We start from the raw sequence: 110431 nt of genomic DNA on the forward strand, positions 1-110431 counted from the left end.
CTAACGCTAGTCGCTATTTCGCTAATGCTAATTGTCTAGTAAATAGGTGATCGAAATTCGAATCTCGAAACTCGAATCACGAATGACGATGACGAATGTTTTCGTTTTGTGCATTTGGTAGCGTTTCTAGCGAACTTTTCAAGAAGCTTTATGATGTAAAAAAATGCTGGCTGCAGGCTGCTGCCTGACAACTTTCCAGCAACTCCGTAAAATTCTATTTTGATCACATTTCGCGATCACTTGAATAAATTATTTCATTCCTTTTTCTATCGTATTTATTGAGTAAATGCTTCGTAATTTTGATTAGTTCAATAATTTTTTTAATTCTATTTTTCATTACGATTTGTAAAATATTCTGTAAAAATGTTTGGGCACCCATCAGCGCCTGTACTTGTTCTGAGTAAGTATATTATTTTCAACCTCAACGTTTTGCTTTCCACCGGTCATCTCGGCTTTAAAATGCGATTAATCCTCTAAAATTAGCTTTGAAATCATCATTATCATTCATTTTATGTTATTTTCCATGCTTTGGTTTCATCTCGATGTGATTTTTGTGAGTAATTCCTTCTTTTGGGAGAGGGGCGGTGATTGTAATTCGCATATGTGTGAAGTGGATCTAGTATCTTTCTACTTTAATTCTTGTTAAATATTAAACTGGTACGTTCTGTTTCTCAGGTTCCAATACCAAGCGTGAATCTGGTAAGAAAGTCCAGCTGGAGAATATCGGTGCCGCTAAAGTACGTATCATTGAACAGTGTTGTTGATTATTGATTTTTAAGCAGATGTTGTTCCGTTTCCCATAATTTTATTTGATATTATATCTTTAGGCGATCGCTGATGTCATTCGAACATGTTTGGGCCCACAAGCCATGTTGAAAATGTTGATGGATCCTATGGGTGGTATAGTTATGACTAATGATGGCAATGCCATATTGAGAGAAATTACTGTACAGCATCCTGCTGGAAAATCCATCATCGAAATCGCCAGAACTCAAGATGAGGAGGTGCCGTATTATTTTTTGAATTTATTTGCATCGTATGGATTTCATTGTTTCTACTACATTCATTTCATAGGTCGGTGATGGTACAACTTCCGTCATAGTATTAGCTGGAGAAATGCTGGCCGTTGGTGAACAATTCCTTGATGAACAAATGCATCCCACTGTAATTATCGGTGCTTATCGTCAAGCTTTAGAAGATATGGTTACCGTTTTGGAAGAAAAAATTAGGTAATTTTAAATTCAAATTGGAATATTGAATTTCGACGTTGAATATCTTGTTTTTATTTTTAATCATTTCTGTCAAGTGTTAAATTGGACGTTACTGACAAGAAACAGTTATTATCCGTTTTACAATCCTGTGTGGGAACTAAATTCATCGGTCGTTGGTCAGAAATGGCCTGCAATATTGCTTTAGATGCGGTAAATATTGTTTCTTTGGAAGAAAACGGCAGAAAAGAAATTGATATTAAACGATATGCGCGTATTGAAAAAGTAAATCGAATTGTTCTCATCATTATAATAATATTATTATTGTAAATTTTATTGATTCATCTTCTCTATATTTTCCCAACGTAGATCCCTGGTGGAACCATCGAAGATTCGACAATTTTGAACGGTGTCATGGTAAATAAAGATGTGACTCATCCTAAAATGAGGAGGTATATTAAAAATCCTAGAATTATCCTTCTCGATTGCACTTTAGAATACAAGAAAGGCGAAAGCCAGGTACGTATCGAAAAGTTGTTTTCTTTATATCAATTTCCTATATATAATACCTATCTCTGTTTGTAGACCAACATCGAAGTCGCTCAAGAAGCAGATTTTACTAGAATTCTTCAATTAGAAGAAGAATATATCGAAAAAATATGTTCGGATATAATCGCTTTAAAACCAGATGTCGTATTCACAGAGAAAGGAATTTCCGACTTGGCGCAGCATTTCCTATTGAAGGTAGTATTAAATCGAGTTATCTGATGATATCAGTGGACAGTCGTCTTGATCTATCCATTTTTTAGGCCGGTATATCTGCTTTACGACGCTTGCGTAAATCCGATAACAACAGAATAGCTAGAGCTTGTGGTGCTACGATTGTCAATCGTACCGATGAATTAAAAGAGGAAGATGTTGGTACCGGGGCTGGATTATTCGAAATTAAAAAAGTAAGATCTAGTTCTTTCAAACTCGGAAGTAATGTTTGAAATTCATGATTTTTTATTCATTTTAACACAGATAGGAGATGAATATTTTTGTTACATTACTGAATGTAAAGATCCGAAAGCCTGTACTATTCTCCTTCGTGGTGCTAGTAAAGATGTTCTTATGGAAACTGAGCGTAACTTACAAGATGCTTTACATGTTGCTCGAAATATCATGTTGAATCCTAAACTCGTTCCTGGGGGTGGTGCCGTCGAAATGGCAGTTTCTCATGTAAGTGTTCCAATTCTTTTTACGACAGTGATCCTTTTCATCGTGTAAAATTGTATTTTCATTTTTTGTAAAGGCAATAATGGAAAAGAGTAAAAGCATAGAAGGTGTCAGCCAGTGGCCGTATAAAGCAGTTGCTCAAGCGTTAGAAATTATTCCTCGAACATTGGCACAAAATTGTGGAGCTAATACTATTCGTACTTTGACTGCTTTACGAGCGAAACACGCTACTGGTAATTTATTTGTAGATTTTCAAATTTAATTGTTGAGTTATGAATGTCTTTATTTCTGAACTTTATTTTATTTTTATCTAAACAGGTGATACTTTATGGGGTATTAACGGGGAAACAGGAAAAATCGTTAAAATGGACGAATTAGGTATTTGGGAACCTCTCTCGGTGAAACTGCAAACTTACAAAACTGCTGTCGAAGTATGACATAATTTTATTATGATTTTTAATCCTACGGAATGCATGTGCTCTACGTGTGCAATTATTGATTGATATTTATTTCAGACTGCTATTCTGTTATTACGAATTGACGACATTGTATCTGGCTCGAAAAAGAAGGATAAATCTGACGAACCTAGAGCTGCTGCACCAACCGAAGAATCGATGAAGGAATAATATGAACCATTTTGTATTGGTCTAATCTTTTTGTAACTTTTGTTCATTCGTGCATTTCTTTCGAATGTATTGAATTTTTCATTAATCAACCGAATTGGAAATAAGATTTTTCAGTGCCTAATATTATTTAATAGCTTGAACACTCACTGTTTAAATTAAGAACTGTTTTGTAAGCAAAATTTGTGTTATATAATTTTTTTTAAATTTTCCAATTACAAACTTTTAATTATTAATGTAGATTAAACTTCATTTCTATTCTCTATACGAGCGTAAAGATGAAATGTTTTTTGAAGAGAATTGCTACTGCAAAAGTTGCATTCACTCTCAAGTAATGTAAGTGATAGGCCTAAAGTACGTAATTTTGGCTCGTTTAATGGATACGATCGAACGTTAGTTGTGCAGCCGCTGCATAAACAACATTCTAATGATTGACTTGTTGTTTCTAACTTTCAGAGTTGTTATCGGGTTGAAAAATTATCAGAAATAGGCGAGATGAAATGAAAATCCGTGTTTTTGAGATGCATGTAAGCCTATCTTATCACCAAATACGTCTTGTTTGCGGAAAGCAAAGTGTTGCTTTTTGTCGATTTTTAGAATGATTCTATACAACTTTGAACTTGAATTATTTTGTTGTAAAATAAAAGGTAGAGTAGGTACAGAAGAAAAAACCAAAGTTAGGAATAAAAAATACAGAATAGGCACTTTACTAATAACAAATCAACAATAATGCGGATACGACAACGGCACTGCTAAAACATTCCAGGTAATGATGAATGAATCGATAGAAAATTTCATCACCTATAATTTTTTCTTATAAAATTTGACGTAGTCGTAAATCCACTCATTTTAATTAGAAAAGAAAAATCAAAAAAAATGAAACTTGAAAGTGAAGTGATCCGAGACAAAAAAAAAAGGATTGTGATTTGCCATTAAAAAGAAAACTCGTAACAAGCTCGTAACGAACGTAACGGACTGAACTTTTGTGTTTATTTTTGTGTTTGTTGTTGAATCTGAATCTGGTTTTGCGATTGCAATTTGCATGTATGTATCGCGATGATTGTATTGTGAATCTGAATCGTGTTTTCAGTAGTAATTTTAATAATGTGCATTTATGTTGAAGTGTTTTTTTTTAATGTGTAATTTTAAATTATAAAATGTGAGCTGAGGTGTTGGATTAATACAGCCATGCGGTTTTAGGTACTTACCAAAATGTCTTAACAATTACGCGCCATTTATGATCAATTCTCCTCTAGTGAAATGATAAGATGTCTTTTTATCAAACCAGTCTCATTTTTTCGGATCAAAAATCGTACGAATATTTGTTCGTATGCTTAAACGAGAAAACTGAAGATACTTTCTGTTTTATAGCTATTGTATTATGGAACTTTGTGAAGAAAGAATAAAAAAAAAAACGTTCATATCACGTTGAAATCTTGGCCTACTAGCTAGTAGCTACCATATTTTAAAATGATAAAATAGTCCCATTTTAATAATTCATTCGTTTATGCATTTGCTGCAGAACCTTTTCTACTGTAAAACATCAACTTGGCACGATGATATGTGTCCTAGTACGCGTTCAGATTGGCAGCGTTTCACACGCTTTGTGAATTGCGAATAATTCAACATGGATTTATATCGATTGGATCCTTCTATGAGAAAAGGTTTTTCCGAAAGGGCTTCTCATTTTCAAAGAACTGATGTAACTTCTGCGGTATCGCATCATGGAGACTTATCTAAAGTAAGGCGATGAAATTTGGTTTATTAAGATGATTGTTTGAAGTTGAACACTAATACACAGAGCAATTTAATATATTGTTGGAACATCAATATTATTTCAGTTTCCCAGTAGCGACCTTTTGAGTAGTTCTGCTTGGAGTTCAGTTATTCATCAACCGGATCAAGATTCTGATCCTGAAGATCTCCCGTCCACTGTCGATATTGATGCTATTAAGGTAATATAAATCATTATTATTTGTAAGTATAGTTAATCTATCCTATCTGATTTGTGTTCAGAATTACTCGAACAGGGTAAATAATTAAACTTATTGAAACGCACTGATTACTAAATTGTATGTTGCACTGCTAATCTGTCATTCAACATAGCATTATTTTGTCTCATTCAATTTGCTATAAGATACATAACCGTTGAGAAAAAAACTAGTATCGATTACAATTTCCAAAAAATGCACCGAACTGAACATTGATAACTAATATGCCTGTGCCTTTAGGAACCTCTTACTCCAGTAAACGCGTCAGCTCAAACACCTGCCGATCAGCTCCATGGGGATAATCATTCATTTGAGTTGAGTGATGAACAGAATATCGGAGAGAGTGGTTCTGACTCTGATTCCGATTCGGAAAGTGGAAACAGTGAAAATGAGGTAACATTCAGCTCTAATAAAATTATAAGGAATTTTTCGAAGGTAACGTTTATCAGTTACACATACGGGCACATTATAACATGTTCAATTCACAGAATGCTGCCAGTGGAGGTGATTCGGAGAGCTGTAGTGACTCTGACTCCGTTTCGAGCCACCCTAGCTCAAGTAGCAGTAAAGATAAACCGCCATCTTCACGTGCTTCGCGTTCTAATTCACCGATTTTTGCGCATAACAGTCAACAACAACAGTTTGCAGTGAGAGAAACGAATTTTGAGCAGGTAATGTCTCATTACGAAATAATTACGCTCGAATAAACATGAATTTTTCATCATTTTTTTGTTTTTTCAGGGTGGCCTTAGATTAAAATTTTCTGCGCTGAAACGTCCGAAACAGAAGTTTGGCAACGATAACGCCGAGATTTCATCTGACTCTTCTGAATCTAAAATCGAATGTGATGGCCGGCTGAAGAATAAAAAAATGTTCACTTTTAAAGCGAGGAACGATATTAAAAATAGATCCGCGTTTTTGGCGAAAAAACAGCCAAAACGTCTTAATTCGAACGATAAAGACTCTGGTAGTGACTCTTCATCATCATGTCACACAAGTCCTGAAAAACTGTACAATCCTTGGAATCCAAAAGCACGTCTTACTATGCAATCAAATTTTAGAATAGAAGCTGGCATCAGCCGTTCGAAAGCCGCAGTATTAGATAAAACTTGTGGCAGTGTCGGTAGAGATACCAAAAACGAAAGATTGATTAGCCATTCAACGAATAAACAAAATGATTTGACTAGAAGTATGTTTTGGAATGCTAAAGAGTCAGCATCCTTTGGTATAATGCATTCTAAATATCGTGCTTTAAATAAAACATCTTTTGAGTCACCTTCGTTGAAGGTAAGGTTTCTCATTCAATTGGAACAATTTCTGTTTTTTGAATAGCTTTTTGGAACATTGTTGGTGTATTTTCAGTTACCTCAGACGTGTAAACTATCCGAAGATTCAGACGAAAGTTTAGATAATTCCAAAACGTTGTCGAAAAATGCCAATAAAAAGGAAAACGATCGTGACACAATAGAAAAATTAGCTCAACAATTGACTCAACCAGGCATCGCAACAGATCAATTACAAGTAATTCGTATTGAATTCGTTTTTTTTTTGATTGTATAAAAAACGTACCATTCATACTTGCCGTTTACAGGTATTGAACGAAGAAGACTTGGCAGCCGTATTACCAGATGTGGAAGGCGGTACAAGCGGTGTAGGTGAATTTGAATTTGCGGAAGGCAGCGCAGCAGGAAGAAAACGAATTCAGCCGAGTGCGGAAAACAAAAAAGTCGATTCATCGGATTCGAGTAGCGATACCGAAATGTTCCCTAAGCAAAAGCAAATTGTTAGAGATGTAATCAACAGTATACGTATTGATTCGGATTCTTCCAACGTCAGCGGTGACTCGAACCTCAAGCATAGATCATCAGACGACAATTCTTCCTCCAATGACGAACATGAAAAACGAAAACGGAATGAAAAGGTATGAACACATTAATTGAATAAAATCCAACTCCAAACAACGTATTTTCATTATGTTTATTTCAAAAGCGCAGTATTCATCGAACTTATCAGGTCCTCGAAACAAACAAGTTGTTCGTTTGGATAAAAACAACGTTAAAAATTCACCAAAATGGAGTAAAGCTTCTAATATTTCAACTTTGAAGGATATGAATGATAAAAATGTGGTCACGAAGAAACGTGGAAGACCGCCTAAAATTAAAACCGTACCAACAACTGATATAGAAACGTACGTGCGTCTGGATTGCTCAGTTTCTAATGTTTCACCTGACAGTGGTATCCAGTCTAATGCTGGATCTCCTTCATATCATACTTTGCCTTCTTCATCAAGGACGATGCATAATCAGAATTTGCGTTCCACCGGAAACAAACTCGCCTCCGTGTCTTCAAAATCGTTAAGCTTAACGCGAAAAGCAGTATTATCGGCTTCAAAAAAGAAAAATATGAAGGAAATTAATACAACTCGGGAGGTGCGTATTTTGTTTATTTCAATTTCACATTCGTATTCGTATGTGATCGACTCAGAACTTATCTGTGATATTTTACAGGCCGGTAAAGCTGTCACTTCCCAATTCTATAAAAGCAAAGGTGAAGTGGAAAAGAAATCAACGTTAGCTCAAAAGCAAACAGTCCGTTCGAAGACGACCAATGAAATTATAAGAACATCGGCCCGCTTCGATACAAAAATTCTGCAATCCGCACCCAGTGCGGATCTATCTCATTTGCTTAAGCACCGAGCTGAAATAGAAAAGAAATCTGCGTTAACCGTGAAGCAAGTAGCACGTACGAAGGCGATCAGCGATTTTGTTGAAACACCCTCTTATTTCGGTCCAAAGCTTTCACAAACTGCGTCAAATATGGATGCTATGCATAGTGATTTAACGTTATTCCAAGGCAAAAGAGGTCCGGGCAGACCAAAAAAACTAGTTCCCGCCAAGGTGAATGGCAAAACAAAATCTGAGAAGACACTGCCTTTTGAACTAGACGGACCGTACGAAAAAGCTAATTATCCTATACAGAAACCTTCAATTGGTTCGTCCGATGATTACAAAACCAACTCAAAGAAATTGAAATACTTTGGCTCTGTCGATATGTGTTTAGAAGGTAAAAAAAACAATAAAAAAAGAAAATCTAATCTCGCACCGGTTTTGTATGAATCTTTGACGCCTCCTGTCTCTCAAAAAATGCCTTTGTGTCCTGTCCGGATGGAGTGGCTACGTAAGCATAAGAAACGCAAGAAGAAAGATAGCAAAGAAAAAAACGTTAACACGGAAGTAATGAAGATGATTGATGATTTAATCGATACGTTCGACAAGAAATGCATTATTGAAGAAAGAAAAATGTAAGTACAAATATCCTCGATTCACCGATTGAAAAATAAAATTTCTCTCTGTACTTGTTAAAAATAATATGTATGTATGATATTTCAATTTTTTGTGGCCGCATGTCTAATGTGATATATGTATGTATGTACTTACTTACTTACTTACATACTTGATAAATATATTTCTGTTCCTTAGATCTAAACTTACTCATCGGTCAAAAGATAAGCCGAAGAAGAAGAAAAATATGGAAAAAGTGAAGCATAGTGATAATGAATTTGAGTTTGAACCTGTCCCACCTGCTTCAGTTACCACAAATATTGCCTGTAATAAACGAAGAAATAAGAAAAGTGCCATTGAAACCCCGAAAGTAATTATTTAAATTATGTAACATGAAGTATTCATTATATATTTTGTTGGCAATCGAAATGGAAAAATTATTCAAAAATTGTTTGTCATCTGTTGCAGGTGTCGCATACCAGCGAACAAAGGTTACCATTAAAAAAACGTCATTACCATGTATCCGCATCTTCGATTACCAGCAATGGTCACCAGAATAATGGTGAAAGCAAGAACCGGACTGAAAAACAGTTGCTTTCGTATTCGAACGAAACTGTGTCCCTGTTACCAATCAGTACTGAAAATGTTGTGAAAATCAATGAAAATGTAAAATCAAAAGTGGACGGCCTGAAAACATCATCAAAATCAGACACCCAAAAATTTGTATCAAAGAGTGAAGACGTCAAATCAACAACAAAACTAGAATCAAACAAAACATCCATGAAAGTTGACTCGTTGAAAGTTTCATCCAAAGATACGATCAAAAATCTGCCTAAAAACGAACTGCTCAGAGGTTCTAACAAATCTGATTATCGTAAAGTACCTGCCAAAGTTGTCAATCAGCATCCTAGTAGAAGTGAACCGAACAAAAAAAGTAAACTAGATTCTGGCAAAGATGAACCCGATGTAATGGGTAGTAACAATAATGCTGACAATGTTACCATGGTGGTCACTCCGAACAAAAAATCCCGAACTGTTGAAGAGAAAAAAACTACTAGAAGCGCAGTCACAAAAGAATTATTGCCATTCTTGCCTCTCAGAAGGTCTGGCAGGAGTGTCGCCAAGAAAGAAGAGTCAACCTCACCGGATAGGAAATCAAAATCTAATCAAAAAAACAAAGCGGTTAGAAATAAGAACGAAGTTGAAATTGATACTAATTGTGATGTCAATTGTAATAGAAGTTCCAAACGATCCGAAATGATGAGTAAGGCTGACTCTACCAATACTTCTGAAGGTAGCGTTTCTGCAAATGGTTTAATTTTGAAAAAAGAACAAGTTGCACTGTCGGTTGTTGATTCGAACAACACGAATAATGACAAAGAAATTGCTAGTGAAAAGATTTTGAACGTTGGTAATCTCGGCAACGTTACGAACACCCCAGTAAAGCTTCAAACTAACAACAAACCTCAACTCATCACACCGTTGCCTTCGGAACCTGTACAGCAAAATACTTCTGCAGCTACTTTAAAGCCACCAGCAGGAGTTTTCGAGCCTTCGAGAAAATTACCCACTTCTGTGTCTAAACCAAAGAAATCTTCTATAGACGACGTTCTGTCAAAATTGAAAGAAAAACTCAAGGATTTGGACTCACCTTCAAAAAACACGACGACGTTGATCGAGAAAATCGGAGTAGTTAAAAATGATGTTATAGATAGCACAAATAGCGATCGTAATCTTAGATCTAAACGTCCAAGCACCGAAAATGATGTGACTGCTAAAAAAAGTAAAATGTGCAAAGATATGAGCATTCGGTTGCGTAAACTGTCTAATAGCGAATTGATCAACAGCGGTATTGCCACGGCCGAAGTAAAACCAAAATTGAAGCGTCGAAAGACTATAAACCGAACAGGATTCCCTATCAAGAAGAAAAAGAAACGAAGTAAAATCGACACCGAATCGATTCTAAGTATCAATACAGACGAAGACATTTATTGCAACTCGTTAACAGAAGACGAAAAGACTGATACCAAAGATGAAAACAATATTGCAGAAATCTACTTGGCAGGAAAAGTGAAAAACGAATTAATCGAGGATCAAGGACATAAGAGTCAAACTACCAACAGCTCCGTTCTTCTACGTTCTGCTGACAGCGATGTCAGAGTGAAAAGCGAAGTGATGAGTGAAGATGAAATCGTTGAAGTTGAAAATTTGCGGCCGTCAATCAAAAACTCCAAAAAGAAACTCACAAAACAGCTAGATATACCCAATAGAGTTCTTTCATCCCGCTGCAGTGCTCGGATTTACATCAAGCAACAAATACGAGCCAGAGAGATGAAAAAATCGAAGAAAAAAACCGTTAAGAAATCTAAAGTAAAAAAAGTATTAAAGTCTCGAGCCAATGAAAAAATCCGAAAACCAGTTCCAACAAAGTTACTCGAACCCAGAACGTGTAAACAGAAATATCTTTCTGAAAATGGTCTTAAGGAAGAAACACGCATGAAAAATGACAGCAATAAGGATTCGAAGAGTAGAGAAGAAACTGATAGAGAAGAATTCAGGTAATGATAGTGTCTCCTTTTTTTTTTTCATTTAGTTTTGAGTTGCGAGTAAATTGAAACATTCGCTCTTATTTATGCTAATTTCATATAGCGACTCCGATTCCGTAAAATATCAAAGTTTGAAGAAGATCGAAATACCTAAATGGAAGAAAAAGTATTACATTGCGGGGTTGTTTTCTGATTCTTACAAAGAAGAGAAGTAAGTTTCGACATGATAAAAATTGACGAATATTCGATGATAAAAAATATGTTAAAATTTCATGTGTTTGTAGACAGAACCTTGGAGACGCGAAGAATCGATCCAATTATAAAGAAGAAGACCATCCTCACGGCTTGTTACCACCTTCTGCTTACGCTAATGATTACGTACGCGAAAGGAGAGTCGACTTTAAACTACCTTACGATTTATGGTGGCAGCATTCGCACAATCAATTGCCTGGAAGAGATGATGTGGTTCATTCTTGGAATTACAAAAAAATACGAACTAGTAAATTATTCTTCACAAATTAATCAACCGATAATGAGACGTGATATTATGTTGATGTTATTTTATACTTTTCAGACGTGTACTACGATGTAAAACCAACGTACATGTACGAAGCTCAAGCTTGTAGTTGTAAAATACCTACAGAAAAAGATGAACTTGGATGTGGTGAGGACTGCATTAATCGTTTAGTTTACGCCGAATGTTCTCCTGAACTTTGCCCTTTGAAGCAAAAATGCTCCAATCAAAAGATACAGAAACACGAATGGTCCCCGAAATTGGTGAAATTCATGACTCAAGACAAGGTATGTGCTATAATCGAACTTCATGTCGCGAAATCACTCGAAGTAAAGTTCATGACCGGAAACCATACTACATATATTTTGTTGCAGGGTTGGGGAGTGAAAACGAAAGAAGCCATCAAGAACGGCGAATTCGTCTTGGAATACGTTGGTGAAGTTGTCACCGATAAAGAATTCAAGAAACGCATGACATCGTTGTACAAAAATGATATTCATCATTATTGCCTCAATCTAGACGGTGGCTTATTAATCGATAGTCATCGTATGGGTGGATTTGGTTAGTTTCATTGGTTAAATTATTTGCGATATGAATTCCATTCAAGGATTCGTTGTAACGATGACTTTATTTTATGACAGGTCGTTTTGTGAATCATTCGTGCGAACCGAATTGCGAAATGCAAAAGTGGAGTGTGAACGGTCTATTTCGAATGGTGTTGTTTGCATTACGCAATATTGAAGCAGGGGAAGAATTAACGTACGATTATAATTTTGCCTTATTTAATCCGGCAGAAGGACAGGTATATTGAGAAAACACGTATAAATTACATCTTTCCCGTAGACACTAATGTATGTTTTCAATATTTAGCCTTGTTTATGCGGATCTTCCAAGTGCCGTGGAGTTATCGGCGGAAAATCTCAGCGTGTTCCACTCAACAACGTTAATAATCCTTCTAAGAACGACCCGGCCAGTAGTACCACTTCAAATGCTACATCTAACGCTGACAAAAAATCGAATAGACTAAGGTACGTTATGTTTCAATGTGCAGGGTCCACAGAAATTCCGGACACCCTGTTTTACTTTCGCGGATATTAACATAATTATTGTGAAGTAAGCTGCATGGCAGCGTTGAATACGTTTAATCAACGTTATACCACGACATTACTTCTGATTTTTAAACATGAAAATTCAAATTTTTAATATAATTAGGTATTCAAGGCACCTGATAGTTCTAGAGACCCTGTTCAAATAATCCATATCGTCTTTGCAGGCCTCGAAAACAAATACGCAAAAGCACGAAAGTTGAAAGCAGGCAAAATCAGAGGAGAGATTCAGTTGCCAGCAGCAATAGTATTGGTATATTACCTCAACGCAATGCCTACAATTTAACGCCTGTCAAATTACTGACGTCGGAAGAAAAGAAAATCGTGTTGAATTTCCACGTATTTCTGATTCGTAATTTGACCAAGGTAGGCATACGAATATTATTTACGAGCAAACTACTATATTTTCGACTTTATATTTGAACCGATTTATTCGTTGATCTAAATCAATCTGTTTGTTTAGATTCAACATTTCCGAGAAAAGCTGTTACAAAATGCTAACAACAAAGAGAATGCAAACAACTTGAATCTGAATTGTTTGGAAGACGCTGCTGCCAAAGAATCGGCCGTTTTTGTTACTCATTTCAACGCTTTATCTACGCAAAGAGGTATTACAACACGACGTTTAGCTCAAGCCCAAGATAACCCCGAAGTGACGAAGATAGCTCTTCTTGCGAAAGTTTTTCGAACCATTTTCAACGATATGGTTTCTGCAAAAGGTACTCGTATATTTTACAAGTATTTTTCCTGCCTACGTTAATTATATTAAATTAATACACGTACGATTGTGTAGACGAAAAAGGACAACCGTTCAGTTCACTTTTCATGACATTGCCTTCGAAGAGAAAACTTCCGATGTACTACCAACGTATAAGTGATCCTATAGATCTGACTACTATCGAGAAAAACATCATTACCGGAATGTACAAAAACGTCGAACTCTTTGACAAAGACATGAAAAAACTGATCGCCAATAGCGTTAAATATTATAAAAGAACTTCGGATTACGGAATCGCAGCTGTTAGATTAAGAAAAGAGTACAATATATCGAAATTGAAGCATGTCGATGAACTAAAGGAAATCGTCGGAGAATCAATGCCACCGACGTTTATGCCTGGTCAAGAGGATCCTGGTTGGTGTTCGTATTTGAATCGAAGTACTCGATGGTTATGTCTTGACTGTACGTATTTTGAAAATATAATCGATGTACATTTTTTCAGGTGATGAAGAAGAAGATGTAATCAGATGTATTTGCGGATTCTATAAAGATGAAGGTGTTATGATACAATGCGAAAGATGTCTGGTGTGGCAGCATTGCGATTGCGTCAAAGGCGACCCGAATGCTGAATATTATTTATGCGAGAGATGCAATCCTCGAGAACTCGATTACGATATACCTCTCGATAGTGTACCTGAATACGCACAACCAGGAGAAAAGCATTATCTAACTTTAATGAGAGACAATTTACAAATTAAGCAAGGTATATTCTTGTTTTGATTTCACGTTTGCTAGAATTTAACCCCCTTTAGTCATCAAACTGTGCCGAATTTTTATAGATAGGTTTTTCATTTTAAATTCAAGTGCTTCTAGATTGATCGATTATAATGTGGTAAAAAAAGAATATAACTTTTAGAATATGAGGTATCATATCTCTGAAGATTCAAGGGGAGTTGTTAATGTTTAGGAGGAGCGTATTGCAATTTTGAGATGTCTTTTGTAATTGTTTTAATTAATAGAATCGATAAATTATGGTATTTTTGCAGGTGATACGGTTTACGTACTGAGAGATATTTTCAATCCCGAAACTAAGACTAGGCATACGTTCAAAACGATTAAAAACTTCACATTTGACGACTGTGATATTTTCCGTGTGGAGAGATTATGGATAAATGAAAAGTAATGAAGATATACCAAACTTCTTTTTATTTAAAACTCCTCAAGCAATGTACAAAATCATAAGCCTTCTCACGTGTTTGCTTTTGAAATTTTAGAGGGGAAAGGATGTCATTCGGACATCACTATCTGCGTCCTCATGAAACTTACCATGAACCAACGAGACGATTTTTCACTAATGAAGTTGTCCAAATCCCTTTATACGAAGCGGTACCTTTGGATTTAATTATGGGACAGTGTTACGTTCTGGGTTTATCAACCTATCGTAAAGGTCGGCCGATTGATTCAGATCCTGAACATATTTACATTTGCGAATACAGGTACATACTCAACAAGTTCGTATTCCATTACCGTTGTGATATAAATTCATATTTTCATAAAAATATTGGCTATTTACAGAGTGGATAAGCAAGCCAGAGTATTTTATAGACTACCTACTTCCAAACAACCCAAAGTGTGCACCAAAAATTACGCTTTTGATACTTTCGATATCCCATTAAAGCCTGTTCGAACGTATGCGGTGAGTGCAATAGCGAAATTCATTATCAACTGATAAATACGGTCATTTTTTTTTCATTATGAAATACCTACTTATTTCTAGCCACACGGTGAAGTAAAACTTTCATCTAATACGTCTACGTTGTCATCGAGTTCAAAAACATCAGTCAACAATTCAAAAGTTCGTGGGCCGAAAGTTGAAGAATCGACCATCGTTAGTTCTGAGAGTAGTCGTGTGTTGCTGGACAGCGCTACAGAAAACTCCTGTAGCAGTATAAAAATTGACGAAGATGATTTACCGCTGTCACAATTAAGAGACTCTAAAGTAAGTTGAATGCGTAGTATCATTGAGGGAAATACATGGTCAATTGTAACGATTTTGATATCATTTCCAGCATGAAAAACAAAAGCAACGTCTCAATTCAATACTGTTGAAACTATTGGCTAAAAAATCGTCTACAAAGGCACCTCTAGATGCGTCTTACTTGTTAGATTTAGGAAGAAGAAATCGTAAAAAACCAGAACTTTTTTCTACTTGAGTGCAGTGTACACTGTACAGGTTGATTTTTACGGTGGTGATGATAATTTATTTAATGTTGTGTATGTTTTATATACTTACCTATGTTTGTTTGTTTTAGTTGAGTTTACTAGGGTACTGGTTACTGGTTAGTTATTGAATGTCAGATTCGTTTTACACGAGGTGAATTATTACTGTGATGTTGATGTGTAAATCATGTAAATTTAAATTGAAAAAAAAATCTAAAGTGTTTTTGATGTATGACATCTTTGTATTCTATAAAAAATGTACCGGTTTTTTATCGAAGCAACGAAAGGGACTTCAGCATTACTGTTTGGTCGCGTTGCTATAAACGTTGTCTTATTTATAATTGTTTTTTAATGTATTCTTATTTTAATTAGTGTTACTAACTTTATCAAGTTGGATGTTCGTTTTTGTACGATTGAGTAACTAGTTTTTCAGTCAGATTTATTATGTTTCAATTAGGTGTAAACATCTCAAACTTCTCTCCTTTTTTAAAATATTTTTTTTGTAAACGCGTCATCATTGCTGATCTGATATCTCTTGAAGTGAATTTTTATGCATTTTTTTCTTGTAATTTTTAATCATGATTTCATGTCCCTTATTTTATTTTAATTTTTCAACTATCGTGTTGATGTGAATATTTCTCGCTAGATCAAATTTTTGTCACAATAATCGAGTATTAGCAGGGGTTACATAATCCCATTGTTGTAACTTAATCTTTGAGATGTTTGTTCATTGAAAGTGTTCGCGCTTTTAGATTTTACATTGTGATTTTTTTTTCGGTTTAGTTGTGCTTCAATACCATTTTAACTGTTATTGTTTTGTCATCTGTTCCAAAAATCAATTTTTATATCAGCCGGTTTTCTCCTCAACTGCCTTATCTGAATTCCAGTTTTATGTTTTTATCTTCTTTTCTAAAGCTTTCACCTTCCAATATTTATGTACTTTTTCTCGTTGGGAGTATTTTTAGTAAATAATTTTTTTCGTTTTGAAAAATTGAAATGATGAAAAAAACTGATACGTGCCTTAATGCAATATGAAAAACTATTTTTTTATATTCTGAAAAGTTTATTTTATTACTTATAATCAAATTTTGAATATGTAATATAATTTTAGCTGTACTTGATAGATATTTTTTTAATGAACCATTTTCCCTCATGATTATGTATCAACGCGTGTACCTTATATTATAGTAATTTGTTTCTTTTTCTTTCTCTCTCAATTTTTTGCTTGAAAATTGTCAACTTATTGTCTGATTACTTTTATTTCTTTTTTTTTTTGTAAATTTTCAAAAACATGACATGAAATGTTTCATTTTTAATGTATGAAATAAATGTGTGTTTTCAATAACTTAACATAATTGTTATAATTTTGTATAATTATCTGCCTCACTTCATCTGCAAGGAATCAAAATTCGGCGAATAAACTACTTTTCGCCGAAATTTTTTTTTTTTCTGCAGGTCGTTTTCGAAATATTCAAGATTTTGAATGATTTTAATCACTCAACTCTTAAGCAATATTTTCGATCCTTTCATTCGCTTATAAAAATATGTATGTACTAGAAAGTGAAAATTATTTTCAATAACTGAAAATGCGAATTTTGTGAAGGACTTTCCCTTATTTTGACATCCCGACATTGACCTAAACGGCCAACACATTCATTGTTCATGCCTACAAAGGCTTAGCAAATGTGACCCAGTTACGAGAAAACAATTTTTCACTTTCACCCTGAAACACTTCGTGAACTTGTAACGATATGTCACAACAGAAATACAGAACTAGGACAAAAAAAATCATGTTTAATATATTATCGAATTATGTACAATATGGAGGATTCATACTTACAAAAATATATCTTGAAAGCTCACGTATTTTGGGACAAATTTCAGTCTAATACAAATGCATACAAACGAAAATGCCTAAAAATTAATGAGAAGTGAATAGTAGGTATATTAATTATTCGTCACTTGATGGAGATTTTTTCTCATAATTTTCATTATGAGATTGTACAATTTCATTGAGATCTGTTTCTTCAACGCAAGTTTTCTCCAGCAATTTCTTCAATCGTTTTCCAATCAGTTTCGGGTAGGTGTGATTTTTCAATCGTAATTCTTTACTTTCGTGTATTACGGCCCCGTGATTTATTTGATATTCACATAAAGCAGACAACGGTCGTAAGAGATCAATTTTCCAAGACGGTTTGTTTTCCAAAATGGATAAAGCTTCGGCTGCTGTTTCCAAAGTAGATAAGCAACCTTCTGTAGGCTGCGTTCTGATTATGTATTCGCTACCGCGATGTTTCGAAAGTTTAACCTACATTTTAAAAAAATCAACTTCATTCGGTAATATGTACATTGTACAGACGGATGAGTTTTCATAGCATGGCGATTATTTTTACCTGTTTCAAGGAATGTAAAGAGGTCGATTTATTGTAAATAGTTTTCGCCTGCGCCCACGTCCCATCAATGATCACCAAAGTGTACTGAAAGTTGGAACTTTCGTCTACTTTCGGCAAACTTTCAACATCCACAGCCTTTAATGAAGGATATAACAGCAAAGTGTTTGGAGAACTTAAAATATCAGGTAACTCGGTATGCCTGCGAAAAATAACAATAAATATCGTATATGAGTTCATATTATACTATTGAGGTTGAATAAAAAGGTGCATGGGACGAAAATTGCGGATTGAGAAAACACAACATAATCAAGCTTTGTTTTTAACATGAACCCTTATGTTATAATTACATATTTTAAAACACTTAAAACAGGTAATTTAGCAATAAATCATACACGCGCACCCTATATGTGTTGGCTAATGAACAAGTTTTTCATTCTCTACAAAAACATTTAAGAAAGTTTATTACGAAATTGCATGTTCCAATTACGCCGTTGTAATTAACATAATCGGAAATTTTGACCAAGGACTTTTTCGAAAAACGAGGCGCTTTTTACACGCTACACTCCGAACAGAAATTACAAAAAGTATAAGCAATTAGTTTCTAATCGTACTGACCAATTAATAAATTTATAAAACGACATAAAAATTTTGGTAAATGAGCAAGTAGGGCGGAAAATCCGATGGTTAAAAACTTACTAATCGCGTGGACGCGGATGTTAAATTATGTAAATTTTTAACAATAAATGAAGCGAAAATTCGCAGCTATTTTAATTGTTTCCTATAGTAATAGTGCTCCAGATGGTGTAGAAACGTGTATAAGGCACTTAGTGACACATTTAAGGAAAATTATGCTTTTTAATATTTTGTCCTTTGAGTACGTAAAAGATAATTGTACTGAAAACACGTTCTTGCGAACGATAGACTGTCTGCAACTCGATAATACAGTTCAATGTTGTGTCGTGTCCTACCTGTTTTGTGGAAACTTTTTTCCCGTGAAAACAACGCATTTTTCTTTTTTCAACGATAGAGACAGCATCGTGGCTGTGTGCAAACATCTTTTTTCTTCTGCTGGATGCTGCAGCAGTACGATTTTACACAACGGATTCAAACGTTCAGGCGGTAAGTATTTGCAATAACATACCCCTGTAGGTCGTCTACAAAGTTTAAAAGTAAAAGCTTGTTAATAATCATTTCTGCTTTTAATTTGCTACAAAAGTGCTCGTTTTCGTACCTGCATTCGCGACAAATGTCTCTCTTGATGGGTGGGTCGATTGGTAAATTTATCAAATCGTCCCATGTAACATCATCGTCCATGGTTACGCTTTCGGAATTTGATCTGAAACATATTTAAATGTCTTAAAATGAAATGGTTCGTAGAGACAGGCAATACACAAGCAAATTTTAACGTGAATTTTCGAATAAACGCTTATCGATCTGCTATAATTTTGACTGATATAATCACGCATTGATACGATGGACGGATTGTTCGTATATTGTATAGTGTAAGCACTTCGATGAAAAACTAAATCAATCATTTTATCGCAACGTGTGAACGTGAGATGAAATTACGCGTACATATTATTTATTTTTTTCCAATTGCGTGGTTGATGCAAACGCAGCTGTCAGATGCAATACTTGATACAAACGTGCGTATATCTACATATTACGAACAATCCATTTATTACATAAATCTTCGTAGAATCGCTGATCATAAATAAACGATTCATCGAATAGATTAATTCAATGGGGATTTCGAAAATAGTAGACAATCGATTTTAGGATATCAAGTATACAATATTCAAAAATTCAATACTTACTTCCAAATGAGTTACTGATGAAGCTGATGTAAGTGATCTACATCGAATAAATTCTAAAAGAGATTGAACATTTCCTCGCAATCCACAACAAACAATATTATGATTGTATCAAATCAAAATGATTTATAACGAATTTGAGGGGAATACCGAATAATCGAACATTTTACAATTACAACCAACACGCTGACATTTGTTTGCATTTTGTAGACAGTTAGGCGGGAGGAAGAGGTGAGGTGGTTAGCAACAAATTGATAAGTTCAAGTTCACGTCTTCACTAGTCTTCACGATAATTCACGATTATTTTTAGATTGATAACAATATGAATGGAAAAATTTAAATTTTGATCAAAAACCGCAAGTTTTTCTGCGACTTAGCTTGAATAATGAAATCAATTTGAAAATAAATCACTTTCCCAGTGTTCGAATGACGACTTGAGCTGTTTTGATTCTTATCTAGTCAAACATGCAACATGCCTGATTAGGTAAATTATGCTTAAAACGGTAAGAGATGATTTCCTGTTTCTAATATTGAAGTGTTGAAAAACTAAGAGAATGATTTGATCAAATACATTACCAATAGTTAATATAAAAGTCTCCTAAGATTTCTATCTCATTATCAATCTTTCATGCTCATATCTGCAGTAATTCTGTATTTTTCTGTTTAGATATACCGCAATCGTGCTAATCTTACCACTGCTATCACAGAAATATCTCCTATACTTACACCAAAATTTGTTAAAAAAATGAGCTCAGTGCCCGAACAAGAATTACAAGCTGCTGCGAAAACATTACCTCCAGCTCTTTCAGAATCGAAACACAAAGGACAAGCCGGTCGAATTGGTATAATTGGTGGTTCTTCCGAGTACACAGGTGCTCCTTATTTTGCGGGTATCACAGCTCTGAGATGTGGTGCAGATCTAACGTACATATTTTGTATGAAAGACGCGGCGATACCTATTAAATCATATTCACCAGAATTGATCGTATTGCCATTTTTAGATGCCGAACACGGCAAAAGTTTGACCACAACGCGGCTTCTGAATATCCATTCATTGGTGATAGGACCAGGCTTGGGAGAAAACGTCGATGTGCATCAGCTGGTCGTATCCATCATTCAATACGTAAAGGAAAATCAGAAAATTCTGTTTCGGATTTCATTAGTTTTTGATGCAGATGGAATCGGATTATTGGCTGACAATAAAGACGTTCTCTTAAATTACCCTGGATCTATATACATAACTCCTAATGCTAATGAAATAAAAAAATTAGCATTTGCGTATTTCGGACGACGTGATATAAATACTAGCGATGATGCGACATTGCAAGAACTGGTTAATCAAATTCATCCTAACGCTGTTCTCATCTTGAAAGGTCAAAACGATAAAATAGTCACTCCCGATGGTACGTATGTTTGCTCTACTCCTGGTTCATTGAGACGATGTGGAGGACAAGGAGATATTTTATCCGGTTCATTAGGTTTATTTTCATATTGGGCCAATTTGTATAAAGAAAAAGAAGACCAGAGTAACATTCCAGCTGAAGTAATCGCCAGCTATTCCGCTTGTTCTATCACAAGATTATGCAGTCAGTTTGCTCACGAAGAAAAAGAACGTGCCATGGTGACTTCGGATATGCTGTCTCAAATTGGCAAAGCGTATAAAACATTTTTCAGTTCATAAAAATTGGGTTTAGGTAACTTTTTTGATCCAATTTCTATTTTATGTTTTTAATTTCAGAAGTAAAATAATTTATTGTTTATGCAACTTTGAACATGCAACTATTTTATTTTTGTTGGGCTATCGCTTGGTTTTATTTATTGTTATATTCGTCACTCATCATTTTTTTGTTACTGCTGTATTGTGATTTTATATTCAAATTTGAGAATAATTTCATTGGTGATTGTAAAAAAATAATTATAAAATATTTATTGATATAATTATTATTACTTGTTGGAAATGTGCAACACTGCCATCGAAATTTAACTAGATTTAAGCTCTATCCGGTGTGTGTGGTAACATTGTTTTTTTTCACCATGCCTTTATCATCTCGTTTTGTACTTATATAATTTGATGAATTTGTTTTACGTATTAAATAATGAACAAGACTCTGCTTTTTCGTGACTTTATTTAAACTGTATAATAACAGGTTATGGGCCCAGTCCCTTGCCTAACTGTGCGCGAACAGAAATCGAACTCGAACTATGGTATTTTTCAACTAATGTACTTTGTACTACCGGCAATTTTGGCCTCGCACTCTTTGAACTCGGCATATTTGGCCTCGCACTCCTTGAACTTTGAACAAGAACTAGAACTCGATCATTGGATCTCGCACTCGAACAGAACAACCACTCAATCTCCGAACTCAGTCAACATGGACAACCTAATAATCAGCATCTCAAATGGCATCTCCAAACTACAAGGTACACAGAACTATCCTGAATGGCGTTTTCGATTGAACTTAGCTATAGAACAAGTAACAAACTTACATGACTTAGAAGTGCATCATACCACGAAAAAAACAAAACAAGAAAGTTTAGAATTGAAACTCAAGCTCTTGATCGCAGGTACAATCAGTGAACATGTGACCAGTCACATTTTGCATTGTACCACTTCAACTTTGATGTTAGATAAAATCGAACAGCTCTATGGTCCAAAAGAAGAAGATCTTGATGAACTGCAACTGGAATTCTTCAATTTCGAGTATGACAGTAAAAAATCCATGCAAGAAAATGTGAGTAAACTTGAAATATTGCGCCAAAAGATAATCAACTTAGGCGATAGCATTTCCGAGTCCGCTTTTAAAACAAGAATTTTGTCATCTCTACCTAAATGTTTCGATGCAATCGTATCAGCAGCTAATCTGAACAAAAAAATCAAGCTCAAAGATTTAATTTCATCATTGGTTTCCGAGGATATTCGTCTACGTAAATTGAAAGGTGCTGATAAGAAAGAACCAGATCCGAAAAACGAACCTGTGATTGTGAAAACAGCAGCAGCCCTGATAGCAACCTCATCAACTCCTCCATCAGCTCAATCCAATACTAATTCCGAAGATCAATCCTGCAAGTATTGTAAAACGAAAGGTCACCTTGTGGATTCCTGCCCTGAATTGATGAAAAGAAATAATGCAGTGTGCCATTCCTGTGGAGATAAGGGCCACTACTCAAAAAATTGCAAGGTAAAAAAAGAAAAGGAAAAGGTAACACTTGCTTGTTAAAATTGTTTTACATTTCTTGTGTTCTTTGTATTTTTAAACATATTATCTACTCTTTTTAGAATTAAGTGTTTCATGACATGTGTTTGTCTATCCAAATTTGCTCACTTTGTGATTTTGTTCTAGTTTTTATTACTAGGTGCTATTTTTGATTTTATTTTTTAGAATTACGTATTCCTGAACTTTCGATTGTTGTGTTGTAAGGGAGTGTTGGAAATGTGCAACACTGCCATCGAAATTTAACTAGATTTAAGCTCTATCCGGTGTGTGTGGTAACATTGTTTTTTTTCACCATGCCTTTATCATCTCGTTTTGTACTTATATAATTTGATGAATTTGTTTTACGTATTAAATAATGAACAAGACTCTGCTTTTTCGTGACTTTATTTAAACTGTATAATAACATTACTTGAGTGGTTGATTGAATTTAGTTTGTATTTGTAATGCGAGACCTGAAAACAATACCTACTTATGAAATATGAATAGTTAATCAATCATCATATACAGTAAAGTTGTCATATCTGCTGTTAATTAATCTGCGATCTGCGCTCTTGTAAAGTTATGTTTGGAGACCCCATGGCCAATGCGTATTACTTATTAGTTATTACTATAGGTACTTTTTCAATTTTATTTTTTTCTCCAATTGTATTGTAATAAAATTTTTGGGAAAATTACAGTGCGGACTAGTGCGTCATGAGAAAAGGAAAGCAGACCTAGGGGCAGACGGGCAAAGCATAAAAATAAATCATCATCTTCTGTCTGTGGCGAGACTGTGAGTCACATTCACTTCTCTCAGTCTCATGTTCACATGTTGAATTGAATTGAAATTTGGAATTGAGTTAAGACGACAAAAATTTTGAAGAAAACTTTGGGTGAAAATGGGACCATGGACGGAGTCTTAACGGAGTTTAAACGGAGTAGCGCCTTGCTATAAAATATAAATGCTCCATGATGATCAACACCATTCAGGCATTTACCAACATCATCTGGAAGTACATAATTATATGAAACTCTACAGCTGTAAACTGTAATGTACACAGTCACAGTACGTCAGTCACGACACACACACACACACACACCCTCTTGGCTCTTTCTTTTCAAGTTTTAACCACCAAATCCAATCCAAAATGGGAAAATTGAAAATGAAATTTGAAATGAAAAGTACTTTTCAGTTTTCGTGTTTTTGTTTTTTTATATTTTTTAGTTGCAAAAAAATTTAAAATTGTTCACAATTTTAAATTACGCTGGAATTTACGGTATTTTTCTGCTTTTTCGTGTAAATTTCATTGTTAAGGCGCGCTCTCTAGCGTAATTTTGTATCAATTTGTGCAGTGCGCACTGTGTTTTCAATTTTTTTCGCAGTTGTTGGTCCTGCTGATTGAACAGGAAATGTAAAGATCTTTAATACAAGTATGGAAATAGATTATACTCTTAAGAAAGTCATAGGATTTTACGTAAGTTTTACGTACTGCGCAGTGCGCGAGCAAGCATCAAATCAGCTGTTCACGTACAACGTTGCACTCCATTGGTTGCTTCACCCACCTCCACTGCGTGACGACACCAACCTGCCATGCGCAGTACGTAATACATACGTGAAATGCTAAGACTTTCTTGAGAGCATAATCTATTTCCATACTTGTATTAAAGAGCTTTAGGTGCGCGCGGCGTTACGCTAAAGCTCTTTAATACAAGTATGGAAATAGATTATACTCTTAAGAAAGTCATAGGATTTTACGTAAGTTTTACGTACTGCGCAGTGCGCGAGCAAGCATCAAATCAGCTGTTCACGTACAACGTTGCACCGCATTGTTTGCTCCACCCACCTCCACCGCGTGACGACACCAACCTGCCATGCGCAGTACGTAACACATACGTAAAATGCTATGACTTTCTTAAGAGCATACTCTATTTCCATACTTGTATTAAAGAGCTTTAAGGAAATGATGGAAATTTTTTTCATAAAAAACAGAATGCGAATGCAAGAAACTGACCTTAAATTTTGTAAATAAAGAAATAAAAGTGTATATCGTTATTGATTACGTGATTACAGTGTAAAGTAAATTATTTTAAATGATTTATTGACACGAATTTCGCGTAAATGTTCAGTATATGCAGTAGACAAATTCATGTGCAAGTTGTAGTGCTGAAGAAAATCTAATAAAAATTCATAATTTATACATTTTAAGCCAATGTTTTGTTGAGCTTCAAGTTGTGAAATAGTATGAGTTTGAAACCAGATGCAAAAATTATTTTTAATGCTGCTAGGGATGGGAAACTATATCGATTACGGGTAAACAAATTTCACACATAAATAGCCTTATTTTAATGTATTATTATTGTATCTACATAGATATAAATGATGTGTTCCCTCCAGTATGGCTCTTAATATGTCCTACGAATCCGTACTCATGAAATCCTTAAATATTTCTTAACAAATCACCACGAAAAATCTATTTATTTATTCAGTCAGGAAATGAAAGTGATTCTACTTGGTTCTACCCCAAAAAAACATAAAGTGTTTCTGCTGTTATTTTCGAATTTGAACTGAAACACCTTTAGAAGATTGCTTAGAATTTTCTTATCATCGAAAATTCTTCATCATAACATCTTATTTTCAATCACTTCATATCTTGTTTTATAATGTTGAATATTCACCTGTGTCTGCTTGTATGTTATATTATCCAAAACATTTTGAATTATTACTGTAGAAAAATTTAGCCAGTCATCCAGTTTTTCCCAAAAAATTCGGTTTATGAAGGAAAATCTTTGTTTAATTGCTGCTACGTACGCGCAGTTTCGTTGCATATTAATCAAGAATTTGGCTTGTCGCCATTACATTTAAAACTGAATACTCGAGATTGCTCTGGTAAAATTATTTTTAAAAAAGATATTCGTTACATCATTGCTATAAAGTTTCAAAACAAACCGAAGATAAGTTTCTTTGTTACTGTTGGATTGACGTTAGTTCTTTCTCATTTTTAACAAATCATACTCATGCATACATTTCGTCATTAATGACTTCCACAAACATTAAAGCTTATTTAATTTTCTGAATGAGGTCTTCTTTGTGTTCCTCTTCCTGTACTGGTTTAAATTCCCTAATTTCCCTAACAAAATGTTTGTAAGAATGCAATTTTTGACTAACTGCAACTTTCCTCTGTGGATTGAAATTCATCAATATCAGTTTTCAATTAAAATTGATTTTTTTTGTAAATTTTAACTTATCACTACGTTCTTAAATGCATCAATCTGGTTAAAATTGTAGTACCTATACTACCCAACTACTTACAAGTTACATGAATTCACCTACACGTGATTTTGTAATTTTCACGAAAAAAATCATTTCTGTCTGATTCATCTTCGATGAAAATATTGTGGCGTATGCGCGAATTTTTTCCATTCTATTGTAGACGTACGGTGACTGTTCATTTTGAACTTGAACTTTCTACCATATTTGCCTATGGTCGTGACACGAGTATTTAAGATTTATTGCTGGTAAAAATATTTAAATGCATAGGTTTTTCATTTTCGTCAACATTACAGTTCACGTGCTTTGCCGCTAATTTAAAACCTTGACATTCAAGGTTCGGTATTGAATGATACCTATGTATTAAAGATAGCATATATGGCTGTATTTAATCAACCAGTTATCCATATTTGTAAACCGGTAGTCGTGCTTTTTTGTTGAGATCAGTCGTATTTAATTTGTCTATTTTGTTTAAATGATTTAATTCTTCTTTCTTCTTTATACGCGTGATATGTCCATTCATTTCGATCCTTTCCTCCATCTAAATTATAGCACTTTATCAAGATTACCTACTCGTTGGATTTACCTGTTTGTTTGTTTGTTTTTTCAGGCATTATTACAACATCTCTGTGTTGAAGAAATGCAAACGATAGTCAATACAAAAACTGGCGGCGCTACACCTTTGGTAATGGCTTGTCGAAATGGTCATCTTGAAATAGCTAAATTTTTAGTTAATCGATGCAAAGCTGATATTGAATTGACTGGTTCTGGTGTGTAAAATTCTCATGTACATAATTCAGACAGACGTGCTGTACGTTGGATAGGTTATCATTTAATTTACCTACTTTTGCAGTTTTATTTGACGGTGAAACAATTGAAGGAGCTCCGCCTTTATGGTGTGCTGCAGCAGCTGGACATTACAGCATTGTACAATTTTTAGTTTTCGAGGGAGCCAATGTTAACTCTACCACTCATACAAATTCAACTCCTCTTAGAGCGGCTTGTTTCGATGGGCATTATAACATTGTGTTATTTTTAGTTCGAAGAGGAGCTGGTAAACAATTTATGATCGATATTAACGTTTTCGTAATTGCACAAAATTTACAATTTAAAATGACTTCGTAACATTCGCTACAATTCGAGCGTATTCGATTGCTATCAAAATCATTTTCATTATTTTAGATTTTGATACGTTTCGATTTCTCTTACGTCATGGTACGATAAAAATTAAAAATAATCGTGGTTCGTACTGTCATCATTGCTACGATGAAAATGAAATGAAAATAAGTGGAATACGTCAACGTCATGTACACATACGTACATATTTCGCAAATGATTCATTTGGTCATTGTTTTGTTAATCAATTTGATTGTATTAATGTGCCTTTCAGTAGGAACTTTCTTTTTTGGAATACGCTTTTTGGGACATACGATTTTTTTGAAAAAATTTAATGCCTTCAGCACAATGCGAGGAGAAGTTTTCTATATTTTCAAGTTTTTTATAACATGAATTTAAGAATGTGACCGATTAAAAAGATGCAACAATTTTTTGAAAAATTTCCTTGGGAAAAGAGTGCATTTTTGGGGATCAAAAGATCGAGAAAATATATCTGTGTTGCTTTTCCGAAATTCGGATTGAAATTTCAAACTCTGCAAACAAAGTGAAAATTCAAAAAATGATTTCACTAAACGACGCGACGCGACGCATCGGTTGGTATGTTCTTAAAAACGTTGAACTATAACTTTGGTTTTTTTGATAAAATTATCTCTACCTCCAACATATTCCTCTCTCTTTCTCCCTTAAAAAACGTCAAAATTTTACAAATCATCCATCAAAAAATGGAAACGTGTGGTTTGGAGAATGTAAACAACGAGAATTACCTCAATTTTTCAATTGGGCCGCATACGGAACCCTTAGCATAGTTTTGTTTTGGCGATTTTTGCGGACTCAATGGGAAATTGACGTCGTATTCGTGTTCAGCATCTTTAAAAATTTGTGAAACTGAATTTTTTCTGATCAGTTCTGATCGCACTTTTTTAGTTAACATTGATTAGAATTGTTCTATATGTGATTGAATTACATATCTACCTGCGTTTTTTCAATACTTAATGCGCCAGAATTCAGTTAGCCAAGAAACCTCTTTTTTTCAAAGGTTCAATTCTACCAAACTGTATTGAAAATTGAAATTAAAATTAAGAAATACGTCATCGTTGTGTGTTTCATAATGATATATGATTTGTTTGTTGTAAACTGTTTTTCATCAACGACTCCGTTCAAAATTTCAATCTATGGGTCAAATTTTAGAATGGAAATTATCGTTAGATACTTTGAAAAGTTGTCGTATCTATTGTTGACAAAACGTCAAATATACGAGCACATTTTTTTTTTTTTTTTGTTATTCAGAGAATCGTGTGTGTACTGTGTACATCTGTATATTCATTGTAGTCTTTGTTTTTGAAAACAGATATAGAAGTTTCAAATAGACATGGACATACGTGCCTGATGATTGCTTGCTACAAAGGTCATTTCCACATCGCCAAATACTTGTTGTCTTTGCACGCTGATGTAAATAGAAAAAGTGTCAAAGGAAACACCGCATTACACGACTGTGCCGAATCAGGAAATTTAGATATTTTGAAATTATTAATTGATAATGGCGCCCAAATGGACGTAGACGCGTATGGTAAGCATGTAGTTCAACGATGGATATTCGTATGTTAGACAACCTTACGCTTTGATGTTCATTTTCAACATTCGTATTATTTTATTCATTTTCTCATTAGGAATGACTCCCTTATTAGCGGCTAGTGTAACAGGTCATACGGCAATAGTAGAGTATATAATTGATACATTAGGCACAGCTACTAGACAGGAAGTAATAAACGCTTTAGAACTTTTAGGAGCTACTTATGTGGACAAGGGAAGAAATATGCACGTAGCGTACGAATTGTGGAGAAAAGCAATGGTCATGAGGTGAATAATTTGGTACTTTCTCTCATTCTAAAATCTGCGATGTTTATAATGATCGACTTTTTTCCTAGATACGATCCAACTCATTCTTTGATTCCTAAACCAGTGCAAACGACGCCTGTCGAGGCTTACGAATACGCCAAAGAAGTACAAACGTTAGAAGAATTACAAGAATTAGTCAGCGATCCAGATGCTATGCGTGTACAAGCTTTATTAATCAGGGAACGTGTACTCGGCCCCGCGCATCCTGATACTTCCTATTATATTCGTTTTCGCGGCGCTGTGTACGCTGACGCCGGCAGATTTTCTAGGTGTATTTCGTTGTGGAACTACGCGTTAGATATGCAACAAAATATCTTGGAACCGCTGAATCCGCTAACTCAAAGTTCTTTAGTTTCATTCGCCGAATTATTTTCATTAATGATGGACGCGGACTCGTACAATAATAGTTCCGTTAGTCGTAAAATCCCTACCATTAATTTTGCCGATATAATGATGGTTTTAAAAAAATGTATTTACGAAGTATCGTCAGGCGCGAGCATCAAAGATAAGCCATGTTTCGACGAAACGCATTTTCAAAGAGTATTGATAATTTCACTGCATATATGTTGCGTTTTAGCCAAATTATTACCATTGTTGAGCGCAGAGCAAAGACACGAAGCGCATTCGTTAGTTTATTCATTGGTTTCATTAAGAATTAGGGGTAAAAATAATCGAACGTTTTTACATTACGTTTGCACTAGTAATACTGGCGTTGTAGTAAAATACAGTGCTTGCCAATTTCCTTGTGCCGCGTTGGTAAAAATGTTATGTCACACGGGCGCCGATGTCAATGCTAAAGATGACGATGGTAATACTCCTTTACATTTAGTAGCATTATCGCCAGTTTACAAGGTGGACGTAGCTCATGTGCTTTTAGAACACGGCGCTCATTTAGATGCAGTTAATGAAAGCGGCTTAGCGTTTAAGGATCTCTTACCCGATAAATTACACACGGTTGTTAATGAAGTTAACCATACCACGTTAGCTTGCTTAGCAGCGAGAGTCGTTCGCAAAAACTCGATTCCGTTTGAACGTGTAGTTCCCAGTGGTTTGCACGCGTTTATACTCCAGCATTGAATGCTCGTGATGTCGCGATTTCTACCAATATCGTGAAAATGGAATCGAAAAAAATTTTCATAAAAAACCAAATATGTATATCTTTATGATTCTGTTCTTGTATTGCAGTGTTTCTATGTATATACGATTTTCTACCGGTTATAGCTGAATATTTTAAATAAATGTGACATGCAAAACGCATTGTGATCTGTACATTCTTATAGGAGTTGTAAAGGAAAAAATTAGAAATGTGTAAAATCGATCGGTGCGTTATTTTGATGACGTCGATTTGTCTTTCTTTTAGGTGTCATTACAAAAAAAGTAAGGTGTAGCGGGGTAATTTCAAAACGAAAAAAATGAAGTTCTCTTTGACAGTATTATTCCAGAAGATATCAACCATTTTGGAGTATTTTGTACAACTTATCGAAAGGAGACCTTTTTGCAATTCTTCAGATTGGAATACGAATGGATTCAATTTTTTAAATTTTCATTTTGCATTTACCCCTGCCAGGATCAATTGCAAAATTTGAGGTCACTTTTAGGGAAATTCCGGAAATTGAAATTGACCTTTGGTATTTCTTTTTTACGTAGCGAAATATTTGTATTTCTTGGAGCAATACCTTTCTTTCAATAGTCAAACGATTAAAGTAATTCAAAAAAATTGGTGAATTGTATTCCATTATCAAATATGTCAAATTTTCGGCTAAAAAATCGTTTCCTGGAACTTTTCATTGAAATTAATAATTATTAATATGCATGGGGATTGTTTTCAAGTGTTTCAAACAATTTTTGTTCAAATTTTTATATAGGTACCTAATTCTCAGTAAAATGTAAAATTTAATAGGTATAAAAAAAATCATTAATTGCTTAAAAACAGTATTTATCAGAAAATGCTTGAACTACCTAAAGCTTAAACAAGTCATCAATCAAGTTTTTTTCAACTTCCGATGATTAATATTATTTTGAACTTTTGAAGTCAAAACTGGTTTTTCCAGGGGTTTTCAACTTGGATTTCGTAATTTTCACAGTATTTTCAGTTTTTTGCATGTACCCTAACCTCACATTTTATGGGGTAAATGCAAAAAACGTCTTTCCCTCATTGGAAGATGTTGTGGAAATAACATCTCCCTTGATGGTTGATGGCATCAAAATATTTTTTTAAAAAAATCAAAAATCGATACACCTCCAACCTCCGTGAATGTAAGTACAACCAAAGACCTGGGTAATCCTCCTACAGTCATTAAAATTCCTCTGATGATGGATCGATTTGCGATTGGGGGGGGGGTATTCCCAAATTCTCAAAACAAAAATAATATTGTACCTACATCAAACTATTGCATAAAACGTTTAAATTAAATTTGCATTGCTCTAGTCTTTTATGTCCTATGGGATAAACTTTAATGCTTATTTCAGTGCTGAGTGCTGATTGCTGATGCATGAAATACGTAGCTTCAAATTTTAAAATATAATATTTGTGTTCTTCGAACTTCGAAGCAAGCAATTAGAATGAACCTAGGCATGCATTTAATTTAACAATTCGTTGAATAATTTTTGAAAAAATACGAATTGAAGAAAATATGTTACTATATGTTAGATTTTTAAAGAGAAGTCCAAGATTTCTTGAATTTGTTTTGTATGTTTTCAGATTTTTTCAAAATTCAATGGATTGAAAAATAATTATTAATTATGCTTGTGTAAGCAGGGATCGCGGAGCGGAGCGGAGGTGGAGGCCGCCGGAGGGTACCCTTTTTTTGCCTTGCTCCGGCCCCGGGAGCAGGAGCAGGAGCCGGAGCAAGAGGTACTTGAAATTTTTCTACTGGAGCCGGAGGTGGAGGCGAAGGCACTTACAAAAAAATCCCGGAGCCGGAGCCAGAGGTATTTTTTTTCAAATAGCCGGAGGGGAAGGCTCTAACCCCCCTCCCTCCTCGACCTCCGGAGGCGGAGCTGGAGGGCAGGAGCCCCCCGGAGGGTGCCCTTTTTTGGGCCTTGCTCCGGGAGCCGGAGCCGGAGTCGGAGCAAGAGGTACTTGAAATTTTTCAAGTGGAGCCGGAGGTATTTTTTTTTTCAAATTTGGGAGCCGGAGCTGGAAGTAGAGGCACTGACCCCCCCCCTCCTCCGCGATCCCTGTGTGTAAGTTCGTTTCATTTCAACTGTATTGACTCAATAGTATTGACCTATTGACTATTGAATTGAAGAACGAGAACGAATATTATATTTCAAAAATTTCAAATTCGATTAGAGAGTAGACAGACAGACTAGACTACCAGGACCTACCCTCAAATCATCATCAAAATGTAATAATGTATATTTATTTATTCAAAATTCAAATCTCCTCTTGATTGAATCTCCGTCAGTTGTTCTTGTTCTCCTTCTCTGTATCTGTTTTCTTTCTTAACATTTTTTTTGGAGTTGAACGAAGCATCCTCGAGCGTATCCGAACATTTCCGAATATGAATATGTATACCTCCTCATTCCTCCCATAATTTGCTGCTGAACATTGCTGAAGCATTTTTTGTTATCAAAGTTCTACTCTTTTTATCATGAAGTGTGATGACTGAATTGACTGATGAGAGTATGAGAGTTGAAGTGTGCTTTTCAATTTTTCTGTAAGAAAGTTTGATTTTTGTTGAATATTTCAGTCCGGTTGGTCTCTTAAACTTAAAAATAACATTATTACTCGTATCATGAAAAATAGTCAAATATAATGACAGTAATGCAATTTTTTTTTGCGGAGCATTAGCGATTATTTTGTATTATTCAGTTTCAACTATGCGTGTTTTAAGTGCTGTTGGAAGATCGAAATATCTGCAGAATGTAAAGAGTTTGAAGATACGACGGTATTCTTCTGCTGTAGTTTCCGAGTCCAAAGAAGATGCAAAGGTTGAATATCCAGAAATTCTTGATATTTCCGAAATTCCAAGAGAATTGAGAAGAAAAGCAGCCTACTATAAAAAAATCCAGAAACTCAATACTGTGGAAGAAAAACTGATAGCTTTGAATATCGCTAGATATTATGGCTGGCCTAGCTTTCACCTTAAAGAAGGAGTAATTCCGTATAACTTCCTACCATTTTCTCAATTCATTACTCGAACTGAGTTGAAAGAAGTTGATGAGTTACCGGTGTATTTGAATAACGACCAGACGAGAAAATTATTGGCTGATATAAAACCAGAATTGGAGAAAGTGGTCGTATTTGAAAATTGTTTGAAGAAGTGAGTTATTGTGTTTTCTATGTTTCATTCAAATTTCGAATTTCGTAAAGTCGTCACAATATTCAATATTTTGGTTGATTTTTCAGTTTCAAACATGAAGTTGAAACCTGTTTGTTAGAAGAGAATGAATTACCAAACGTGGAAAAGAAAAATATCAAGACGAAAAATTTAATTTTTCAAATAAATAGTGTGCTATTTCGTGTTTTACACCATCAATATCCTCATATTTTTAAAACTCAAGTAAAAATATTTATAATGAAATTACGCATGCTTCAAACTCTTAAATGTAGATATAGCCTCGTTAGCCTACTATGTACATGTGAAATGTTCATTACAGATTGATTATGAACCGCGACTTGAGGCATTTTGGAGAGTTGGTGGATTTCATCCTACGAAAGAAGATAAAAAACTTAGAGAACGAAAAGAAATGTCCGAAACTCGTTGGGATGAATACATTGATCGGTTTTTCCAGTATTTCGGATCGCCTATACTGCAGATAAGAAGTACTCTCCCTCTACCTGAAATTACCACTCTTGAGAATAAAGTCCAAACCAGTGTTGATGAAAATGAATCGAGTTCTCTAATAACAAGTGAAGAAAAACCACACTTGACTGATTACGGCTTACAAGAATATCGATATGATCCTAAAACTTACCTCGAAATTCCTAGAGAAAGAATAAGAGGTGCTGTGATACCAGGTGTGTGAGAATTATGTTTTCCATTCGTGGAAATTTAGGGGTTTTTTGTTGCGAATTAATTCTTATTTTCATTATTCATACAGGATTTTGGCCAAATGATCCTTACCGTTTTGGACTCGTGTCGTATCACGGTACAAATTATTTGTCAGAACGTCCCATTTACGATTCCCAAGACAGTAAAGAAGCTTTACACGCTCAAGCGATCTTAGCCTCATACGCGTGGGCATATGGCCAAGCGTGTTATCAAGGTGAATTAGATGAAGAATTCCGAGTTTCTCATTCAGAATGCTCATGTGACTAACTTGAGATTTTTTTCTTAGGATTTTCCACTTATTATGACATAACGTACCCGTTCACCACGCAAACTATTCTCACTGATGGCAAGATTTTTTCATTTTATCAGTATCAAATGAATACCACTGTACTTCATACCTATGGAACGAATCCAGAAAATCCGTTGAAAAACAATTGTTTCGCAACCCTTCCCGAAGAGTTGTACCACGATATTGACGGAGATCAAATTAAAGGTACGTTAAAAACAGGTTGCGCCAATTTTCACTTTACATTTATCGTTTTGTATATTTATAGGATGGAACGATAAAGCACTTTTGCATTTAATATCCATGTACATTAATGCTCCCAAAGAAAGAGTTGGAGTGGATTTATGTCCGTATTTGAACAAAGACGAAAAATTACTATCCCAAATCAAGGATGACAAAAGACGGAACTGGTTACACGAATTTTATCAACATACGGCTTCTCATAGACCTTCGCACAGGTTACCTCCGGAAATTTATGACTGGGAAAGAATTTACAAAATTGAAAATAAGCGAAGAGTATTGGATGCTAGAAAGAAATTCTGGGAAAAATTCTTGGATCCGATTAATGATCGCAAAATGTACGAGTATGAACAGTACGTGCCTAAAAAATTCAGAGATCCAGCCAAAATGAAACAGAGATACGCTGATCACCACTTTCCAAATGCTTGTCAAGATTATCATGATATTGTTTAAATCTGTCGTTGCGATTAAAATGTTAGTCTTGTAAGTGTGTTTTTTTTAATTCAGTGACTACCAATTTCTGTTTTTGGTTCCTCCAAAATTAAGTATCATAATATCATAAATAAAGGCCAATTCATTAAAACGATTCATTTAAGAATAAATACATACAAAATTTGATTCAAACAACAATATTATAAATTATAATATAAAATATCTCTTGATGCAATCGGTAGGTAGGTATACACATATGCACTAATCGAAAAATTTAACTCCGGCGGTGTCTCCCATTGAAATTATCTCAGCCTTGTTTTGTCTTTCGAGTTGTTTCAAACCCATAATCAAAATATCCTCATGCAGATCGGTGAACTCTACAAAATGATTGAAAGATTGAAATCGAATAATCAATTACATGAATTTGAATGAGGATTCATCTACCTTGGTTCGGCATAGTTTGAAGTTCGTGAAACGTAACTACAGCATTGTTATAACCATTTTTTTGAACCCAGTTCATGATAATATCGGCCCATTCTTGTTTGGAATGCCATAAAATATACCATCTGTAATCAAACCCGAATTTTAAAAATACCTACTTCGGGAAATGAAATTGAACGAAATCCTTACTTATCTTACCTGTTTCTATTTTTATCGATGGGTTCTGCATTTTCGGTTTTCGCTAAGTATTCCAGAATAACTAGGGCGTCTTCTCGATTTAGACTTCCTAACACTTTGATTAAGAAAAATCATTGTACTTTGTCGCTAAATTTCTCTACTTTGATTTGATAACGATAATAAGAAAGGATACTAGAAATTGACGAGTTGTTGAACAGTGATAAGTTACTTATGTTTGATAAATCTAGGAGATGTTGATTTGTTTGCTTGAAATAACTTAAAATCAAACTTCTCCATGCTTCCAATTGTTTTTTTCGTGTTTCGGCATTAGGTTGAATTCTGTAGAAAATGTCAAATGAGTCTTTTGAGTCATATTTTTACCAAGAGAGCAGTTTCAAATACAGGTATTTCATTTTACTTACGTGAAAAAAGGTGGAAAATTGTACTGCCAAGGCCACTGAATATCTGCCATCGCACAGCACGTCGTATGTCGATAATTTAACGAATAATCTAACTCTATTTGTTAAGAATAGTAAAATGAAAATTAAATTAATTGATATATTTCATCACAGAATCACACTTCTCATTTCTCCATCTGGAATTTGTTTTTGTTATCACTTATCAGAAAGCGAAGGAATAGAATGAATTAAAATGGAGCGCAAGGCGCATGCGCGAAAATCACGGCTCAAGATCGCCGGCGGCGGCGGATCGAAGCATCGAAGCTCGTCCGTACGGTTTTTGAACCATGCATAGTGCATACTAAAGTAATATATACAAAACACGAGAAAATTTGAAGTTCACGAAGGCCGAAGGCGATTTGATTACTAGCGATGTCGAATATCCGGATGCATCCGGATACAAACGATTTATTAATCCGGATCCAAAGTGTATCCGGATACCCGGATTGCACTCGGATATGCCAAATACAAAAGATAAGGTTGTGAAAAATCCACAGAATGAATTTTTTCAAAATTTAAAAATCGCTTATCACTTCATCGCAAGAGAAAACTCGGAATGATAGCGACAATCCGGATATCCGGATGATGATTTTGGAGAAATCCGAATTTCCGAGTATCCGGATATTCGACAACGCTATTGATTACTTTACTGAATGTATTTACGACTTTTGAAAAAAATTTAGAAACGGCCAGGAAATGGTGTCAGCAACACTTCATCAATTATAAAGCTTTACGTGTATATATTACTTTAATGCATATACGCTGATACGCACGTAAAAAATTAATAAAAACACCGAAAAAATCAACTTCTTTTATTAGAAAAAAAAGTTTAAAACATTTTCATTTTTGCTTTTTTCAACCATCTCCTTTAAAAAATTTTTTTTTTAGTTTTGAGGGAAAAAATCAAAATTGAATGAATTGTATTTTTTTTGCATCTCTTTTTGATACCTATACCTACATTTAAGTACTTTTCAACTTCGAATATTCGCAAATATTTCTCAAAGTAGTCATTTTGAAAATTCTTAAATCTTCGCATTTTGAAAGAAAGTGACCAAATTTTGATTTTGCAGGCGAATGTTCGCGAAAAGTTGCGAATATTCCTTAACATTTGCAGCCCAAATCAAAATTCGCCAATTTCACCAATACTGCTTCAAAGAGAGGAAAGAAATAATGCAATTTGTGACGTCACTATGACTACTATGAGTTTAATTCATAAATGATGAAATGAACGTATCACAACTCCGTCAATTTACTCTTTTTACGAAAAAAAAATTGAAAATTGGGAACTAGCGGAAGCTCGCAATTAATCGGACACCAGCATTTAACCCGCCAACACCACCGTTCGTGACAATTGTCACAAACCAGTTATTGCAAGAGCGCTTCAACTGACAGAAGGGAGCTTCGTTGGTAGGCACCCGGGTACCTGGGCTAGGGCTCTATATAAACCAGGTGAGCGCATCCACCATTTTGTTCCCTGAAGTGATAACGAACCAGTAATTATGCATACAATTTCTTATGTAAAAAATGCAATTTTTTAAATTGTTCGCGAGTTTGGGTGAACTGTTATGCAGTCTTAAATTAAAGACAATAAAATTCCCTATCGATTGATGTTAAATGTTGATCATTTCGCGTAAAAATAACGATTTTATGAATATTTCTATTTTACTGATTTTTGCATACTACGTACGTCATCTTTAAAGTAAAAATACTCGAAATTTTCAGTGGACACATAGGTATTTTATTACAGTAAAATGTTCGTTATTTTATCCTCTTTAAAATGAGCTATTACCGAAAGCTCTACATGCAACCGTTCAAAAGTTTTCGAAGTTGAAATTTGCGAAAATCAGCTGCGGGCAGTAAGTATTTGACTTTGAACAAATTTTACTCAAAATTTTCAACGGACACATGGATATTTTAATACAGCAAAATGTTCGTAATTTTATCGTCTGTAAAATGAGCTTATAACGAAAGTTCTACCTCTCATCGTTCAAAATATCTTGAAGATCAAAGTTGCGGAAAGTAAAATACTGATCAAAACTAAGTGACTGATAACAGTGATAACACAATTTGACCACTTTCCGCAACTTTGAACTTCAAAAACTTTTGAACGGTTGAAGGTAGAGCTTTCGGTAAACAACCATTTTAAAAAGGATACAATTACGAACATTTTGATGTATTAAAATACCTACGTGTCCACTGAAAATTTCGAGTAATATTAGTTCAAAGTTCAGTACTTACCATCCGCAGCTTGTTTTCCCAACTTTCAACTTCGAAAACTTTTGAACGGTTGCATGTAGAGCTTTCGGTAATAGCTCATTTTAAAGAGGATAAAATAACGAACATTTTGCTGTATTAAAATACCTATGCGTCCACTGAAAATTTCGAGTATTTTTAGTTTAAAGACGACGTACGTAGTACGCAGAAATCAGTAAAATTGAAGTATTCATAAAGTCGTTATTTTTTCATGAAATGATCAAAATTTAACATCGATCGATAGGAAATTTTATTGTCTTTAATTTAAGACTACACGTAAGTTCACCCGGACTCGCGAACTACCGAGAAAATTGCATTTTTTACGTGAGAAATTGTATGCATACTTACTAGTCCGTTATCACTCAGGGAACAAAATGGCCGATGCGCTCACCCACTTTATATAGAGCCTTACCTGGGCGTGTATATCCGCTGGTCTATCTCGCGTGCTGAGCAAGTTGCCTACTTCATTATTTGAAGGGGCAAAAAAAATTTTTTTTCTAGCTTTCGATGGATTTTTGCACAATAATTATTTTTTTTCCTAGGAAATGATTAATTTAATAATTTCCTTGGGAAAAAAATTATTGAACCTAAAGACATTCGTGTTTATTTTTCAGTTTTTATTTGTCTCTCAATAAAAAATCTTACAAATCAAGTGCCAATGAGGGTATTTGAATGAGTAAATTGTTGTTAAAAAAATGATAATTCTTTTAAGGGGCAGGGTATGCAATACAAGTGGTGGATTGAGGAGGGGGTGAGGGGGAGGAGTATTTTGATGAGGTGAGAGATGACGCTTCACATATATGGCGTTTGACAGGCTCAAGCGAGGATTTTCCTAATAAAAAAACAATGTGTGACATTTGTCACGAACGGTGGTGGCATCGCCTAAATACTAAGGATGGTGTCGGCGGGTTAAAATTCACAATTCGAATGAACGCGTTTCATAAAAAAATAGGTACATTTTATTATAAAATTGATACATACATAATTTTTATGAATTTGATTACAAGAAATTTTTAGGGCGCCGACGAAGTAGGAACTGTGTGGTAGAAATTCGGTGCTAGCTCTTCAAGCCACGAAGACTTCACAACCGTCACATCTCGCATGTACAATTTACTGGTATGAATTAATTCGCAATACAATAACCTAAATCATAAGCCAGAATTGCGTCACGATTAGAAATATGTAGATGTACTACAAGTATTTCGATCTAATTTAATCGTCAAAAACATACCACTGAGGTTGCTCCACTGAATACAACACAGAAGTTGGATGAACATACAACTCTTCACCTCCACGGACAGTCTTATAAACACCGGAAAAATGTAAATAGGCGGCATTTGGGAAAAAACCGCTCGCAATGCAATAACATACTTTCTCAACGTTACCTGCAAACAAGTTGAAAACCAAAGATTAAATTTATACGCTTAATATCTCAATTACCTACCAACACACGAATGAAATTTACCATCGCAAGATGTTTTCGGAATATTGAACCGTTCCAGCAAACGCAGCATTTGGTACTTAATTTCAAAAGCTCTACGTAAAGCTTTATAATTGATGAAGTGTTGCTGACACCATTTCCTGGCCGTTTCTAAATTTTTTTCAAAAGTCGTAAATACATTCAGTAAAGTAATCAAATCGCCTTCGTGAACTTCAAATTTTCTCTTTTCAATTTGAGCTTTTATCGAATTTTCACCGAAACGTGGTTTTATAAATACGTTATCAACTTGCAACATGGCTAAAATACTTGAAATTTCATCAGTACATCCGAAATCCCCTGAAATATCAGCGTTCATTATTACCAACAAATGTAACAAATTTTTTATTTTAACCAAATGAGAATATTCACCAGCACTAATGAGAGTTTTCGCATGTAAAGGTGGCAAAGGAAATTCTGCCATGGTAACTCCTAAAGGGTTCGTCAATTCACCATTGTCATCAATAGCACCCAAAGCGTACAACAACTCCAAAGCTAACAATAAATTTTGTGCTGGGGGTGGAGAAGGAAATGTGAATCTTAGAATATTACTAATTCCTAAAGCTTTCAGCTGAAGAACAGCTTGAGATAAATCGGTTCTGGACATTTCCGGAGGCGTAGCGTTCTCTAATTTTTCGAATTCTTCCTCAGGATATAGCCTACAAATGAATCAATAGGTTAAAATTTCAATCGCAAAAAGTATTTACTTCACTGGAAATTTTCATCTATACGCACCTGTATACTTTTCCAGGTTTCGTTCTACCAGCTCGACCAGCTCTTTGTTCAGCAGAAGCTTTGGAAATTGGGACAACAACTAATGAATCTGTATATGTTTTCGGATTGAACCATTTTAGTTTAACAAATCCACAGTCCACCACTATCAAAGAATTACAACGAAAGAATTGTTATACAAACTGAATATATCAAAAATGAACTTCAATATTCAAAAACTTATCACAAACCATAGACGATTCCTGAAATAGTGACAGAAGTTTCGGCAATATTGGTTGAAATGACTATTTTACGCATCCCTCTGGGAGCTGGTCGAAAAACTTTTAGTTGATCATTATTCGGCAATGTTCCGTACATAGGCAGTATTAAAGGCGTAACTAAACACAAAATTAAATCGAATTAATTATTATCACAGCATACCATTTTTATAACTTGTACAGTAAATTTATGCGTAATGTGAACTAACAGTATTTATTAATATTTTCATTTAAATGCTGTCTAAGCAAAGATACCGCTCGATCAACTTCTTCTGATCCAGTTAAAAATGCTAAAATGTCTCCTTCAGGTTCATCTTTATGTATTTTACAAACACAATCAACCACACCGTCGACGTAATCGGGTATAGGCTCTGAATAATGTAAAAAAAACATGAATTGATTTCCAGCCCAAAAAATTACAAATAAAAAAGTGATCCAAACCTAACCAATAGCGTAATGAATTTGAATAGAATGTAGTTTTCCTTCAGCGCCTAAAATTACTGATGTGTCCTCTTCAGATGGTAATTTTTTGAAATTGAAGAAGTCTCTCAACGAAACTGCATCTACTGTGGCGGAAGTAACAATCAATTTCAATCTTTTTCTTTTCTGAAAAAGCAGCATTTAGGTATTTTCATATTTTTCACTCAGGGGATCTTCATCTTCATACCCACCCTCAGTATTTTCTTCAGAAGACCCATCAAAATATCAGTTAAAATATTTCGTTCATGAACTTCGTCCAGAATAATAACACAATATTGACGTAGCAATGGATCTGCCATCATTTCTCTAATCAGAATTCCTTCGGTCATATACTGTGAATAAAAAATGATAACAACGATACAAATGCACATAGAACCACAGTAACGCATTCACTTTTAATAATAATTTATTATTACTTTGATTTTGGTAAGTTTTTCATCTTGGCAATCGTCAAATCGAATAGAATATCCAACAACAGATCCAAGAGGACAGCATCTCTCATCTGCAACGCGTTGAGCTAATGTTGTCACACAGAATCTGCGTGGTTCAGTGATACCAATTTTCATGTCATCAGAACACCATCCGGCCTCGTATAAATACTAGCAACAATTAATTTTAAATTATTTTTCATTCTAGAAAAAATATTAATCAAAGTTAATCCCGGGTAATCTCTCCATACTTGACAAACTTGGGTACTTTTTCCGCTACCGGTATCTCCAACCAAAACTAAAGTTTGATATTTTTCTAATAAATACAAAATGTGTAGTCTGTATTTGTAGATGGGAAGTCGTCGACGTTGTTCCTCCAATTCCAAATTGATAAATCGATTATAAATAAATGTAGTACCGGTTACTTCGTCTACATCTTGACGATCTTCTTTCCAGGAAACATCGTCTTCTAAAAACCAAATTTAAAAAATAGTCGCATTAGATTTTGAACGAAAAGATGAGCATGTACAACCTTTACGAATCAACCTTGAAATCAAGAAATACACTAACTCGGTTTTAAAAACTTCGTTGAATCCATGTTTAAACTTTTGAATTCAAACAATTCAAACTTCTCCGAGGCTGATTGAACTTCGAAATTGACAAATTATTGATAACTTGATAAGCGCCTGAACGGATAAAGGGTGGGGAACATAGCACCATAGCAGCAGGGAGAAAAAACTACGAATCAAGAAAGTTTGTTGTAACTTGTAAATTCCATGGCCATGGTCCTATCATGTGAATTTATTTTGAATTTTGATTACTACGACAAAGGTGTTGGGTTGGGTCTAGTTCAAACTTTTATCGTTTTCGTAATCAACTTGAAAAAATAGGCATTTTCATTCTTCAATTTTTTTTGTTGTGGCTTCTTATAATTTTCATTTCAAACTCCAAAGATAAAAAAAGCTAAAATTAGAGTATTTTGAAATTTAATTATATTTTTTAAATTGAAAATTCATGCATACTTAATATTACCTGCCGGACAAGCTGCGTTAGCAGTCAACAGTGTCAACACCGATAACAGCACGTAATGTGTTATGAGATGAGCCTCCTATGCTCACATGCGGAGCAAGATAAGCATTATGCCATTACATCTTTTCCGCATGTGCGCAAATATGAAGATAGAACAGAACGGACAAAAACCGTATAAAAAATGATAATAATTTTAGAAAATCTTCAAATCGGTATTTTTATTCAATTAGAATAAAAAATAAATGTTCGCAAATTCGCGTATATTCCAAAATTATAAATAAATACGGTTATATAAATGAATTATAACCAAATTACTTATAATTCCTTATGAAATACGCTCCAACATGCGTGCATTATATGTATAATCACTACAACTACGTAAAAGAAATGTTACAGTAATAAACGTAAGAAAACCCTTATTAAAAATAAACGCAATGATGAGATTAATAAACAAAAAAAAACAAAACAACATAACATTCCATTGACCGCATGGTAATTTCTCGAGTAAAAAGAAATAACAAAATTTTTAGCCTAATAAAAAGTGTAAGAATAACTTGTACGAATTCAGTAGGTAAAACATATTTTAGAAAACATCGACGATAGATGTTTCAACGATCTCTTTTTTTAATAAAATAAAAATACTCACAGCCAACACTGAATAACAAGTTAAAGATATTACATATGAACAATGGAAACTTCGTTATATCTGGATGATAGACAGAAATCTAATTACGAAAATATAACGATCAGAAATGTAATTAAAAATCAGTGGTAATACAATAGTTCAAAATATTCTAAAAAAATAATAATAATAATTTCTTCAAGATTCAATAAGAAAAAAATCGACAGACAATTTTTCACAGCATTCTAGTTCCGTTTGCTTATGTTATACGATTTGAATCACAGAGGAACACATCGAAAATTTATACTTTCATTTCTTCAGTCACTATTTCCTCAAAATATCACGACTGTTTTTTAATAAGATTTTCTGAAAACCAAAAAAAAAAAAAAAACAATTAGTACAGTATAAACTCGATGTTTTAAAAATGGCATAGGTAAAAATATTATTTACTTGAAAAAACTGTTTTTTCATTTCATTCGACACATTATTTGAAGAAATACTTTCAAAATTACTATCGTTTGAAGTTGTATTTTCTGTAAATAAATTTTATGATGTCAGATATCACGAAAAAATAACATTTTAAAAGGAGCATAACTATAATTTACCATCTTGCGAATCGCTCGAAGATATTTCAATTACTTTGTCGATATTTTGAGATAATTCGATATTCCCTGCCGCTACAGCTGTTGTTGTTTTATCGACTTGACTTTTTGCAGCTTCGACTGATTTTGAACTAGTTTCCAAAGTTTGAGAGAAAATAAGTTTTTGAGGATTCATTTCGTCGGCTGGTTTAGCCACAACTGCTCTATCATTGATCACTGAGAAAGCAGCGTCTGCACTTTTAGTTTCAACGCCTTTGAATACAAAATTACTTTTCACGGTGACTGGATTAACCGATGAAGTGAACTCATTGAGATTTTTCAATGACGAATAAATGCTCAACATTTTCGGTTTTTGAACGGTGGAATTGGCGTCAATCGTCACTTTATTAGAAATCACATTTTTTGAAAGAATTTTAATAGGTTTGAGTAACGACTTTGAACCCGTAATTGATTTGGTGTCCAATAATACGAACTGCCGATCATTAGAGAATATTGAATTATTAGTTGAATTTGACTCGTTCAATTTATTCGCCAACAACTTAGGGCTGCTATTCACGATTTTTGAAGCGTTCACTACTATCGTATTTGTAGCTTTTCCAGTTATCGTATAATTTCCGAATTTTTTACTCGAATTGATAATAGTTGGTATTCCGGAAATTACAGTAGCAGTAACCAAATGAGAAGGCGACGGTTTTGATGCTGATTGCTTCACCGAAGGATCATCGGCATCCGCCTTATATCTGAAATCTGCAGATGCGGATAAAATTTTTTCCATGGTGGATCGAAAATTGGCCGGAACATCTGATTTCACTTTGACGTCGTTGTCATCTATTTCAAATGATCCCGAGTCACTATGTAGAGGTTTATTTTCACCATTTTTCGAGTTTACCGCAATTACATCATCCTGCAAAAAAGTTTTTAATGTTAGTGAATAGTGATAAGATCTTCCGAAATCAGTAAATTCATGTAATACTAACACACCTTTTGCTCGGTTATTTCATTATTTTGAACGGGGACCGTTAGTGGGTTCGATAATTTCACAGCTTCATCAAGTTTTGGATCATTTTTTGTTTCGGTAACTGAAATGGCTGAATTCTTATCGGTTAAAATGAATTCGTCATTTTGGTCTCCGCTATCACCAATAATAATATCAGCGGATTCGATATCGATGAGTTGCTCCGTTACATCGCATTTTCTTGGGTCCTCAAGATCATCAAGGGTAATACTAACAACTTCTTCCTCGTTTATAGATACACATTTTACATCTGGTTCACTGGTTGGTTTCGATTTCGCGTTTACTTGCACATCATTTCCATTAGTGATTTGATCTTTTGAAGCACGATTTTTCGATAACTGAGCTCCGGAATTTTCATTCTCGACTGAACCACCTTCTGAGCCGACTTCTATTAATGTTCCATTACAATTATTTACAATGGGTGATGCCGATCGAGGCGACTTCTTCGGATCTTTCTTTTTTTCAAGCAATAAATTCTTCATGTAACTAGATTTAGTAGCGTGTCTTTTTGAATCAATTTCTTTCACTTTGGATAGTAACGAATGCAGATTTTCGATGGTGGATGCTTCGCTGAGTCTCATTTTTGGTTTCGTTACTTTTTTTTCAAGAGCAAGACGTGGTAAATCGAGAATTGGTTGCTTGCATTCATTGATTTCTGTGACATCGCATGAAGATTGTGAACGAGCAGAGCTATCCGCAGTTTCTTTTACATCTGCAACTGTGATCATATTTAATTAATAAAAGCATTACATATCATCTTACAGGAATTCCTTTCAATTACTTACTGTCTGATGCATCGCTTAAAGAACTAGATGTTAGGTTTTCTGAATTTTCATGAGTAGCTAATACTTTTTTCAGCGCATTGATATCAAGCAATGATCTGGCAACCGGAGCAACACTCTAATGGAAAACAAAATATATCGAATCAGTTAGAATTATGAAATTTCAATGCAAATGAAATGAATTAGAAAACAAATCAAAAATACCGGTTCATCATTCGATTGAGAAGACAGCGCAATTTGTTTAGCGGGAGGTTCTTCGCCGGAAGGAGACGTGGCTTGTTTTTTCAAAATTTTCAAACGTCTCGACGCAGGAATCAAATTAAAGGTATGCGGTTTCATGTCATCATCCGTTTCAGTAAAATTACCAGAAACACCATCTAAATCAAAATCACTATTTTTTGGAGCAGCCGGATTATTGTACGATATTTCAATAGGAGCAGTTGAACTATCACTGGAAGTGTCGTCGTCGGTTTCTTTATTATCATCATCTTCTCTTTTATTTTGTTCATCTTTAGCTTTTTTTTCTTTTCTAAGGTTTTCAAATTCCAATAAATCGTAATCACCGCTCGCTATTCGAGCGTAATTTCGACGTCTAGCATTTCTCGAACTAATGCGAGAAGTCCGAGAAGGCACTTGTTTGGTAGCATCGATTTTCATTTTTGACGAAGCGGTATGTTTTCGAATTCTGCCGATTTTGATTTGTCGAACAAATTTCGTTCTGTTTCTGTTTCGCCGATCCGATTTTCTACTTCTAAATTGTCTTACATTACTACTTTCACAATGAGATTTAACTGGATTACGGCGTGTATCGTTCACCGTTTTGTAATCGGTGATTTTTTCCATATCATCATCATCTTCTTCTTTTTCGAAAGACCGTATCTCTACGCTATTCCAAGTATACTTCTTGAACGGTTTCATTCTCAAGTTCCTCGTTCTATCGGTATTCTGTATTCCGGAAATATTCAATAATCTATCAGAGTTGATTTCTTTTTCGTCCCTTTTCCGCTTCAATTTCAAATCATTCTTTTTTGCCGAAGAACTGGACGATGTTTCGATGCTCTCGAAATTCTTTTCCGGAGGACTCGCTTTGTCATATGAAGGAGATAATGGTGTTTCGAATGACGAATTTGTATCATCGTAAGAGAAATTCGTTTCTTGCGTATCACCAGAATTAGAACTTTCATCGTATGCTATTTCAATATAACCGGATTTAATCGGAGATGAATGGTAGTAAGTATTCTGCTTAATGTTTTCCAATTCCGATGAAATCGAGTTCTCGTGATGGTCTTTTCTTTTTTTCAGTAACGAGTCCATCACTTTGGAAGATTGGTATTTTTTCAAGTTCTCGTCATTTCGGAATTTATACGATCCTACAACTGAAAAAAACATAACACCGACGTTAATTCCTCCTTTGAAAATCTGTAAAATTTTGAAAAAAATATTTTCTCACCATTGCTTGAGCCGTCAGATTCGGAAAATTTTTCATTTTCTAAAGAAACAATGTCCGAAATTGCATCAGCGAGCACTGTGAACGCGGTATGAGGAGCAACCATGGGAGTCAACGGCACTTTTTTTCCTGATTCAGCCTGCCATTCTGCTTCCGTATCTTTACCTGTCGTTCTGGGGGAAAAAGGAAAGTGTTACATTGGATCAAAACTACTACCTACATATTTATGCTTTTTGCACTACCTCTGAGCAATTGTATTCAGCAAATCATCATTTGCAGCCCTTCTTATTTCACTCCGGTAACGTTCTTCGCCAACTTTCAATGTAGCAGCCAAATTCATTAAAACTTCGAATTTATTAGCTGTTAAACCTCCTTGTGCTCTTAAGGCATCGACAACGCTTTTATACGCTTTTAATTCTGCAATAAAAAAAGAAACTCATTCAATACACATAATCAACATTGCATTGATGCAAGGTGCAGAAGAACCATAGAATTTCTACCTAAACTTCTAAGGATACGTTTACATTCAGTTTTAGACATTTCCATTTTGCGTAGCAATTTTCAACAATTATTCAGTAGAAAATATAGTACTACATAAGTAAGAAGTATCACTGCTCAAACAGCCGATTATCTGTAACAAAATCAAACAGAAATGATAAATTAGTAATGGCCGAATACTACGCAAGTAGAAAATACAAATGTAAGCAGTTAACCACTCACTAATGCGTTATTTACAACAAGCCCAAGACACTCAAAACAGTAATTTGATTAGAAAAAATGTTATATGTATTTTGAAGGATTAAAGAAAAATTACAGATATTTCGTGTTTTCCAAGTAGTTGTAGTATGAAGGATAGCAAACAGTTGGAAAAAACATACAAATAGTTTTTAAATTTTGATTGCTATAAGAATGCAAATCATTTGGATGAATATAGAAACGCAAGATTAAAAACCTGTATTCAAACAATATTCATTGTCATTACCGAAAACAGCGAAAACATTTCGAGGCGAAATCAACATGAACCAATTTTCAACCTGAAAATTTATAATTTATTTAAGAGACTTGAATTACAGAATGAAGTTTAATTCTTTCGACTAACTAATATATCAAATTACAAGAGATGGGCATAGTAAAATTGAGTAAAAGAAATAACGCGGCAAAGCTTACCTTTTAACAATATTAAACTTGAATGTCCAACTCAGACAGTTTATTTACCTCTAACATTGAAGCCGAGGAAATTTTAATATTAAAACTGATTTTGATCTGCTTCAGAAAGCAGATTTCATGGTTCACCAACAGAGGAAGAATTTTGCTAATAATTAATAAAATGTCTTATTCCTGGAACAAATTTTTAAAACTCAAATTTGAAGCACATTGAATGTGAATCAGAATTCAAAATTTCTGAGACGTCTAGGAGTAAGTAGGAACACGATCACCGGATCACGATGATCACGATCAGGAAAGAGTCGATCTGCGATCATCCACCAAACCAAAACTATACCAAAAACCAAGCAATCGAAATTTGTTGAAATGAAATTATTTCAGTAATGACCTCTATTGTCCATTTTTATAACAATATTCACAATAGAAAAAAACATCTTCATCTGTGACTTGTGTGGTTTTTCTTCAACATCTATAAACTAAGAGAGGTTGTCTCATTTTAGAAGATAGGTAAAAAATTTTTCAATCGCCCATCGACTCGCGTGACGTCACTGGAGGAAAGAAAATAAGTAGGTATTGCTTGTTTACATAATTTTGCACTGTGATAATGGAGTTGAGCGGTGTTGATTAAATTTTTACGAATCATTTTTTCAAAAATCCGTTGCATTTAATTAATTAATATATTTAATCGAAGAAGAAATGAATTGAAGCAGAAGAAGAAACATTCTATTTGGTACGTAACATCGATTCGGCTTAATTATATGTATTCATATTGTAACATTCCGAGCAGTTGTTTATAATGAGATTGAGATCTGATTTTTTTCATTGGATATTTTCTGCTTCAAATTATTATTATTGAACGTGATGTAAATTGTTAACTGAACTGTTTTCTTTCGTTTCAGTTCCATTCGTTCGTTCTGCTGAACTGCTGCTGAAGATGCGGGAGTTTCTTTGGGTAAGTGTAAGCTGTGTAAGTTGACTGATAACACAGCATCTCTTTCTAGCTCTCTTTTGGATGGACAATTAAGACAATTTTATCAAGTTTTTGCAGCTCACTTTTCAAGTCATGTTCATATTCAAAATCTGTCTCTACTAAATGAGCTGAACATATTCGTGCCAACTGCTAGAATAAAATTGAACGGGCTGGGGGCTTGGTTGTAATGACACTATCATGATTATGATTCACATTACATTTTTATTGCTGCTTACTTGATTCTAAATTGATTTTTATCTAATCAATTACATTTCTGGATCCAAATTTTGCTTAATGTCTCATCTTTGGGAAATTTGTGAAAACTTAGATCTGTGTTTTTTCGCTAATTGTTGGTACAATTCCGTACGTAGATTTGTAGAAAGTGGTGACGGATGACGGATTTCTGATTTTCATAATATTTCAGTAAAAGATGAAATATGAAAATGCATTTTCGTGATGTGATTTATTTCATTACATATTTGATATTATCTTGAACAACACTGAATAAATATTCTGAACCTGATGATGTTTTTTTGCTTTGTTTCAGTCATTCAGTGTGATCGGCAGTATCAAAGTATGCAGATAAAAGACTAATAGATACAGAAATATAATATCATATCATCAATCATCCTTTTTCTTTTTCCTTTCTTCAGAGTTCAGTGATTCGTTGGTTATTAATATTTATTTTTCGTTCAACTTTTTGTATCTTCTGTGTTTTTGTAAAAGTATCTTTATTTCTGTATTTGAATTCCTGATTTTTGCTAATAGATGGATGAATATTGAAATGAACTATTTAATTATTAATCATAATCTCATTCTATAGAATTTTTCTAACAGATGAATTGCGTTTTTCGAGAGAAAAAAAAACTAAAAAGATCGCTGAAGTTCTCTTTTTTTTTCATTAGCTGTGTGTATAATAATTTGAACCTTGATAGCAACTTTTGAACGGTAATTGCTTAGTTTTCGAATGAAAAACCACGCTACAGAGAATAAAATTATGGCCATTATTAATTTTTAAAATACTAGTGTATCCACTGAAAATTTTGTGCATTTTTGATTCCAATCCGAATGTCTATATAGTGCACAGCATGTTTTTACTTATTCAAACTTTGAAAACTTTTTATTGTTAGAAGCTAGGGCTTTTAATGATAGACCATATAAGGCTTTTGACGTATTGCGGGTTGCATATCGGTTTGCCTGAACTTTATCGGTTTGGTGGGCATTCTTATCAGTGAGTATCAAAATTTCATATTTTGAGCAATTTTCACAAGGTGTTTTTGAAATGTATAGCTTTTATTTAGTTTTTTCTTCAATTTTAAACACTGTTAAATCCTGTAATGGAAAAAGATCCTCTCTTCGTCGAGTTTTAAAGAAGTTGACAAAACGTCTTTGAACCTCGACAAAGAGCGGATCTTTTTCCATCACAGGATTCAACAGTGTTTAAAATTGAAGAAAAAACTAAATAAAAACTATAAATTTCAAAAACACCTTGTGAAAATTGCTCAAAATATGAAATTTTGATACTCACTGATAAGCATGCCCACCAAACCGATAAAGTTCAGGCAAACCGATATGCAACCCGCAATACGTCAAAAGCCTTATTAAAGAGCACAAAATTCTGAACATTTTGGATTTTTAAAATACGTAGGTGTTCACTGAAAATTTCGATTAATTTCAATTTAAATTGAACACTTGGTGAAACTTCACGAATAAAAATGCTCGTAAAATCGTCATTATTCCACGAAATTCAATAAATTTTACACCAATCGATAGAAAATTTGAATATCTTGAAATTAAGTTCTATTAAAATTTTACCCAAACCCCTTCGTTTGTCCAAAAAATCGAAAAAACCACGAAAAATGGGCTATTACCGCTTCAGTAAGAAGTTGGCTTCCTCCAGTGACGTCACGCGCCGCGGTGCGGAAAAGCGGGGACTGTTCCCAGGCGCCAACGCCGGATACGGGTTATGAGACAACCTCTCTTAGTTTATAGATGTTGGTTTTTCTTCGTTTTTTTGTGACGCTGCGATAAAAAAATTGATAAACAATTAATTTTATAATTTTTTGAAAAATTTAAAATATTTTTGAGTTTGATTAATTTGATATTTATATGTGGGGAAGTGGAATTTTGAAATTTGAATAATTTATTCGTTTCTAGTTGTATTAAAATGACCGAAAATACCGGCAAAACGAAAATAAGAATCATTACGTCAACAGATTATTAATTTGTATTCGTAATGGCAGCTTCTCGAGAGAAAAGAGGGAATGCCGGGAATCGTTTGTCAAAATTGTTGAATGATGAAGAGGAAGATGACTTTTATAAAACTACGTACGGAGGATTCAATGATCTAGAAAACGACGACGATTATCAGTAAGTTGATAATTTGTTTTCAACACGCATTTCTATCGTTCAGGGAAATCGTTTGTATACCTGAATAACTTTTCAGATCTGAAGCAGAAGGGGAAGACATTGTAGATTCAGATTTCAGTATCGATGAAAATGATGAAGTCATCTCAGACACAGAAAATGCTGACGAAGATAAGCCAAAACGGAAATCAGTTTATAAGGTCGGTATAGTGGACAACTAGTTTTCTTTGTTTATCACTGTCGAAGAAGAATTGAAAACATCGGTATTGTTTGTCACAGGATCCTAAAGCTTCCAAACCCACAACTTCTAAAAAAGTTGAAAAAGTCAATAGAGTTAAAACGGTAGAAAAAAGAAAACCTATTAAGGATACATCATCATTAGATAAATCTTTATTCGGTAAAGTATATTGTAATGTAATGCTATACTTAGTTTGAATGCAATAGTGTTTTTTAATCATACGAATTTGCAGAAAGGAAATCTATTCGAAAATCAACAGTTGTTAAATCAGCGGAAACACTGCGTCGATTAAAAGAAAGAACAGCTAGTAAGCGAAGATCTGCTAAAAGGGGAAAATATTATCACATGACTCAAGAAGAGCGACTCGAAGAAGCTAAAATCACTGAAATTGAAAATATAAAGTCTTTGAGTATTGAACTGAAATCAATAGCACAAAAACAGCTCATAATGCTGATGTTTCATTACATTTCTCTATGTTATACTTTCAGGACAGTTTCAAGAATTAGAATTAGAAAAAAAGAAAGTTCGCAATGTTAAAAAAACGTTTTCTGGGCCTACAATTAAATACATATCTACTACTACTCCCGAAATCACTACTGTGAAACCAGATAAAGCGTCGGAATCTGGTTGTATTGAAAATATAATTATTGACGAGTAAGGAAAGGATATGATCTGTTGTCCTCAACGTAGTAGAATTATTAGTTACTTAATTTTGAAATCTTGTAGATCTGCTGAACCCGAAGTAATAGTAACAGGCCGCCAATCAAGAACTTTCATTACTTTTAGCGATCATCCTACTTTTAGAAAAGCGTTTCCTATTCATAAACGTTCTATTGTTAAATCAAAAAAACGCTGTCCTATCACAAAGTTAGTTTTTGTCTTCGAAGTTACGTATTTTATAGAATGTATTTTGATGTTCTGTCAAATTTGTTTAGAATGGTTGCCAAATATGTTGATCCGATTACGGAATTACCCTTTTATAATGGAAATGCTTTTCGTTGTATTCGTGAAGGTTATTACCATCATTTAGATCAAAAAGGAAATAAATTTGATCCTCAGGTATTTTCAAAATAAAACATTCACCCGTCAGTTCTGATACAGGTAATTTATACACTTTCATGTTGTAATTTCAGGTTACTGCGTGGCTGGAATGGTACAAAAATAACAAGAAAATGCAGAAAGATAGTTTGGCTGTGTATTCCGAAACTTCAGTTCTAAACGCGTTGAGGCAGTTGCCGAGTTTATCTCAGTTTCAGTTAAATACTTCTACGAAAGAGAATTAGCTAGTATTAAAACTTATCATCTTCAAGATTCTTTTATTTATTTTTTCATACATGTATATTTTTCGTCTCTGTACATTGATTGAAAATTGTAACTTTGAAATGATCTTCGTTTCAGAATTTGCCCGAGAAATCATTTAATAAAGAATTCGGAAATTATCAATTAATGAAGTTGTATTATTGCTTTCAAAACCAAGTACAAAATATATTATATTAATTCAAGTGAAAATACGATTAATCTTTCCTTCTTTAGTGTTTCCCTGCTTCATTCCTTCAGGTTCATCATCCTATATTATTCTGTTCATTATCATGCATGTTTAATGAATCGTTTATACCATCTTTATTTTGTTGATTCAGAGCTAAAAACGCGAGATGACCTTTCGGACATTTGTTAGCATAATGACCTTTGGTACCACACTGTAAAAAAAATATACATTTTTCAGTAAACATGAAAGCACTATCGAAATAAATTATACCTGGAAAAATTACTTTGTAACATGTAACACTCTCCAATGGTTTTAAAATCAATTTTTGTGGATTGGTAGCATCGAGCTGTTGGCCATTATGTTGCAATTTCTGTAAAATGAATAGTATAAAAATCATCGAACACCCAATCATGGGAATACCTACATTAAAAGAAGGTTGAAAAATACGCACATTCATTTCTTCATTATTCAATTGATCTTTAACATCATTGGATACTTTATCACAGTACATAGCTTTGTGTTTGGTATCACCACAGAAATGGCAAATAACTACCAACTTCTTGGGATCTTTCTGTCCAATGTCACCAGCCGGCAATTCAAATCGTGGACTAGAAAAAAATGAATAATTATAAGTACGGATAAGAAAGATGAATATTGGAATATAAATCAAACACACATACTGCATGAATTTACAGTTCGGTCCATCGGGACAAAATCCAGCTACATAATTTGTACATAAAACTCTACGAACGTGATGATGTCTACAGTGGGGTCCGTGACGACAAAATCCTCTGTCGTACCACGGACAGTCCTTAATTTTACTATCAGGATCAATATGCAGAAATGGACATTCTTTGTTATGGCAAGCATCTGAAAGAATTTACGCATTATTTCGGCATTCAACAGTACGTAATAATATTGGAAGAGATATGTAGAAGGGAAGCTTACTAAATCTCGCATAAAAATAACATTCTGGCATTTTAGTCATATCATATTCGTGCAAGAATTCGCATTGATCTCCTTTTTTGCATAAACCTCGCAGCCAATGTTTGCAAACAATATTTCTATCCCCTCGTACGTGTCTCATAGGACATAATGCGCCTTTGGTGCAAGTACCTTTTGCATAAAAAGTACATACACCGGCGATAGATTCTAGAAATAATGAATAAATTTGTTAAATATATTTGTATGATTTCAAAAATGAATATTAAATAACATCCGCATAAAATACTGACTGTCCATTCCAGGAAATGGTAACGGAAGAGCGCCATGCTGTTCTTCTAAGGCAATTTCTATGTCGAATTTAATGTCATCAAGACTTGCTACCAGTGCTTCCATCGTTAAGCAAAACAAATCATATGAAATGGAAAAGTTGAATGGCTTATAATATCAAAAAGTTCACAGAAAAGTTATCTATGTGGAACACATTGATAACCGAATGATGGACTGAATCGAAATTATAACTCTGAAGTTCTCTTGAACGGCTACGTATGGGTCATGATATCAAATCAAAGACGAAATTACAGTAAATGATAACAACACGAGAAACAGTTGAAAATAGTCATTGCACTTCTTTCAAAATTTAAATAACATAAAAGTATGTACTTTCAAAAAAAGAACTGTGCGTCTTGCGTCGGCATTGCTATCAAGCTATCACTATCACTATCGTGCAATAATGTAAACAATGGACACTATCGAGTATCGATTCATCGAAGTTTTCGATGTGCTAAATCGACTCATCGACAGATCTGAATCTGATGAATGCTGGAATTAGCTGGAATGCATGATGACCGGAAGGCGGAAGACGGGAAGACCGTTTCAGGCTCTTTATTCTTTTTCGAATTGCAGTTTTCGTTGCATTTATCCCTAATTAAATTTGAAATTGAAAATCGCATTGCAATAATGAACAATTATGGCGTGTGCGAGCTACGAAAAAGCTTGAACCGTGGTGGGCCGAGGACCCGAGGTAGTCATGATGAGTCATCGTACAACTTTGCTGTAGATTTCCGAAATCTACTGAAATCTACGTCGAACGGTCGACGGTAGATTTACATACGTAGGTATAGGTAAAGTTATCATTACTACCATTGAAACCACAAGGTATAATAATTCAAATGCTGCTATTTATAGAAACAATGATTTACTGTGCATGTACTTATACCTAACCGTGTAACTATAGGCCAATTATTCATCTCAATTTCACAAGTTTCAAAAACTTGCATTTGTCAATCATCAAACAACCAAAATAGTTTTCTGTTTTTTCAAATGTTCTTGTGTAGGTATTGTACTGTACAAACTAAAAAAGTGGAAAGTATACCTTCTTACACAAGGAATTGAAATGTCAAAATACACAATTACTCTCGAAACATCGAATGTAGGTAGGTATTACAAAATTTCTAATTAGAAAAAAACATAGTTACTTATCAAAATACAACGCCTTACAAAATTGCTAATTAGAAAAAAAACATAGTTACCTATCAAAATACAACGCCTTTTGAATAATGCTTCACAGCATCACGGCATTAAAAACTAAATATAAGTAAGTACCTAGAACGTATAACACAAAGTACATATTTGAAGTTTCAAATTTGTCAAAGAATGAGCGCCAACTTTAATAACAAGAATTGGCAAAATCACCGAATCGTTGCCGAGTTTTACCCCATAGGTATATTAAAATTCCATGATCATTAACTATTATTTCTGATTCCTATGCGTAGTTCGAAAATTCTGAAATAAGAAATGTAAGTACCATATGTTATAAAAATAAATAAAACTGACGATGCTTTCAAAATTAAAACAATCTAAATGCAACAATTACTGCTCACTTCGATTATTTTCCTTCCATCTTTTGAAATACTTTTCTTTTTCAATAATGAATTCAGCAGATTTTCGTATTTTTCCTTTATTTCGGTTTTTTCTTGCTTCAACTGATCTATTACTTCTAAATTTTTTCCGCACTCCTTCCTTACAGTATCTAGATAGAGCAGCACATCGACATTATCGACACAATTTTCATCTGCATCCGTCAGGTCAATCGTTTCCGTTTCCTCGTTGTCGCATTCGGAATCATCCGAGCTAAAGATTCAATTCACTGTTATTAAAATGCAAGTTTGAATATACAACTTAATAAAAGAATAGATATACTTTGGTTCCTGATACTCGTCTTCATCATCAATCTTTATTGTACATGTCACATTTCCCGGAGTAGAGCTTGAAACAAAACGCACCTCCTCCTCATCATCATCTTCAGCCGAATCTGGTTCTCTGTTGAAGTAAATTTCCATTTTATTGTTTCGAACTAAATTTTTCTAGCGAAATTTACAGATATTGAGTACCCAGTATACTTACACTTCTACAAACCAAGAGGGCACCTGATCACTTGTATCAAGGCGCCTCGCATCCGGAGATATTCTTTGGCTGAAAACATGAGAAAAATCAAGAAATCGTATACTAAGTATTACTAAGAATGCAAGTATTTCCCTTCCTAAAACGTAACGCCACGATTTCTCTCAAAGAACAAAGTTTCATTGTTCTGTTGGCGACAGAAGATTTTGACTCACACGTACTTCTGTACAATTTTGACTTGAATTATTGTTTCATAAGTTTACTATTCGTCCATGTTTCAACAGAATTGGTACTTTAAACTTACTTTACAACGGTAGTAATCGGAACGGCACTTCTTTTGAGAGTTATTCTTGTAGAAGTGACAACGATGTCTCTGTATTCAAAGTGTACGAAACATAGTTTCATCGAGGAATTTACGCGGAATGATGCACTTAGATTACATTTATCCTTCCAGAGTTTTCTTCTCGTCGGATTTTTTGGGAATCTGAAAGCAAAACATCGATGAGTTTGAATTACAAGTTACGTAGTAGCCACGCTTTATTATTATTACATGAGTCCTGAGATTAGCGTACTATATCGATAAGCAAACATAACATAAGTATAATAGTATAATGTACATTGACTTACCCAAAAAATCCGGAATTGCCCCTTCTACCACAAATCAAACATCTTCGAAAACTAATACGCATCTTCAATTAAAAATGAATTGCTCCGAGTATCTAGAGGGTAGCGGGTATGTTCGTCAATTGTCAATTTTTTGAATAGCACGAAATCACGAATTATTAGCAGTAGGTACGTAATTAGGTGTACTAATATAATACAAATGAATGATGAGCCAATTCAAACCGTAAAAACACAAAACCTTACTCAATCAAAAGCAGCGCATTAATGCACTCACGAAAATGAAAAATAAATATACACACAAGTACATGTAAACGTTTCTTTTCAGTATTCACATAAATGTCATCTGAAGTTCTTAACATCGTTGACTTTCCATCAGTGATCTACAGGATGTCCAATTACGCCAGGAAACATTCTCTGTACTTTTGTACAGGAATGTTGCCTGGTTCAATTTGGACACCCTGTTGTTCATATCGGCGCGTTTGCATATAAACAAGCACAAGCGTGTTAGCGTGTTGCTTTCCTGGTTAGTTCCGCGAAGGGCGAAAACGTTTTTTTGGTTCATGCAGGCAGGATGTCTCGACTTTCGAGCGGCCTATAGCCTCAGGAATAGGTAATCAATAAAAATAATTGCTTATGAAGTGCTAAGAATACACTTAACTTAAGAATTAGGATGATTCCTATCAACTATTAGTATCTCTGAGTGTTTCAAAATTTTTACCACCTCCCTCCTTTCCTCGGTGAGTAAGAGCTCTGCCTGAAACTGTCATTTCTCATTTCTGTACATCTTGATGAGCAGCCAATTGTAGAAGTGCCGCGTAGAGAAAATTCGGGTTGGGCCGGTTGGGGCGAAGAAAAGACAAGTCTTGCTATTTAGGAGAGGCCGAGAGGGTGCATCATCCTTTTGCCGAAAAAATTGCAATTTTGCCGCAATAATCAAAATTTTAACATGCTGAGCACAGTGGTATCAAAAAATTTGAAAATCCAGTGGCTCTGTTCAGAAAAAATGAAAATTTTTCTGATTAATTTTCATATTTTTCAACATTTCCGAAAGCAGCATCTTGAATAGCCCGAGCGAATTAGCTAGGTCAAAAGATTTGGAAAATTTTTGACTTGAAAAGTGGAACAACAATAACATCAATTTTAATGTAGGTAAGAATTTGATTTTTCTGATCTCAATTTTGTCAACGGTTTCTTGAAATTTTAAGCGCAAAGACGGGAATTAAATTGGCCCGAGCGAAGCGAGGGCAAAACCTTTTCGAAATTTTTATGTACGTAGGTATAGTTTCAAGAAGCAAAACAGCAGTAATTTTGATGTGAAAAGTCAGTTTTTCTGAAACTGAAATTTTTAAAAATTTGAACAAAAATTCTTTTCAAGCACAATTACGCTATGAATACTTGATTAGAGAAATAGAAAACAACAAATTATTAGCCCGAGCGAGGTGAAGGCAAAAGCTTTTGAAAACAATAAGAATTTTGAGAATTGGTAATTTTGTTAGTCAAATTGATTTTGCCGACAAATTCCGAATTTCACGGGCCCTTGGAGAAAGGCCGGTCCCGGGGTATAATACTCCTTTCCCCCTTCTGGTGGGGATCATGGTAGAATAGAGAGTATGTACTTTTCACTTGAATACGCCGCGCTGTCTGCAGAATTTTCATGATCGGTACACTTCATGGGACCTGCCAATACATCACGATTCGCTAAATGCAGGCTTTAGGCTATATTTCTTCAATGACATCACAAAAAATACATTTTATTGAAAAAAACGCAACTTGCAAGCAGTTCAGTCCGATTTACTTTTAAAGTCTGCAGAAATCGTGATGTGTAAAGTTCAGTGTCCTCTCCATATCGAATAACATTTTGTAGGTATCCAACGTGTTGCATGGCATATTTTTTGTGGAGATATGATCTGAGAATGAGGTGAATATTGGCGATGAGATATCAAGTGTAGGTATAGGTAAACGATAAGCCAAAAAATTTCAAAATCAACAATACAAATATATGAAATTACCCTCCAGGCTACAATGTGTTTATGGTTTCTTCGAATTCATACTTAATCCATACCGCCACATGTTAATATCAATAACTTATTCGTAAATTACAGTCAAAGTATACCTAGGTATTCAATTAGTAGATGCTACTCAACCAATATTCAAACTGTATGCGGACTCCTTCCGTAATCAAGCAGCGGCCGAACGAGAGTGTGAACAGACGGGAGTCGGGAGTCTCCTATAATAGGTACTATTGAAATTTGAAAATCCAGGCAAAATTGTGAAATTGTCGGGATTTAGTCGCTATATGAAACATCGACACACTCTGACTTCGACTTTATATTGATACCTTTTTAAAATCTTTCGAAGTCTTATCTATATTCTATAGCTACCTACCTACATTAACATATCTTTAAAATCATTCATCACATCGACATCGGGTATCAATATCTTGAATTATAACAAAAATATCTGAGTGAATATGAGAAGAGTAAAATAGTGACAAATGTAACATTATACAGTTTATTAATCGCATACACCTATTCTAGATATCTATCAAAGAACAAACGGGGAGCAAGGTAACCTTTTAAAGAATTAATTAAATGATCACGATGATATTACAAACTAGTCAAATTTGCTGCTAACTGCCTGTATTAGTTCTTCATACCTTTATTCGTTCCGTGAAAATTCCTGATGCAGAAAAAAATTTTCAAGTTTTAAAACACTTGGAAAATTAAAATATCGTCAGCACGTCCATCGATTACGTACTTAAAGTTAACCTTTTTGGTTATTTTCTCATCAGCGATCTCTTTTATTAATCAAATCATTCAGCAGGTTTTGATGGTTCGTTAATTTTTTATTCATTTCATTTTTCTCCTCTTCCAATCGATTGACACGTTTCAAAAGATACTCCACCATATTTCGGAGAGAATTTGAATTTTCAGAACCTATAAACAATTAAACATATAAGTATGTGCTTACACAGCGTTTTCATCATTTTTTCAAGTCTGAGAATAATTGGACACTATTCACCTTCATGAGTCATGTCTTGACTGGTAGGAACTGCGACTAACACCGTATTGAATGAAGAAATATTAGACTGATTGCATGTTTCATCACCGAAGACAGTTTTTGCACCAGAAACGAACCCAGCTTTAGAACTTTGAGGTGGCTTGTGAGAAGCGGGATCTTTTGAACTGATCAAACGCATCGTAAAGAAAATAATTCGGGCGGTAAGTTGGAATAAGAAATGATAATGTAAGTACCTATACATACATATACCTACTTCGGTTTTTCATACTCTTCGTCGTCAATGATAACAAGAGTGGGGGTTTCATCCCTTGATGAAGAGACAGTCGACCGATAAGATGCATTGTCGATTACTATCGTTTCAGAGAAGGAAGTGACTCTTAGACTAAATCAAAAATTGAATAGCAATAATAGGGACAATTACTCGCGTAGGTGGTAAATTTAAATACAATTCGATAATTGTGACTATACGTATATACAGGTAAGTACTTCGGTTTTTTTGCACTCTCTCCCTCTTTATCTTCATGAACAATTTGCTCAGGAATGACTGTTTCAACGAATTTAGATGAAGTTAACTGATTAATAGATATTTCGTCTGCAGTATTTTGAGTTTCGGTAATAGAGTGAACTGCTTCGGTATTCTGAACTGGTTGTTGCGAAAGCGTAATTTTCGGACTGAAATCAAGATTGAATATAAGTACATACATACATCGCATTGGATTTTTTTTAGGTAAAATGAGTTTAAATACATGTTTCGCGCTTACCTTTCATCTTCATCATCATCATCTTCAATCTTCACATGTAGGACATTTTTTGGAATGCACGATGAAACAAAGCACACCTCATCATCCGACGCCTCATCGTCGTTTCTGTCAAAAAGAATTTGTTTTCAAGTCTCGATCTCAAACTAAACAATTTCATTACGACTACGAAAATTGATTAATGAAAATATAAAACAAGAACACATACATTTCTATAAACCAGGACGCCTGATTCTTATTCGTGTTCGCCGATGCTTTGAAGGGTACAGCTCCTTTTCGTAATTTTCGACAACTCCCGTTACGAAGAACCAGAAAATCTTCATTAGCAAAATGGATATCGCATAGAAACAATACGTTATCCCCGCGTTTATTTTTCAGATCGTCATTTTTTATACCGATATTTCTAAACCATTTTGCTCTAATTTTCTCATTATCGGGAATTCTGCAGCAAAAATACAAAATATGAAATGAATGAAAACACGTCACCCGACTTTTAGCTATAGTAATTATACATTATGTACGTATCTAAAGTAAGTACTTACGAAAGAAGAGAGTGCTTTTTTGAATTTATGGTTCCACATATAACACAACGACGCCGACGCGACGTACTCTTTTCTGTCCTTTTTTGAGAACTACACCACATGAAAAAATCCAGAAAATGTTTACATTGAAGAGAGTTACGAACTCGGATAAATATTACTCAGCCCACCTTGAATCAAATCTTCGAGCAACACGTCGATGGTTCAATTCATACGGCCGTTCAATTCTCCATGTTGAACTGCTTGGAATGCTGAATTGACATCAAAAGACAAGATTAAAAATTCGCTAACGACCGATGTTCATCCTATTTATCAGTTATCACACGCATACTTATATTCACCTTTCAGAATAATCTTCACCTGGACTCCAACACATTACACAAGTACATTTCGGTCCAGCGATAAAAGTACTTTGACTCATCCTTTTCTTTATTTCCGCAATGAAATAATTATGGTTGGTGGATGATAAGAACTGTTTACTGTTGCTCGTCAATTTTCTGTTTCAATGTAGAATAAGAAATCAAAACTGATGATGAGAAAGAAAACCAAACCATAGCTCATCGAAATCACAATCCAAGTACCAAGAAATAATTATGGAAATAACTACCTATACAAACTTTGGTTTTATCGCTTACGCTATTGTTGATTTCAAATACACGCCGTACACGCGGATGGCATCATGGCATGGCAGACGACTGTTTTGATTTGAGTTTAGGGGTACGTAAATTGTTGCGTACGCAGGCATGTCCTAACGTGTTTTAGAGGCGTCCGTTCATCGACAATATCGACATAGGGTATGCTCGGTATGCTGAATTGATGTCAAAAACCATGACATGGGACATTTACAAAAAAATTACAAGTCTTTTTTTGTAGAAAATGAAAAAACCTCTGAGATTTTGAATTTTTGAAAAAGAAAAAATATTATGAATTTTTTTTCTCATTTTTTTAAATTTTAGATTCCTCGCAGGTTCTAGAATTCTAGCCGTTCTACAGAATGAAATTTCAAAATTTTTGCAAAATTGGTCAAATTTTTCGTTTTCTACAAAAAAGAATTCTTGTAAAATTTTTGTAAAATGTCAAGTTTTTGAGTTGTGAAAATAAAATTTTGGTTGAAAATTTCTACTCGATACTGCACTTACGAGATTTTTATTCTGAACCAGCGCCATTTCGCAGAAAAAAAGAGCCAAACGGGTGAAGCGAAGAATGAAAAGACACAACTTTAGATACCTACTGGCTACTCACTTATCAGATCAGATGTTATTCAATTCTTCATGGCATCGTTAATTCGTTGTGTACCTTTACTGACAGTACAGTGCAAAATGCGAATTACTTACCAGGGACATCGGCCAAAAATTTAGATCGCGCTTTTCCACTCTTCATCGCAAGATAATAGATATTGAAAAACGAATCACCAGGATGATAGTTCTATTTTTTCAGTTTTTCGAATAAATTTGATAAACCGCGCGGTCCAGAAAACATTTGAGGACACTTTGCTGGTGGAAAATTTTAATTCTCCACAACTCTAGTTCAATGCAATTTTTAGACCTAATAAAACGCTTTGTCTTCACACAGTAATCACTTTGAAATTATTTGGAGCAGCATTTTTCTCCAGTAAAACACGTGAAGATGCAAATTAATTGACACAGTTGCTTTATGCTATTTTAATAAATTATTCTACCAAAAGACGTTGCCTACCACCAGATGAGTTCATAATTCAATTTTCAAAAAGTTTGGTCAAAAATTATTCCCCCATTCCCCCTCTCTACAATCTCAACATTCCACGACCTGACGCTGGCTCAAAGCTCAAACTGAATTTTACCTACAAAATGTGTCAATTAAACTTGCTCATTTTTAGAAGAATGCCTGAAAAAAAAACTACTCCGCATCAAAGTGGTAGGTACGTATTTGTATGTAGCTCATTAAAGATCAATTTATGTTCTCAACTTTCATATTCAACATTTATTAAACATGAATACAAATATACTAAAACCGATGAAAATTAAAATATAAAACGTATTATAAAGAATAACAAATAAAAATGATGAAATACAAAATTTAAAAGAAATGGTAAATCATATAAATGAAAATAATGCATCAAGCTCATATGGTACAACTTTGTACAATACTGAATACTACTCGATAAATAAAGTTACATTAAAATATCACATACTAAGCTCATTGGGTGTCATGCAGCGTTCTTAATCAGATCAAATTTGAATATCACAAAAAAATTCTAGCTCAATAAGAAAATTTTGCATCTAAAAATTACTCGTAAAAATTGATAAAATGTGAATAAAGCAATTTGAAAAAATTTTGCACTCGAAATGATTTTTGTGAACAAAGAAATAAGACAAATGAAGAAAAAAGTCTACCGAAACAAGTACGTATACTAGATAAGATAATAAATGATGTGAAGAGTGAATGTGTGATACTTATCAACAATGTAGAAATTTTGTATGCTATTTCCGTTAATTTTGAATGAACTACATATTGGATTTAGAAGAATTGAGAAATATGTAAAATAGGGCAGTCAAATTTCAAATCAAACGATGCTACACATTGAAACACATGGATTCAAAAAGGATCAAACACTTCCAAGAGATCAAATTTCGAAAAGTAAATATAACTTACGAAATATAAAATAGGTACAAATCGTGGCGAAATTTGCAGTCAAGACACAAAATGAATGAAATACAAACACGTATAACTTATTGCTCAATAATTTTTTATCAATTATACAAAGTTGAAGAAAACATAAAGTACCTATGTACCTACAATGAAAACAATGTTTGGTAAATTTACTCAAACTAATACAAGAGGGGAAAATACGGCAATTTATAATAAATTACCTTACAACAAACAACTTAAATTTTTCAATAACTAATTTGAAAAAAATAATGAATTATGTATCACATAAAACATAAGGTTCCAATTCGCAAAAATATTTTGATTATGCAATGTTCGCGTTTTAATTTCTGTTCCAAAAGATAACTAAAAATAATACCAAATGATATTATCATTATTATGATATTTAATTCAATTGAGAACACGAGAGTATTACCATAGTTTTCATTTTCAACGAAAAATTCAGTCTTACCGTTTTAAACAGTACTTATATTATAAATATTAAATAAAATACGATCACTTTTCAAGCCATACAATTGTTTCAACATTGGTCGATTTAAAATCGTGTTTAAAAGCCAACGCATAAGGAATGCAAATTACGTAGTAATCAAATTTCCAGTTCTTCCATGGTACGTGACAGCCTATTATTATCTATTCTCCGTCTCTGACTTCGTCTGACGGCATCCGCTCGTCTATACGGTTCGCTTTTTAATCCCAGTAAAATATCTTCCAAAGCTCCATTGTACACTTCATCTTGATGTAATAGTTTCTTTTCCTGGACTAATCGAACTTTACTTTTCAATTCGTTGATAACTGCATCCTAGATAAATGTCACAATTTTAATATAAACATGATTCATGGAAATGGAAAATTGTCAAAATTAATCAATCACAAACGAATAAATTATCAATAAATAGCTACGCAAAGCAAAAAGCAAAATTTTCGTTCATTCGTTCAACACGTTTCAAAGTTATTTCCAACTATTTCAGAAAATCAGAACCTCTAATTAATTGATCAGTAATATTGATATAAATACATTTTCAAAAACAGCAAAAATTTTATTATTTTTTTTATTTTTGCAGAAATTGTTTATCAAAAATGAGAAGCAAAAACGAAGAAGATACGACATTTTCATTTTTCTAATTTTCACCCAAATGCACTAAAATTTCAAAAAATTGAAAATTCTTACGAGTTGACGCAGGAAACGTTTATAGCTTTCTTCCACAAAAGATATACCTAACAAAGAATAGTTGGAATAAAAATTGTTTACTTTTTGGACCTTCAATAAACGAATTTTAGAATACGAGTTTATGAGCGACATTTGAACTTCGCTTCGAATAAAATCACTTCTTCTTCCCCAAATCTTAATCGACTAAAGAATTTTTAGTATTATACCTCATTTTAAAAAAAAATCCATGTGTACTTGTATGTACTAATTTAGGAAGGTGCCTAACTACCTGCACATTTACCATAAAAGATCCATCACCGCACATTTAATTGAAAAAAAAAATCATGTTACCTCGACAGATTCAGAAGATTATTATTTAATACCGCAGCAGTTTCAAATAATGGAAATAACACTTGAATATCAGGTTAGTTAGGCATTCCGAATAACACAAAAGCATTTACGTACATACGAATATTTACACATTTCACATAATTTTGGATCTTTCTACCTCAATACGTGTACAGATCTAAAACACTGTCAATAATCAAAACTAAGCGCTACAAAATAATTGGTTAGTTAAATTTTTCGCATAGTTTACCAATAATCTAAATAAAGAAGTGGCGAAAAATTTTCTCATCTGAACTCTACCATGAACTACGTGTAATTATCATGACTACTCAATGAACATGTCGTATTACTCTATGTAAGAAGAATAATAAGCTACAAATTATTCAAGCAAAAAATTACTTATTGCAATTTTTTTTCAAATTTATTTCATTGTATTCTACAAAAATAAATAAAATCAGATTACTTAACTAACTAAATAAATAAAAAAAATAGTCCTTCATATAGTAAGCTGTATCGAATAAAAAATGAAATAAAATTCAACTCAAATAATACGCAAACTTTAAAAAAAAAGTAAAAAAAAAATAGGAATCAATTTGCATTACTTGACTCGGTAACCATTGCAAAAATAAATGAAAAAAATGTAAATATACAGAAATGAAAATTATACATTATACATTCTATGAACATACGTAGGCCAAAACACAAAACAAAAAGTCTATTTTGGCATTTACAAAGTACATAGAAAAGTAATAAATAAACCGTTAAATAGTCATTGGTGCATTTACAAAGGGTACAAAAAAAACAGACACACCTTCAAGGTACTCTAACAAAATACAACCTTCAAAAGGTAAAATTGAACTACATATTGAAAAGGTAAAAAAAGGTCGTTCGCAATAATTCATCTGGACGGAGACATGCAATGTTAATAACAAAATTTGCGTAAGAAGCTACTTATAAGCGTGATATATTCAAACACACGATAACGCATCCCACCTTTCAGAAGCGATCACTACCACTGGTTGGACCAGACATGAATTACCTACCTGTTGTTTTTTAGGATTGAACCTATTTCGCTTCGCGTTATCTCCGTCGTCGTGGTTTAGAGCCGCTTGTTGAGCGGCTGCTTCTAGCCTTCTTCGTTGTTCGTTTTCTTGATCAGCAACCTACAAAATCGACAAAATAAAATATGAAGAATACATATTTGGAATTATGGCAAGACTCGAAGGTTTAGGAAAATACAATAAAGAAGAAATTACTTTAAAAGATCGAGTGAATCTGACCAACAACGAGAAGAAGGTATTTGCGTCAGTCATTCTAGGCGATTCTCCGAAATATTCTACGCATTCTTTGAATGCATCTTGAGCTACTTTGGTATCGGCTCGCAACCGCTTCAATTTATCTTCGCTGTTAACTAGAAAATCTTTGAGTATGCTTAAATTTTGACTACTAGATCTGTCCTTTGTCTTCATATCGCATTCTTTTCGAACTATCTCCATATTCTTCTCCAAGTCGCTAACGTCTGTGTAGACATTCTCCAATGAAACTATAGAGAAAGGATTACAAATGAAAAAACTTTATGCAAAATACAATAATAATTACTAGTTATATCTTTTTATTATGAAAATTTCAAAATTGTGTATGAGCTTCAGTGATCTTCAGAAAATGCCTGACAAAATGTTTAAACCAAAACTTAGGACTTTCGTGAAATTTCAAGGGAACCTTTTTCAAGAAAAATCGTCTCACCCTCCTCTTTCAAAAATGGCTCATTTTTAATGTTTAAAACCAAAGTCAATTGGATAAAGTAAATGTTAAACAGGAAAAATGCTTATCTCATCCGAGTCTTTTGAAGTCACGGCACAACTTTTAGCCAACTGCAGTAAATTCAAAAATAAAAAAATAGAAGGCAAACAATCAAACATACATCAACAAAGGTACAATATAATCTTAAATCCAATTAAACTTTGCTTTTTTTTACCTGTTGAAGCCTTTTCGATGTACATCAACTCCGAATCAAAATTAAGTAATTCGGGGAATTTAAGGCGAATTGTATCAACAATATAATTCAATAAACACATCCGTTTATCGTTGGATTTAGTTTCGACTAGAGAATCCAGAGACTGTACTTTGAAACCATACGCTGGTCCGCGTTTTGCGCTATTCATGTAATTACCAAATGCTAAAACTATTTCTAATACTTTGCGCAATTTTTTGGAATTTTTCACCGAGTTCGAAGCTGATATGATAGCGTGTACTTGCTACAAAAAAACAAAAGGTTGCGATGAGTTGAAATTCAGCTTATTCCTGAGTAGAGTATGTTCAAAATGAACAACTTTTTACCGGCGCGATAAGATGCACGTTATCGAGGAAATTTCCCATGTAACTCATGATGGCTAATTTGGTTTGTAGACGTTCGACGCGACTGAGTTGTAATAAAAATTTATCTTCTTCTGTTAACAAATTTATATCCTTCTTCTCCGCTAAATATTCACGATACGCTTTCGTCTGCAAATAAATTAATCAACATGATAGTTTTAAAAAAATGAAAATACTTACATATAATTAATTACCAAAGATGTTACGAAAATAGTATTTAGGAATCAGGATTGACTTTATTTTAACGAATCGAGCCCCGCGTAATTTTCAATGGCATTAAACGGTAAACGATTCAAAAATTTTATTTACGAACAGGATCTTTCATTCTCCAATAATGAACAACTTTTCAAGAAAAAATATCCTATTGATTCCATTTTATCACTTAAAAAACAAACAAACAAAATCCGTGCAAATTTCGCTTCAATTATTGGTTAAAAGTTGATTTTGGAAAATTTTGCACTTTTCATGGATTTTATGGTAGAAATTAAAAAAATTCAAAATAAAGTAATTCGGAAATTGAAATGATGAAAATTGACAGTCGCGCCATATTCTTCCAAAATAAACCAGTTTCCGGAGTTTTTAACCGATTTTCAACTGTTACACGATTGTTTCAGAACACTCGCATTCAAAAATTCACAATTATTTGCAATTTGATGAAACAAGTACGACTAATAATCAAGAAAACGTAATAAAACAACGACGCAATCACTCTAAAAAATTACGCGAAGTAGTTTATCGATAACTGTAATTTCTTTATCGGTTTTATTTTACATGACCACTATACGATCGCTTACCTCTTGATCAGTTGGTATCATACGCTGTAAAATTTCAACGTTTTCTAAAGAAACTTGTTTCAAGTCTAATGCATTAACTCCCATGATCACTTTTTCTATAGGTAACTCTATTTTACGTCTTGAGATCGCTAGAAGGAAAAAAAACCACAAAACACGATTTAAATATTACTCATTACGCATGAATACACTGAAAAAATTCAAACTTCCAGGTAAAATCGAAACCTCGTACGCGATGAATTAGAAAAAAAATCACTAATATACCGCTCTTTCTCACCTTCCATCTCGTTCTTCCCTCTCAAATACATACCGTAACGAAAATGATACTTATTCGATTAGTAACGCGTCGAGAATTAATTTGCTAATCGTTTAGAAAAGGTATGATCACCTACGTATATTTAAAAAAAATAGTATGTACATACTATCGTAGTACTCACCTATGTTTCTGAGTCGTGTATGTTCCAACAATGAAATCATATCAGGTTTCTTGAAACGTTTACTAGGGAAACTAGAAAGTCCATCAATGTCACTGTCACCATTAACCATAGCTTTACCGAGAGCTGCTAATTTAAACCTTTCTTCGAATTCGGAAAAATCTATCACAGAGTATAACTTATCGTCATCTAATTCGTTGAATATAGTTCCGCGAACCTGTATTGACGTTGAAATTTATGTATTTAGTATAATTACATCAGTTTGTCTATTTTTTTGAAATATTGACACATACCTGATTAGGTTTAAGCGCGATCCAATTCAATGTTGGTAACTTATATTTAGTTTGGACTTTTCTTTTGATTGTCATCGCCCCATCTGGAGCTTGCATCATGCCAGCTGGAGGAGGAGGAACAGGTATACCGGGTCTTAAATTTGGCGGCGGCGGAGGTGGCGGAGGAGCAGCTGCGCTTGCTAACGAGGAACTTTGCGGTAACGGAGGCGGAGGCGGCGGAGGAGGAGGCGGTGCAGGTGCGGGAACTGAATTACTAGAATTAATTTTCGAATTGGAGTTTGAGCCTGACAAAACCGCGCTAATAGCAGCGACGTTTGAATCTGAAACACATCACATATCGCATTTATAAAATAGCATTTGACGAAAATTTTTCATTTCGATTCGATTCGCTCCTCACCAGCTTCTGGTAACGTGCGTTTAATTAATTCTTGAATTTTTTCTTCCAACATAGACTGCCTGGATTGCGACTCTTGCTTTTGATCATCCACTAATCGCCTCAAGTTGGCGACTTCTTCTTCAATTTGTCGCTTACTTTCGGCTAATTCCTCTCTTTCGGCTCGAGTCGTACTGAGAGCCCCTTCTAGCGTTGCTAACTGGGCCAACGATTCGCGTTCCAGTTCCGTTAATCGGTCGTGAGCCTAAATGAATTAAATACGGGTATATCAACAACTAGTCGTATGCATTGAATTGATAAACTAGCCATTTCCATAGCCGGTGTTTTCTTCTCCTCATTACGCGGGTATCTCGATGATAGTTCATAATTGCAAATGAATCATGAGTTCACCGGCGGCGGCTGATAAGCTACACTACGTTTTACTTTAGAAGATGAATGGGTGGGGCTGTTTTTTTTTCGTTCACCGTTTGGGACGAAATGAAAATGAAAGATCCAATGCCAATTCCCTCCCCCTCCTCCCAAATACAGCCTCAGCAGTCGAGCTTACCAATGAAGGCCTTAATAGAGGGATCATTTCAGTAATACAGACGCCGATTCCATTCTTCAAGACGAATAATATTTTTTGCATTTTAATATTTTGTTCATCAATTTTCGAATCACGAGCTGTTCGCTTACTTCAATTCAAAAATTGTCAAATTTTAAGTAAAGGAATACTTCAAATCAAGCACGAATCAATTTTAATTTAAATCTAAATGCCTCTTTCTAAAACTGTTTTTAATCAATTGACCAAAACTACGATTCCGCGAACTCCTTTGGACGTGACCTTTGTAAATTGCACATCCGAAAAAATGTTTACTACGAAAAAAAAAGAGGAAAGAAAACAAGCGAATAGGTATTTGATTATATCAAGACCATGATTTCACCTTGATAACATTACGTGTATGAATTAAATTAACTATTCGGACCTTGAACTAGCGTAAATTTTACTATCACACGTCTGTTTCTGTTTCAAAATTAAGAGAGTCGGTTAACGTACTTGGGCTAGTTCATCTTCCAATTCGGCGACTTTCTCGAGTGCAGCAGTTTTTGTTTCGCTATCTTCCATTAAAGCGGCTACATCAAATACGTTATCTAAATACGCTGAAATTTGAACCTACGTCAAAAAAAACATGATTATTTGTAACAGTACTTGTTACAATATTCATTACATGTATGAATTGTAACGAAAAAAAATGCAACGCTTCAAGTTGGTTATGAGTATGTATAGGTACACGAGAACGCGTTAAAGTAACATGATACGCTGCTTGCCATACCTGTAATTCTTCGCTTTCTGTATGTCTTAACTTTTCCAGGTATTCGTCTAATCCTAATTTACTAAATTCGTACTGCAAATGCACTCTGAAATTCATATCTTCGACCGAATGTACTACTATATTTACGAACTGCATACAGGCGACCTTAAAACACAGCATGCATATTATTAGTATTATTTATGTATTATTGAAATGTCATAAGCTGATCAAAATTATTCACCATCTGAATTCATTTTAAATTTTTATAAAAAAATAAGATGGCAATAAAAATATAGGTGGGTCAATACGCAGTTTTCGAAAATCTCAATTCATCTTTCTTCTACATTTTGCAACCAGGTAATGGTAAAAAAACGTAGGTATATTTTTTGAAGGTGTTCATTTTGTGTAACAATGAAATTCTTGACACGATTATTTCGACTCAATTCTCTAACAGCTTTTGTAATATTTCACATAATCCACTGAACACCATAATACTACATGTACTTTAATTCAAACTCCCTGACTGGCGGTGCCTTGGACCATTCTTACTCATACATTCACGATAGTATACGTAAATACATTTAATAAAAAGAGTGAATTTTCGAAATAATTTCTTACCATGAATTCAATATGAAATATCTCGTAATTTATGAAGTAATCCATTAAAGTTTGAAATCTTTTCTTCTCTTTACAAACTTCTTTGAAGTTATCGAATGCGGAAAGTATAATCTCATGGCCACCTTTTACCAAACAAATTGCAGCTAATAATTCTAAAACTAAAGCTTTTGTCCTGAAATAGAAAATACATCCCATTTCAATACAGTAATACTCGCAAATACGCAAATTACGTAATCAATGTCATTAAAAAAAGTGTGTTGAAATTACGACGACTTTATGGCTCATTTTCTTTTTTCACTTATTTGAAAATAACCAGTTTTGAACGCGAGTAAACGTCGCTTAATGTATTTCCAATAAAAGGCTGTTTATTACTATTCTTGTTTTTTGCCCCCTCTCCTCTTCTTTAGGTAGGTAAGTAAAGGTATGCAGTACGCACAGTTATTTATTACACGAGGATCCATTTAAATATTTAAGATTTTTTGTTTAAAAAAATGACCTAAGAGGAATAAAGATTTACTGCGATGACTCAAAAATTCGAATAATATATTTTTTTGTTACCGAAGATTTCACAATTCCATCAAGGTTACGAGTTATGAATGTTTTTTTCTGCATACATCGCATCTGAATAGTTTTTAACGTAATTTGTAGACCATAAACCAACTAAAAGTGAATTTCTTTCAAATTCAAAATATATTTTTTCAAAAATAGAACTTTTTTTTAAAATACTCAAATGGACTCGAAAATTTAAAAATAAATATTCTGAAATTTCAAAACAAAAGAAATGTATATCGGGTCAAAATTGAGTGAAAATTAAGGTAACAAGCAAAGGGAGGTTTTCCGGCGATCCAGTCACAGGCAAAATTATGTTGATTTTATCCACAAAGCTTGAGGATCCAAGGCCCATAACATGGATTACAAAAAATTGAGGGCTTTTCATTTTCTAAAATTACTTCAAAATAGCAATTAACTGTTTTTCATCTATTTACGCAGTTTTAGGAAAATTCAAAATCATGTAGGTATTGTAGGTAGGTATAGGACTGTCAATCTTTTCATTGAAGTGTTGAAAATTTTCAGTGAGCTAACCTGTACCTACTTTCTTTCTCATATTTTAGTACATACATAATAATCGCTAGAAATAGATGACCCAGTGTTCGAAAAACATTCTCGTAAGTTTGAAAAATCATTAGTCAAGAGGTAGGTTGAAAAGCCCTCCATCGTTTGTGTGGATAAAAATGAGTATGTAGTGCATTCGCAAATGAAACCTGTTCAAATTAATTTGTTTACGACCGGAATCGCTAGTTATAAAATAAAATACTAATATTTACCTTAGACTTTTGTGCATCAAACTCAAGGCAATACTATTGATCGCTTCGGTATGCTGAATCACCATATTAAATCCATACTATAACCGTAAAAACAAAAACAATTCATTAATAAACGATTGGCAATTGATTTTGACAAACAATAGTTCCTTCATAGTATTCGTACTACAAACCGAATTAAAAATATCCGGAATTTTCTACATCAATGAATATCGTAGTAAGAAGAGCAAGATCTCGAACTCAACTGCCAACAAAGGGGGTTCATTTTCGCCATAATTCGATACTTGAAAATGATTTCGTAAATACATTTTTAATCGCTTCACAGAAACTTACGAGTAGAAAGTAACCCCATAATTTATATTTTAAATAGACTGGAGAACCTGATACTCGACCAGACGACTACGCGATGAAATAATTATAACGTCTGGATAGTTTTCAATTTAAACTTGGGAATTTTACAATGTCTTTGCGAAAAGTAAGAAAAGCGCTTATTTTCATATTAATTAATTACAAGTTTAAAAGAGTGAAAAAACGTCAGCGTTTTAAATAATTTTTATCTAAATTAATCTCCCATCCAAGGGCATCTAGCATCACAATAATTCATATCCGTAATCACCTTGAGAAATTTGCATACGAAAAATGAATTTACGGTTTTACTTCGATGAAGTAGGTGAAATTAAAACATTAGGAAGGAAATGTACAATTCGGCATCGTTCAAGCAACCAAATATACGAGTACCTATTTCAAGAGATAGGTTTAGGTACATTGTACATGTACAGATATCTATACTCCTTTTTCTGAAGAAAATTTTCAATCGGAAGTACACAAACTTGAATTTTGATTAATATGTTAAGCGGTTAAGTTACCCACTTTTTACATTGTTTGAAAAGATGAATATTACTCATTCGACTACCAACTTGGATAAAAAAAACATCGCCTTCACCACTTAATAAATCAATATTTATCTAGCGATTATTCAAATATGCGTACTAGTATATTTATGGGGTACAGTCTATTCGCAAGCTATAATCAACATATTACCGAACGACACCTCTTCAAATAAGTACTTGAAAAAAAAAAGAATGAGTAATAGAAAGGAATTTTTTGTTGGCTATAAGCAGCAAGTTCACGCTCTGCTTTGAGTGAAAATTTCGGATATTTTTCTCTTCTCGCGAAATTCTCATATTTGCAAGAGAAATGAACAAATTACATTTTAGTTGAATTAAAAAATAAAAATACATAGGTAATTTACGTACTTTATTATTCATAATAGCTCTCAAACACATGATGCAAACGTGAATGTCATCTTTAGTATCACCCATATTTAATTTTGCAGCATGTCGCGATTGTCGTCGTATACTCGGACTACCTAGAATATCTAACGACGGTCTTGATGAATTAGTATTGTGCGAGGTGCTGTTTCCCACTCCCACAATTGCACCCATACAAGAAGACGTTCCTGATGCACCTGATATTAAAAAAAAATAATAAATAATATCACCGAAGGATAATAATTTCAGTCCAAAGGTTCTCAATTAGTCGATAAAATCAAATGTAACAAAGAATTGAGAAAATTATCATTCAAGCTCAAGATCCATACCGATAATCGAAAATCGATTTATCACGAAAAAGGTAATGATACATGTTGGAGTCATTTACCATAACTTACTCCAGTTGTACCATCTCATCAATGCTGTAGAACGCATATCCATCACTTGAACAACCATCAGATACTTATTGTAAATATAATTTCGACATAAATCAGGGCGAAATTATACCTATTTTGAATACTTATTCTAGATAAATTGCGCGAGACTGTGGTACTCATATTATCAAAAACAAAACACAAATACTTATGTTTTTGATAACGTAATAGCCTTGTCGTGTTAAACCGAACAAAATGTAATCGCTTTTATTGAAAACGAGCAAGAAACAAAACACGTGTTAATTTTTATCATCTCAAGAAGCATATGTTTTGACGATTTCAATAAGCACAATTATGAGTAATAATGCAATGCGTAGACATACATTACACGCGAGTACCTATGAAAGTAAGTAGGTAGAGACTACTAAACAACGTACAATTATAATGTGAAGCGATGCTAACATGCTTCATAAACGTACATCTACATATTATAAAGGTAGAGTACACTACACGTACATAGGTACATACACAATACACATAGCTTTAGCCACACAGTTACGTCTAGCCTACCGATTACTTACTCGATAAACGTACGAATCATAAAAATGAAAATTAACTCAATGTACCGTGATGGATTTGTTCGTTTGTTTTACAACCATTGGAAAAATTAATGGTTCATTGATAATATTTACAAAAAAATCAAGAATGCCCGTTTCAAATAACTTCATGTGGGTACCTGTGTATTTGGTGTACGTACGCATACGTAATGTACTCGTAAACGCTGCCAAAAAAATAATAGGTACCTTTTTGGAAAATAAAATTAAGCGATTGCCGCATCGTCCCGAGGGATTTACTTTTTTAATTAACGAAATTTAAAGGTTGTCATGTCTTCACCTTTCCTTTCCTTTCTAATTTACAGCACGTAAACAAATAATATTAAAACATCACGTACCGTTTGTAGTAGGAACGAAATTCTCTTCCGATGAGTTACGTGATTCTGATACTTGTTCATGTCGCATCATCACAAGTCTAAAACTCAAGTACTCTATCAGCGAATCTAAACCGTGGTTTTCGTCGTTTAAAAATTCTCGAACCCATCTAGAAATAATTTTTTCAATTTTAATACTCGTAAATTTTTCAAATAAGTACCAATAAGGCTTTTGACGTATTGCGGGTTGCATATCGGTTTGCCTGAACTTTATCGGTTTGGTGGGCATTCTTATCAGTGAGTATCAAAATTTCATATTTTGAGCAATTTTCACAAGGTGTTTTTGAAATGTATAGCTTTTATTTAGTTTTTCCTTCAATTTTAAACACTGTTAAATCCTGTGATGGAGAAAGATCCGCTCTTTGTCGAGGTTCAAAGACATTTTGTCAACTTCTTTAAAACTCGACGAAAAGAGGATCTTTTTCCATTACAGGGTATAACAGTGTTTAAAATTGAAGAAAAAACTAAATAAAAGCTATACATTTCAAAAACACCTTGTGAAAATTGATCAAAATATGAAATTTTGATACTCACTGATAAGAATGCTCACCAGCCCACCAAACTGATAAAGTTCAGGCAAACCGATATGCAACCCGCAATACGTCAAAAGCCTTATTACTCGAACAATTCGAATTTACTCACTCTATATGATTTGTTCTTAAGGAAATTTCTAAATCTCGCAAAACTTGTGTCGACGTAGCATCTCCGACCATTTTTCGCTTCTGAAAAAATGAAAAATATCAATTAATTTATCAAATAAAATTTCCAAATTGAAATGAAACATAGGATGGTTAACCCTTTGGAGGTTCTCTAGGTTTTCGGGTTGGAAAATTGAAGTGCCTTAATGAGTGTGATAGGGTACCTCGCCCAATTGGCCAAACCACAAAAAAGTCGAGCTTTTGATGAAAAGTTTTATAGGAAAATGAAAGTTTCTAAAAAACACAAATGTGACATTTCCTAAAAAAAAATTGAATGTATGCAGAATTTTTTTTGAAAAAATGAACCAAAAACATGTGTCAAAAACATTGAACAAAAGCACTCTTTCAAAAAATGAAATAAAAATTGAATTGGAAAAAAATAAAAAAACAAGGTTGAAAAAAAGTCATCTGGCAGTTCACAAATTCAGCGAGAATCAAATCTTGTTGGCAAAAATGCCTTTGTTTAAAGCATGAAGAGAAGAAAAATCTATGTCGCTAAGAGAGGATTTTTTATCAAGTCATAAAATCTTTTAGGAAATTGAGCCGAAATATGGGACAAAATTTAGCGAAATTGCGAGCTTTCTCGCAGGAGGTAACTAATTATAAAAACATTTTCGCCTTTATTCACGAGATGTAGCATAGAATTTTCTTTCATTTTGGGAAAAAATGAGTATTTTATCACTTATTGGAGTATAGGAATATGAAGATGAAGATGAAGAGAAATAGTGAACAAAAACACAAATCCACAGCGTAAACTAAATGAAAGACTGAACTCGTAGATGAATTTGGATTTTTATTTAGTATTTTTACCATTTCTCTTCATCTTCATCTTCATATTCCTATACTCCAATAAGTGATAAAATACTCATTTTTTCCCAAAATGAAAGAAAATTCTATGCTACATCTCGTGAATAAAGGCGAAAATGTTTTTATAATTAGTTACCTCCTGCGAGAAAGCTCGCAATTTCGCTAAATTTTGTCCCATATTTCGGCTCAATTTCCTAAAAGATTTTATGACTTGATAAAAAATCCTCTCTTAGCGACATAGATTTTTCTTCTCTTCATGCTTTAAACAAAGGCATTTTTGCCAACAAGATTTGATTCTCGCTGAATTTGTGAACTGCCAGATGACTTTTTTTCAACCTTGTTTTTTTATTTTTTTCCAATTCAATTTTTATTTCATTTTTTGAAAGAGTGCTTTTGTTCAATGTTTTTGACACATGTTTTTGGTTCATTTTTTCAAAAAAAATTCTGCATACATTCAATTTTTTTTTAGGAAATGTCACATTTGTGTTTTTTAGAAACTTTCATTTTCCTATAAAACTTTTCATCAAAAGCTCGACTTTTTTGTGGTTTGGCCAATTGGGCGAGGTACCCTATCACACTCATTAAGGCACTTCAATTTTCCAACCCGAAAACCTAGAGAACCTCCAAAGGGTTAAAAAGTGAGAAGAGAATTTCCAATTTGTACATTCAAATCTCCAGTTATTGTAAAAAAATTTTAAAAAATAGATGAATAATGCATTCTCAAAGTCACGGGAACGTGTTTTTTGGGAGGGGGTGGGAGGACAGATGGCCAATGTTTTAATGGCTGAAATTCGTCATTAAGTAACATTATTTAAGGTGCATTTGTTTGTACTATCTTGGAACATACTCGTTTTTTTTTGTGCGAAAAAGTTTCCTTAACCTTCTAAAATTTAAAATTCATGGAACAATGATAATGAATGTTCCGAAACGGGTGAATATTATTACACAATTAATCGAAGACCACAGGTAAAAAACCGGTTTGTACAACTATGAGTAATGCTCTAACGTAAGTTTACTCATAATGCATGACAGACGTAACGTACGTAGCATTTTTCTCACATAATTCATGGAAAAACAATTCAAAACAAGCACAAGTATTGAATTACTTGTGTCTGTACCGCAAGTACACATCTTCGTGTATGTAGTAGCGTACTTTTCTATAAGTACTTAGGTAAATAAGCGTGCATAATTTTCATATTACTGGATAGTGGATACAAAGATGTACCATAGGAGTTTTACTATTAAATTTTCTATCGCGAATGAATATGCTTGGATGCTTTTTTCTACTCGATTGATGGTTTGTAAATCGATTACTACGTAGAACATCACGTAAGTACTAACATTGATATTTCTGGTGAAGAAAAAGAAAAGAATCATATTTTTTCAAGAACATTTCTGGAATCAGCGAGGTAGTCAAAAACGGGTCGAGATGTACCTGACGCTCGCGCTCTTGAAAAAAGTTGCGGCCTGATAACGTTTTTTGAACAATTTTGTGATTGAAGAAAAAAATAAGTTACATCCCAACTTTTTCCATACATTATTACTCGAATACTCAAGTTACTACCTATCTAGTATCTACGACTTACGTCTTCATCAACATATCAGCCCCCCCCCCAATTAATTCAAAAAACGAATAATTACCTATCTTCAGCAACTCAACCCAATTCCATAAAATGTTGACCTTTCAGTGTCCATTTAAAAAATGATTTTTCAAGTATTTAGGTATGAATAGTCGAAAATTGAAGCACTTGAGTTACAATTATTATTCTTGAAAAAAAAAATGCCTCTTCACCTCGAATAGTAGAGCAACCACGGCGAATATTTCTGTGCAGAAATTGCCGAGAGACTTAAAGCCATATAAATAATTTTCTATTTAAGGTGAGGAGACAATTTTCTTTTCAAGTTCTAACTCAGTACTTGCACTTTATAACAAAATATTTCAAGAGACTAGATCATTTATAAAAACTAAAACAACATGTTAATTGAAAAAGTGTACGAATTAGGCAAACAATTTGACGAATTTAGCGTAAACGTAACTCATGTAATTCTCAGATTTATATCCGAAAATTTATTCTTTTTATGAAAAATATGTATAGCACTAATGACATAATTCTTCAACTTTAAAAAATTTGCCAAAAATCGAAAAATCCATTTCGATAGCTCAACATTTGGTTCTGAAATGTGGGTAACATAAATTCTATGATTTTGAGTGAGCCAAATTTCAGCTTAATCGGAGTCAATAGGTTGGAGTACGCACAGGTTCCTTTTTTTTTTTTTTTTTTTTTTTTTTAGCGAAATTATGCAACCGTTTAAAAAAGCACAAATTCAGTCTTCAGTCTCAAGTATCCTCTCACCCCTACCGTTCGCTGAATTTTAACATTCAAAATCAAACTTTCAAAACCATCAAACTAATGTAGACCAAGACCCACATTACTTCAAAAACCATAAACCATATTATTATTTATACTCACCCTAGAACTACGTGAAGCCTTTGGATCCAAATAAGTTCTAAGCTTTGATAGATAATGCGACGGCGGATCTTTGGCTTGAACTCTTTCCTGCAAAAAAATACCAACATTATATAACAGTACTTTCTTAAAATACTCCCGAAGAAAAATTTTCATAAAAAATGTACACCTAAATTACAAACTCTTCTTTCGTCTGATGTATAAGTACATAAACTTATGAATGTCTAGTCTATGTACCTAATACATACATACATCACACACATGTATAATAATACTCTCCAAAGTTCAAATCCCCCAGCTCTTGAAGTGTTTATATCGTCGGTCTGACTAGTGAGCCTGATGCATTGCACGCACACAATATAAATAATGAAAAATCGTTCGTCAAATACTGGAACGTATATGCTCTCTTGTTAAAAATCTCTTTCATTGTAGAAGAGAAAATCCGGCCATCTTTTGTAAATGAATTGTACTCGACTACTCGTTGTACGCTTAAGTAATACCACTGAATATATAATAATCGAATGAACACAAATGGGTGACTCTTACTTGATCACAAATAATATCCCATTTCTTCTCGTCATCGTATTGTTTGAGGAATTTCGCCTTGTCTGGAGGTAAATCCATTGAGGCCTGAAAAAATACCATTAATTCATAAATATTTACCATGTATACGTAACGTTCTGCTACATGCACTAATTATAATTACGTATCTGACGTATTATTGCTACAGTTTTTACAAAATTTATATCTCAATTTGTGACATATTTTCCATCAAATTTTTAATCGTGCATTCACACCTACATTAGGTGTAATTTCACTTCGTTTTTGATCTCGATGTTCAAAGATCATTCCAGGGAAACAGGCAGAAAATTGGATCAAATAATACATTATATCATATTACCTATAGCTCGAAAAAATTCTACGTTATTTTTTTTTTTTTAGCACACCGAACTTGACCTATTTTATTCATCATAATAGATAATTGTTCTCTCTAAATTATCTCAAGTATGTTAACATCTAGTAGGTACAATATCATTCATCTATGTGGACTGTGGGGTATAGGTAGGTAGTAGCCGTAGTAGGTAGGAGGTACTTTATAGGTGAAACAAAAACTCAGGCACATTCGCATGCATCATGCCTTCAATAAATAAATGTAGGTAACAAAAATGTGTAAAATGTTAGCAAACTTATACCTAGGTATTGATTTTAATATTAGCATTTGTATAAATATCATCTAACAACCTTTCCTTTCAATTTATTGTTCTAAAAGTCCACGAGCCCTTTTTCCGTACAACTTGCTCGAATTAGGTATATTATCCGACAACATTTTTGATACACAGCGAAAAATTGAACGCGGAAAAAAATAATAACGTGGCGATAGCGTTTTCCTCTTTCTTTTCATTCCATTCTCCTGAGGGATTCTCCAAAATGTTACGTTGTGTCGCTAAAATATACGAGGATAGACCACGATACGTGCGGATTTCGTCATGTTTTTCTTGTTTTGTTTTTCGTACACATAATTAACATTTGCCATTTTTATATTAAGTTTAATTGCGTACCTTAGTCGTTGAATTAACCTATTTTATACTAGAACCCGTATACATAAACTACGCTCGTGGTTTAGAATAACGCCATAAGTTATTTAAATTGGTCTCAATTGATACGACAGAGACCTAATTTTTTCCATGAATAGGAGAGTAAATACCGGAAAATTAAGATATATACAAAAGTATCTATACCCTTATTTCTGTGCAGTTAATCGAATACAAAAACAGTGTTTTCTAAAAAATTTTAAGCCAAAAAATGCCAGGTATTTTTGAAATTTTTGCACATTTTTTATAGACAACTGAGTGAAAATGATCTGGTCCGATCCGATCAAGATCATTTCAGGTTTGTTCAGATGTTGTATTATATCATTCAATTTATTGATAAAAGGTTGTACATTAGATAAGAACCCACCCGGTAACCAACTGTGCCCCCAATTAATATACATATAAAGATTTTTTAAGCAAAAAAAAAGCTGTAATCCGATTTGGTCAGGGGTAGTTTTTTTTCCTCAGAATTTTCAACCTATGAAAATTACTTTAGCTGATAGCATTTTATTCACTTTCAAGACATCTTCAACTATGATCACAGCCTTTTTCTCATTTTTTTCCAGATTAGGAATATTTTCCAACTTTTGTCATAGTTCAATTTTTCAATACAATACTTCCTAAAATATATGAAAAATTTGGCAAAATGCCAAAAATTAAGGGCTCGAACCAGAAATGGATGAGACCTGGCTCCCATGCTCGAAATTGCGGGACATCCTTCTCTCTCTATCTCCCTCCCACCTTAAAAATCCAACTCTGAACTTTCAATTTTTCTTTACTTCTTTCAGTGAAGCAATATAAATCACATAAATCCAAGAAGTGAACTTTTCCAAATTTACTGCTTTCTTTCAAAAAGTTGATCGCATTCATGTTTTTTTTCTCCTCCTTCTACAAAAACATAATAATGAATCTGAATACAAACATGAAAGAACTCAATTTATATCAAAGTAAGGAAGTACCTATGTAAGTCAAAAATGAAAAAAGTTGAACTCAGTCACGAAAATTCTTCAGACGAGATCTTGAAATTTGCTGCGTCAAATTTATTCAATGATGTTCACATGTACATACATACATAATTAGTACAAAATGAACCATTTATAAAATCGCAATGAAACTTCATTATACTGAGAGCAAACACTTCTCACATTTAGCTAAAATTACTGCCACTGGTCATTCGACACTTTCTTCTACATAATAATTACATAATCAGCGGTTTCGGTTGATAATAATAATTCGATATTATTCATTATATGTATTATATCTTAGTACATACTTATGCATGTGAATTGTAAAGGCATCTATAGTTTGTAAATGGTTTTTAAAACCGCAAAACTGACGCGTTTTCAACAAACAGTTGTATAGTTTATTAACTTGATCAAAATACGTCGCGTCGGTGGATCCATGAAAATGAGTTTTCTTTCCATAGAATTACGCATCGCTATAATAAAACTACAATTTAAAGGGAAAGAAAAAATACCCGTCCAATTATTATTTTCGAGACGAGTCATTTTGTTGAACATGATTCATACTTAATGAAGCTGTGCACACAGAGGCAGACAGACACACGCGGAAACACCGCGCGTTACAACCATCTCACAATCAGCTCTGGCGCTTTGGCTACTACGGTAAAAGAATATAGCAATTGAAATAGCGTGTACTTTGTACAAATACAGTACATCTACATAGTACATTACATACATTACATTCACGGTACATAGACCCACGAAGGCGACAGCAACTGCTGTTTTCTTCTAGGTACATACTATTTGTTTTAAACCGACTCGACCGACGCTGAACAGCTCACCGATGCAATAGTCTCGCTTATTTCAATACGTATATGTATTACATCCCTTTTTTAGACGAATTTATTTGTACACGAATTCGTTCATGAAACGATACCGCACGTACCTCTCCTATCTTAATGAGTACTTTAGTCGAGAATTCAGTACCCTTTTTTGAAAATGGTTTCATCACTTGTGCTCAACTTCACGCGAATCATTCGAAGATCCGATTAATTAAAACGTAATACGATCAGATACAAAAAACATTGATGTTCATTTCATAAGCTTTTCTTCTAAGCGCAGTATTAACCCTGTAGCAGACACACAACAGTTCTATGTATTATTATATACGGGCATTCATTTCACCTGATGGAAATCATTTCATCCTATTAAATAAAAAATGACGAAAATCACAAAAGAAATGCAAACACTGGCATTTAAAAAAAAATTATGATGATTGTCACTTTACAGAAAGATAACGAATGATTATGTAATAAATTAATAATTAGTCATAATGGGCATGATGATACAACACGACTTGTAATATGTAGAGCAAAGCAAAAAATTTACAAAAAAATTTACAACCGATTAATCGTAATTATCACAGCAGGTGCATCGAATAATTATTTTCATTCACAAGTTTGTTAATGAATCACAATGAATAACTCATACTACTTTCATAATTTCCATACAGAATAACGCTAATTCATTAAATGTAGTACATAATATCTAGGTAGTAAAATTTTTCAGCTTAGAATAAATTCTTATAAATTTTTCCCTCGAAATTTCCAGTTAAAATGCCTTCCTCCGTCATTTTTTTCATACTAAAATCCAAGTTACATGAGTAGGAATTTTCTTAGCATTCTTACGTTGTTGTGATTACGAAACGAAAATAAGCAAAATACAATATGTATATGTCTGCGTCATTATTTTTATTGTAAAAAGGAGAAAATCTAGTTCACTGTGTTATCTTTTCATCAAATTAACAATATTTACATAGGACCAGCAAAAAAATTGAAGGCCCCTGCGGAATTTAGTCAAAATCCTCTAACAATTTTTTTTCGCGATCCACCCTGATGATTAGGTATACACAGCAAAAAAATAAAGGTTGAGATTTTTTAGCATAAGTTTATCGACAGTAAGATTTTTTCATTGTTACATTTTTTTTTTTTTTTTTTTTGGTAAATTTTCATCAGAAAACGTTTAGATCTGAAGCTAATGTTTTTAAGATAAGTTTTCCAAAATCAATGAGTGACAAATACTGAAATACTTAAAGAGTCTTACTTCCAAAAAAAAAATGTAAAATTTTGAATCAATAACCCTTTCTCCTATCTCCGACTCTCCGTATATTCCAACAAGTGCTCGGAGTCAGAGATAAAAACTTAATATAAAGAAAGACGCAAGTTTTTTGAAATGATGTTGACGCATTCTCGAAGTAAAATAGTTGGGTCTACACTCTACTGTAAGTGCATCAAGTATTCTTCTCCATAACGTGAGCACAATTCATTGCAAAAATTAATAATTTCACTTTTACATAACAAACATCGGTGATACAAGAATATGTAAAAGTAAGTACATATAAAAAAATGGAGTAAGTAAAATCAACAAAGTAGTCGACATGAAATTATAATATTATGACGTTGACATGATACGTAGTTGGTTGCCTGAACTCGCGTAGAAACGCATAGCAGCTTCTATAGGTAATCAACACTTGAAATCTCAGCAATTTTTATTAAATTTGCCAACATACTCAATTTCCTTCACATCGGCATCGAGGCACGAAGAAAACCAACGTATATGTACTTTTATCGTGAGTCATACTGGCAAAAAATAGGAAATTGAATCGCATTTTTATCGAGTGGTAAAAAAAAACTACATCTAAGCATAAATTTTATCCATTTTACGTGCATCTGACATTTTTAGCAAGTACATAAGTACGTATAAAATTTGCGTTCATTCTCAAACATTGTAACGTTGGTGTTTCTTTTTTTGTGCAACGAATACCATCTTTGGAATAAAATGAACAACGCAATGTTGCTATGCATGCATAAATCGCTGATTGATAATCTTATAAAGAGCAATTAATCAATAGCTTCAAGAAAACAAGTTCCTTTCACTATGATTGAAATACGCTCAGCGATTCATTCGTTTCTTGCTTATTTTATTACAAATAGTATAATATAGCTAGGTAGGTAGGTACACTCAGTACGAGGAAATTATACATACGTACGTATACATACCAGGTATATACTTTTACCTATACCTACACCCATACAGTACAGTTTATTATTGCAGAAAGACTACTCGAACCTATTATGTGCCACGATGTAGTAGTAAATACACAACCACGATACATTGAAAACACTAATTAGACTGAAACTTACTAGAAGCGACTCGACCCGCTTATGGGATATTCAACTATATACAAGTTCAACTTAAATAACACGTGCCTCCATTACACCATAGGAAATGCACAATTGAAAGTTGAAATATCCTAATAAATACTTATTTGACGTAAGATTCTTTCTTGCTGTCGGCGTGTCGGTGATTACTTATTATTACTCATTGTTCAGAAATTCCGCGCAATTTTTAATCGATATTACTTTTTTTTAAACGAATTCTTCTCGATGAAGAGGTAGGCAATAGGCATCTATGTGAAAGCTTCATCGAAATTCTAAACAATTATTTCAATGTAAGGAACTATTAAAAAATTCCAAAAAAAAGATATCTAATGAGAGGGGCAACTACAGTTTATACCCCGAAGTTCGGAGGATTTTGAAAATTTTGAGGGGAAATAATTCTAAAGGTGAAATGACACGAAAAATTTGAAATTCTACAATTCAATATGGTACGCCTCCTAAAATTTATTTTTCACCTCGCAATAAATATTTCCCGAAAATCTAACACGCAAGCGGACTAAATATGGATGTAGTAAGTTTAACTTTATTGTGATAATTTCTCACAATCTACACGCGTCAGGGTTCAATCTTTTCTGCAATTGGTCAAAAACCACACAGGCATTTAAGAAATTTGAATCACCGTTGAAAAACTAAAGAAAAATAATATGGCACAGGACATCAAATTTGTTCCTAATTAAGATACTATACCCATCGCTGTCTTTAGAAATTCGACAGTCGAAATTAAATTTGAATTATTACACAATGACCGCTTTTTTCAACATTTTTTTCTTTTGAATATCCGTACGCGAATGAACACACGAGTAGTCCATTACGTAAATGCTTAATGAATTCTTTTTTTACACGAATTAGAAAATTTCCATCTTGCTGCTTCCATACAATGTAAAAATTGAAAAATAATTCATCGAACCAAAACGAATTATGAGTTGGGAAATTTTCAATCCAACTCTATGCATAGTTCACGAAAAATGAAGTCTGCACAGTAATAAATACTAATTGAAAAAAAAAGAATAGTTAAATAAGCAAGTACTAAGTAAGTCGTTAGCTGAATGAAAAATTATTCGACAAATTTAACGCCAACTACTGTACATATAATTCATAAGTATGTAGTATAATATTTAAAAATTAGAACGGTATATTATGTACTAGTTAATCCAGCTACTAGTAGGTAATATTAGTTAATTACACGTTCTGCCGAAGCCTATAATTAAATATTTAACTCGAATCGGCCGCGAACTCATTAATTATGGTACTTTTTTGCGTACGTGTTCAATGGCTCGAGTGCAAAGTAGAATAAATTCTTTGCACATTTCAATTTTTAAATACATACAATAAACGTCTGAAAACGATTATTAGGTGCATTTGAGGAACCAATTTGACATACGTTTCATACATTCAGTTTCACACTATTGAGGTATTTGTGTATTTTACATTCAAGAATTTATAGTACATAATAGGAAGTCAGCAGATAGAAAACAGAGCGAGTCCAGCAGAAGGTTTCAAAATCAGTGTCGCCATCTTTTTACCTCGATCGGATACAGAAATTACTCAAAAAGATGCCATTTAGATGCCAAAATCCAAAAAAAGGATGCAAAACTAGATGCCAAATGAAAAATCTGTTTTTTTTAGTCGCTATAGAGAGTTTAAATATATTAAAATAGCCAAAAATTGCAGAAACTTTTGGGTGCTAGATTCTCGTTTGGATGCTAAATTAAAATTATAATTTTACTCATGTGGTCCTCCGTCTCTTCTTTAATTCTTTGTATTTTGAAAAGGTAGACCCGGTGGTACCGGTAGGATATGCTATGGTATAGTACACCTCCTGATTTTTCATAAATTCATAAAAAAAAACAGGATGCTAAAAATTGATTGCTAAAATCAGGATGTCTAACAAAATCTGAAAACGAAAAATAATGACCTTGGGAAGGACCTTTTGAAAGGACTTTTCAAGATTGAAAAATGTACCTACTGATACCCCTTCATTTTTACAAAATTGCCTAAAAAACAAAAGTTACCCAAAAGTAATCAGAAAAGTGAGTAAAAAAATGGGTGAGCAAAAAGCTTTCCACACAAAACATTACGTTTCATTTTCAGAGGTGTGACGAAGCAATGTGGGGGGGCAGGTTAGACTGAGAAATTTTTCCCAACTTTTCTCGCTATATTTTTCCAATTTTTTACTTCAGACTCCCCCCTTCACACCAAGACTTTTCCAACTAATTGGCAAGAAGTGGTTCGAACCATTTTTTTAAAAAGAGAAGTTGGAAACAAAAATGTCGAATAAAAAATGTATTTGAATTTTTTTATTGATTGGATTATGTTTTTTGGAATTTCTCGAGTTGATTTCTGCACATGTATTTGCGTTGTACATAGTAATGTTTGACATACTTTCTTTTTTTCTATGTACTTTAAAACCACTTTAGATTTGTAACAAATTAAATTTAAAAAAGAATTTCCTAACGCAAAATTTAATCTAAGGAAAACAAATTTATTGAAAGCTAATACACGGCTACTACTGTCCGTATGATATATTGACATACGCCAACTCTCAAGTCGCAATGCTTTGTATATGCGTTTCTAAGAAGATATCATTCTATAGTAAAAATTGCACCCATTTGTTTACACGTTCATAATCCACGATATTCGAGTATGTAGTTCCACATGCGATTGCGAAAATGACTTAATGAGGAAAAATATCCAATACAAAGTGAGTATCAGGTAAGTATCTCGCATTATTACCATTTTTCAACACGTTCTAACAATGAGTACCTCCCCATACTTGAAAAATTCAACTTTAGCCAAGTTCTCAAATTTGAACGACAATAAGAGCAGCCAAAAGCTACGTAGAAATTTAGAGACTTTCGAGGCTTGCAGCCTGGTGGCTGGTATGTACTCGAATATTTCACATAGACCAAGTCGATGAGTCCGGTACCTCATCATCAATTGATACGACCTCCTTGAATACATACGTGCGTGCGCTCATAACATTAAAGACAGACGAAGAAGAGAGGAAAGAAAGTCACAGACGCCAGTTGAGCGCTTAAAAAAGATGAAAATTTATCATCTCAAGGGTCACGGATCATTAAACTAATGACACTCGAATCACTAATCGACCACCATGTATTCATGCTCGAGCATTTTTTTCACATTTTTCTATCGTTGTACGTTGTCGGATCAAGTTGGCTATAATTTTGCTCAACAGGCCAACGATGGTACGGATATCAACTTTACTTATTATTATATCTTTGAAAGGAAATTTTCCGAAACGTGAAATGATTTTGTTACATTTTGTAATCGGAATGCTACAAAGAAAAAAAAAACAAAAAAATATATTGGGTTGTTTGTCCTACGCATTGCCAACGCTGAATGTGTACAATTAAATAGAATTTGGAATTCGCTTATTAGATCATCCACATACGACCATTCACGTTCATTTTATGTAAGTACGTACCTAGTATGTATTTTTGAAAAGTGCAAATGAAAAAAAAAATAAACAAAAACGGAAGCATGAATTTACAACCAGTTTTTTTTCCTACATAAACACGAATACAACGAACAGGCGATATGCAGCTACAATAGCCATAGCCGTAACAAACTCAGCGACGATTTCATCCGACGACCTCGGAAAATATGTCATTTGACTGGCGTAAGCCATAGGAACTGTTCACTTTTTTTTCAACATACCAGCACTCTCGACTAATCGTTATACAAAACAGGAAGTAACTACTTGCGAACTGCTGCTGCTAGTTTTTATATCGGCAATTCGCAAATTGTACTCGGACCGAAAACTTGAACTATTTTTCCGAACAGATAGACCGCGATTAAAAAGTCAAACTTTCAATAGCTCAGGTGCGTAGGTACGAGTAATTTAGTTAGACTGCGATTCTCGCACGTTTTTCAAATTATTCGTCGAATTTTTCAGTTATTTTTGGGAAAAAAAGAGTAATTTTTATTCTTGATGCATTAATTTTTGCCGTTCGATCCAACATTCCATCATCGTATCGCGATATAGCGAAATCGTCAACATGCGCGTAATATGTACATACTCGTACACGACTTTGTCCGTATTAGGTTGAGTAAGAAAACGAATAACATTATTTACACTTCGAACTGTACCAACCTACAACCTATAGTATAAACTCAAGAAGTCTTGGTAAATAGCAGAGTGTCACGATACCTGCAACATGTGAGTGAATCGCCCCTCAATGACGATTATTTCTGCATTTATGCAGATGCATTACATTCTCTATATCTGCATGAATAAAGTACAGGTAGGGACATACATATTAGATTGAGTACCGCATTACAGCTGACCATATGAAACTCGAGTAAGTTATACGTACGTAGGTACAGACAGGTACTAGGTACAAAATAAATACACAGAAAGTATATATAAAAATCAAGTGTAACAAGTATTCCTACGTTGACTACAACAGGCATTTGTAAGTAAAGTAAGTATACGAATCCTACACATTCACCTTATTTGTTTTTTCATCGATTATAAAATGATTATCTACCTGGTGAAAATTCCATTCTATCGATACATATTGGTATTTCTTCGAGAGAGGAAATGCATTCCAACCCACTAAGCAATTACACATTGAGAAAATGTCGTCCTACAGACTACAGTCAAAAGTGATCACCGCTAATTGGAGTGAAACTTTGCGCACAGCATGTACTCAAAGGAACATGTACCCTATTTATGGGGTTTCTGACATTGGCACCTGACCTTGCATAAACTGTCTATAGTTCAACGAATTTTACAAAAATGGGAATCTTCTTGAGCGTTCCTCGGATCAGCTGGTAATCGAAATTCTTGCTCCAACTCAATTATGCCGCTATTTCGAAAGTTTATCTGCTTAACAATGCTTCAGTTATTACTTTGACGCTTGTATAGCCAGAATTTCGGATTTGGGGTTTAACTGACGAATGCTGAAACTGAAACGGATCGAGAAATTAGGTACCTACTTCTAATGACATATCCAAGAATCAAAGTACTGGAATAATGAGGAGGGAGAACAAATGGGTTTTCGAGTGTTTTGATAAAGGAATTTCAATAATCCACACAATCATTCTGCATAGCGTAGATCCAAATGAGTATGCATATTGCATATCCTGGGAGAGGTCTATACATCTGTTTGTCAGTAGTCAGGGATCGCAACCTTTCAATCTCACAACAAAGTAATGAAAATCATTTTTCTCCATAATAAAGAACAGGTCACCAATCTGTTCACCTCCTGTCTGAAAAGGGCATATTTTCCGACTGCTTGGAGGGTGGCTAAACTAGTTGTCCTCCAAAAACCTGGTAAGGACCCAGATGATCCTGCAGGATATAGGCCTATATGCTTGCTGAAAACCACATCAAAAATACTAGAGAAACTAATATACAAAAGAATTTTTAAATACCTATCTAGTAATGACCTCATTGCTCCTAACCAATATGGATTTCAGCCTGGGCTCTCAACAGACCACGCCCTGGCAAAACTAATAACTGAAATTGACTATAAGCTTTGATGTTGCCAAGGCCTTTGATTCCATACCTCATCAAGTGATAATTGATGCACTTATTGATCATGGTATCCATCCAATACTAATCTGGATGCTGGTTGAATATCTAAAAGACAGAACAGTGCAGTACCAGTATAATGGTAAAACATTCAAGGCCAAGGTAACTAAGGGGTGCCCCCAGGGGTCTAACCTGGGCCCCCTTTTATGGATCATCATCTACAATGTAGTACTCAAATTCATGTTTCGGGGCTGCAGGTCAATTGGCTTTGCTGACGACTTGCTTTTTGTATTTGGAGCCAAAAACATCAATACCCTGGAACAGAATGCCAGAACTGCCATCACCCAACTCACTATTATGCTGAGTAAGCTTGGTTTAAGCCTAAATGCTGCAAAAACCCAGGTGATGGTATGTACTAGGAAGCACCACACTGAGCCCATAATAACAGTAAATGGTCAGCTAGTCACTACCTCTAGGGAAATCAAATACCTTGGAGTGATAATTGATCAAAAACTCACCTTTATACCACACTTCACTAACATACACAAGAAATCTCAACTGTCACTCAACATTATAAATAGATTGTTTGGACGCACCTATGGCTATGGTTATGAAGCAAGGAAAATCATGGCGCAGGGGCTGATCAACTCACTCTGGTATTATGGGTCAGCAATCACGCTGCCAGCCCTGAAGTACACATGCGTTCTAGAAAAAATCCGTAAAACTCAGAGAGCAACAAACCTGAAGATTATCTCAGCTTATCGGACAGTGTCTGATACTGCAGCCTCTGTTATTGCTGGGATGCTCCCACTTGACCTGGCAATAGCAAAAATGGCCCTTAGAAGAGCTGCTGACATAGGGTATCGCACTCAAGCTCCAAACCTAGACACAGGACCCATTACCTTACTGCACAAAGATTCCAATAGGACCAAGAATGCCTACATAATGCAAAACAGATCATTCTCAAGGCGTCAGCTGGATAATGAACTCACCTCAATGGCATACCAGATGTGGCAGAGCCGCTGGGATCTGGCTACAACTGGAAGAGTCGCTTATGAATGGATTCCTGATATAGCTGAGAGAATGGAAGGTAGCTGCGCACATCTCAAACCAAGCTTCTTCCTAACCCAGGCCCTCACAGGCCATGGTTTCTTCGCCGATTACTTGAAGAGATTCAAGATAATAAGGAGTAACCTCTGTGTATGCGGTAATCTACAAAGTCCACAACACCTCATCACTGAATGTACAAATACCCAAATTGCTGAGATCAGGGAACGGTACCCAGTAGAAATGCTTGATGTCACTCCCACCAACTTACAAAATCTGAATCAACTCATCAAAGAACTCTTTCACATCCGGGACTCCATTAAAGTTATAGCTGACAAATCTACCACAGATACTGAGGGAACGTCAGATGTGGATGATCCATCACCTTTAACCACACTATATAGTCTCCAAGAACTACCTCCTACTACCAGTATCACCAGCACACCAATACCAATGCACCTGCAGTCACCATCACCAGTCTCTATACTCCAAACACAACTAACACAAGTACCAGAAACCACCAACAAAAACAACGGAGTAACAAGCTTACCTACCTACTCACCATCAGCACTGAAGCTTGTGCCTAGAACAGTGCTGATAGCTAGCGAGCTACTCAAGAGGAACCAAGAGGTCTGCAGCAGCCCAGTCACACAACATTCAACTGAATCCTGTATTAGTTCGGAGGCCTCACAAGGAGGTGACCAGCATCATTCACCAGGGTTCGAAAACGAATGGCTAGCTGCAAGGAGAAACTTCACAGCAATTAACCTACCCAAATTCAGTCCAATGGTGCAACCTATCAACCCAATCCTGCAGCAAACAGACCACATACTTGGCCCACTTTCTTCACCAACCTCATCCCCTAGGAAGAGAATCATGGTATCCAACTCCCTTTTCCAACATACTACAGCAATGCCACACCCTGAGCACAATGTACTGTATTCTCCTGCCAACACAACTACAACAACATCAACAACTACTGCCCAACATGGCCGTGTCATCCGAAACTGTAAAAGCCCCCCTGCACACAACATTAGCACAACACTGGGAACAGGGAGATATAATATTCCTGTTGTACACTCCAGTCCAGTTGAGGGGCACAGCACATCAATACCAGTGTACAATGGTTGGAACAGCCCAGGCTTTCAACCCTGCAACTTCTCACCGTTAACCCTCACACCAACAGCTCACCAACATAGAATGGACTACACAAGTAGCTTTGAGGTCCAGTGCTCTCCAAATCTGATCCAGGTACCTATCAGCAAGGTGTATCCACCAATCAACTTGAACAAAACATCGCTGAAAGCTAAGCAGGTAGCAGACGCCTTTGAGAGTCACAAAAACAGAATACAGTTCATGCATGGAGGGGTGACTCCAGGCTCTGTAGCTGAGGAAACACCAAAACAAGATCATTCAACTTTCTCCATTGGTGGGAAGCTGGGCATCAAAAAACCTCCATCAAACTACACACCAATGGGACCATATGTAAACCGACACATCTTGGAGGATGTAAACCGACGAATAATATTCCTAAGGACCACCTTCCCCCCAACTCCCAGAAAGAGTAGCACTGAGCTCTCCACTTCTGTGGCATACCAGCACTGGGAAGAGGCCTCAAAGGAGGCTGAACCCAGGAGGATAATCTCAACAGCCCAGAGACAGTTGCTCACTCAAGGAGGCCTGGATCATCCATACTCCCTGATATTCAGTGACCATGTCTACATACCTGCTATGCAATACCTGGTGCTTCGTGGAATCCAAGAGCGCTTCTACGCCCCAGTCAGTGCTGCTAGTGTGGGGGATCTTCTCCCATACGAACAATATCTTGACATGCACGAACCAACACCTCGTGATGTCGAGACCAGACTCATCGCCTCTGCTGCAGAAGCAATGAGGAGAAGAAGCTTGGGAAATATGGCTTTAACAGCAGTTGAGTCCAACGGCCTACTCACGCTGGAGGAAGCCAATGAAGACATATTTCTTCAGGGACCCTCCTTTGCACTGGCACACTGTGTCAGCCAAGACCTCAGAATGTCCGCTGGGATAGCGAGGGACTTTGTCCGCCACTTTGGAGGCAGAGAGATGCTACTGACCCAACCACACAATGTGGGGGAAGTGGCAACTCTAAAGCGGAAAGTCGAAGGAACAGTGAGCCAGGGACATTATATAATATTCTGTGTCGTCACAAAAATCCATTACTACGACAAACCAACATATAAGGACTTCTCCCTTGGCATCCAAAATCTTGCCAGGGAATGTACCAGAAGAAAAATAAAAAAACTCGCTATCCCACGGATTGGATGTGGGCTGGACCAGCTTGACTGGGGCCAGGTACGGCCAATCATCGTAAGAGAGTTCAGGGAGATACCTATCAATATCAAGGTATGTAACTGGACCTCCCCTAACACCCGCTCTAAAACGAATTGATAGCACTTGTAAATAGATTATATAACAATGTAATAAAGTAAATATTCTCCCCAAATATATCTTATTTAATTTAATTTAATCTATATAGTACAATGTATGTATATTATTGTAGCACTACCCTAAGCTGAAGGATGGAAGAAACCTATGGTATGTGTCCATTCTCAGCATTCAAAACTACTCCAACGTTATCCACTATGTAAGGTAGGACCGAGTGTTCCCACTTTCACACATCAGAAATAATATCCTTTTGGACAATCCTACTCTAGGAGATCTCTTTCTGAGGTAGTTAAGGGTACAGTGGTGCCCGGAGACCTCCTAGGCCTACCCCAAAATGGGAGACGGGTCGGGGGTCGCTCCAAATCCGCGGAAGGGGGGAATGGGCTACATCCTAGGGTGACCACTCCCTCAACCCCGAAGTGGTGGGAGCGATTCTGGGATACTGCCTAGGAGCTCCGGGCCTTTGGCCTGGTGCTGGGGGGGGGTGGGTCAGCAGTCCCAACCAAAACTGGGGCCCCCCACTCACTGCGGCTCCAGGACCACTGGGTGGCCGAACCGTCCCCTTCCCCTCCTAGTTTTAAGCAAAATTGAAACACTCCTAATCTTGGCTTAGTTTAAGTTGTACATAGTCTTTATAGCTAAATTTTAGTATTAAGTTTGTAATTTAGTATTAGAATATACATCACCCTCCCCTTAAACTTAAGATTGTACTGGTATTATCTCTGCGGAAGGGGCGGGGCTTAGGCCCCGCCCCCTCACCGCAGGGATAAGTAATTATAAGATGTAAATATTATTCAAAATAAACCCTTTTTTTTTTAAAAAAAAAAAAAATCTCAACCAAGCTCTTCCCAGTTCAAAGAATGTACTTTAGCGCATTATTTACACGGTTATCAATTCACTTGTTATCACGATAGCCTGCTCAAAATCAACTCAGAGGACTGAAATTTGATACATAGGTAGGTACTTACTCATCCAAATTCTGTGAGTGTCTTATATGTGTTTTTAGGGATTACATTTCGTAAAATATCTACAGCAAAAAAATTCACAATGCAACGAGACTAGTTAGGTAGGTGCAAGAAATTTGTTTTGAATTTTTATGAAAATATAATAAGATTTCACTTGACTATGAACGAATCATTTCGATGTTCGATGCATAGTTCAAGGTCTAACTGGAAAAGAGAAAATTGCACTAATTTCTTCACTTCCAGTCAAAAAACATGTTCAACTTGGCCAATTTTTTTCAATACATATTTCGGTAAATTTTTGACGTTTTTGAAAAAAATTCTACAGTTTTTAAAAAATTGTCCTCTAGTTTTTTTGTTTTTTTCGTGCTCTTTTTCAGCTTTTGATGTTGAAAATTAAATTTAAAAAAAAAAAGAATAGATTTTGCTGTTCGAGCGAAGTGAAGAAGAAAGCGTTTGAAAATAAATAATTTGTGAGGTACAAAAAAACAAGGAAGTTCAACGTTAAAATTTCGTGCTTTTTGATGCTTTTGAATGAAATTTTGCACCCTTTTTCACTTTTTCGTGCAACGTGGTAAAATTTTACGCCTTTTTCGTTACCAACCCTGGAACTACGAACTCATTTGTCCCCACAAAACTAACAGTTAAGTACAGTTCAATATTCAAGAAATGATTAAACCACGTTTTGGTTAGAACTATGTTCAAGAAAATGGAAAACGCTTCTGGAAGGCTGAACGATGGTCATATATTTTTTTCAATGAAGCTACCTCACATAGGTACAAATTGATTAACCAAATCATTCTCAAGAGATATTCAAGGTGAAAGAAACAAACGAATATATACTGAACAGTTGGATTTTCAACATCTCGTGCCATTGTTTGGGATTTACAACGACATGGTATCGTAAATAATTTTCCCAACACGTATAAGATTTTCCACATGGCGCAATGAATGCAAACCTAGATCCAACTAACCTACGATATTTGATCCAAAGTATTGGAATCCTTGGAGAAAAACAATGAATAAAACGCGACACTTCGGTAGACATAACTATACTACATAGTTATTATTATAACAATATATAATATTACACTCATAGAAATAGTGTACTCTTATAATATCCCATAAATCTCTTATCAATTTTGCAGCCATCACAGCAAGATAATGAGCTGGAAAATCACAAAAGAAGATTTTCCATCAACACGACATGAGTGACAAGTGCGTTTCCACAACATAAAATCACATTAATGTCATCAAGATCACCTTCGGGGTAACGACTATACGGTCATTACTTAATCTAACTGGTATTACAGAAAGCAAAAAATCAATTTACATTTGCTTACTATATGGACGCATAACTTATGCTAAGTCTAAAATCTCGATCCAGTTTTTATATTGCAATTCGCAACGCATAAGTATAATTTTTCGCAATTTATCACGCCAAGGTATTTTACTGAAATCATCAACGTACCCTGTAGAGGATTTGGCATTCGTCGGATACTGTTTTCCTTATTTAACTGAAATATTACTCAGAAGAATAAGGAAAAAATATGTACAGGTTAATTTTTTCATCTCAATCAAATTAATTAGTCAACAACATGAAATTACGTAGGCGTGCAAGTTAATCAAAATTACATTTTTTTCGTAATGAACCTTGTTAATATCTGATCATTGATCAATAGTACAAAATATATAGGTTATCAGATACCTACACCAATACCTGAATATCTGCGTAGAATGATTTATGGTTTTAGCATTTGAAAAAGAAAAATGAAAAAAAGGTCACCGAACGCGAGTCGACGAATAGAATTAAATGCCGATGATAAAGGGCGTGGTTGTAAAAATCTGTTAAGTTGGCGGATACCTATTTTAATATTTTCATCAATTTAAAAGGGTTGCTTATCCCGTTCATTCCGCTGGTATGCGTACCGAAGACGTGAAACTCCAATAAAAATTGATGTGAACTCTGTTTACCTTTTTACTGAACCTCGAAATTCGTCATCATTAACCTTTAAGAAAAAGATAGCACATTTAGTTCCTGTGTACAAGTTTTCCATCATGAGCAAAAGAATCAATGTTACTTAGAATTTTGGTGATTACGATGAGAGCAAGTGCTTCAACAGAACAGGTAATTCGTAAATAGGAACGGATCAAACATTCTATTCATATCAGGATAGAAAGTCGAATTAATTCAGGAAACCACTTTTTTTCTTCAAAAAGTTAAAGAACTTCATTAAAAAAAATATTTAGAAAAATTGGGAGGATCGCCTCAGGAAAAAATCTCACGAATTTAAATAAGCAGTGCTTCTGCACTCTGCACAATGCACATTCTTTAATGGAGCACAAAAAGTCCACTATTTTTTTCAAGATGAAGTACTTTTTGAATTTTTACTTTGAAGGTATAGTACATACATATTATTTATGAGACAAAAAGCTCTAACCTATTTCCTGAATACTCCAGAATCAGGTGAAAACTTTATGTTGAGAATTGAACAGATTACAATATGAGATCCGATAAAACCACTATTATTATTGTGTTTCAAGTATCTGAATCCTACTTCAATCCATTTCAACTTTTTTACGCAGTGATTTCACTTCAGTCATTTAAATCCACAGACCCAACACATCGTGTAAGAAGCCATTAATAGAAGCACTTCCATACCGGAATACACACCTCGAAATGTTCACTTCCTTCGTCACGTCTCAATAAGAAATTGCCGAAAAAATCACCCTTTCATACGACGAGAACTGAAGTCACACGAAGATACACTTTAAACGGGTCATTTACACTCGAATAAATCTTATAGGACCGATGACAGTCATGAGAAATTACTTACTCAACATTGTGTTAATCAGCTTGACAAGTTCACCCATCACACGACGATTGAACATCCTCATTACCCGAATTGTTTACCAACACTCCACCTCTCTCTCTTCGCTTACAGATTCTCATCAAACGAAGTACGTTCACTTCATATTCGGTTTACTTTAAAGTAGCATCACTAGCATTTACTCGTACTATCCATTCATACAAACATTAATTACATGCATATACGATACAATATGATGCTGGTTAATTCAACTATGTATGTGTACTGTGCAGTATCTGAGAATATTATACTGTTCGAGATGCCGACGATGACGTCAATTTTATTTTTTTTTAAAACGGAAGTAAAAATTCTATCCCTGTTGTATGGATGAATCATCTTCCTCCAATACAGATTTTCTCCCTTCGGTTCGCCTGAAATATCTCTCGAACATCGAATACGTTTCGTAACTTTACTCTCATCTAGACACCGTTGCCAAAAATTTTTGAGGAAAACGTCAGATCGTTGATTAATTCATCATTCGTTTCAGATAGACGACTCAGTCAAATAAATCGGACAACTGTTGATAATTAGGTAGTCGGCGAAGTATTTGCGAAAAAAACAAAAACAAAAAAAATGGGAAATCAGGAAACGAATATTGAATATTTTATACGCTAATTACGACGGATGGTCTGTAATTAATTCTCTTTAAACGCTGATCTATTGTGGTTTCGAATGGAATAATTCACTTTAATATGTTGAAGGGGGCCTGAAATCACCGCCATACCACGGACAAGTGAATTTCATGTGCGATTTTGTCTAAAAAAATGAGATAGTTAGGTGGGACTAGGTATCTGATTAGTGATAATGATACTATTTCGGTTAGATACGAGTGCTTTCAAGTTTCTTATGCTATACAAATTTGGCCCCTAAGGAGCCTCTATTAATTATCCTGTGAAATTTAATGCTAATGAATGCAATTTTTAAAATTTTTCAGTTTTTGTTTCGGGTACCCCGGACAAACTATTCCGTTGTGTTGCTATTTAGTATAAGACGAAGAAACTATCGAATTCATAATGAGAGACACAATTAATTACCTATCGTAATCTTTTCAAAATTGGTATGAGGAATTCTAAAAAAAAGAAACAATTTCATTGATTTTCATAATATTTTTCATTTTTTTTTTTTTTTTTTTTTTTTTTTTTTGAAGACGAAGTTCTTTACATCGTGATTATAATACTTATCTAATATTCGGCATATCAACGCTATTTTGATCATTCTGTTATCAAATTACTCACAGAGCTGCACCTCACCTACGCCTTATGATGATAATATCGCGTAAAATTATGATAATTATACGAAAAAAAAAACTATTATTCGATAAGTTTATTTTTAAACAAGCCGAATGGAAAGACGCGCATTTGAAATGAGAAAAACACAATTTTTATTGGGATGAAAATGTACATGGACTTTATGAAACATAGGCACCTACATTCTCAAAACTGGTTACCTCTTGGCTAGAAATAATAAATTTCAAAAATTAATACCTAGACCTACCCACCCAGTATCCACTCGCAAATTGGAAAATATATTCCTTTAATCACCCAACGTTGCTAAATTCATAGAGAGAAGAATGAATAGCAGTTCAGAACAAAATTTCAACATAGGTGGAATGAAAATCATGCAGACAAAAAATAATATCTCCAATAAAAATTTGTTTGCTTGAAATTTCGTCAGGGATGGTTTTTTAACCTTCAAGTATATTTTTCTAATATTCAATAGTCAAAAAGACCCGTACCTGGTGGATATTAACGCTCAAATTTGATATAAAAGGCCCACAGGGTTCAAAATGTGGATTACCCTGACTAAAAATTTGAAAATGTCCAAATTTTAAAGGGCAAAGCAAGGGTGAACATTATAAAACGGTCAAAATATAAATGTCCAAAACTCGGCGTTCAGTCCAAAGAAGGAGGTAGGGTCCGGATTTTATCGTATTAGCCTCGAAAGAACTCGATCTACTCGTACGTTCCGGCTGCTCCAATCTCTCCAAAATGACCAGAGAGTCCGTTTGGCATGTATAAAAAAAGTGCCGCAGATAAACCTCTTGCAGACTTCAACTTTTCAACACCTCACCACTTTTTTCCAGCTACGAAGTAGTGGATTTTCGCGTTTTTTTTCTAGCCGATACAACTAATACGAGTAAATTTGTCTCAAAAAACTTGAAAATTGGATTTTTTCTGAGCTTATTCAACCAAAATGATTGCCACGTTTTCATTGACTCATACAAAATCGCATTCTTTCAAAATCACAAAAACATTACCTTAGACAAGGGATTCTTTTTAGTCATGAAAGCGAATTCAGTTCGTTTTTTCCATGGCAGCTTCTTTCATTTCGCCAAAAAATTTAATGATATCTTAATAGGGCAAAAAACATCTTACCTACGGGATGAATCATCTTCCGATATCCAATATTGCACTTTTCTGAGAATCATTAAATGTACTTGGTAGTTGGCTGATACACCACGCATAAGGAAAACCGGTTGGTGAAATTTCGAAGAACACGATTATCATGAATATAAATATATAATATATGTACATACGTACAAAGACCAATCTGAACTTACAATTACACACACCGGTGCAAAAAAAACAATAACTTGCAAAAATCACCATTTACTTCATGTTTTGATCATAGTGGTATACGCAAAATAAGTGGGATAACCCACGTGCAAACTGGCACAACGTAATTTTGAATTTAAATTCGATAAAATTCTTCCAAAAATTTTCTAACCGTAATTTTGTCATCACGTTAACGCGTTGGCGCCAACATTACATTTTTTATTAAACAAGTCAATTTTTTATACCATAATCTCGTACAAGCAGAATTTTCACCATCAAAATTCACCCACCTAAAAGATTATTCCTTTTAAAAGTTGAGACAACACTGGCACTTATATCGGTAATAGGTTCTTCTTTATTTATCAGCATTTTTCACCACACGACAGCACGGACAGTCGGACATGATGGTAAACACGAAAGCCCACCTCCTTAGTGCCTCAGTGTTCATATTCATTCAAGCTAAAAGCTTCAGTCACCATTCATTATTTAGGTCAACTTTCTTTCTCGATGGAACAATATTATAGCGGTATGACAACGACAGATTAACTTTATAGAGCAATTATACGATGACACAATTTGATAGTGTTTATATTTACGATTTGACGTAAAGTTGAAGGGCATTGGTGAAAATATGAAATATGCTACGCGGAAAAACCTTCTTTCAATGACAGCCGATTTTCACAACCAAATCAATCCTTCTTAGAGGTATCTACATGCGTTATCTTGCGTTGGAAAATAAATATCCTCATTTTAGAATCAACCAACAATAAATACACATATTTCTTGCTGCAAATCCATCCAAATCAACGCAATTTTCTATAGTTAAAATTTCAAATACAAAGATTCCAACTACGTTCAACAAATTTCGACTGAACGTTGAATTGATCGCAACGAAGAGTAAACGACCCTAAAATATGTTAGTTACTAGGCGACATTGTACACAATTCAATAGGTATCAGTTAAGTATACCTACGACAAGTTGCATTCTTTGAAAATCCAATCTAAACGACAGAAAATACATTTGAAATGCTCGTCACACTTCAAACCTTTATACATGAAAAATACCCAAGATAATAAAACCACATTATTATACTACATTCGAAGCTAATGAATTTAAAAACATATATATCCAGCAAAGAAAAACCATGAACTTTAAAGTGATTCATTAACAAGACAGTAGAAGGAAAAACAGGCAACAGCTTACAGTTCTACATCAACAAAAAGAATATTATTCATGATTTGACAGATTTAAAAAAAATCTCCATTATGACGAAGTTTTAAATTCAATAATCCTCTAAATGTCGTGCATAAGGTACACACAGGTATAATGCTCACCCAGACCACAGATCCATGAAAAAAACACACTAAACGATGCGTGATGCTATAGGTTTTTAACCAGACCTAAAAACGTTTTTATCATGGTCAAACACGCATATCAACGGTCGCTAGACATTTTCAAAGAAATTATTCCAATTTCTAAGCTGAATTTATTCAAACTACATAATATGTATATGTTTCGCAGGTATGAAAATTCTTAAAATATTGATTTTTTTAAACAAAAAATTGTTAAAAAAATTATGTGGTAATTTTTAAAGCCGATAGACAGTAGTAAAATGAACCACAACGAAACCACAAAATGCATTGTTTTAACAAACTTTAAGCGAAAAGTAACTCATTCCACCAATAAAAAAATAAATCAAAACGGATTCCAGAATATTTCAAAAATTCATTAAAAATACTTTCAAAACTGTTCAGAAAACCAACTCCTATAAAACGATCAATCTTGAAAAAATTACACAAAAAATTGAAGGTAAATGTTCCTTACATGTTGAGACTTCCAACACAAATCATACCAAGATAGTAACCTTCAGAAAATTTTTACATAAATTTTATTTGAAATTGAAAAAGAAAAATTCGTTCATAAAATAATCAGAAAATCGAAAACAACTGACTTCGACGATTTAGATTGAAAAGTTACTATAAATTAATGTTATTCTGAAAAGGTACCAAACACGAGTTCTGTCAAGTTTGGCTGCAAAGTTGGAAAAAAAAATACAGAAAAATGACTCAAAAGATACTTACAGTTCGTTATGTAGTAAGATATTGAAAAAAAAAAAAAAGAATCAAAAACGAAGAAAACTTGAATTATTAAAAAATTAAGTAATAAAATATGGGGAAAAATTAATGAAATTAGGTAAGTATAAATTAGTTTTCAAAAAAAAACCCTTACAGAGTTTTTTAACAAACAAAAAATTGGAAAAAATTGGTCTTTTCTCAGGTGTACCTCACTATTTGTGTGTAATGCGTGTAATATTATGTTATTTATATGTATGTACTCTCAGTAGTGTTGTACTTCACCAAACAATATATTGTAGGTCTAGGTACCTATGTGTATTCATTTTCATGTGTAATTTATATCTCACTAAGTGCTTCGATCAAAAAATATCACATAATATTGAATCGCGTGACCGGTAAAAATTATAGGTATTTACAATGGAAAACTTTTTCAATTACTCGATCATCGTGTTCTTTTATATAAATTAATAAACTAAATTTCATCAACAGTGCAAAGATTATGTATGAATTTTGAAGGCAGATTGTAGTTTTAAAACATAGAAATGGCAGTTTTGTTTCAAATTATTCAACTTCTGCAAAAATGAATGATTTACTCGCGCTTGAATGCTTCTTCCTTTCACCTAATTGCATTAAACGATAAGTACATACAAAAATGTCGTATTCGCTTTACAAAGACGAATATGATTTATACAGAAAACACCGTCATTTATGTAATGTACCTATAGACTGGTACTATGTCTCTTACGTGAGATAATTTTTTAAAACTATAATGGTAAAGTAATACGACCAACGACTGAAGAAAAACGACACACTGGAGGCGATAATAGAGTAATAAGAGAATTCTATTATGGACTTACATGAAATTTAACAATTACGATGCACATGTATAGTTTTGATACATACAAACATAACACAAGGTCCTTATTATTACAAGAACCGAACCGAAGTTGAGGACTAAACTGTAGATTCTGATTGCGACTTTTTGACATCATTGACTAGATGAATAATATATTTTTACAGTCACGATATAGCCATTGTTTTCGTCCAGCATTGTTGCCAATAGTTTCATCTTTTTGAAATTTATATTCATCTAAGAATTAAAAGTCGGCGGTGTTGGGATTCATTCTAAAGATGTGCTTCAGGTAGGTAGTTGGTTCTCAATTATTATCAAGAAAATGTTACTTTCAAACGGGTAACTAACCTACAATGTGCGCATGTACAAGTATCTATACGCAGTACATTTTCATTAATTAATCATATCGGCTTCAAGGATTGGGTTATTTATCTCATCACTATATTGTTGTACGAGCTCATTGTTTAATTCAAGTTTGAAATAGCTGCATTCTTTTTGTTTATATTTTGTTTAAATTAAAATCGTAACTGGCTTTCATCATTTCAACAAAAAATTTCATTCGAATATGTACAAAGAAATGTGCAAACAAAAATTACAAAATTTCAATTTTCATTGATCCTCAAAACTTGAACCAGTCCTTTTGTACATAGGTATAAAACAAATAATACGCATAGGATTATCACCATTTAGAACTTTTTTTTCGGACTTAATAATTGCGCAATTGTATTTTTAAATAGGTAATAGGTATACAAGAACAATATCTGTGTAGTTGAACTGCTCGACTCAACTAGCTCCATAACTCAGATCAACTTTTGTTTTACCATCCATCAAGTAGGTATTTGAGACTCTTTTTTGATTGGTATCGGGAAAGTGTACCTACTTAGGACTTACAGGGTGGACAGAAATATCGTGAATCCCAGAGAAAGTTTTTCATTAAAGATATAGGTTGGCAACGTGAAATAGGTAGATGCCATGTTGGTGGAAAGTAAGTTATCATCATATCATCTCAGTCCAACAACCAATCATATGCTATCATTATTATCATTCACTGTGACCAACCGAAATATTTAGCAGAAAACTTTATTAGGGGTTCACGATATTTCTGTTCACCCTGAGCATTAAACTAGGTATTAAAGATTCATCTGGAGTAAGGTCCATTAGAATATGGACATGTTGGCCCGGAAATATTGACCACGAAATGATAAGAACTTAACTCGATGCGATGCATTAATTCGCTAGTTAAGAACTTTCTTAGAAACTTGGACAGGAGAGGTGAAAGACGATAAAATCATCAAGACAATAGACGAGTTCTCTTCAAGAATAGAACGATACAGTCGCCATCTTTTCACATCTGTCTAAAGCAGTATCTCCGAGTGCATAAGATGAAATGCCATCTGTATATCTGTATCCTGTCTCAATAACATAAACATGATGCGAATTTTCAAGATTGCACCAAACATAACAGCAACAGTATTTTCCATAAATACCAAATAATATTCTATGAAAGATGATTAAACAGACTGATGAAAATTAAACACAATTGTAAATAAGTGTTCATTCAATATGCCTATATTCAAAATGTTTTTCGCAAACGAATATCTAAATCTTATAACCATGAAAACAGACTTCGTTGATATCTTTACTGATTAAACACGGATTTCAATCAATTATTGAGAGATAGCAAAGTAATCCCGTGACTATAAATAAAAAAACCGCCAATAGCGATTTTCAGTTTTGTATGAGGATAGAAGAATTGATATGGAAGAATGATGGATTGATGGGGGATAACCAATTACATTTTATCATACGATGTACCGCAGCGAATACACAAAAAATAATGATACAACTGATACAAGGTACTCATAGGTTCGTATTCTTAATTAGAAAAAGCAAGTAGAATTCATAGATAAGCTGTTTTTTTTGCATAGTTCACGTATTGATTGCCTAAGCCAAAACGGTGACATGTATTATACCTTGTGCCTTAGCACTATGATACATATTTTATTTATGTGTTCAAGGAAGTACCATTTTTTTAAAATCCCAAGTTTTCGTGATATCAAGTATCCACTCGAATACCTAATACATACACGTACTTGTAACTATCTTGTAATAAAACAATAACAATTGAATTTAGGCACTCACCAGAACTTTAGTAAATCGTCTTTCCAGTTCATTTTGATCTGGCATAGGTAATTTAGTGCGTATGCTGAGACGGACATTATGAGTTCTTGGTAATTCGACTGAGGGAGGCGATTCTCCTTTATTACTTTGTGAATTTCCCATCTTCAATTCACCATTCTGCTTTTTAGATTTTAAACAACAAAACACATTCACCTCACCATTCCGCATTTAAATAAATTTCGTAAAAGCAACAGGTATCTAATCCAAAAACTCACGGCGCGCACCGAAAACACAACTAACTAGACATCGTAGAAGGTAGATATTCACCAAACGACGGAGACAACGAACCAATACAAGGAACGCCAAGTTGTAATACAAATACAAACATCTGACATACACGTTATTCAAGACCGCACAACCGCCACTACGCTTTGGAGTTCGGGTTTGTAATAACTAGACGCAGTTCAGTTGATGTAATGCCGAATGCTGAGGGTAGGCAGGCAGAACAGAGGAGAGAGAACTCGAAGTGACAACATACCGCTTATACACCATAGTGGTGAACTGAACTGATGTAAACTGTTGTACTTTATCCGACGAGCTAACTTCATCACAGTTTCATCAATGGAAAATGAATGAGAAACAAAGACGAACTTATCCGAATACGTAAGTTAAAAAAGGACAAAATGAAAAAAAAAAACAAAATTCAAAATGCGTGTTTACTTTTTACACAGATCTGTGTTTAGTAACTGGATGAGGATTCAGATTCAATCAGAAACGTTATCAGGCGTTACGGTATCATTAGGTTTGTTCGTTTTTAACCAGGTTTCTTACCCGGGTAAGGTTAAATCCAGAGACCTGTTATAGGTCTTTGGTTAAATCAGGGGTAAAAAGTGGAGAGCGGAGTAAGGAGAGTAAGGAAAGTGTAGACCCGGTTAGACCGAGTAATAAAAACGAACAAACCTATTATTGGTTTGGGTTGGGTTACCGTACTGTTACTATCTGGTTACTATAGTCGCGCTACGCAGTTACGTTCGGTTCGTAGTCGACTAGTCAAACAATAAATTAAAATTTAACCAATAATAAAATTTTAATAATTAAAATTGAATAATATTCATTAATCATAACATGATAGATTTTTTCGATCATTGTTAATATTTTGTTACTATTGCAAATTTGCAATTGCCATGGTCATCAAGTTTGTTGATTACTTATATTCAATTATTCTATTTTCCACTTTTCTTTCGATCTTGGAGGAAAATGAAATGAGGAGACGAACGATGAATGGATTCAGTGTTCATTGTTCAACCAAACTTCTACTCCCAAGTCCCAGTTCTCCTGAATTTCATTTCCATCTGTTGGTTCGTCTCACATATCAAAAGTCAAAATCACGTTCGTTTTTAGATGTAGAAAAAGCGCTGCAAGGTACAAAAGTACATCTCTCAATCGGTAAGTAGTTACAGTTCGTTGAACTCGAAAGCAAGAGAATCACTATCATAATCAACACCAAAATCTGAACTTGAGTGAAAAACTCAGAAGAGAAACAAAATAACGAAAAAGAGATAATAGATAATACACCTGCCTATTATACATCAAAAATCAAGAAAAAAATTTAAACTTCCTGAATATTTAATTTCATGGTACATAATAAGATTTAATTAATGCTCAACTGAAAATAACCTCACAGTACTATCTGCACCACCAGACACGATTAAGCTCGCTTTAGACCAATCGCAACACATTATTTTATCTTCGTGACCAAGTAAGTCGTACAAAGGCGTGTTGGAGCTGTAAAAAAAATTCATTACAATGAATTGCTCATTTCTTTCATAAATCTATAGTGATTGCATCACAATAGCAAATTACCTTCTAATATCCCATAATTTAAGATCATTATCGTAACTACCCGAAACGAACAAATTTGGATCTGTATTTGACCATTTCACACATTGTACCCATTCTTTGTGGGACATGAACGTTTTCTTCACTATGCTTCCTTCTATTATAACAAATTTAGAGAATATTTAAAAAATATGTACAGCAAGTAAACGGTTACCAAAAACTTTGCTAAACTACCATTTGATCTAGGGTCATACAGCCGAACACTTCGATCTGCACCGCAAGTTATGATCAATTTGTTTAGGGACGAGTAACTAGCATTGAAGATAGATTTATTAGCAACTAATTCAGTTTTCATTCCGCCGTACTCGACATCCCAGATTTTTAATGTGTGATCCCACGATGCTGACAGAATCTCATCATCATCAGTCCATTGAATCGCCGATATGGCTTCCTTATGTCCTTTCAAGGTTGATTTAGGTATCTAAAAAATACACATCGAAATAGAATAACACCATGTGAATACACGAGCAAGTAGGAATTCTTACCCTGGTAAATAACGCATCTGGTTTTGATTTACGTCTTTTAGCAGCTATTTCTTCTTCCTCTTCATTGACGGGTGCAGAATAATCTAAAATACACGAATTAAAGAAATGATAATCATTCATAAATACACTTCACGTTTGTCATGCTTGAACATGATGTAAACTCACCCGTCGACCAGATTTTCAGGGTAGAGTCCCAGCCTCCTGTAGCAAATATTGACTTCGATGGTCTGACATCGAGACAATTTATTGTTCGTTCGTGTCCTCGACAAATACACGTACTTCTCACTTCATTTTGTGCTCGATCCCATTCCCAAAGCAAAGCAGTTTGATCTTGAGAAACGCTGAATTACACATCAATATTATTGCTAATAGCAGCATCAAAAATGAAAATATTTTCATAAATAATGCACTCCAAAAGTACCTCACAAAAGTTGCTACCGAGGAATCGGCATTAATCCATGATATTCCTTTCACCGGTCCGGTATGAACAACAGCACTGCTCAAATGTTTACCTTTGATGGACCAAATATGAATCGAATTGTCGTAACAGCCAGATAAAATCCTATCACATAAAACAAGGAGTTAGAAAAGGATGCAAATTCATGGTATATTACTTTTAGGTGGGAGGGAAAGTAATTCTCGACGAACGCGAGGTTTGTGACACAAGTGAAACTAGAGTACCAATGGAAATTCGTTGAGAATCCTTTTAATTCCTCTTCAAAAAAGTTTGTTTCTCAATCGCGTGGTGGAAGAGGGAACGCACATTGAGCACTTGCGTTTAACGAGCGGAAACAAAGTACCATTTTGATTTCTATGGTAAAAAAATGGTAAAACACAAAAGCGGAGAAAAAAAACATGCAATATACCATTTATCAGAGGCATGCACGGCTGACACCCAGTCGTCATGTTGCAGGCAATCTAATGGTTCTGGTGAAGGCACAGCTTCTATGTATTCAATTAGTATGTCACGTTCAGTTGAAATTCCGTTCGTAGTCAAATATTCGTTCAATTTACATCGTAGAAGTTCTTCATTGACAACAAAATCAAATTGTATCTTTTGTTTTTCAATACTGCTGCCATTTTCTACAAATGAAAAATCAATTGATACAAATTTATAAAACATTTTAGCTCAAGTCGTAATTTAATTTGCTATACACACCGAAAATTATTTCATTCAATAAATCGTTCAATCCGGCTGTGGTTATGTCACTCGGAACATAATAAGGGGTATCGGAAACAGCATATCTAAAATGAACGTATGAACAAAAATCCACCACATTAACATCACGATTCCCAAAAATTTCTTTGAAAAGAGACGTAACCGACATAATTAATTAAATATACATACTTCTGTTGTTTTGTAACAAACTTTATCTGTAATTGAGAATCCGTAGTGCTAGTTTGTGCCATTGTCTAGTTCTTCCGAAGATTGTTTCAACACTATAGAAACACACAACTCATAACTCAGTTAATTTTCTGAATATGAAAATCAATTCTATTATTTATACTTTTAACATCTATCTACATGAAACTGAAAGATACTGAATACTGAAAGATGTCCATGTGCACTCTACTCACTACTGATTGATAAGAAATAGCATCTAAAAATCGCGTTTTTTTTTTTGCACTCGGAATGCGTAACAGCCGTTCATTTAGTGATTTGATTTTCATTTTTCAAACTGAAACTGTAAACAGTGTAAACTGTTTTTACTTTTTTTAGTTTTTTTCATCAACCATCAGCTTCATCTTCATTCATCTGCGATCTTTTAGTCTTTTACGTGACAATTAATTTTTCTGAATCAAAAT

The 110431-nt window shown here is 34.2% G+C and overlaps 15 protein-coding genes and 1 long non-coding RNA gene across 25 annotated transcripts; 7 read left to right on the forward strand and 9 right to left on the reverse strand.

Annotated features, from left to right (window-relative positions):
- Positions 1-214: 214 nt before the first annotated feature.
- On the forward strand, positions 215-3285 carry CCT3 (chaperonin containing TCP1 subunit 3). Its single transcript, XM_065344602.1, has 12 exons — positions 215-400; positions 676-737; positions 828-1004; positions 1075-1229; positions 1307-1493; positions 1578-1727; positions 1794-1952; positions 2018-2161; positions 2232-2429; positions 2503-2659; positions 2745-2857; positions 2942-3285. Exons 1-12 carry the CDS (start codon positions 364-366, stop codon positions 3050-3052), a joined length of 1650 nt encoding a protein of 549 aa, XP_065200674.1. The 5' UTR covers positions 215-363; the 3' UTR covers positions 3053-3285.
- A 699-nt stretch (positions 3286-3984) lies between these two features.
- Positions 3985-16954, forward strand: LOC135831812 (uncharacterized). Of its 2 annotated transcripts, none has more exons than XM_065344600.1 (27): positions 3985-4249; positions 4572-4790; positions 4891-5004; positions 5281-5433; positions 5529-5711; positions 5782-6327; positions 6403-6561; positions 6632-6961; positions 7035-7469; positions 7548-8341; positions 8520-8691; positions 8790-10879; positions 10971-11078; positions 11152-11366; positions 11442-11668; positions 11756-11942; positions 12023-12183; positions 12252-12409; positions 12655-12853; positions 12951-13206; positions 13281-13625; positions 13708-13968; positions 14252-14384; positions 14480-14701; positions 14781-14901; positions 14983-15204; positions 15275-16954. In XM_065344600.1, the coding sequence occupies exons 2-27, from the start codon at positions 4677-4679 to the stop codon at positions 15416-15418; spliced, it is 8049 nt and encodes a 2682-aa protein (XP_065200672.1). In that variant the 5' UTR covers positions 3985-4249; positions 4572-4676; the 3' UTR covers positions 15419-16954. The 2 variants fall into 2 exon arrangements, with proteins under 2 accessions (XP_065200672.1, XP_065200673.1); XM_065344601.1 differs by having other exon boundaries at positions 3990-4249; positions 13281-13619.
- A 245-nt stretch (positions 16955-17199) lies between these two features.
- Positions 17200-19148, reverse strand: Dtwd2 (DTW domain containing 2). Its single transcript, XM_065344608.1, has 4 exons — positions 19050-19148; positions 18787-18972; positions 17819-18017; positions 17200-17733 (listed from the first exon to the last, which is right to left on the reverse strand). Exons 1-4 carry the CDS (start codon positions 19130-19132, stop codon positions 17377-17379), a joined length of 825 nt encoding a protein of 274 aa, XP_065200680.1. The 5' UTR covers positions 19133-19148; the 3' UTR covers positions 17200-17376.
- Positions 18798-23212, forward strand: Naxd (NAD(P)HX dehydratase). Of its 3 annotated transcripts, none has more exons than XM_065344606.1 (2): positions 18798-18937; positions 20300-23212. In XM_065344606.1, exon 2 carries the CDS (start codon positions 20378-20380, stop codon positions 21311-21313), a length of 936 nt encoding a protein of 311 aa, XP_065200678.1. In that variant the 5' UTR covers positions 18798-18937; positions 20300-20377; the 3' UTR covers positions 21314-23212. The 3 variants fall into 3 exon arrangements, with proteins under 3 accessions (XP_065200678.1, XP_065200676.1, XP_065200677.1); XM_065344604.1 differs by lacking the exon at positions 18798-18937 and adding an exon at positions 19148-19464; XM_065344605.1 differs by lacking the exon at positions 18798-18937 and adding an exon at positions 19994-20135.
- Positions 23213-24788: 1576 nt separating this feature from the next.
- On the forward strand, positions 24789-30363 carry LOC135831820 (protein fem-1 homolog CG6966). 2 transcript variants are annotated; one of them, XM_065344614.1, is made up of 6 exons: positions 24792-25137; positions 26705-26864; positions 26948-27148; positions 28559-28777; positions 28878-29067; positions 29136-30363. In XM_065344614.1, the coding sequence occupies exons 1-6, from the start codon at positions 25069-25071 to the stop codon at positions 30181-30183; spliced, it is 1887 nt and encodes a 628-aa protein (XP_065200686.1). In that variant the 5' UTR covers positions 24792-25068; the 3' UTR covers positions 30184-30363. The 2 variants fall into 2 exon arrangements, with proteins under 2 accessions (XP_065200687.1, XP_065200686.1); XM_065344615.1 differs by lacking the exon at positions 26948-27148 and having other exon boundaries at positions 24789-25137.
- A 1899-nt stretch (positions 30364-32262) lies between these two features.
- On the forward strand, positions 32263-35119 carry mRpS30 (mitochondrial ribosomal protein S30). The gene is made up of 6 exons (XM_065344616.1): positions 32263-33374; positions 33461-33614; positions 33712-34072; positions 34156-34320; positions 34393-34599; positions 34661-35119. The coding sequence occupies exons 1-6, from the start codon at positions 32932-32934 to the stop codon at positions 35083-35085; spliced, it is 1755 nt and encodes a 584-aa protein (XP_065200688.1). The 5' UTR covers positions 32263-32931; the 3' UTR covers positions 35086-35119.
- An 86-nt stretch (positions 35120-35205) lies between these two features.
- On the reverse strand, positions 35206-36386 carry Vps25 (vacuolar protein sorting 25). The gene is made up of 5 exons (XM_065344621.1): positions 36105-36386; positions 35876-36021; positions 35704-35791; positions 35509-35630; positions 35206-35441 (listed from the first exon to the last, which is right to left on the reverse strand). Exons 1-5 carry the CDS (start codon positions 36152-36154, stop codon positions 35326-35328), a joined length of 522 nt encoding a protein of 173 aa, XP_065200693.1. The 5' UTR covers positions 36155-36386; the 3' UTR covers positions 35206-35325.
- Positions 36387-39329: 2943 nt separating this feature from the next.
- Positions 39330-42505, reverse strand: LOC135831819 (probable ATP-dependent RNA helicase DHX35). Its single transcript, XM_065344613.1, has 12 exons — positions 42338-42505; positions 42019-42236; positions 41756-41938; positions 41531-41671; positions 41306-41465; positions 41069-41230; positions 40833-40979; positions 40606-40747; positions 40243-40529; positions 39859-40170; positions 39625-39778; positions 39330-39536 (listed from the first exon to the last, which is right to left on the reverse strand). The coding sequence occupies exons 1-12, from the start codon at positions 42363-42365 to the stop codon at positions 39407-39409; spliced, it is 2064 nt and encodes a 687-aa protein (XP_065200685.1). The 5' UTR covers positions 42366-42505; the 3' UTR covers positions 39330-39406.
- A 1031-nt stretch (positions 42506-43536) lies between these two features.
- LOC135831818 (dentin sialophosphoprotein) lies at positions 43537-48743 on the reverse strand. Of its 4 annotated transcripts, none has more exons than XM_065344609.1 (11): positions 48432-48743; positions 48247-48298; positions 47765-47895; positions 47507-47681; positions 47268-47437; positions 46022-47193; positions 45821-45935; positions 45002-45753; positions 44024-44924; positions 43869-43951; positions 43537-43784 (listed from the first exon to the last, which is right to left on the reverse strand). In XM_065344609.1, exons 3-11 carry the CDS (start codon positions 47808-47810, stop codon positions 43743-43745), a joined length of 3456 nt encoding a protein of 1151 aa, XP_065200681.1. In that variant the 5' UTR covers positions 47811-47895; positions 48247-48298; positions 48432-48743; the 3' UTR covers positions 43537-43742. The 4 variants fall into 4 exon arrangements, with proteins under 4 accessions (XP_065200681.1, XP_065200682.1, XP_065200683.1 ...); XM_065344610.1 differs by having other exon boundaries at positions 48217-48298; XM_065344611.1 differs by lacking the exon at positions 48247-48298.
- Positions 48744-48943: 200 nt separating this feature from the next.
- LOC135831827 (uncharacterized) lies at positions 48944-50183 on the forward strand. The gene is made up of 3 exons (XR_010556228.1): positions 48944-49158; positions 49328-49380; positions 49946-50183. It is a non-coding gene; the product is annotated as an uncharacterized LOC135831827 (long non-coding RNA).
- Positions 50184-51431: 1248 nt separating this feature from the next.
- On the forward strand, positions 51432-53450 carry YL-1 (Vacuolar protein sorting-associated protein YL-1). Its single transcript, XM_065344617.1, has 8 exons — positions 51432-51768; positions 51845-51965; positions 52045-52162; positions 52236-52412; positions 52492-52657; positions 52730-52870; positions 52939-53062; positions 53137-53450. The coding sequence occupies exons 1-8, from the start codon at positions 51635-51637 to the stop codon at positions 53284-53286; spliced, it is 1131 nt and encodes a 376-aa protein (XP_065200689.1). The 5' UTR covers positions 51432-51634; the 3' UTR covers positions 53287-53450.
- Positions 53440-55124, reverse strand: Clp (Cleavage and polyadenylation specificity factor subunit 4). The gene is made up of 6 exons (XM_065344618.1): positions 54725-55124; positions 54438-54641; positions 54170-54359; positions 53941-54097; positions 53773-53859; positions 53440-53700 (listed from the first exon to the last, which is right to left on the reverse strand). The coding sequence occupies exons 1-6, from the start codon at positions 54825-54827 to the stop codon at positions 53566-53568; spliced, it is 876 nt and encodes a 291-aa protein (XP_065200690.1). The 5' UTR covers positions 54828-55124; the 3' UTR covers positions 53440-53565.
- A 180-nt stretch (positions 55125-55304) lies between these two features.
- LOC135831825 (uncharacterized) lies at positions 55305-57999 on the reverse strand. Its single transcript, XM_065344620.1, has 6 exons — positions 57462-57999; positions 57139-57318; positions 56838-56906; positions 56634-56753; positions 56315-56564; positions 55305-56216 (listed from the first exon to the last, which is right to left on the reverse strand). Exons 1-6 carry the CDS (start codon positions 57521-57523, stop codon positions 56184-56186), a joined length of 714 nt encoding a protein of 237 aa, XP_065200692.1. The 5' UTR covers positions 57524-57999; the 3' UTR covers positions 55305-56183.
- Positions 58000-59955: 1956 nt separating this feature from the next.
- On the reverse strand, positions 59956-62511 carry LOC135831828 (uncharacterized). 3 transcript variants are annotated; one of them, XM_065344623.1, is made up of 11 exons: positions 62384-62511; positions 62118-62273; positions 61947-62027; positions 61780-61869; positions 61446-61679; positions 61241-61345; positions 60966-61151; positions 60733-60861; positions 60480-60643; positions 60216-60394; positions 59956-60137 (listed from the first exon to the last, which is right to left on the reverse strand). In XM_065344623.1, the coding sequence occupies exons 2-10, from the start codon at positions 62195-62197 to the stop codon at positions 60246-60248; spliced, it is 1218 nt and encodes a 405-aa protein (XP_065200695.1). In that variant the 5' UTR covers positions 62198-62273; positions 62384-62511; the 3' UTR covers positions 59956-60137; positions 60216-60245. The 3 variants fall into 3 exon arrangements, with proteins under 3 accessions (XP_065200695.1, XP_065200694.1, XP_065200696.1); XM_065344622.1 differs by having other exon boundaries at positions 62118-62302; positions 62384-62489; XM_065344624.1 differs by having other exon boundaries at positions 60227-60394; positions 62118-62494.
- A 1195-nt stretch (positions 62512-63706) lies between these two features.
- Positions 63707-106857, reverse strand: Frl (formin-like protein). Its single transcript, XM_065344625.1, has 19 exons — positions 106263-106857; positions 80587-80670; positions 80044-80130; positions 76710-76789; positions 76032-76177; positions 74691-74902; positions 73438-73514; positions 72113-72284; positions 71516-71659; positions 71239-71355; positions 70206-70446; positions 69809-70128; positions 69519-69732; positions 69085-69212; positions 68255-68419; positions 67893-68172; positions 67174-67460; positions 66961-67080; positions 63707-65221 (listed from the first exon to the last, which is right to left on the reverse strand). The coding sequence occupies exons 1-19, from the start codon at positions 106467-106469 to the stop codon at positions 65009-65011; spliced, it is 3294 nt and encodes a 1097-aa protein (XP_065200697.1). The 5' UTR covers positions 106470-106857; the 3' UTR covers positions 63707-65008.
- A 992-nt stretch (positions 106858-107849) lies between these two features.
- On the reverse strand, positions 107850-110216 carry LOC135831837 (ribosome biogenesis protein WDR12 homolog). The gene is made up of 9 exons (XM_065344636.1): positions 109974-110216; positions 109785-109870; positions 109492-109708; positions 109047-109187; positions 108791-108966; positions 108626-108708; positions 108315-108561; positions 108105-108237; positions 107850-108026 (listed from the first exon to the last, which is right to left on the reverse strand). The coding sequence occupies exons 1-9, from the start codon at positions 110033-110035 to the stop codon at positions 107897-107899; spliced, it is 1275 nt and encodes a 424-aa protein (XP_065200708.1). The 5' UTR covers positions 110036-110216; the 3' UTR covers positions 107850-107896.
- Positions 110217-110431: the final 215 nt, after the last annotated feature.

The sequence above is a fragment of the Planococcus citri genome, chromosome 1 (genome assembly GCF_950023065.1).
Source record: "Planococcus citri chromosome 1, ihPlaCitr1.1, whole genome shotgun sequence".
Classification (NCBI taxonomy): domain Eukaryota; kingdom Metazoa; phylum Arthropoda; class Insecta; order Hemiptera; family Pseudococcidae; genus Planococcus; species Planococcus citri.

What these genes read in the sequence shown, in the direction of transcription:
- CCT3 (XM_065344602.1), top strand. Translation starts at nt 364, where the DNA reads ATGTTTGGGCACCCATCAGCGCCTGTACTTGTTCTGA. An exon ending in AGAATATCGGTGCCGCTAAA is followed by an intron (nt 738 to 827) that starts GTACGTATCATT and finishes TTATATCTTTAG; the next exon opens with GCGATCGCTGATGTCATTCG. An exon ending in CTTACAAAACTGCTGTCGAA is followed by an intron (nt 2,858 to 2,941) that starts GTATGACATAAT and finishes TATTTATTTCAG; the next exon opens with ACTGCTATTCTGTTATTACG.
- LOC135831812 (XM_065344600.1), top strand. Translation starts at nt 4,677, where the DNA reads ATGGATTTATATCGATTGGATCCTTCTATGAGAAAAGGTTTTTCCGAA. An exon ending in AACGAAAACGGAATGAAAAG is followed by an intron (nt 6,962 to 7,034) that starts GTATGAACACAT and finishes TCAAAAGCGCAG; the next exon opens with TATTCATCGAACTTATCAGG. An exon ending in CGATATGGTTTCTGCAAAAG is followed by an intron (nt 13,207 to 13,280) that starts GTACTCGTATAT and finishes ACGATTGTGTAG; the next exon opens with ACGAAAAAGGACAACCGTTC.
- Dtwd2 (XM_065344608.1), bottom strand. Translation starts at nt 19,132, where the DNA reads ATGGACGATGATGTTACATGGGACGATTTGATAAATTTACCAATCGAC. An exon ending in AAAAAGTTTCCACAAAACAG is followed by an intron (nt 18,018 to 18,786) that starts GTAGGACACGAC and finishes TATTTTTCGCAG; the next exon opens with GCATACCGAGTTACCTGATA. An exon ending in CTTTACATTCCTTGAAACAG is followed by an intron (nt 17,734 to 17,818) that starts GTAAAAATAATC and finishes TTTAAAATGTAG; the next exon opens with GTTAAACTTTCGAAACATCG.
- Naxd (XM_065344604.1), top strand. Translation starts at nt 19,378, where the DNA reads ATGAAATTACGCGTACATATTATTTATTTTTTTCCAATTGCGTGGTTG. An exon ending in ATGCAATACTTGATACAAAC is followed by an intron (nt 19,465 to 20,299) that starts GTGCGTATATCT and finishes TTTTCTGTTTAG; the next exon opens with ATATACCGCAATCGTGCTAA.
- LOC135831820 (XM_065344614.1), top strand. Translation starts at nt 25,069, where the DNA reads ATGAGTTTGAAACCAGATGCAAAAATTATTTTTAATGCTGCTAGGGAT. An exon ending in TTTAGTTCGAAGAGGAGCTG is followed by an intron (nt 27,149 to 28,558) that starts GTAAACAATTTA and finishes TTTTGAAAACAG; the next exon opens with ATATAGAAGTTTCAAATAGA. An exon ending in AATGGACGTAGACGCGTATG is followed by an intron (nt 28,778 to 28,877) that starts GTAAGCATGTAG and finishes TTTTCTCATTAG; the next exon opens with GAATGACTCCCTTATTAGCG.
- mRpS30 (XM_065344616.1), top strand. Translation starts at nt 32,932, where the DNA reads ATGCGTGTTTTAAGTGCTGTTGGAAGATCGAAATATCTGCAGAATGTA. An exon ending in CTCATATTTTTAAAACTCAA is followed by an intron (nt 33,615 to 33,711) that starts GTAAAAATATTT and finishes TGTTCATTACAG; the next exon opens with ATTGATTATGAACCGCGACT. An exon ending in TGACGGAGATCAAATTAAAG is followed by an intron (nt 34,600 to 34,660) that starts GTACGTTAAAAA and finishes GTATATTTATAG; the next exon opens with GATGGAACGATAAAGCACTT.
- Vps25 (XM_065344621.1), bottom strand. Translation starts at nt 36,154, where the DNA reads ATGGCAGATATTCAGTGGCCTTGGCAGTACAATTTTCCACCTTTTTTC. An exon ending in CAACAACTCGTCAATTTCTA is followed by an intron (nt 35,792 to 35,875) that starts GTATCCTTTCTT and finishes TCAAAGTGTTAG; the next exon opens with GAAGTCTAAATCGAGAAGAC. An exon ending in TCAAACTATGCCGAACCAAG is followed by an intron (nt 35,442 to 35,508) that starts GTAGATGAATCC and finishes ATCATTTTGTAG; the next exon opens with AGTTCACCGATCTGCATGAG.
- LOC135831819 (XM_065344613.1), bottom strand. Translation starts at nt 42,365, where the DNA reads ATGGATTCAACGAAGTTTTTAAAACCGA. An exon ending in AACGAAGTTTTTAAAACCGA is followed by an intron (nt 42,237 to 42,337) that starts GTTAGTGTATTT and finishes TTTGGTTTTTAG; the next exon opens with AAGACGATGTTTCCTGGAAA. An exon ending in TCCGAAAACATCTTGCGATG is followed by an intron (nt 39,779 to 39,858) that starts GTAAATTTCATT and finishes ACTTGTTTGCAG; the next exon opens with GTAACGTTGAGAAAGTATGT.
- LOC135831818 (XM_065344611.1), bottom strand. Translation starts at nt 47,810, where the DNA reads ATGGAAATGTCTAAAACTGAATGTAAACGTATCCTTAGAAGTTTAG. An exon ending in CTGAATACAATTGCTCAGAG is followed by an intron (nt 47,438 to 47,506) that starts GTAGTGCAAAAA and finishes TTTTTCCCCCAG; the next exon opens with AACGACAGGTAAAGATACGG. An exon ending in TGAAAAAACAGTTTTTTCAA is followed by an intron (nt 43,785 to 43,868) that starts GTAAATAATATT and finishes TTTGGTTTTCAG; the next exon opens with AAAATCTTATTAAAAAACAG.
- YL-1 (XM_065344617.1), top strand. Translation starts at nt 51,635, where the DNA reads ATGGCAGCTTCTCGAGAGAAAAGAGGGAATGCCGGGAATCGTTTGTCA. An exon ending in AACGGAAATCAGTTTATAAG is followed by an intron (nt 51,966 to 52,044) that starts GTCGGTATAGTG and finishes TGTTTGTCACAG; the next exon opens with GATCCTAAAGCTTCCAAACC. An exon ending in GAAATAAATTTGATCCTCAG is followed by an intron (nt 53,063 to 53,136) that starts GTATTTTCAAAA and finishes TTGTAATTTCAG; the next exon opens with GTTACTGCGTGGCTGGAATG.
- Clp (XM_065344618.1), bottom strand. Translation starts at nt 54,827, where the DNA reads ATGGAAGCACTGGTAGCAAGTCTTGATGACATTAAATTCGACATAGAA. An exon ending in ACCATTTCCTGGAATGGACA is followed by an intron (nt 54,642 to 54,724) that starts GTCAGTATTTTA and finishes CATTATTTCTAG; the next exon opens with AATCTATCGCCGGTGTATGT. An exon ending in TGAATAATGAAGAAATGAAT is followed by an intron (nt 53,860 to 53,940) that starts GTGCGTATTTTT and finishes TTCATTTTACAG; the next exon opens with AAATTGCAACATAATGGCCA.
- LOC135831825 (XM_065344620.1), bottom strand. Translation starts at nt 57,523, where the DNA reads ATGCGTATTAGTTTTCGAAGATGTTTGATTTGTGGTAGAAGGGGCAAT. An exon ending in GGCAATTCCGGATTTTTTGG is followed by an intron (nt 57,319 to 57,461) that starts GTAAGTCAATGT and finishes TTTTGCTTTCAG; the next exon opens with ATTCCCAAAAAATCCGACGA. An exon ending in CCCTCTTGGTTTGTAGAAGT is followed by an intron (nt 56,754 to 56,837) that starts GTAAGTATACTG and finishes TTACTTCAACAG; the next exon opens with AGAACCAGATTCGGCTGAAG.
- LOC135831828 (XM_065344623.1), bottom strand. Translation starts at nt 62,197, where the DNA reads ATGAGTCAAAGTACTTTTATCGCTGGACCGAAATGTACTTGTGTAATG. An exon ending in GGTGAAGATTATTCTGAAAG is followed by an intron (nt 62,028 to 62,117) that starts GTGAATATAAGT and finishes ATGTCAATTCAG; the next exon opens with CATTCCAAGCAGTTCAACAT. An exon ending in GCTCGAAGATTTGATTCAAG is followed by an intron (nt 61,870 to 61,946) that starts GTGGGCTGAGTA and finishes CATGTGGTGTAG; the next exon opens with TTCTCAAAAAAGGACAGAAA.
- Frl (XM_065344625.1), bottom strand. Translation starts at nt 106,469, where the DNA reads ATGCGGAATGGTGAGGTGAATGTGTTTTGTTGTTTAAAATCTAAAAAG. An exon ending in CAGAAAGCGAAGAATTACAG is followed by an intron (nt 71,356 to 71,515) that starts GTATGGCAAGCA and finishes TTTTTGACGTAG; the next exon opens with GTTCAAATTTCAGCGTATTT. An exon ending in TGATACCAACTGATCAAGAG is followed by an intron (nt 68,420 to 69,084) that starts GTAAGCGATCGT and finishes ATTTATTTGCAG; the next exon opens with ACGAAAGCGTATCGTGAATA.
- LOC135831837 (XM_065344636.1), bottom strand. Translation starts at nt 110,035, where the DNA reads ATGGCACAAACTAGCACTACGGATTCTCAATTACAGATAAAGTTTGTT. An exon ending in TTTGTTACAAAACAACAGAA is followed by an intron (nt 109,871 to 109,973) that starts GTATGTATATTT and finishes CGTTCATTTTAG; the next exon opens with ATATGCTGTTTCCGATACCC. An exon ending in AAATTATGGGATATTAGAAG is followed by an intron (nt 108,027 to 108,104) that starts GTAATTTGCTAT and finishes TTTTTTTTACAG; the next exon opens with CTCCAACACGCCTTTGTACG.